Source organism: Pristiophorus japonicus, chromosome 15, assembly GCF_044704955.1.
Source record: "Pristiophorus japonicus isolate sPriJap1 chromosome 15, sPriJap1.hap1, whole genome shotgun sequence".
In the NCBI taxonomy this organism is placed as follows: Eukaryota; Metazoa; Chordata; class Chondrichthyes; family Pristiophoridae; genus Pristiophorus; species Pristiophorus japonicus.
In genome coordinates this window covers 34,941,299-35,085,477 of record NC_091991.1, presented here as the reverse complement: position 1 = coordinate 35,085,477, position 144,179 = coordinate 34,941,299, and the positions used below count along the sequence as shown (strand labels likewise).

The window sequence follows — 144,179 nt, the reverse complement described above, 5'->3', positions numbered from 1 at the left end:
TAATTAAATGTTTTGGGGAATTTTTTTTAACGTGATTTAATAGGGTTTAAAGTAAACTTACCTTAATGGGACAGGGTTTTTACTATAAAAATGTGTATTTAATTTTGATTTATATTAAAACTCTTATGCTTGTAAAAGTAGGCTATGCGCCTGCTTTTACCAGGCATAAGAGTTTGAAGGACAGTCGCTGGGCATGAGTTGTGGAAATATCCCAATCTTACCCAATTTTGCGAGGCCTCGCCGGGTCTGTGTGCACTTTGTACGGACACAGTGAGGCTGGAATTTTAACCCCAAAACCTAAATATATACACACAACATCTGGCTGTACTTCCGATCTAATGGCTGTTTTAAATGAATAGTTTCGATATGACTTTGTCTCACAGGCAATTGATAGATTACACATTTCATTTCTAAATTATAGTTTAACTTTCCGTTGCACTGTATGAAGTGGTTGAGCCAGTTATACTGAACTGAATGGGGAGAGAGCATCAGATTTAAATAATATTTATTACTGACATCTTTGAAGACAAATATAGCCCAATAAACGTTTATGTTCCTTTCCTAAATTGAGATCAAGATTATGAATGGATCAGGATCAGGATGTTTTTGCACCAGATTAAAATGGAAATTGGCATTTTAAAAACAAATTCATCCGAGCACGATTTGTAACTTGGCTTAGTGGTAGCACTGTAGATGCTTGAGTCAGAAGTTGTGGGTTCAAACCTCACTCCAGGACTTGAACACATAGAGCTGGAAATTCAGCATTTACCACCACCGCCCATATCTTGGCGGTATTGAGGCGGTAAACCATGCTTGCGTTTTTAGTACCGCTGGAATACCGCTAAGAACCAAAGCCACTAGTTTCGATAAAATTTGGCCAGCGGTAGCGGTAAGTATCGTTTTTTTTTTGGTCGTGTAAGGCTGGCGTCCGTGAAAACGGGCCTTCTGCGCACGTGTGATTTTTTTTTTCTCTGACATTAGTTTTTCCTGCGATTTTGGGTCAGGGGTTGCCTGCACATGCGCGGAAGAGAGAGAGAGAGAGAGAAGTGCTCTTACAGGAAGCCGAGTGCCAATGGGTATAGGGATAAGCAGACTAGAAAGTTAAATCGTGGCTCATAAAGTGGTGTGGGAGGCAGACGTTTTGCTTCATGGGGCTCTGGCAACAGTACTGGGGAAAGAGGGAGCTGTTTCATTGGGATGGGCTCCACGTGAACCAGGCGGAAAGGAGTGCCCTTGTGAATTGAATAATTAGGGTAGTAGATAGGGCTTTAAACGATTGAAGACGGAGTGGGATTCAGGAAAGAGTAAATTTAAAAGCAGCAAAAGAAATGTCGAGGCTATAGAGCAGAGCGGAGTTTTGGGTAAACATAAGCAGAGTAGGTCAGGAAGGGACAAAGAGAGAATAACAAAGGTAATAGGGCATTACTGACTAAGGTGACATCAGGGAAAAATAGAAAAAAGTCAAAGCTAAAGGCACTATAACTGAATGTTCAAAGCATTCGCAACAAAATAGATGAATTAATTTCTATCTCCGCTATTAATAGGTTTGATCTAATAGCCATTAGGAAAACGTGATTGCAAAGTGACCAAGGTTGGGAACTAAATATTCCAGAATACTTAACTTTTAGAAGAGATAGACAAAATGGAAAAGGAGGAGGCGTAGCCCTGATATTAAAGAATGGGATAAAGACAGTAGAGAAAAAGGATCTTGGCTCGGAAAATCAAGAAGTAGAAACCGCAAGGGGCAGAAAACATTGGTGGGAGTTGTTTATAGGCCCCCAAGCAGTAGTGGTAATGAAGGGCACAGTATAAATCAGGAAATTAGAGGTGCATGTAACAGGCAATACAATAATCATGGGGGACTTTAATCTACATATAGACTGGGCAAACCAAATTTGCAGTAATAGTGTGGAAGATGAATTCATGGAATGTATACAAGATGGTTTTCTAGATCAGTATGTTGAAGAACCAACTAGACAACAGGCTATTTTAGATCTAGTATTGTGCAATGAGAAAGGATTAATTAATAACCTTGTAGTAAAGGGGTCTTTAGGGAAGAGTGACCATAATATGATAGAATTTTACAATGGCCCTGAAAACCGTACAGAACCGTAAGGCATAGAAACCTCAAGAAAAGTGATTCAACCATGGCTAATGAGAATTTAAAGATGGTATTAGATCAATCCAGACGGTCTGCACCTGGGCAGGACAGGAACCAATGTCCTATGGGGAGTGTTTGCTAGTGCTGTTGGGGAGGAGTTAAACTAATATGGCAGGGGGATGGGAACCAATTTAGGGAGACAGAGGGAAACAAAAAGGAGATAAAAGCAAAAAACAGAAAGGAGATGAGAAAAAGTGGAGGGCAGAGAAACGCAAGACAAAGAACAAAAAGTGCCACTGAACAACAAAATTCTAAAAGGACAAAGGGTGTTAAAAAAAACAAGCCTGAATGCTTTGTGTCTTAATGCAAGGAGTATCCGTAATAAGGTGGATGAATTAACTGTGCAAATAGATGTTAACAAATATGATGTGATTGGGATTACGGAGACGTGGCTCCAGGATGATCAGGGCTGGGAACTCAACATCCAGGGGTATTCAACATTCAGGAAGGATAGAATAAAAGGAAAAGGAGGTAGGGTAGCATTGCTGGTTAAAGAGGAGATTAATGCAATAGTTAGAATGGACATTAGCTTGGATGATGTGGAATCTATATGGGTAGAGCTGCAGAACACCAAAGGGCAAAAAACGTTATTGGGAGTTGTGTAGACCTCCAAACAGTAGTCGTGATGTTGGGGAGGGCATCAAACAAGAAATTAGGGGTGCATGCAATAAGGGTGCAGCAGTTATAATGGGTGACTTTAATATGCACATAGATTGGGCTAACCAAACTGGAAGAAATACAGTGGAGGAGAATTTCCTGGAGTGCATAAGGGATGGTTTTCTAGACCAATATGTCGAGGAACCAACTAGGGGGGAGGCCATCTTAGACTGGGTGTTGTGTAATGAGAGAGGATTAATTAGCAATCTCGTTGTGCGAGGCCCCTTGGGGAAGAGTGACCATAATATGGTGGAATTCTGCATTAGGATGGAGAATGAAACAGTTAATTCAGAGACCATGGTCCAGAACTTAAAGAAGGGTAACTTTGAAGGTATGAGGCGTGAATTGGCTAGGATTGATTGGCGAATGATACTTGAGGGGTTGACTGTGGATGAGCAATGGCAGACATTTAGAGACCACATGAATGAACTACAACAATTGTGCATTCCTGTCTGGCATAAAAAATAAAAAAGCGAAGGTGGCTCAACCGTGGCTATCAAGGGAAATCAGGGATAGTATTAAAGCCAAGGAAGTGGCATACAAATTGGCCAGAAATAGCAGCGAACCCGGAGACTGGGAGAAATTTATAACTCAGCAGAGGAGGACAAAGGGTTTGATTAGGGCAGGGAAAATGGAGTACGAGAAGAAGCTTGCAGGGAACATTAAGACGGATTGCAAAAGTTTCTATAGATATGTAAAGAGAAAAAGATTAGTAAAGACAAATGTAGGTCCCCTGCAGTCAGAATCAGGGGAAGTCATAACGGGGAACAAAGAAATGGCGGACCAATTGAACAAGTACTTTGGTTCGGTATTCACTAAGGAGGACACTAACAACATTCCAGATATAAGAAGGGTCAGAGGGTCTAGTAAGGAGGAGGAACTGAGGGAAATCCTTATTAGTCGGGAAATTGTGTTGGGGAAATTGATGGGATTGAAGGCCGATAAATCTCCAGGGCCTGATGGACTGCATCCCAGAGTACTTAAGGAGGTGGCCTTGAAAATAGCGGATGCATTGACAGTCATTTTCCAACATTCCATTGACTCTGGATCAGTTCCTATCGAGTGGAGGGTAGCCAATGTAACCCCACTTTTTAAAAAAGGAGGGAAAGAGAAAACAGGGAATTATAGACCGGTCAGCCTGACATCGGTAGTGGGTAAGATGATGGAATCAATTATTAAGGATGTCATAGCAGCGCATTTGGAAAGAGGTAACATGATGGGTCCAAGTCAGCATAGATTTGTGAAAGGGAAATCATGCTTGACAAATCTTCTGGAATTTTTTGAGGATGTTTCCAGTAGAGTGGACAAGGGAGAACCATTTGATGTGGTATATTTGGACTTTCAGAAGGCTTTCGACAGGGTTGCACACAAGAGATTAATGTGCAAAGTTAAAGCACATGGGATTGGGGGTAGTGTGCTGACATGAATTGAGAAATGCTTGTCAGACAGGAAGCAAAGAGTAGGAGTAAATGGGTACTTTTCAGAATGGCAGGCGGTAACTAGTGGGGTACCGCAAGGTTCTGTGCTGGGGCTCCAGCTGTTTACACTGTATATTAATGATTTAGACGAGGGGATTAAATGTAGTATCTCCAAATTTGCGGATGACACTAAGTTAGGTGGCAGTGTGAGCTGGGAAGAGGATGCTATGAGGCTGCAGAGCGACTTGGATAGGTTAGGTGAGTGGGCAAATGCATGGCAGATGAAGTATAATGTGGATAAATATGAGGTTGTCCACTTTGGTGGTAAAAACAGAGAGACGGACTATTATCTGAATGGTGACAGATTAGGAAAAGGGGAGGTGCAACGAGACCTGGGTGTCATGGTACATCAGTCATTGAAGGTTGGCATGCAGGTACAGCAGGCGGTTAAGAAAGCAAATGGCATGTTGGCCTTCATAGCGAGGGGATATGAGTACAGGGGCAGGGAGGTGTTGCTACAGTTGTACAGGGCCTTGGTGAGGCCACACCTTATTGTGTACAGTTTTGGTCTCCTAACCTGAGGAAGGACATTCTTGTTATTGAGGGAGTGCAGCGAAGGTTCACCAGACTGATTCCCGGGATGGCGGGACTGACATATGAAGAAAGACAATCAACTGGGCTTGTATTCACTGGAGTTCAAAAGAATGAGAGGGGACCTTATAGAAACTTAAAATTCTGATGGGTTTAGACAGGTTAGATGCAGGAAGAATGTTCCCAATGTTGGGGAAGTCCAGAACCAGGGGTCACAGTCTAAGGATAAGGGGTAAGCCATTTAGGACCGAGATGAGGAGAAACTTCTTCACCCAGAGAGTGGTGAACCTGTGGAATTCTCTACCACAGGAAGTTGTTGAGGCCAATTCACTAAATATATTCAAAAAGGAGTTAGATGTAGTCCTTACTACTAAGGGGATCAAGAGGTATGGCAAGAAAGCAGGAATGGGGTACTGAAGTTCCATGTTCAGCCATGAACTCATTGAATGGCGGTGCAGGCTAGAAGGGCCGAATGGCCTACTCCTGCACCTATTTTCTATGTTTCTTATAATGTTGCCAAAAAGGCCAGTAAACCCGAGGATTTTAGAATTCAGCAAAGGAGGACCAAGAAATTGCTAAGAAACAGAAAATAGAATATGAGGGTAAACTAGCGAGAGAAAGGGAAATCATGTTTGACAAATCTGTTTGTTTTTTGAGGTTATAACTAGTAGAATAGATAAGGGGGGAACCATTGGATGTGGTGTATTTGGATTTTCAAAAGGCATTCGATAAAGTGCCACACAAAGTTATTGAACAAAATTAGGGCTCAAGGGATTGGGGGTAATATACTAGCATGGATTGAGGATTGGTTAGCAGACAGAAAATAGAGTAGGAATAAACTGGTCATTTTCAGGTTGGCAGGCTGTAACTACTGGGGTGCCACAAGGATTGTGGTTGGGTGTCAGCTAGTCACAATCTATATCAATGATTTGGATGAAGGGACTAAATGTAATGTAGCCAAGTTTGTTGATGATACAAAGCTAGGTGGGAATGTAAGTTGTGAGGAGGATGCAAAGGGACTTCAAGGGGATATAGACAGGCTAAGTGAGCGGGCAAGAAAATGGTAAATTGAATATCGGATGTAATGTACTTTGGTAAGAAAAATAGAAAAGAGTATTTTTTTTAAATGGTGAGAGATTGGGAAATGTTGGTGTTCAGGGGGACCTGGGTGTCCTTGTACACAAATCACTGAAAGTTAACATGCAGGTACAGCAAGCAATTAAGAAAGCAAATGGAATGTTGGACTTTATTTTTATTACAAAGGATTTAAGTATAACAGTAAAGTCGTCTTACTGCAATTATATAGGGCCCTGGTGAGACCGCACCTGGAGTATTGTGTACAGTTTTGGTCTCCTTACTTAAGGAAGGATATACTTGCCATTGAGGGAGTGCAATGAGGATTCACCAGACTGATTTCTGGGATGGGGGATTGTCCTAATGAGGAGAGATTGAGTAGACTAGGCCTATATTCTCCAGAGTTTAGAAGAATGAGAGGTGATCTAATTGAAACACACACAATTCTTACAGGTCTTGATAGGGTAGATGCAGGGAGGATGTTTCCTCTGGCTGAGGAGTCTAGAACCAGGGGTCACAGTCTCAGAATAAGGGGTTGCCCATCTGGAACTAAGGAGAAACAACTTCACTCAGACGGTGGTGGAGGCACAGTCTTTATATTCAAGACAGAGAGCGATAGATTTTTGGATATTGAGGGTATCAAGGGATATAGGGATAGTGCAGGAAAGTTGAGCTGCGGTAGAAGATCAGCACGATATGCTCAAGGGTCCGAATGGCCTACTCCTGCTCATAATTCTTGTGGTCTAAACCAAATCAAATTAATTACTAGAATTTGTTTACAGATTTTAATTTAAAATCAAATTGAGCACTTTAGAATAAACACACAAGCCTGTATCTTGAAGTCTTGATGGCTTGTCTGTTACTCTTCAGAAAAAACACCCATAGCTTATTGACAATCTCAAATACTTATTACAGAAGTAACCATAGCACAGCCTTACTACCAATTCTGTTGTATAAAAATAAGAGTACATCAGAAAGTGGGGTCAAAGCAGGGAAAAATGGTAAGAAGAAGAAAAAATTGAAAGCTCTTTATCTGAATGTATGCAGCATTCGTAACAAGTTAGATGAGTTGATGCTATAAATGGGTATGACCTGATAGCCATAACAGAGACGTGGTTGCAAGGTGACCAAGACTGGAAATTGAATATTCAGGGGTATTTGACAATTCAGAGGGTTGGACAAAGGAAAAGGAGGTGGGTAGCCTTGTTAATAAAGAATGAGATCAGTGCAGTAGTGAGAAATTATATTGGCTCAGAAGATCAAGATGTAGAATCAGTTTAGGTGAAGATAAGAAATAATGGGAAGAAATCACTGGTGAGCGTAGTCTGTAGGCCCTCTAACAGTAGCTACACTGTTGGACGAAGTATACATAGAAATAATGGAGGCTTGTAAGAAAGGTACAGCAATAATCATGTGCAATTTTATTCTTTTTGATTGAACACATCAAATTGGCCAAGGTAGCCTTGATGAAGAGTTCATAGAGTGCATCCGAGATGGTTTCCTTGAACAGTATGTTGCGGAACCAACCAGGGAGCAGGCTATCTTGGATCTGGTACTGTGTAATGAGACAGGATTAATACATTATCTCATAGTAAAGGATCCGCTAGGAAAGAGTAACTACAGCATGTTTGAATATCAAATTCAATTGGAGGGTGAGAAAGTTGGATCTCAAACCAGTGTCCTGATCTTAAAACAATGGCAATTACAAAAGGTATGAAGGCAGAGTTGGTTAAAGTGAACTGGGAAAATAGTGTAAGACGGTTGATAAACTGGCAGACATTTAAGGAGATATTTCATAACTCTCAACAAAAATATATTCCAGTGAGAAGGAAAGACTTTTAAGAGAAGGGAGAACCATCCATGGTTAACTAAGGATGTAAAGGATGGTATTAAATTGAAAAAAAGTGGCATACATTGTGCCAAGATTAGTGGGAGGCCAGAGGATTGGGAATTTTTAAAAAATCAGTGAAGGATGACTAAAAATATTATAAAGAGAGGGAAGATAGAGTATGAGAGTAAGCTAGCAAAAAATTTAAAAATGGATAGTAAGGGCTTCCACAGGTATATAAAAAGGAAGAGAGTAGTTAAAGTAAACATTGCTCCCTTAGAAGATGAGACTGGGGAATTAATAATGGGGAATAGGGAAATGGCAGAGACTTTGAACAAATAATTTGTATCGGTCTTCACGGTAGAAGACACTAAAAACATCCCAATAATAGATAATCAAGGAGCTATAAGGAACGAGGAACTTAAAACAATCACTATCACTAAAGAAAAAGTACTCCGGTAAAATAATGGGGCTAAAGGTGGACAAGTCCCCAGGCCCTGATGGCCTGCATCCTAGGGTCTTAAAAGAAGTGGCTGCAGTATCTCTGCAGTGAATGCATTGGTTGTAATCTACCAAAATTCCCTGGAATCTGGAACGGTCCCAGAGGATTGGAAAACCGCAAATGTAACGCCCCTTTTATAAAAAAAGGAGGCAGACAGAAAGCAGGAAACTATAGACCAGTTAATCTATCTGTCATTGGTAAAATGCTAGAATCCATTATTAAGGAAGCAGTAGCAGGACATTTGGAAAAGTATAATACAGTCAAGCAGAATCATCATGGTTTTATGAAAGGGAAATCATGTTTGACAAATTTGCTGGAGTTCTTTGAGGATGTAATGAGCAGGGTGGATAAGGGGGAACCAGTGGATGTGATGTATTTGGATTTCCAGAAGGCATTCAATAAGGTGCCACATAAAAGATTACTGCACAAGATAAGAGTTCACGGGGTTTGGGGTAATATATTAGCATGGATAGCGGATTAGCTAACTAACAGAAAACAGAGAGGGGATAAATAAGTCATTTTCTGCTTGGCAAATGGTAACTAGTGAGCTGTCACAGGGAGTCCATTTAATTCAACCTTCAGCATTATCGGGGGACACTTTGTGGTAAATGTGTGCACCCCATATACCTCTGGCTCCTCGGTCTGAGGCTCTGGTTCATCATGATCCACCGTGGATCTGTCCTCCTCTGCAACATGGTGGTTTGCAGGATTAGCAGGGTTTGCAGCTCGCCTGCACTTGCGTTGGAGGTGTCCCATTGTTCCACAGCGCTTGCAAACGTATCCTTTGAAGCGGCATGAATGGAAACGATGATCACCCCCGCAGCGCCAACAAGGTGTTAATAGCCTTTTATTCACCACCCTTGATGGCGGACTCTGAGTCATCTGTGGACGTGCAGCTGCAGGCGTATAAGTTCTGCCCTGTACATTTCGATTTGAAAATAACGTTACTTTGTTCACAGTACTTGCAGCAGCACTAGTGTGCTGAGAAATTTGTTTGCTATTGTCACTGGTGGCGATAAACGCCTGGGCTATCGCTATGGCTTTACTCAAGGTTGGGGTCTCTACAGTCAAAAGTTTACAAAGTATTACTTCATGGCCAATGCCAAATCCAAAGAAGTCCCTGAGCAAGTGCTCCAAGTGTCCTTCAAATTCGCAATGTCCTGCAAGGTGCCTTTGCTTGGTGATGTAGCTCACCACTTCCTGGCCTTCAGACCTCTTGTACGTGTAGAACTGATACCTCGCCATCAGAACGGTTTCCTTCGGGTTTAGATGCTCCTGGCCCAGTGTGCACAACTCATCGTACGACTTTTCTGTGGGTTTTGCTGGTGCGAGCAGGTTTTTCCTGAGGCCATACGTTGGTGTCCCACAAACGGTGAGGAGGATCGCCATTCGTTTGGCAGCGTTCGCTGCTTCTTCCAGCTCGTTGGCCACGAAGTATTGGTCGAGTCGCTCCACGAAGATTTCCCAATCATCTCCCTCCGAAAATTTCTCCAGGATGCCCACAGTTCTCTGCATTGCTGCGGTGGGATTCGTCATCTGTATCTCGTCGCCAGTTGTTATGTCTTGAATAAAGAGTCAGACTCGATACTGTAAGCTCAAAGTATGGTGTGACCGTAGTCCTTTATTACAGATCTGAGTGTCTCTCCAGCCTGTGAAGCTTCCTTATGTACAGGTGCTCCCAAAGGATTGTGGGATCCCTTGGGACTCCAGGGGATAAGCCCTCTGGTGGTTGGACATGGTATTTACAGGTTTACATACATAACAGAAACCAAGAGCAATCAAGACATTTAAGGATCTGTACTGATGAAAAGAAATGAGGAGGTTCTTCCAGAATGTTTTCCTAATGAATATACTTTTATTATTTTAGTTTCAATTGTTCAAATTACATTAAGGGCATGTTAATACTATGATTTCAGTAAGTTCATTCAAAATTAAAACACACATCAATCATTTACTAATCTAAAGCTTATTGCAATAAACATTTATTAGCCCTGAATTTTCTGGCTGGATTTACCCAGAAATTATGCTTAAATTAGCGCTGGTTTCTGTGCTGATCTTGCTAATATAAATTTACATTCAAATTTCCTGTGAAGTTCACTTGCCTACCGGAAGGCAAAACCCAGTTTTTAAAAAAGTGCAAATGCAACCCCAACAATTCCCAATTCTGATGAAAAGGTCATCGACCTGAAACGTTAACTCTGTTTCTTTCTCCACAGATGCTGCCTGACCTAAATATTTCCAGTATATTCTGTTTTTATTTCAGCCCCAACAATTGTTGCCTATTTGTTTTACAACTGTAGATATAAAGGGGGAGATATTCAGAGCATTTATGCCTCCCATTAGCGCTAATGGGGTGCAAATGACTTTTTGCCCGGGTGCGGCACCATTAATGACTCCCACAAAATTCTGCGGGAGTTTAGTGGTGGCGATAACCGGTAGCACTCCGCTGCGAAAGCGATGACGACGTTATCACCGTGTACAGCGATCCATTTTCGCTCTAGAGCGCCATCTGTGGCTGGGCCGCACGATGCCAGCGACAGCTTCAGAGGGATGTACCGGGCTGTAGGCCACTCGCAGGGCGAAATTTAATGGGGAGGTGGGGAATTGAAACAAAAATGACCGACTTACCAGTCGCAGCGTTCTGTAAATTTGATCGCGGGGTCCGTGCCGCGATCCTGCAGCCCAACATTCCCCTTTTGTGCCAGGCTGATGCCACGGCACCCTGCTCCATGGTAATCCAGACAGGAACCCGTTTTTCGCACGCAGAGTCGGCAGCTTGGCCCTTCCCTTTAATGAAATTGAGGGCCTTGCTGTGCCCCTCACTGACCTCTTCCGCCCCGCTTGCACCCCACAGAGCAAGTGGAGCGCGATATTTCGCACGCCGCCTGCTCTCGGGGGCAATAACCCAAATATAGGTCACGGGACGCGCCTTCCATGCCTGGTGCTGGAACTCCCGCCTCGCGGCTGTTACTGCCCCCAAATGGGGTGCTACGTTATTTCGTCCCCAAAGAATCTTACGTTATTTTTTAAATGATGTACTTCCCTCTTTTACTGTAAAATCAGGAACTTGCTTGTGTGGAGTGTGAGACAAAGGATTCTAAAGTTTCACAACAGCAGTGCTGCATCATTCAGTGGTCTGGCAGGAATCACCAAAATTTGCATAATGAGTAAATAAGTGTGAATCTCAGTTAAATCTAGGTTTGAACACTCAGTTGTCCAGTTGAGATCCTGACATTTTTCCCACCAGACAAACTGGAGAGGGACTTATTTCTGGTTTAGCCTTTTATTTCTACATGCAGCTGAAAACGCAGCAGCTCCATTGCTATGTCCAATTTGTACACTTGCGCCATGGTGTCAATAAGGCAGCACTGAACACTAGTCTCAAAAAGCCATTATTAACATTAAGTTTGAATTATCTCAAGTTTAACATCCCTATCAAATGATGTTTTACTTTTGAGTGATAATGGCCATGAACTAGAGTACATAACATCTATTTTTTTCTGTTTAACTGATGAAGGAATAATTGGTAATTTTCACATAGGCAACATGGAAAGTTTACACCCAGTTAAGTGTATATTTTTGGTCTACACATTCCAACAGCCTGCAGTGTTTTGAGACTGAGTATTTAGCAGGTCTATAAACAAATTAAATAACTTTAATAAAATGCAGAAACCCATTCAACAAAAATGCACCTAGCAGAATTGATTTTAGGGGTGTATATTCGAATTGTAAAATGTTTTAATGTATAAATCGGGCGACATGCTCGAAAGTTGCGCCTGGGGCACTAACGCAGTGATGCAAGACGATGTACGTCATAAAAACAGTCAAAACAGCGGGGAAGAGATTCCCTGTGAATTGCCCTCAACCACCCTTGAGTTTCAGGAAATTTCCACATTTGCACATTATTTGCTAATTAAAGTCGTCACAGAAAGTTATGGCTGGATCTTAACAGCATAGGTACCTTTTTGATGACAAGATTTATATTCCTGAAATGCCACTCAATCTCTCCAGCCCAGAAAGGAAACAATTTAAACTGGAGTCTCATTCCAACAGGTAGTAAATTGTTGTTGGAGATATGTAAAATTAAAATTTTTAACTTGTATCTTTTCCTTTCTGTCTCTTTGTTCTCTCTCTCAATCCAATCTTTATTTACCTCTCTACTTCTCTTTATGTACATGATTTGACTCTAAATCACGTTATTTTCTTCTTGGTTGTTCCTGTTTCTTAATCCTTAAATCTCATTGGTTAAGGAGATGGACTGCTGGTCCCATGATTCACCAAGGTCCCAGATGTGCTCTTACCCACAGCATGCTGATATCAGCTCACACTTCTGGTAGCTTGCAGGGCAAAAGATTTTCGAGCTGAAGGGTGAGTTTAAAAAGTCTGTCGAATGGAGCACGCTGCGAGATGTCCCACTCCAGCGAAATGTAGGCCCTTATGTCTTGAATAGGATTTATCCTTTTCATTTGAAATACTTAGCCATCACTGAAAGTTAATGCTATCTATTTCTTGCGGCCTAGATCGAGAATCCTGAAAGGTGTGTTGCCTACCCGGTGCCAGGGTAAGGGATAGCTCATGGCAGCTGGAGAGGAACTTGGAAAGGGAGGGGGTAAATCCAGTTGTCATGGTCCACGTTGGAACAAACATCATAGGTAGGAACAGGGAGGAGGTCCTGCTGAAAAGAGTATCAGAAGTTAGACTCTAAATTAAAAAGCAGGACCTTGAGGATAATAATCTCAGAATTATTGCCCGAGCTAGGCGCAAATTTTCGAAGAAGCAGACAGATGAGGAGAATTTACAAGTGGCTAAAGGGCTGGTGTGGAAAAGAGGACTTCCTTTTCATGGGATACTGGCACCAGTTCTGGGACAGGAAGGAGCTGTACGGATGGTACTGGCTCCACCTGATGGGACCCGTGTCCTAGCGGAAAGGGTAAATAGGGAGGGGGCAAATGCTTTAAAGTAGCAAGATGGGGGGAGGGAGCTACAAGAAATGTAACCAGCCTAAATATAAACAAAACATGAACAGAGAGCATAGGGACGAATAAAGTAAGGGAGGACATTTGATGCCAAGGGAATAAATGGAATTATAAAACAGGAGTCTAAAAAGATGGTTAAATATAAAGTGAGAGGAATTCCTATTAAAATGAGTTTAACTGTCTCTACAGCAATGCACACAGTGTCTGTAATAAAACATGGGAGCTGGAGACAATCATGCGTTGCGAGGAACCAGACATAGAGATTACTGAAACATGCCTACAGAAAAATAAGGACTGGGAATTATGCATTGCGGGTGATAACATATTTAGAAAAGATAGAGAGGGAAAAAAAGTGGAGTAGCTGTACTTATTGGAGATAACGTAATGGCAGTAGAAAAAGTGACGCAGCTATCAGCAAGACAAAAATAGAATCCATATGGATAGAGATAAAAGATAATAAACGATCAATCACACTAATAGGTGTAGTCTACAGACAAATAGTGGAAGTGAGATGGAGGAAGAACTATGCAGACAAATTAGGGAAATGAGTAAAAAAACATAGAATAATAATTATGTTGGTTTTCAGCTACTCCGATATTAATTGGACAAAAGAGGAAGGTAAAGGGGATAAGGGAATGGAGTTCCTACAATGTGTACAGGACTTCTTTCTAACCCAATATATAAAAAGCCCAACAAGGGAGAATTTGCTATTGGATCTAGTAATGGGGAATGAACCAGAGCAGATTGGAGAACTGCAAAAGTAACGCCCCTATTCAAAAAAGGAGGCAGACAAAAAGCAGGAAACTATAGACCAGTTTAGCCTAACGTCTGTGGTTGGGAAAATGTTGGAGTCCATTATTAAAGAAGTAGTAACAGGATATTTGGAAAAACAAAATTTGGTCAGGCAAAGTCAGCATGGATTTATAAAGGGGAAGTCATGTTTGACAAATTTGCTGGAATTCTTTGAGGATGTAACGAACAGGGTGGATAAAGGAGAACCCCCCAGTGAATGTTGGGTATTTGGACTGCCAGAAGGCAATTGACAGGTGCCACACAAAAGGTTACTGCACAAGAAAAGGTTCACGGGGTTGGGGTAATATATTGGTATGGATAGAAGATTGGCTGACAAACAGAAAACAGAGAGTTGGGATAAAAGGTTCATTCTCTGGTTGGCAATCAGTAACGAGTGGGGTGCCGCAGGGATCAGCGCTGGGACCCCAACTATTTACAATCTATATTAACGACTTGGACGAGCGGACTGAGTGTAACGTAGCCAAGTTTGCTGATGATACAAAGATGGGAGGAAGGGCAATGTGTGAGGAGGACATAGACAGGCTAAGTGAGTGGGAAAGAATGTGGCAGATGGAGTATAATGTTGGAAAGTGTGAAGTGATGCACTTTGGCAGAAAAAAAATCAAAGAGCAAGTTATTATTTAAATGGAGAAAGATTGCAAAGTGCTACAGTACAGCGGGACCTGGGGGTGCTTGTGCATGAAACACAAAAGGATAGTATGCAGGTACAGCAAGCGGATGGAGTATAAAAGCAGGGAAGTCTTGTTATAGCTTTACAGGGTATTGGTGAGGCCACACCTGGAATACTGCGTGCAGTTTTGGTTTCTATATTTGTGAAAGGATATACGTGCTGTGGAGGCAGTTCAGAGAAGGCTCACTAGGTTGATCCCGGGGATGAGTGGGTTGACTTATGAGGAAAAGTTGAGTAGGTTGGGCCTTTACTCATTGGAATTCAGAAGAATGAGGGGTGATCTTATTGAAACGTATAAGATTATGAGGGGGTTTGACAGGGTGGACGCAAAGAGGATGTTTCCACTGGTGGGGGAGACTAGAACTAGAGGGCAGGATCTTAGAATAAGGGGCCGCCCATTTGGATCTGAGATGAGGAGAAATTTCTTCTGAGGGTTGTGAATCCATGGAATTCGCTGCCTCAGAGTGCTGTGGAAGCTGGGACATTAAATAAATGTAAGACAGAAATAGACAGTTTCTTAAACGATAAGGGAATAAGCGTTATGGAGAGTGGGCAGGGAAGTGGACCTGAGTCCATGATCAAATCAGCCATGATCTTATTGAATGGCGGAGTGGCTCAAGGGGCCTTATGGCCTACTCCTGCTCCTATTTGTTATGTTTTTTTTTAAGAGAAGTAAAACAGGGGAACATCGAGGCAATAGTGACTATTGTATAATACACTTTAATATGATAATTGAGAAGGACATAAGTATGATGAAAACCAGGGCAATAGATTGGAGAAAAGCAGATTTTGAAGGGCTGAGAATAGAACTTGGGAAAATAAAATGGGCCAAAATTTAGGCAAACAATGATGTAGAACAGCAATGGAAACATTTAAAACGGTGTTCAACAGAGTGCAGGAACAATATCTTCTGCTAAAATGAAAGAACAAATGAAACACTAATAAGATTCCATGGATGAATAAAGCCAAAAGGGAACAATTGAGGTTTAAGAAAAGAGGCATATATTAAGTACATAGAAAACAGGGGAGTGGATGATAAGGAAGAATATGAAGACATTAGGAGTGACGTCAAAAAAACAATTAGGAAGGCAAAAAGGAACTATGAAATTAAATTATCAAAGATCATAAAGCAAAATAGTTAAATATTTTACAGGCACATTATAAAGGAAGGTTGGGATGGGAATAGGACCATTAAGGGGTAGACAGGATAGCAATAGAGAGATGGCATAAATATTAAATAATTTTGCTTCAGTAATACCAATAATTAAGAAGGGGAATAGAACATGTGCAGGGAATTATAGACCAGTCAGCTTAACATCGGTGGTAGGAAAAATAATGGAATCCCTACTAAAGGAGAAAATAGTGGAACATCTAGAAACCCAAAATATAATAATGAATAGTCAGCATTGATTTCAAAAGGGAAAGTCTTGACCAACCTCATTGAATTTTTTGAAGAGGTAACCGAGAGAGTAGACAATGGTAATGCAGTAGATGTAATTTATCTAGATTTTCAAAAGTCCTTCAATAAGGTAGCCCATAATAGGCTGATGGTCAGAGAATGCGGGGTCAGGGGACAAATAGCAGAATGAATAGCTAGCTGGCTTCAAGACGGAAAGCAGAGAGTAGGGGTAAAAGCTATTCACAGTGGCATAAGAAAATAAGAAATAGGAACAGGAGTAGGCTATACGGCCCCTCGAGCCTGCTCCACCTTTCAATAAGATCATGACTGATCTGATCATGGACTCAGCTCCACTTCCCCACCCGCTCCCCATGACCCCTTATTCCCTTATCGTTTAAGAAACTGTCTATTTCTGTCTTAAATTTATTCAATGTCCCAAATTCCACAGCTCTCTGAGGCAGCGAATTCCACAGATTTACAACTCTGAGAGAAGAAATTTCCCCTTATCTCTGTTTTAAATGGGTGGCCCCTTATTCTAAGATTATGCCCTTTTGCTCTAGTCTCCCTCATCAGTGGAAAAATCCTCTCTGCAAACACCTTGTCAAGACCCCTCATAATCTTGTACGTTTCGATAATATCACCTCTCATTCTTCTGAATTCAAATGAGTAGAGGCCCAACCTACTCAACCTTTCCTCATGTCAACCCACTCATCCCTGGAATCAACCTAGTGAACCTTCTCTGAACTACCTCCAAAGCAAGTATATCCTTTCGTAAATATTGAAAACAAAACTGCACGCAGTATTCCAGGTGTGGCCTCACCAATACCTTGTATAGCTGTAGCAAGACTTCTCTGCTTTTATACTCCACCCCCTTTGTAATAAAGGCCAATATACCATTGGCCGTCCTGATCACTTGCTTTACCTGCATACTATCTGTTACGCTCATAATAAAGGATGAAACTGAGTACTGTAAGCAATGAGTAAGTGTGACCTTAGCTCCTTTAATTCGACTCCAGAGTGCAGGTACCGTGTGGATGGCCTGTTTGTATGCAGTGCTCCCAAGGGATACCAGGATCCCTTGGGACTCCAAAAGGTAGGCCCTCTGGTGGTGATGTCAAGGATTAAATACATAACATCACTACCTTGTAAAGTCAATAGTAGACTTATTTACAGGGTGAGACGATCTGGGGCTTTTTGCTCCCTTGTCGATCATCTCGGTACAAATGCAGGTGTGGGTGGATTGGTTGGTTGGTTCTTTGCTGGGCAGCCGGCCTTGCCAGGCTGCTGGGGATGGTGAGTTCGGCTTCGTGGTTAACCATGATGTCGGTTGCCACTTGTGTGTGTGTGTGTTGGAGGGTCGATGTTGGTGGTGTCCTCTTCAGGTTGCGCGTAGTTGTTGGTGAACCGCAATTTGATTTGGTCCAAATGCTTAATGCACGTTAGTCCATTGGCCAATTTGACCTAACACACTCTACTCTCTTCTTTGGCTAGGACCGTGCCAGCGAGCCATTTGGGGCCATGTCCATAATTGAGTACAAACACAGGATCATTGACCTCAATATCGCGTGACAAATTTGCGCGATCATGTTATATGCTTTGTTGATGCCGCCTGCCCTCGACGTGATCATGGAGATCAAGGTGGACAAGAGAGAGCCTTGCTTTGAGCGCCCTTTTCATGAGCAGCTCAGGTGGGGGAACCCAGGTGAGTGAGTGGGGTCTGGTATGGTAGCTGAGCAGAACTCTGGTCTGCAGGGAGCCTTCCGATACGCGTTTCAAGCTTTGCTTGATGGTCTGAACTGCCCGTTCTGCCTGGCCGTTGGATGCAGGCTTGAACGGCGCAGATGTGACTTGTTTGATCCCATTGCGGGTCATGAATTCCTTGAATTCAGCACTGGTGAAACATGGCCCATTGTCGCTGACTAGGACATCAGGCAGGCCGTGTGTGGCAAACATGGCTCGTAGGCTTTCGATGGTGGCGGTGGACGTACTTACAGACATTATTACACATTCAATCTATTTTGAATAAGCATCCACAACAACCAAGAACATTTTTCCTAGAAATGGGCCCGCATAGTCAACGTGGATCCTAGACCATGGTTTGGAGGGCCATGACTACAAGCTTAGCGGTGCCTCTCTGGGTGCATTGCTCAGTTGAGAGCAACTGTTGCACTGGCGCACGCATGACTCTAAATCGGAATTGATGCCAGGCCACCACATATGGGATCTGGCTATGGCTTTTATCATTACAATGCCTGGGTGGGTGCGGTGGAGGTCACGTATGAACATTTGCCTTTCTTGGGCAAGACCACGCAATTACCCCACAAAAGACAGTCCGCCTGCATGGACATTTAGTCTTTGCGCTTGTGGAACGGCTTAATCTCTTCCTGCATCTCCGCTGGTATGCTGGACCAGCTCCCATGGAGGACACAGTTTTTTTTACAAGGGACAGCAAAGGATCCTGGCTGGTCCAGGTTCTGATCTAGCGGGCCGTAACGGGTGACACTTTGTTTTGGAATGCATCCATCACCATGAGCAAGTCTGCAGGCTGTGCCATTTCCACCCCGGTGGTGGGCAATGAGAGCATCAGCGCAGTTCTCTGTACTCGGTCTGTGGTGGATTACATAGTTGTATGCCGACAGCGTGAGTGCCCATCTTTGGATGCGGGCAGAGGCATTGGTGTTAATCCCTTTACTCTCTGAGAATAGCGATATGAGCGGCTTATGGTCAGTTTCAAGCTCAAACTTGAGACCAAACAAATACTGGTGCATTTTTTTCACCCCGTAAACACGCGCCAGAACTTCTTTTTCAATCATGCTGTAGGCCCTTTCACCCTTGGACAGACTCCTGGACGCATAAGCGACCGGTTGCAAAATCCCCTATTCGTTAGCCTGTTGTAACACACACCCGACCCCGTATGACAACGCATTGCAAGCCAGCACTAATCGTTTACATGGGTTATACAGAACAAGCAGTTTGTTTGAACATAACACATTTCTGGCTTTCTCAAAGGCAGCCTCTTGTGAATTCCCCCATACCCAGTTGTCTCTCTTGTGCAGTAGCACATGTAGGGGTTCTAGCAAGGTGCTTAACCCGGGTTGGAAATTACCGAAATAGTTGAGGAGTCCCAGGAACAACCGCAGCTCCGTCACGTTCTGTGGTCCCGGCGCGTTCTTGGTTGCCTTCGTCTTGGCGTAGGTGGGTCTGATGCCGTCTGCTGCGATTCTTCTTCCCAAGAACTCTACTTCTAGCGCCAGGAAAACATACTTCGAGCATTTCAACCTTAGTCCCGTGTGATCAAGCCGACTTAGAACCTCTTCCAGATTCTTCAAGTGTTCGATGATGTCCCGACCTGTGATCAGTATGTTGTCCTGGAAAACCACGGTGCGTGGAACCGACTTTAGCAGGCTCTCCATGTTCCATTGGAAAATTGCCGTAGCCAACTGAATCCCGAACGGGCATCTGTTATAGATGAACAGACCTTTGTGCGTGTTGATGCAGGTGAGGCCTTTCGAAGATTCATCCAGCTCCTGTGTCATGTAGGCCGAGGTCAGGTCAAACTTGGTGAACGTCTTTCCTCCAGCCAGGATTGCAAATAGGTCGTCTGCCTTGGGTAGCGGGTACTGGTCCTGTAGCGAAAAACGATTAATCGTTACTTTATAGTCCCCACAAATTCGGACTGTGCTGTCACCTTTGAGTACCGGGGCAATCGGACTGGCCCACTCATTGAATTCCACCGGCGCGATGATGCCTTCTCGCTGCAGCCTGTCCAGCTCAATTTCCACTTTCTCTCGCATAATATACGGTACCGCCCGTGCCTTTGGTGGATGGGCCGTTAACCGGAACCAAATGGATCTGTACTTTCGCCCCCAAGAAACTTCCAATGCCTGGCTCGAACAACGATGGAAATCTGCTCAGAACCTGGGCACAAAGGGGTTGTCGACGGACTCTGATGTCGTCCCAGTTCCAGCGGATTTTTCCCAACCACCCTCTGTCGAATAGTGTGGGACCATCCCCTGGCATGATCCATAGTGGGAGTTCGTGCACTGTTCCAGCATAGGAGACTTTGACTTCTGCGCTGCCAATTACAGGGATCAGTTCTTTAGTGTAAGTTCTCAGCTTGGTATGAATGTGGCTGAGCTTGGGCCTGTGTGCCTTGTTGCACCACAGCCTGTCGAAGGCCTTTTTTCTCATTATGGACTGACTCGCACCCATGTCCAGTTCCATGGATACTGGAATTCCATTCAGTTCAACTTTTAACATTATTGGTTGACATTTCGTGGTGAAGGTGTGTACCCCGTACACTTCTGCCTCCTCGGTTTGAGTCTCCAATTCAACCTGATCCACCGTGGATTGATCTTCCTCTGCAAAGTCATGGTTTGCAGCTCGCCTGCAAATTCACTGGAGGTGTCCCATTGTTCTGCAGCTGTTCCACACATAGTGCTTGAAGCAGAATTGATGGGCCCGATGATCACCGCCACAATGCCAACATGGTGTTAACTGCCTCGCATTAACGATTGATGGCGGACTCTGGGTCATCTGAGGTCGTGCAGCAGCCGGCGTGTACATTCTGCCATGTATATTCCTGCTCGAAAACGACATTACTTTGTGCATAGTACTGGCCGAAACCTCTTTATGCTGCAAAATTTGTTTGGTGTTATCGCTGGTGGACATAAATGCCTGGGCTATCGTTATGGCTTTGCTCAGATTTGGTGTTTCAACAGTCAATAGTTTGCAAAGGATTACCTCATGACCAATGCCATGCACAAAAAAGTTTCTCAGCATTTGTTCAAGGAATCCATCAAATTCGCAATGTCCTGCAAGGTGCCTTAGTTCAGCGACGTAGCTCGCCACTTTCTGGCCCTTCGATCATTGACATGTATAGAACTGATACCTTGCCATCAAAACGCTTTCCTTAGGATTTAGGTGCTCCCGGACTAGTGAACACAATTCTTCATGGGATTTGGTTGTTGGTTTTACCGGAGCTAGAAGATTATTCATGAAGCCATAGGTTGTTGCCCCACAGACGGTAAGGAGAATCGCCCTTTGTTTGGCTCCTTTCAGCTTGTTGGTCACGAAGTATTGGTTGAGTCTCTCCACGAAGGCTTCCCAATCGTTCCCTTCTGAGAACTTTTTCAGGATACCAACTGTTCTTTGCATTTTCGTGTGGTTGTTTGTTACCTCGTCGCTAATTGTTATGCTCATAATAAAGGATGAAACTGAGTACTGTAAGCAATGAGTAAGTGTGACCTTAGTTCCTTTTAATTTGAGTCCAGAGTGCAGGTACCCTGTGGGTGGCCTGCTTATATACAGTGCTCCCTAGGGATGCCGGGATCCCTTGGAACTCCAACAGGTAGGCCCTCTGGTAGTGGTGTGATACAGGTTGCCAAGGGTTAAATATACTATTCTTTTGTGTTTCATGCACAAGTACCCGCAGGGTCCCGCTGTACTGCAGCACTTTGCAATCTTTCTCCATTTAAATAATAACTTGCTCTTTGATTTTTTTTTGCCAAAGCGCATGACCTCACACTTTCCGACATTTTACTCCATCTGCCAAATTTTTGCCCACTCACTTAGCCGATGTCCTTTTGCAGATTTTTTGTGTCCTCCTCACACATTGCTTTTCTTCCCATCTTTGTATCATCAGCAAATTTGGCTACGTTACACTCAGTCTCTTCTTCCAAGTTGTTAATATAGATTGTAAATAGTTGGGGTCCCAGCACTGATCCCTGCGGCACCCCACTAGTTACTGGTTGCCAACCAGAGAATGAACCATTTATCCCGACTCTCTGTTCTCTGTTAGTTAGCCAATCCTCTATCCATGCTAATATATTGCCCCTAACCCCATGAACGTTTATCTTGTGCAGTAACATTTTATGTGCCACTTTGTCAAATGCCTTCTAGAAGTCCAAATACACCACATCCACTGGTTCCCCTTTATCCACCCTGTTCGTTACACCCTCAAAGAATTCCAGCAAATTTGTCAAACATGACTTCCCCTTCATAAATCTATGCTGACGCTGCCTGACCGAATTTTGCTTTTCCAAATATCCTGCTACTGCTTCTTTAATAATGGACTCTACCATTTTCCCAACCACAAATGTTAGGCGAACTGGTCTATAGTTTCCTGTTTTTTGTCTGCCTCCTTTTTTAAATAGGGGCGTTGCATTTGCAGGTTTCCAATCTGCTGGGACCTCCCCAGAATCCAGGGAATTTTGGTAAATTACAACCAATGCATCCACAATCCCTGTCACGTGGGTAGTGGTTTTCCACAAGGATCAGTACTGGGACTACTGTTGTTCACAATTTATGTTAATGATTTAGACTTTGGAATCAAAAACACAATTTCTAAATTTGCGGATAACACCAAATTGGGGTAGATAATCAATACTGAGGAGGACTGCAACAAATTAAAGGAGGACATTAGTAAACTTGCAGAATAGGAATATAATTGGCAAATTATGTTCAACACACATAAATGTGAGGTATTATATTTTGGTAGGAAGAATAAGGTCACTTATTACTTGGAAGGTGCGAGTCTAGATGGGGTAGTAGAGGAACAATGGGATCTTGGAGTACAAATACACAGATCACTAAAAGTTGCGAGGCAGGTTAGCAAGGCCATAAAAATGCAAAATCAAGCACTAGGGTTTATTTCTAGAGGCATAGAATTGAAAGTTATGCTAAACTTGTATCGAACCTTGGTTAGACCACATTTAGAATACTGTGTACAGTTCTGGTCACCATATTATAAAAAGGATATAGAGGCACTGGAGGGTGCAGAGAAGATTTATAAGGATGATACCAGAAATGCGAGGGTATACATATCAGGAAAGGATGAACACGCTGTGTTGCTTTTCTCTTGAAAAAAGAGGGCTGAGGGGTGACCTAATAAAGGTCTTTAAAATTATGAAAGATTTTGATAGAGTGGATACAGAGAGAATGTTTCCATTTGTGGGGAAGAGCATCAATATAAGATAGTCACCAAGAAATCCACTAGGGATTCAGAAGAAACTTCTTTACCCAAAGAGCGGTGAGCATGTGGAACTTGCTACCACACAGAGTGTTTGAAGTAAATAGTATAGATGCATTTAAGGGAAGGCTAGACAGTCGTTACTTCCTACTCTTTATTATGCATTCTGTATATGATCTGACAAACTGACACTTTCTGGTTCATTAATAATTCTTCAATCTGATTGGTTAAGAGATACACAATTGCTTGCCCTATTCACACAGGTCACCAATCCCCTGTACCTTTTTGGCTCCCTAATTTACAGCAAGTTAAAGAAAGAAAGTCTTGCATTTATATAGCACTTTTCACAACCACTGGACATCTCAAAGTGCTTTACAGCCAATGAAGTACTTTTGGAGTGTAGTCCCTATTGTAATGTAGGAGTCCCAGGTTCTACCAGTACTGAACGCTGCTGCTGGTCCTGTTGGTCCGCCACCGGATTATCCCGGGCCAAAATGACACCGCACTGGCCCGCTTCTTTCTCGGGCCGAAAGGACCCTGCACCAGCCCGCTTCTTTCTCAGGCTGAAAGGACCCTGCACCAGCCTACTTCTTTCTCAGGCCGAAAGGACCCTGCACCGGCCCGCTTCTATCGAGGAGGATAGACCCTACCCGGGAGCGGGCAGACCCAGCCCAAGAGTGGACAGACCCAGCCCGGGAGCAAGGGAGAGAGCGGGTGTGGTGGTGATTCCAGCCCTTGTGTCCTGCAGTCTCGCATCTTGGGCCTCCCGGCTGGACCTCCTGCGGCGACTATGAAACATTCTGCCCGGGGTCGGCATCGAACCAGTTGAAGGGACTCCGAGGTCGGCATTCAATCGGTCGAAGGGACTCCGGGGCCAGCGCTGAACCGGCCGAAGGGACTCCGGGGCCGGCGCTGAACCGGCCGAAGGGACCCTAGGGCCGACGCTGAACCGGCCGAAGGGACTCCGGGGCCAACGCTGAACTGGCCGAAGGGACTCCGGGGCCTGCGCTGAACCGACCGAAGGGATTCCGGGGCCGACGCTGAACCGGCCGAAGGGACTCCGGGGCCTGCGCTGAACCGGCCGAAGGGACCCCGGGGCCGGCGCTGAACCTGCCGAAGGGACTCCGGGGCCGACGCTGAACCGGCCGAAGTTTTTCCGGGGCCGGCGCTGAAACGGCCGAAGGGACTCCGGGGCCGACGCTGAACCGGCCGAAGGGATTCCGGGGCCGGCGCTGAACTGGCCGAAGGGACTCCGGGGCCGACGCTGAACCGGCCGAAGGGACTCCGGGGCCGACGCTGAACCGGCCGAAGGGACCCTAGGGCCGACGCTGAACCGGCCGAAGGGACTCCGGGGCCAACGCTGAACTGGCCGAAGGGACTCCGGGGCCGACGCTGAACCGGCCGAAGGGACTCCGGGGCCGACGCTGAACCGGCCGAAGGGACTCCGGGGCCGACGCTGAACCGGCCGAAGGGACTCCGGGGCCGGCACTGAACCGGCCGAAGGGACTCCGGGGCCGACGCTGAACCGGCCGAAGTTTTTCCGGGGCCGGCGCTGAACCGGCCGAAGGGACTCCGGGGCCGGCGCTGAACCGGCCGAAGGGACTCACTTTTAAAAAAAAAACTTTTAATCAACTTTTAAACTTTTTAAACAATTCGGGAAAACTTTTACATTTTTAATCAACTTGGAGAACTTTTTCTTTTTTTCTAACTTTTTAAACAACTTGATTTACATTTTAGACTTTTTAAATCAATTTTATCTATTTATTAAACCTTCAATCAAAAATAAATAATTCCAAAAAAACTTTTAAACTCTTAAACTTTTAAAACAACTTGGAAGCCTTTGGGGAAATTCTTAACCTTGGAAGAAACTTTCCAAAACATCCCTCGGAACCCCACTGGACAACTGACCCTCCTAATGCCTGCCCCCCAACAAGCCTCGGGCCACCTACCATCAGTGGCGCTACTCGGCGCCGAGCTTGCGGCCAACACCTCGCTGTAGGCAATTAGGCTTATACAGCAGTGCCGATCTCCAGTCGTCTTGGACCCCCTTGCCACTGGACCAAGACCGTGCTCAGCTAAGCCCGTGTGGTTGCCGGTGTGCAGCAGCTGCCCCACGGTAAAAGAACTCGCGCACAGGCACCTTTCACTTCGCTAATATGAAGTTCGGGACCTGGAATGTCGGGACCCTCATGGACAATTCCAATAGCAACAGGCCGAACGCCGCACCGCCATAGTTGCCCGGGAACTTAGGCATTTTGACATTGACATCGCCGCCCTAAGCGAGACCCAGCGGGCAGGGGAAGGCCAGCTCAAGGAACATGGTGGAGGTTACACCTTTTTCTGGAAAGGAAAACCAGAGGAAAAGTGCCACCTTCATGGACTCGGCTTCGCCATCAAAAATGAACTCTTCACCTCACCCTATCCCGGAATCAATGCTCCACAGTCATCAGTGCATACAACCCATCACTCAATGCAACGGATGAGGCTAAAGAAGGTTTTTATTCCAACCTTGAGACATCCCTGTCCCGCGTCCCCACAGGCGACAAATTGATCCTCATAGGTGACTTTAATGTGAGGGTCGGCAATGACACAGCCCTCTGCGGAGACGTGATTGGCAGAGAGGGGTAGGCAAAACTAACTCCAGCGGTAGCCTACTCCTGACAAAATGTCTAGAACACGAACTCCTCATCACCAACACCCTGTTCCCCAAAGGGACAAATACAAGGCATTGTGGTAACACCCTCGCTCCAAACACTGGCATCTGCTCGACTATGTCATCGTCCGAGCCAGGGATCGCAAGGATGTGCGCATCACCTGCGCCATGACAGGAGCTGATGACTGCTGGACAGGCCATCGCCTAATCCGATCCATCATCGATATAAACATAGCCCCAAAGCAGAGGGGACAGCAGAAGCAGTGCCGTAAAAAAGTTAATGCCGGGGCACTTAAAGACCCAGCTAAGAGAGCCCTATGCAGCCAGCGTCTCACAACTAATCTGGCGTGCCTTGATGACCATGAGATGCTGAATGCCCACAGCGCTTGGTCTGCCCTCCAGGTCTCCATAACCAGTGCCTATGAAGAGACACTTGGATACTCAACCAGAAAACACCAGGATTGGTTTGATGAAAATGATCAGGAGATTCAAGAACTAATGGATCGTAAGCGCAGAGCATTTCAGAGCCTCAAGCAACAACCCAACTCGGGAGCTGCAAGCAACGTTACAGACGGCTCAAGGCTGAGATCCAACAAAAAACCCGGGACCTAAAGAACAGGTGGTGGATGGAGAAAGCATAGGAGATGCAACAACTGGCCGACAGTCATGATATGCGAGGATTCTTCATTGCAGTCAAGGCCATCTATGATCCAAACTCCCAAGGCCCCACCCCACTCCTGGCCAAGAATAGGGAAACACTCATCAAGGACACCGAGGCTGTCGGGGCCCGCTCGAAGGAGCACCTTGAAGATCTCCTCAATTGAGACTGACCTTTGACTCGAATGTTCTCTGCTCCATCCTGCAGCATGCGACCCGCCACCACCTCAGTAAAACCCCAACGCTGCACGAGGTAGGCAAAGCCATAAAACAGCTCAAGAATAACAAGGCTACAGGTGCTGATGGAATTCCTGCTGAGGCGCTAAAGTATGGTGGAGAGGCGCTGTTGGCGCAGATACATGACCTCATCTCTCTCATTTAGAGGGAGGAGAGCATGCCGAAAGATCTCAGAGATGCAGTGAGCGTGACCATCTTTAAAAAGGGGACAAGTCCGACTGGCTACTACAGGGAAATCTCCCTGCTGTCAGCCACTGGGAAGGTTGTCGCTAGAGTTCTCAACCGTCTTCTACCTTTGGCCGAGGAGCTCCTCCCGGAAGCACAGTGCGGATTTTGTCCCCTATGAGGCACAACGGACATGATCTTTGCAGCGCGACAGCTGCAGGAAAATGGAGGGAGCAGCGCCAGCCCTTATACATGGCCTTTTTCGATCTTACAAAGACCTTTGACACTGTCAACCATGAGGGCTTATGGAGCATCTCCTTCGTTCTTGATGCCCCCAGAAGTTTGTCAACATCCTTCGCCTGCTCCACAACGACATGCAGGCTGTGATCCTAACCAGCGGTTCCATTACAGACCCAATCCACGTCCAGACCGGGATCAAACAGGGCTGCGTCATCGCTGCAACTCTCTTCTCAATCTTCCTCGCTGCCATGCTCCACCTCACAATCAACAAGCTCCCCGCTGGAGTGGAACTAAACTACAGAACCAGTGGGAAGCTGTTTAATCTATGACGCCTCCAGGCGAGGTCCAAGATCACCCCAACCTCTGTCGTTGAGCTGCAGTACGTGGACGATGCCTGCGTCTGCGCATATTCTGAGGCTGAACTCCAGGATATAGTCGATGTGTTTACCGAGGCATATGAAAGCATGGGCCTTGCCCTTAACGTCCATAAGACAAAGGTCCTCCACCAGCCTGTCCTCGCTGCACAGCACTGCTCCCCCCCCCCAGTCATCAAGATTCACGGCACGGCCCTCGATAACGTGGACCACTTCCCACACCTCGGGAGCCTCTTATCAACAAAGGCAGACATTGATGCGGAGATTCAACATCACCTTTGGCCGCCTAAGGAAAAGAATGTTCAAAGACCAGGCCCTTAAATCTACCACCAAGCTCATGGTCTACAGGGCTGTTGTAATACCCGCCCTCCTGTATGGCTCAGAGGCATGGATGTTGTACAGAAGACACCTCAAGTCGCTGGAGATATATCACCAATGATGCCTCCGCAAGATCCTGCAAATTTCCTGGGAGGACAAGCGCACCAACATCAGTGTCCTCACCCAGGCTAACATCCCCAGCATTGAAGCATTGACTACACTTGATCAACATCACTGGGCAGGCCACATAGTTTGCATGCCAGACACAAGACTCCCTAAGCAATTGCTCTATGCGGAGCTCCTTCATGGCAAACGAGCTAAAGGTGAGCAGTGGAAATGTTACAAGGACACCCTCAAAGCCTCCCTGGTAAAGTGCGACATCACCACTGACACCTGGGAGTCCCTGGCCGAAGACCGCCCGAGGTGGAGAAAGTGCATCCGGGAGCCCGTTGAGCTCTTTGAATCTCAATGCCGCGAGCGTGAAGAGGTCAGGCGCAGGCAGCGGAAGGAGTGTGCGACAAATCAGTCCCACCCCCCCCCCTTCCCCCGACGAATGTCTGCCCCACCTGTGACAGAGTTTGTGACTCTCGTATTGGACTGTTCAGCCACCAAAAGACTTACTTTAGGAGTGGAAGCGATGCCTATGATGATGATGATGATGTATGAATCCCAGTGCAAACCCTCCCCTCCCCGAGAAAGTCTGTGGGCAAGCGCAAGTGTAACATTCGCTGCTGAGAGCAAAATTCGGCCAGTTTAATGAGTCTTGTGGTGGCGGCGGCAGCGGTCCCTTTAAAAGCCAGGCTCTTGGACAGCCGGTCGTTGATTGGTTGAAAGTGGGGCCCGCTCTCAGTGCGCCTGCGCGTGTCGAAGGACCCTGCTCATTCCCCAAGGAAACGGCGAGAGAAGCAAACACAGAAAGTAGTGAGATCGGTGGGACAGAGCCATCAAAGCACAGACACATCCCGGGCAGCGGCAGCAGGCAAAATGCCCGTGCTCCTCAAGGTGAGATCTCTGCTCTTTGATTTTAAACAACCAGGTTTTAATAAGGCGCCCAGACAATCTGGCGGGGGGTGGTCCCGCGGCCGTGCCAGCCTCCAGGCCCGACGCTGGCTTTTCATTGACAGGTGATTTATTGCAGGTACAAGGAATAATCCCGACGGAGCGCAGCTTCCAAATCCTCTTGTATTTCATTATTGTGTTACTGCACTGCCGCAGTGTTTATTCGTCTACCAACACACGTTGTTGTTTTGCAAAAATGCCTGAAACGAGCAACACAACTTGGTTGTTATTGAGCATTAACGCAGCAACTCTGCCAAAGGTTTGCAGACCCAATTCCAATTGTTTAAACAGGTGGTAGAAACCCCCAGATATTTTGGAAGGGATTTCAGACATCAGACAGTAACTGTGGGGGAAAAAAAAGGAAAATCCAGTTTTCAGTCCCTTGTTCTAAAGAAAAACACACCCTATAATCCTGCAGAAACCATGCCTCTGTAGATCAGTATGATTATAGCTTTCCAGGATTATGTAAGGAGCCCCAGCAGGGAGTCAACGCTAAGTACGTTACTGTCGCAAATAATGGGCCTAAAATTCCGGTGGGAGGCTTCCTTCGGGCGAACGCCTCCAACCTGAAATTTTTTAACGAAAATACGTGGTGGTCCCGGAGACGCCTTCGATCCCGGTCGGAGGTCTTAATTCCATGCGCACTTTACATGGAGATGGGTTCGCTGTACGTAGGAAAATGATTCACGTGGGGCTGGACCACCAATCACTACAGTATTCTCATTGATAATACTGCAAACTCCGTTTTTACAAGTTCCCATTACTATCAATGAAAATAACCCCCTAAAACAAGAAACACAACATAAGAAATTAAAAAAAAAAACACCTCACATATTTAATATTAATTGAAATTTAAGTTAATTAAATGTTTTAGAAAAAAAAATATTTGAGGGAATTTTTTTTAATGAGTTTTAACATGGTTTTAAATAAACTTACCTTAATGGACAGGGATTTTACTATAAAATTATATATTTAAATTTAATTTTTATATTTTAAAACTCTTGCGCTTGTAAAAGTAGGCTATGTGCCTGCTTTTACCAGGCGTAAGAGTTTGAAGGACATTCGCTGGGCATGAGTTGGGGAAGTAGCCCAATCTCACCCGCGCGACTGACCTTCTCCTGGGTATATGGAGGATCTGTCAAGAGAAATCTTGACAGATCGGAAAAGCTGGTTTTCGGCACATGCACATCGCACCCTGGAAACCGGCTTTTATGAGGCCTTGCCGGGTCCGTGCGCACTTCGTACGGACACAGTGAGGCTGGAATTTTAACCCCAATACCTAAATATACACACACACACCATCTGGCTGTACTTCTGGTCGAATGGCTATTTTAAATGACTAGTTTGAATTTGACAATGTCTCAAAGGTGATTGATAACACAGATTACACAATTCACATCTAAATTATAGTTTAACTTGCCATTGCACCGTATACAGTGGATGAGCCAGTTATACTGGGCTGAATGTGGAGAGAGCATCAGATTTAAATAATATTTATTACTGACGTCTTTAAAGACAAATATAGCCCCATAAATGTTATGTTCCTATCCTAAACTTGAGATCAAGATTATGAATGGATCAGGATGTTTTTGCACTACAGATTAAAATGGCAATTGGCATTTTAAAAACAAATTCATCAGAGCACGATTTACAACTTGGCTTAGTGGTAGCACTGTAGACACTTGAATCAAAAAGCTGTAGGTTCAAACCCCACTCCAGGACTTGGAACACATAGGCCCTGAATTTGCCTTTGAAATTGACTGCAAGTTCGGGATTCATTATAGGCAGTCCCTCGAAATCGAGGAAGACTTGCTTCCACTCTGAAGTGAGTTCTTAGGTGACTGAAAGTCCAAACGGGAATTACAGTCTCTGTTATAGGTGGAACAGACAGTCATTGAAGGAAAGGATGGATGGGGAGTCTGGTTTGCCGCACGCTACTTCAGTTGCTTGCGCTTGCTTTCTGCATGCTCTCGGCATCGAGACTTGAGGTGCTCAGCGCTCTCACGGATGATCTTCCTTCACTTAGGGTGGCCTTTGGCCAAGGACTCCCAGGTGTCAGTGGGGGTGTTGCATTTTATCAAGGAGGCTTTGAGGGTGTTCTTGAAAAGTTTCCTCTGCCCATTTGGGGCTCGCTTGCCGTGTAGAAGTTCCGAGTAGAGCGGTTGCTTTGGGAGTCTTGTGTCAGGCATGTGAATAATGTGGCCCGCCCAATGGAGCTGGTCGAGTGTGGTCAGTGCTTCGATGCTGGGGATGTTGGCCTGATCGAGGACACCAACGTTGGCGCGTCTGACCTTGCATGGGTTTTGCAGGATCTTGCAGAGACATCGTTGGTGGTATTTCTCCAGCAATTCGAGGTGTCTACTGTATATGGTCCACGTCTCTGAGCCACGCAGGAGGGCGGGTATCACTACAGTCCTGTAGACCATAAGCTTGGTGCCAGATTTGAGGGCCTGATCTTCAAACACTCTCTTCCTCAGGCGGCCGAAGGCTGCACTGGAGGCGGTGTTGAACCTCGTCGTCGATGTCTGTCCTTGCTGATACTAGGCTCCCGAGGTATGGAAAGTGGTCCTCCTTGTCCAGGATTACGCACGCACTGAATCACAAATTTGCAATCTGTCAAGTTTTGACTGCTCATAGGCATGGTGCACATTTCACCTCCTCATTCAAATCAATGAGCTGGCGAAAAGTTGGGGTAATTGCCCACCTACTGCGTATTGATCACCCTGAAAATGTTTGTCTGGTGCAAACAGATGCAGGAGGACCATCTTGTAACCATTCCCATTTTCATCTTTGCAGGCCAAGAAGTCACGTAATCGCCGTGAGCAGGTGCGGACAGGCCGTGGTCCGCCTCAGGCACTGCCACTCACTGATATTGAAGAACGAGTGGCAGGCCTCATCGGCGTCACTGGTCGGGCAACTGTCACTGGTCGGGCAACTACCACTGGGGCCGCTGAGCCCAGTTTGGAAACTGAGGGTAAGTCCCTGGGCTGGGTTGGGGCAATGTCATACAGTGTCTCTGGACTAGATGTAATAGCGCATGCGGCGGTCCTTCAAATAAGCCTGTGCTGTGCGAACTTCCTCATGTCACCCTGTCCCTTTCCCTGCTGCTAACCACTTGTCTTATGCATTCTACTTCCAGATGACCAGCCACAGGTACAGCATCCCTCAAGGCAACACTCCATGTCAGGCCATTGTATGGAGGAGGAGGAGGAAGAGGAGGAAGAAGAAGAGGAGGAGGATACCGATCAGTCGTCTCCGGCGCAGCTGCAATCCACCCCTGTTTTACCACCGACACTCACCTCGTTTGAGGACGACGACGTGATTTTCTCGGGTTTTGACAACTCCGAGCTGCCTGGGACTGATGGCGTGCAGCAACGCAGTTCTATTGTCGAATCCCAAATGCCATCTGTCCGGAGGGCGAGTCGGCAAAGTCGGTCTGCTGACAGACAGGCAGACGTGGAACTGGACATGGTGGGAATGTCCAGGGAGAGCATCCAGGTCAGTCGTCAGCTTCTTGATGTCTTGGGTACGATTCGCACGAGCATCGAGAGTCTCACAGCAACCATTACGGAGATAGGGTCGCAGATTGTTGGTGCAAGCCGTGAAAACTGCGAGGCCATCAAAGCCCACACGAGGCTCATGGAGTCCATAAACCCTCCCGCTATACTCTCTGCGTTGCCCACTGTCACACCCAAACCAAAACTACCTGTGACTGGTGACGCTGATGAAGAGGCTCGTCAGTCAGAAGCCGGGCCTTCCACGACACAAGCTGGTCCAGTGTGTCCACAGGCGGTGTCTCCATTGTCTCTCCCCCCGACACAGCAGCACTCTGACAATGTTGCTGCACGCCATCTTGGTACCACTTGGGTTAGGAGCTGCAGGCAAGTGAGGGTGGCAAGGGGTAGGGGGTCAAAAGCCGGTGGTAAAAAATAGTGGGGCAGAGGTTGCTGCATTATGTTGTTGATGCTGGATGCATCCTATGTTTTATGTTGGATTATTATTTTCTGGATTATGTTGTTAATGTTGTTGAATGATCACACTGCTTGATGCAGCTAAGTTACGTTATTTTATTAAAGTTTCACAATTAAGTTGAAAAAGTTTACAATGTTTAATTTTTCATTAAACTTTCACAAATAAGTTGATAAAAGTTTACAATATTTAATAAATTTGTTCACCTTAACCATTCCTGTGTATTGTCTCATTTGCAGAATAAGAGGGGGAATAGTCAACATGGTGGGATAGAGTGACCAGGCAACGGTCAAACATGCCATTCATCTTCAAGCAAAGCATTCAGTCATGAGCTGCTGACGTGAGGCTTTTGCAGCGGCGAAAGCTCCAGAAGCCGTTCCCTGTGGTGGTGCTGTTGGTGGTGGCATGGGTTCCTCGCCAGGATCCTCTTCCATGTCTTCCTCCTCCTCCCCGCCCCCCACCCCCCCTCTCCTGAGGTGGTTCTGCAATCCCCATTGGCAATTCCTAGCCCCTCATGATGGCTAAGTTGTGTAGCATGCAGCACACCACAATGAACTCAACGACCTGCTGAGGGGGGTATTGTAGGCAGCCTCCAGAGTGGTCCAGGCATCAGAAGCGATGCTTGAGCACTCCAATTGCCTGTTTGACGATGTTACATGTGGCTGCATGGCTCTCATTATAGCGATGCTTGGCTTCTGTTCCGGAGGGGGGTAATGAGCCAGGTGGCGAAGCCATAACCTTTGTCCCTGAGCATCCACCTCGGGCCTTGTGGTTGACGCTGGAACATGTGTGAGATACTGCTCTCACGCAAGATGAAAGCATTATGGATGCTCCCTGGATATTGGACATTGACTGCCATGATGCGCTGAGTATGATCGCAGATGATCTGTACGTTCATGGAATGGATTCCTTTTCAGTTTCGGTAAACCTCTGGATTCGCCAAAGGTGCTCGCAGGGCGATGTGCGTACAGTCCAGGGCACCCTGAACCTTGCAAAACCAGCAAATTGTTCCAAACCTACAGCCCTCCCATTTTGGATCTCCCTGGCCAGTGGGAAGTTTATGAAGTCCATCCTGCGTGCATATAGTGCAGTAGTCACCTGGCAAATGCAGCAATGTTTAGCATGATGCGAGATGGAGCATATGTCCCCCACTGATGCTTGAAAGGAGCTGAAGGCATAGAAGGCAAGTGCCACAGTCACCTTCACCTCGACTGGCTGTGCAGTCCTGTTGGCACTGGTAGGCTGTAGGTGTGCCTGTATGAGCTGGCATATCTCTGTGACCAGTATTTTCGGAAGCGCAGCCTTCTAATGCACTGTGCCTCAGAGAGCTGCAGGTATGTGCAATGTTCCCTGTAAACTTGTGGAGGGGGTAAGGCCTCCCCATTCATCTGGGACCTCTGATTACATTGAAAATGATCATCAAAAAGCCTTCAAGCTTGATGCCGTATGAATGTAGCTCCCAGGATTACTGGCTCCCGAAAGAGCATGGCCCCCATATCTCTTTAAATGTCCTTTAAAACAAACTAGAAACTCACATAAAACTTCACAATCAAAAGTAAGCAGTTATGCAGCCTTCTTCTCCCAATCCTTTTAAGCACTCAAGTCCGACTTTCTCCTCCGTTTTCAAGATGACGCCGTTAGCGCCGGGTGCGTCCTGGATCCGACTTTTTTCTTGGCAGGTTCTCAGGCAGACTCTAAATCAGGCAACATGCTCGAAAGTTCCGCCCGGGGCGCTAACACAGTGATGCATGGCGATTTATGTCATAAAAATGGTGGAGGGCGCGAAGTTATAGCACGCCGCAAACCCATTGGTTTTATGCCCGGGCGTAAATCATGTGCGTCTCACTTTGCGCACCCCAAAAAAATCATTTTTGCACATCGCCATGGCGAAAATGAGCCAAAGATCCAAACTGTAGTGTTCAAATTTGCCATGTGACCAGTGTTGAGACTTTATTGCTGTGTAGTTTTTGTTTTTGGTTCTTTCAGGAACTTTATTTGTTGAGACTTGCCGAATATAAGGACACCACACCTTTTCAGGAATAAAAGGCCTAAAATATAGGCCCCCAAACAGGAGTTGGGGTCCAAATTAAAAAGCAGAACCTCAAAGGTAATAATATCTGGATTGTTACCTGAGCCGTGCGCCAATGGGTATAGGGATAAGCAGATTAGAAAGTTAAATTGTGGCTCAAAGAGTGGTGTGGGAGGTGATAGGGGTTTTGCTTCATGGGGCTCTGGCACCAGTACTGGGGAAAGAGGGAGCTGTTCCGTTGGGATGGGCTCCACGTGAACCAGGTGAGAAGGAGTGTCCTGGTGAATTGAATAATTAGGGCAATAGATAGGGCTTTAAAGGAATGAAGATGGAGTGGGATTCAGGAAAGAGTAAATTTTAAAAGCAACGAGAGAAATGTTGAGGCTATCGAGCAGAGCAGAGTTTTGGATAAACATAAGCAAAGCGGGTCAGGAAGGGACAGAGAGAATAACAAAGGCAATAGGGCATTACTGACTAAGGTGACATCATGGAAAAATGGCAAAAAGCTAAAGGCACTATAACTGCGTGAAGCATTCACAACAAAATAGATGAATTAATAGCGGAGATAGAAATTAATAGGTTTGATCTAATAGCTATTAGGGAGACTTGGTTACAAAATGACCAAGGTTAGGAACTAAATATTCCAGGATACATAACTTTTAGAAGACGAAATGGAAAAGGAGGAGGGGTAGCTCTGCTAATAAAGGATGGGATAAAGACAGTAGAGAGAAAAGATCTTAGCTTAGAAAATCAAGAAGTAGATTCAGTTTGGGTGTAGCTAAGAAACAGCAAGGGGCAGAAAACATTGGTGGGAGTTGTTTATAGGCCACCAAACAGTAGTGGTAATGAAGGGCACAGTATAAATCAGGAAATTAGAGGTGCATGTAACAGGTAATACAATAATCATGGGGGACTTTAATCTACACATAGAAGCGGCAAACCAAATTTGCAGTAATAAAATATGAAACAAATTCATGGAATGTATACAAGATGGTTTTCTAGATCAATATGTTGAGGAACCAACTAGAGAACAGGCTATTTTAGATCTAGTATTGTGCAATGAGAAAGGGTTAATTAATAACCTTGTAGTAAAGGGGCCTTTAGGGAAGAGTGACCATAATATGATAGAATTTTACAATGGCCCTGAAAACCGTACGGAATACGTACGGACCCGGCGAGGCCTTGCGCGCAATGTGCATGTGCCAAAGAACAGCTGTTCCGTCTGTCATATCTCTTGACAGATCTACCGCATCCCCGGGAGAAGGACATCCGCGCGGGTGAGATTGGGCTATTTGCCCATTTCTTGTCCAGCGGGTAATTATAGACCGGTTAGCCTGACATCAGTAGTAGGGAAAATGTTGGAATCAATCATTAAGCATGAAATAGCAGCCCATTTGGAAAGCAGTGACAGGATCGGACCGAGTCAGCATGGATTTATGAAAGGGAAATCATGCTTGACGAATCTTCTGGAATTTTTTGAGGATGTAACTAGTACAGTGGACAAGGGAGAACCAGTGAATGTGGTGTATTTGGACTTTCAAAAGGCTTTTGACAAGGTCCCGCACAAGAGATTGGTGAACAAAATCAAAGTGCATGGTATTGGGGGTAATGTACTGACGTGGATAGAGAACTGGTTGCAGAGAGTCGGGATAAACGGGTCCTTTTCAGAATGGCAGGCAGTTACTAGTGGGGTGCCTCAGGGCTCAGTGCTGGGACCCCAGCTATTTACCATATACATTAATGATTTGGATGAAGGAATAGAGTGTAATATCTCCAAGTTTGCGGATGACACTAAACTGGGTGGCGGTGTGAGCTGTGAGGAGGACGCTAAGAGGCTGCAGGGTGACTTGGACAGATTAGGTGAGTGGGCAAATACATGGCAGATGCAGTATAATGTGGATAAATGTGAGGTTATCCACTTTGGGGGCAAAAACACGAAGACAGAATATTATCTGAATGGCGGCAGACTCGAAAAAGGGGAGGTGCAACGAGACCTGGGTGTCATGGTTCATCAGTCACTGAAAGTGGGCACGCAGGTACAGCAGGCAGTGAAGAAGGCAAATGGTATGTTGGCCTTCATAGCTAGGGGATTTGAATATAGGAGCATGGAAGGCTTACTGCAGTTGTACAGGGCCTTAGTGAGGCCTCACCTGGAATATTGTGCTCAGTTTTGGTCTCCTAATCTGAGGAAGGACATTCTTGCTATTGAGGGAGTGCAGCGAAGGTTCACCAGACTGATTCCAGGGATGGCTGGGCTGCCATATGAGGAGAGACTGGATCAACTCGGCCTTTATTCACTGGCGTTTAGAAGGATGAGAGGGGATCTCATAGAAACATATAAGATTCTGATGGGACTGGACAGGTTAGATGCGGGAAAAATGTTCTCGATGTTGGGGAAGTCCAGAACCAGGGGATATAGTCTTAGGATAAGGGGTAGGCCATTTAGGACTGAGGTGAGAAACATCTTCACTCAGAGAGTTGTTGACATGTGGAATTCCCTGCCGCAGAGAGTTGTTGATGCCAGTTCATTGGATATATTCAAGAGAGAGTTAGATATGGCCCTTACGGTCAAGGGGATCAAGGGGTATGGAGAGAAAGCAGGAAAGGGGTACTGAATGAATGATCAGCCATGATCTTATTGAATGGTGGTGAGGAGCTGAATGGCCTACTCCTGCACCTATTTTCTATGTTTCTATGTTTTCGGGATTCGCTCAGCTGCAGCCATTTTCCAGAGAAACATGGAGAGTTTGCTGAAATCTGTTCCGCGCACCGTTTTGTTTCAAGACGACATCCTGATAACTGGTCGTGCCACCATCGAACATCTACACAACCTGGAAGAGGTTCTAAGTCGCTTAGACAGAGTGGGACTCAGGCTGAAATGCTCCTAGTGTGTTTTCCTGGCGCCAGAAGTCGAATTTTTGGGGAGAAAGTTTGCAGCAGATGGCATTAGGCCCACGGACTCAAAGACAGATGCCATCAAGAATGTACCCAGACCACAGAATGTAGCGGAGCTGCCTTTGTTCCTGGGACTCCTCAACTATTTCGGTAACTTTCTACCTGGGTTGAGCACATTGTTAGATCCTTTGCACATGTTGCTACGTAAGGGTGACCACTGGGTTTGGGGCAAATCTCCAGACACAGCAGGTTCCTGGCCTTCTCAAAGGCTATATTCAAATAAGTTACTTGTACACTATGACCCATGTAAATGTTTAATGCTAGCCTGTGACGCCTCATCATATGGGGTTGGCTGTGTGTTACAGCAAGCCAATGTATCGGGCAACCTCCAACCAGTTGCATACACGTGTAGACGTCTGTCTAAGGCTGAGAAAGCCTATAGTATGGTCGAGAAAGAGGCGTTAGGTTGTGTATATGGGGTTAAGAAAATACACCAATATCTATTTGGACTTCGGTTTGAAACTGACCACAAGCTGCTCATTTCGCTGTTTTCAGAGAGCAAAAATAAATACCAATGTTTCGTTCCTCATCCAAAGATGGGCACTAACATTATCCGCTTATGACTATGTTATCCGCCACAGACCAGGCACTAAAAACTGCTGATGCTCTCAGCCGGCTACCATTACCCACCACTGGGGTTGAAATGGTACAGGCCGCAGACTTGCTACTGGTCATGAATGCTTTTGAGAGCGAGGGGTCACCTGTCACAGCTCGCCAGATCAGGACCTGGACCAGCCAGGATTCTGTGCTATAATTAGTAAAGAGTTGTGTCCTAAATGGGAACTGATCGGCCGTTCCCGGGGAAATGCAAGATGAAATTAAGTCGTTTCACTGACGCAAAGATGAAATGTCCATCCAGTCAGATTGTCTCTTATGGGATAAGCACATGATTTTGCCAAAAAAAGGCAGGGAAACATTTATATGTGACTGACACAGTACCCACCCAGGCATTGTCATCATGAAAGCAATTGCCAGGTCGCATGTTTGGTGGCCCGGCATTGACTCGGCCTTGGAGTCATGCATGCATCAGTGCAACACTTGCTTGCAACTGAGCAATGCACCAAGGGAGATTTCACTGAGTCTGTAGTCATGGCCCTCCAAACCGTGGTCCAGGATCCACGTAGATTTTGCCCGCTCCTTTCTAGGAAAGATGTTTTGGTAGTTGTGGACGTTTATTCCAAATGGATTGAATGCGTAATCATGTCATCCAGCACGTCCACAGCCACCATTAAAAGCCTCCGGGCCATGTTCGCCACCCATGACTTGCCCGACGTCCTTGTCAGCGACAATGGACCATGTTTCACCAGCTCGGAATTCAACGAGTTTATGACCCGCAATGGCATCAAGCATGTCAGGTCTGCTCTGTTTAAGCCCGCGTCTAATGGTCAAGTTGAGCGGGCAGTCCAAACCATCAAGCAGGGCATGAAACAAATGACGGACGGCTCCCTGCAGACCCGCTTGTCTCGCATTCTGCTCAGTTACTGGACGTGACCCCACTTTGTCACCGGGGTTTCCCTGGCAGAATTGTTAATGAAGAGAGCCCTCAAAAGGAGGCTCTCCCTAGTCCACCCGGATCTTAATGATCACTTGGAAACCCGGAAACACCGGCAGAACATGTACCACGATCGCGTGGCTGTTTCACGCGACATTGATAACGACCCTGAATTACCGTCATGGTCCCAAGTGAGATGCTGGCACTGTTTTGGCCAAGAAAGGTGTCATGTATGTAACCAACAATGTAACACCACTGTATTATTGTATACTCTCAACCTAAATGCACACCTTAACCACAAGGGGTGAACTTGTGGGAGACACTCCTTACCTGATCACACAGGTATAAAAAGGGAGGTCATGATCTTTGGAGTCCTGTGAATAAAGAGTTACGGTCACAGAGTGACGTCCCCAGAATGTGCCTCGTGTGGTTTCATGCTGTAGAGTAAGGACTTTACATTGGTGACGAGAAACGGGAATTCACGGCCCACGAGAATGGCCACCGGTAGTACAGAAGAACGGTACTGTGTTGGGGAAGACTGGGACGATTTTGTTGAGAGGCTTCAGCAAAGCTTCGTTATGAAAGAATGGCTGGGGGATGCAGTGGCCGACAAGCGAAGGGCTCATCTTTTGACCAGCTGCGGATCAAAGACTTATGCGCTCATGAAGGACTTACTAGCACCCGAAAAGCCGGTGGACAAAACCTTTGAAGGACTTAGCAAATTGATTGGGGAGCATCTCAAACCGGCGAGTAGCATACAAATGGCCCGACACAGATTCTACACCCACCAACGTCGTGAAGGACAGAGCATACCGGACTTCGTAGCGGACCTCTGGCGTTTGGCCAGCCTCTATGTTCACAGACGCCTGCAGGGGGGAGATGCTAAGGGACTTCTTTATCGAGGGTGTTGGTCATGCGGGAATTTTCCGCAAATTAATTGAGATCAAGGATTTGACCTTGGAAGCAGCGGCGTTGATGGGTCAAACTTTCATGGCGGGGGAGAAAGAGACGAAAATAATATACGCGCGCAATTCTGCCTCTAACGCGGCGATGGATCAGGGAGTCAACATCATCAATGTGACTCAGAGCCCCGCAGGCAGGCAGGGGCAGTCCGAGACGCCCCAGGCAGCAATAGACCCCAGAGTAGGACTTCAACAGAGGCAATGGCAGGCGGAACGGACATTCACGCCATCACAGTGGACAATGCGGCCCGGGGTGGGGCCATTGACACCCACTAATAGGGTACTTAAGAACAGTCAAAGGGACAGTCAGCGTGGAATGCCTGGCCATAGTCCCTTTGTTCCCAACAATGGAAACTTTAACTCATGCTGGAGGTGTGGTGGAAAACACTCAGCTAGATCTTGCAGGTTTCAACAGTTTGTCTGCAGGAACTGCAATCGCAGTGGGCACTTAGCTCGAATGTGCAGGAAGTCTGCTACCAGACTAATATGAGGCGGATGGACCAGAAGAGGGTCCTCTGAGGCAGGATGACGTTTGGGGCAAATCGATGGACGGCGAGGTTCAGCGGGTCCATGTGATGACTATTCACAGTTCATACACCAGAACGCCACCAATGATGATGAGGGTTTTATTAAACGGTATCCCTGTACACATGGAGCTGGACACTGGGCCAGCCAGTCACTCATGGGTGTTCAGCAATTTGAGAAGCTATGGCCACTTAAAGCCAGTAGACTCAAATTAGCAGGTATTGAGACACAATTACGGACTTACACTAAAGAAATCATTCCGGTACCGGCTAGGCAGTGCAACGTTGTCTGTCACACACAATGGATTAGTGAATCGGCTGCCGCTCTGGATTGTCCCGAGCGATGGTCCCGTACTGTTGGGGAGGAGCTGGTTAGCCGAGATGAACTGGAAATGGGGGGATGTTCACGCAATGTCATCTGTGGAGCGAAGTTCGTGCTCACAAGTCCTACAACAATTCAATTCACTATTCCAACCTGGCGTCGGGACTTTCAAAGGCACTAAAGTAGTAATACACATCACCCCGGGTGCCAGGCCAGTGCACCACAAAGCCAGAGAGGTGCCGTATGTGATGCGGGAAAAGATCTAGAGTGAATTGGACCAGCTGTTGAGAGAGGGCATCATCTCGCCTGTTGAATTCAGCAACTGGGCGAGCCCCATTGTTGCCGTCCTAAAAACAGATGGCTCTGTCAGGATCTGTGGCGAATACAAGGCCACCATCAATCGGGTCTCCCTACAAGATCAATACCCGCTCCAGAGAGCGGAGGACCTCTTTGGCAGGCAGCAAGCTGTTCACCAAGTTGGATCTCACTTCAGCCTATATGACCCAGGAACTGGCCAATGAATCTAAACTACTGACCACCATCACCACACACAAGGGACTGTTCATTTATAACAGGTGCCCGTTTGGCATTCGATCAATGGCTGCGATTTTGCAATGAAACATGGAAAGCCTGCTTAAAACCATTTCTGGAATGAACGTATTCCAGGACGACATCCTCATCACGGGTTGAGACACCGAGGAACACCTCCACAACCTGGAGGAGGTGCTACGCTGACTGGAACGGGTAGGCCTGCGACTCAAGAAGTCTAAATGTGTGTTCTTAGCTCCTGAGGTTGAGTTTCTGGGCAGGAGGGTTGCTGCAGATGGAACTTGGCCCACCGAATCCAAAACAGAGGCGATTCGACGAGCACCCAGGCCCTGCAACACATCGGAGTTGCGTTCATTCCTGGGACTGTTGAACTATTTCGGGAACTTTCTGCCGAACTTGAGCACATTGTTGGAGCCGCTACACGTGCTCCTGCATAAGGGTTGCGATTGGTTTTGGGGGGACTGTCAGGAACGGGCTTTTGATCGGGCGTGAAACCTACTTTGTTCAAACAAGTTGTTGACCCTGTATGACCCCTGTAAAAAATTGGTTTTGACATGTGATGCATCGTCCTATGGGGTTGGGTGCGTGTTGCAGCAGGGCAATGCTGAGGGTCAACTACAACCTGTGGCTTATGCCTCCAGGTTGCTCTCTCAAGCAGAACGGGGATATGGGATGGTCGAGAAGGAAGCGCTTGCATGTGTCTATGGTGTAAAAAAAAAATACATCAGTACCTCTTTGGTAGGAAGTTTGAATTAGAGGCGGACCACAAGCCATTAACATCCCTGTTGTTCGACAGCAAGGCTATCAATGCCAACGCATCAGCTCGCATACAGCAATGGGCTGTCACTCTGGCTGCTTATGACTACTCCATCCGGCACCGGCCCAGCACTGATAATTGCGCTGATGCGCTCAGCAGGCTTTCACTGGCCACCACTGAGGGGGCAGCGGAGCAAAGTGCCAAGATGATCATGGCTGTCAATGCCTTTGACAGCGCAGGCTCCCCCATCACAGCCCGCCAGATCAAAATCTGGACAAACAGGGATCCCCTCCTATCCCTGATTGAGAAATATGTCCTGACTGGGGATTGGGCGCCCGCACACGGAGGTCAGACCGTTCCACAGACGGATGTATGAGCTCTCCATCCAAGCCGACTGCCTACTATGGGGCAGCCGGATAGTTAAGCCCCAGAAGGGCAGGGAGGCATTCATCAGGGAACTCTACAGCGAGCACCCAGGCATTGTGCTGATGAAGGCCATTGCCCGGTCACACGTTTGGTGGCCTGGAATTGATTCAGACCTGGAACACTGTGTTCGCAGGTGCACGATGTGTGCCCAGCTGGGTAATGCCCCCAGGGAGGCCCCGCTCAGCCCGTGGCCCTGGCCCACCAGGCCATGGTCACGCATTCATGTTGACTACGCGGGCCCGATCATGGGTAAGCTGTTCCTTATTGTGGTAGATGCGTACTTGAAATAGATAGTTGTTTTTTTATTTCAAAATATACTTTATTCATATAAAAATTTGTATAGTACATTCAAAAGCAGTTCAGTACATTTAGCTGCGGTCACACTACATTTGGGTGCTGACGGCAGTTCCGTTCGATACATTTCCTTGCTTTTCAGTTCAAGTACAATTCAGTACAATACGGGATACATTGTAGTACATTCAACAAATTACATTACATGTGTCACTATACAGTACACGGAATGGGTGACGCTACATTTACACTTCCTTTCCAACGTGCATCACGAAACAGACCTTGCATTGTACATGGCACTACATAGGTGTTTACAGATCATGGTGCTCCATGTACACAAATAGATCGAGTGCATCATTCTGAATTCGTGTACGTCATCCACCACCGTGGAAAGCCTACGTGCGATCTTTGCAACCCATGGCTTGCCGGACATCCTGGTTAGTGATAATGGCCCATGTTTCACAAGCTACGAATTCCGAGAGTTTATGTCGGGCAATGGCATAAATCACGTCAGGACTGCGCTGTTCAAGCCGGCCTCCAATGGTGAGGCGGAACGTGCGGTCCAAATCATTAAGCAAGGTATGCTCAGGATTCAAGGACCCTCCCTACAATGCCGCCTATTGCATCTCCTGCTGGCCTATAGGTCCCGCTCGCAGAGCTACTAATGAAACGGACACTCAAAACTCGGTTGTCCCTCATTCACCCAGTCCTGACCAACATAGTTGAGGGCAAGCGCAAGTCACAAAATGAGTACCATGACCGTAATTCGAGGGGGAGATGTATAGAAATAAATGATCCTGTATTCGTCCTCAATCACGCCATGGGGCCCAAATGGCTTGAGGGCACTGTAATTGACAAAGAGGGGAATAGGGTCATCGTGGTAAAACTCAACAATGCTCAATTATGCCGTAAGCATCTGGACCAAGTAAAAAAAAAAGGTTCAGCATCGACACGGAGGAACCTGAAGAAGACAATGAGATGGAGCTCACAACACCGCCAGTGAACGAGCAACAAGAGCAATCAGAAGAATGAACAGTCCCTGTGGTCAGCCCGGACAGGCCAGAATCACCACAGGTGACAGACACTCACGTCAATGTCCAACAACCAGAGCCCCAACTGCGGCGCTCCATGAGGGAGGGTAGACCGCCTGAAAGACTAAACCTATGATCCCAAAAAGACTTTGGGGGGGGGGGGGAGTTGCTGTCATGTATGTAACCACAATGTAATATCACTGTATTACTCTATACCATCAACCTAGATGCACACCTTGACCACAAGGGGTGAACTTGGAGACACTCCTTACCTGATCACACAGGTATAAAAAGGGAGGTCCCACGCAGGGTCATTGTCTTTGGAGTCCTGTGAATAAAGAGTTAAGGTCACACAGTGACCTTGTCCCCAGAATGTGCCTCGTGTGGTTTCATGCTGTAGAGTAAGGACTTTACAGAAGGGAATAGGGTGTTTATAATCAAACTGTTAGATGGCCAAACATGCAGAAAGCATTTAGATCAGACCAAATTGCGATTTACCAGGAACGACTTGAAGAGATCATCACCATCGACGATCCACCAACACACACCCAACCAGCAATCGACCTCACTGTCAATCACGAGGATGAACCCACCTTTCCTGACAGTCCGGTCAGACCAGCCGCGGTGCAGTGCAGCAATGGTCCGACCAACTCACACACGCCAATGTTTGAACTTAGACGATCAACCAGGGAGCAAAGGGCTCCGGATCGCCTTAACTTGTAAATAACTTGTACCAAAGAATTTGGGGGGGGGAGTGATGTTATGTATATAACTATGTAATACTTGCCACCAGAGGGCACGACTGTTGGGATTCCTAATGGTCACCTGCACACACGTGCAGGGCGAGTATAAAAGGTTGGCTGCCATGTTGTTTAGGCTGTCTGGAGTTGTAATAAAGAAGACTAAGGTCACATTAAGTTTAGCTCACAGTACTCAGTCTCGTGGAGCTCTATACACAACAGAAACAAGCAGGAAAAAAGGGTAAAAAAAACAAACTGAAAGGCTCTTTGTCTAAATGCACGTAGCATTCGTAACAAAATAGATGAGTTGACAACACAAATAGATACAAATGGGTATGATCAGATAGCCATTGCAGAGACATGGTTGCAGGGTGACCAGGACTGGTAACTAAATGTGAGGTACTTGAAAATCTTGAAGGACAGACCGAAAGGAAAAGGAGGTGGGGTAGGTCTGTTGATAAAGGATGGAATCACTGCAAGTTCGAAACAATATTGGCTCAAATGATCAGGATGTTGAAACAGTTTGGGTGGAGATAAGGAATAATAAGGGGAAAAAGTCATTGGTGGCCGTAGTCTATAGGACCCCTAATAGTAGCAACTCTGTTGGTCGGCGTATAAACCAGGAAATAGTGGGGGCTTGTAAAAAGGGAACAGCAATAATCATGGGTGATTTTAACTTCCATATTGATTGGCAAATCACATTGGTTTGGATAGCCTTGAGGAAGAGTTCATAGAGTACATAAGGGACGGGTTCCTTGAGCAGTATGTAACGGAACCAACCAGGGGACAGGCTATCTTGGATCTGGTCTTATGTAATGTGACAGGACTAATAAACAATCTCCTAGTAAAGAATCCCCTTGGAATGAGTGATCATAGGATGGTTGAGTTTCAAATTCAGATGGAGGGTGAGAAAGTTGGATCTCAAACCAGCGCACTAAGCTTAAATAAAGGAGGCTACAATGGTATGAGGGCAGAGTTGGCTAACGTGGACTGGGAAAATAGAGTAAAGTTTAATACGGTTGATGAACAGTGGTGTACTTTTAAGGAGATATTTCACAACTCAAGAAAAATATATTCCAGTGAGGAGAAAAGGGTGTAAAAGAAAAGATAGCCATCCATGGCTAACTAAAGAAATAAAGGACAGTATCGAATTTTAAATCAAGGGCATACAAAGTGGCCAAAACTAGTGCAGGGACAGAAGATTGGGAAGCTTTTAAAAGCCAGCAAAGAATGACTAAAAAAAATGATTAAGGAAGGGAAGATAGACTATGAAAGTAAACTAGCACGAAATATAAAAACAGTTAGCAAGAGTTTCTACAGGTATATAAAAAGGAAAAGAATGGCTAAAGTAAATGTTGGTCCCGTAGAGGATGAGACCGGGGAATTAGTAATGGGGAACATGGAGATGGCAGAAACTCTGAACAAATAATTTGTATCAGGCTTTACGGTAGAGGACACTAAAAATATCCCAATAGTGGATAGTCAAGGGGCTATAGCGGGGAGGAACTTAACACAATCACAATCACTAAGGAGGTGCTACTCAGTCAGACAATGGGACTAAAGGTGGATAAATCCCCTGGACCTGATGGCTTGCATCCTAGGGTCTTAAGAGTAGCAGCGGGGATAGTGGATGCAGTGGTTGTAATTTACCAAAATTCCCTGGATTCTGAGGAGGTCCCAGCAGATTGGAAAACTGCAAATGTAATGCCCCTATTTAAAAAAGGAGGCAGACAAAAAGCAGGAAACTATAAACCAGTTAGCCTAACATCTGTGGTTGGGAAAATGTTGGAATCCATTATTAAAGAAGCAGTAGCAGGACATTTGGAAAAGCATAATTCAGTCAGGCAGAGTCAGCATGGATTTATGAAAGGGAATTCAAATTTGACAAATTTGCTGGAATTCTTTGAGGATGTAACGAACAGGGTGGATAAAGGGGAACCAGTGGATGTGGCGTATTTGGACTTCCAGAAGGCATTTGACAAGGTACCATATAAAAGGTTACTGCACAAGATAAAAGTTTATGGGGTTGGATGTAATATATTAGCATGGATAGAGAATTGGCTAACTAAGCTGCGTGGCAGTGTGAGCTGTGAGGAGGATGCTAAGAGGCTACAGGGTAACTTGGACAGGTAAGGTGAGTGGGCAAATACATGGCAGATGCGGTATAATGTAGATAAATGTGAAGTTATCCACTTTGGTGGTAAAAACAGGAGGGCTGATTATCATCTGAATGGTGACAGATTGGTAAAGTGGCATACAGGTGCAGCAGGCGGTGAAGAAGGCAAATGGCATGTCGGCCTTCATAGCGAGAGGATTCGAGTATAGGAGCAGGGAGGTCTTACTACAGTTGTATAGGGCCTTGGTAAAGCCACACCTTGAATATTGTGTACAGTTTTGGTCTCCTAATCTGAGGAAGGACTTTCTTGCTATTGAGAAAATGCGGCGAAGGTTCACCAGACTGATTCCAGGATGACAGGACTGACATATGAAGAAAGACTGGATCGACTAGGCTTGTATGCAATGGAATTTAGAAGAATGAGAGGGGATCTCATAGAAACATAAAATTCTGACGGGATTGGCAGGAAGAATGTTCCCGATGTTGGGGAAGTCCAGAACCAGGGGTCACAGTCTAAGGATAAGGGGTAAGCCATTTAGGACCGAGACGAGGAGAAACTTCTTCACTCAGAGAGTTGTGGGCATGTGGAATTTTCTATCACAGAAAGTTGTTGGGGCCAGTTCATTAGATATATTCAAAAGGGAGTTAGATGTGGCCCTCACGGCTAAAGGGATCAAGGGGTATGGAGAGAAAGCAGGAATGGAGTACTGAAACGCATGATCAGCCATGATCATATTGAATGGTGGTGCAGGCTCAAAGGGCCGAATGGCCTACTCCTGCACCTATTTTCTATGTTTCTATGTAACAGAAAACAGAAAGTCAGGGTAAATGGTTCATTCTCGGTTTGGCAATCAGTAACTCGTGGGGTGCCGCAGGGATTAGTGCTGGGATCCCAACTATTTACAATCTATATTAATGACTTGGAAGAAGGGACTGAGTGTAACATAGCCAGGTTTGCTGTCAAATACAAAGATGGGGGAAAAGCAATGTGTGAGGAGGACACACAAAATCTGCAAAAGGGCATAGACAGGCTAAGCGAGTGGGCAAAAATTTGGCAGGTGGAGTATAATGTTCGAAAGTGTGAGGTTATGCACTTTGGCAGGAAAAAAATCAAAGAGCAAGTTATTATTTAAACGGAGAAAAATTGCAAAGTGCTGCAGTACTGCAGGACCTGGGGGTCCTGGTGCATGAAGCACAAAAGGATAGTATGCAGGTACAACAAGTGATCAGGAAGGCCAATGGTAATTGGCCTTTATCGCAAAGGGGATGGAATATAAAAGCAGGGAAGTCTTGCTACAGTTATACAGAGTATTTGAATAAATGGATTCTGACTGAATACATATAAATTTTATAATTTAGTGTCCCTGGTTTAGAGCTTTGTGTGACGAGAGCAAAGATCGAGAGAGTGAGAGAGAGTGACGGGTATCTTTGATGAAAACCCTGTTTTCAGATTAAATCAATGGTCTGTGATCAATTGCAGTTTACATAAATCAAGAACATACTTTTCACATTGTAAATAGACCTTGATCAATAAATAATTAGTAACAGGTTCATAGCCAAATCATGTAATTTTGGAAAAGAGTTTAATTCAGTTAATTTGTTAGTACACTGAGCAGCTTTTACTTTAGTTTCCAAGTGTTGGCAATGGTGAACAGAAAATGTAATTCTGCTATGTACATAGTCTTATCACCGTAACCACAGGCAACACAAAATGGATAATCTTTTCCCAGCAGGTAAGTCCTTGTGCATGAAACACAAAAAGTTAGCATGCAACTAAAGGTACAGCAACTAATCAGTAAGGCAAATGGAATGTTGGCCTTTATTGCAAGGGGGATAGAGTATAAAAGCAGAGAAGTCCTGCTACAACTATACACGGTATTGATGAGGCCACACCTAGAGTACTGTGTACAGTTTTGGTCTCCGTATTTAAGGAAGGATATACTTGCATTGGAGGCTGTTCAGAGAAGGTTTACTAGGTTGATTCCGGAGATGAGAGAGATTGACTTATGGAGATAGGTTGACTACTTTCCAGGGAGCATCCATGATGCGCATATCTTGCGTGAGAGCACTGTGTCTGACCTATTGAAGTCTGAGCCACAAGGTAAATGCTGGATGCTGGGGCACTAGGGGTATGGCCTCGTCACCTGGCCCTGCGGAACCCTCAGACAGAAGCCGAGCATCGATATAATAAGAGCCATATAGCCACACGTAATATTATCTAAAAGACAATTGGAGTCCTGAAGCAGAGCTTGCGATGCTTGGACCACTCGCGAGGCAGGCTGCAATACCACTCTGAGTAGGTCACTCAGTTCACAATGGTGTGCTGCATTTAGCAATCATGCGGGGACAAAAATTGCCACAAGGGACTACGGGACCACCTGAGGAGAGAGTGCAGGAGACGGAGGAGGAGGAAGAGGAAAATGGGGGGGGAGGAGGAGCTTCCAGATGAACCCATGTCACAACCACCTGCCCCCTCCCCCCCCGCCCCCCAACACCACAGGGAAGGCACGCGGAGCCTATGCCACTGCAAAATTGTTACGGCAACAGCTCATAAAGAACACTTTGCTTGAATGTGGAGAGCTGCATTTTGGGACCCCAAAAGTTTGACACTGTACAGGAGTGCTTAAATTCAATTGAAACGTTTATGTAAAAATGTAAAAAATATACAAAATTGTAAAACTTGGTAAAACTTATAACTATAACTTTGAACAAGTGTAACAACTGTAACAACTTAAATAAAATTTAAAAAAAATCAAACTTCAACTATTTTAAATGAACAATGAACACTTGACTACAACAAAGCACCCTTACTGTCCTCGACCTCGACTGCATCCTCCACTACCCTTTGGACTCACGCCCCCACCCCTTTCTTATTCCTGCCCTTCCCTTTCCCAGTGCCGCTGAGCCCAGATCTCCCCGTGGTGGTACCAAGCCGGTGTGCAGCAGTGCACCCCGAGTGCTGTTGCTGTCATTTGGGGTCAGGCATTGCAGGCGCAATGAATGGGGCCTCAGGAGAAGCTTGTGATCAGGAAGGCACGGCTTCAGGGCTGGAAGCTGCTGACAGCTCCCCACCCTCAGATGCTGTCGACCCGACTACTATGGCACGGGATGATTCCATGCCACATCCCGATCCCGTTGATTGCCGCATGGCGTCAGCAGTTTGCTCCATCGCAGTGATCAGACGCAACATATCCTTTGACTGTCATTCTGATAGCGCTGCGGTGTTTCCTGCTATCGTAGCCATGGTCTTGAGCAGCTTTTGACCTATGTCGACATTGGCCTGTGACAGATGCACCATTTCTTGATATGCGCCTATCTGTCTTGCAGCAATGGACCTTTTCTGCACCAACCTCCGTCGGTGCGGCAAAGGTGTTGCAACGCTGGAGGTACATTGTTGAGCACCGCTGGGTCCTGCAGAAGCAGGAGGTGGCATGGGGGAATCCCATGAATATAGAGTCAGTGGTGGAGGATGTTCCAGCTGGCCCACATGGAACTGATGTATCCTCCTCCATCTCCACCCCTACCTCCACTGGCTCCAGGATCAGCTGCTCTTCCTCTTCATCATCTCTGGCAGGGGTGAAGTCAGGAGAGGGCTGGATGATGCCAGAGGTGGAGGCAGTGGGTCTGTCGTCTGGTCTCTCTGCGGAGGTCTGGTCTGAATCCTCAGAGTCTTGAAGTACAAAACAACATTTAAAAATGCTTGGCACCAGGGGAGGGGTCAGGGTTACATGAGTACATGAGTACAATGACGTAGCACAGTCTTACTTAAATGTCCACCACTGCTTCATTACTGCATTACATATCGCAGACAAACAATACATATATACATATGCATTGCGTTACATGCCACCAACATTGCAGTATATCACATGAGCCCAATATTACAGTGCAATAAACTTACATAACACAAGGCCAAGATTACAGTTACATTACATGACAGCAACACAGACCAGGGATTATATTGAACTGACCATCCTGTGTGGGTGGGACAGCTCCAACACCAGTGGTGGCACAGTTGCTATCCCTGACCAGCGTCAGGGCACGGATCTCAATCTCCGTCAATGGTTCTTACGTTGGGGGTCCTCCCCCTGTATGCTGCTGATCCACTGCTATTGCAGATGTCTTCTTCTGCATAAAGTAAAGTAAATGAAAGTAAAAATCTTCAATCCATTTAACATCGCAGACACACAGACTTACACACATCAAAACACTGCGCTGATCCTCTTGTCATTGCCTGAAAGCACAAATACATCACCGTAACCTTGGGATAAATAACATCCGTGTGACACAGAATCTACATTTACATGGTACATGGCACATGGGGGGTGCATAAATAAAATCACTCTTGCTACCCTCACCAGGTCGTTCCACCTCGTAAGACACTTTTCCCGGTACCTACCATTGTACTTGTGGAGGACACAGCCTCCCCGATCTCGTCCCATATTCTCTTGTACTCCTTTGGGGGGGCTTTCCACGACCACCCTTCGTTAAGTAGGAGTAACTCTCCATAATATTCTCCAGCAGGGCAGGTAGCTCCGTCGTGTCGAAGGCGAGCACCTTCAACCTCCCATCTTTCTTGATGTACCTGTGCTTCAACTTCTTTTACAGCATTTCCATTATATTTATTATATGATTTTTGATTTTTAAGATATGTATTATTATTGTTGATATTGTATAATTATTATTTGTTAATTTTTTTGATTCTGGAATCTCTGATTAAACCAACTGACCCGCGAAAAACTTGCTGCTCATCTCATTCTCTCTCCCTCGACTTCAACCCCTGACCTCAAAATCGTGGGGAAAAGCATTTGTGGAGAAAAATGCAAAAAAAAAAATCACGTAGGCGCAGTGCATCTTGATCGACTATAATACTGTATACCACCCGCTGCATACTGCTCACATACTGCCATAAAAAATTCCACCAAATTTGCGCTCTTCGGTCTGGGTGGTATTCCGGCAGTTTTAAATACCACCGAGAAATGGGCGGACCTTGCGTCCTTATGAATTTCGGGCCCTTAGACACTAAATACCATTCCTTAACCGTTGATTTCATAACTATTACTTAATTTAGCATGTGACATATCAACACATTGACCTATTAATTACATAGTGGGTATAGCTTTACCAAGCCTTTAGGTTCATAGAAATCCATAACTATAAACGTTAGTGATGATTGGATATGACGGGGATCATTATTCATCTCTTTTCCATGAAAAAAGGCTGAGAATAATCTTGATCCTGCTTTGTCCAGGAGTGAACAGGAATAGAATACATTTTTATTTTTGGGGTAAGCAGCAGAAGGACTCCCCATTCTCCAGTGGCTTCGTGGAACATGAAACCAACAACAATCAAGACACTTAAGGATCTGTACTGATGAAAAGAAATGAGGAGGTTCTTCCAGAATGTTTTTAATTAATATATATTTATTATTTTAGTTTCAATTGTTCAAATTGCATTAAGGGCATGTTAATACTATAGTTTCAGTAAGTACATTCGAAATTAAAACACACATCAATCATTTACTAATCTAAAACTTATTGCAATAAACATTTATTGGCCCTGAATTTTCTGGCTGGATTTACCCAAAAATTACACTGAAATTAGCGCTGGTTTCTGCACTGATCTTGCTAATATAAACTTACACTAAATTTTCCTGTGAAGTTCACTTGCTTACTGGAAGGCCAAACCCAGTAAAAAAAAGTGCAAATGCAACCCCAATAATTCCCAATTCTGACGAAAGCTAATCGACCTGAAACGTTAACTCAGTTTCTTTTTGCACAGATAGTGCCTGACCTGCTGAATATTTCCAGTATATTCTGTTTTTATTTCAGCACCAACAATTGTTGCCTACTTGTGTTACAACTGTAGATATAAAGGGGGAGATATTCAGGGCATTTGCGCCTCCAGTTAGCGCTAATGGGGCGCAAATTACTTTTTGCCTGGGTGCGGTACCATTAGTGACTCCCACAAAATTCTGCGGGAGTTTAGTGGCGATGATAACAGGTAGCACTCCCTGCGCCAGCGATGATGACATTATCACCGTGTGCAGCGATCCGTTTTCGCTCCGGAGCGCCCCCCTGTGGCTGGGCCGCACGATGCTGGCGACAGCTTCAGCAGGCATGTACTGGGCTGCAGGCCGCACACAGGGCGAAATTTAATGGGGAGGTGGGGAATTGAAACAAAAATGACCGACTTACCGGTCGCAGCGATCTGTATGTTTAATTGTTGCAGCCTAACACTCCCCTTGTGTGTCAGGCTGATGCCACGGCTCCCTGCTCCATGGTGGTCCAGGTAGGGACCTGTTTCTCCCACGCAGAGCCAGCAGCTTGGCCCTCCCCTTTAATGAAATTGAGGGCCCTGCTGTGCCGCTCACTGACCTCTTCCGTCCCGCTTGCACCCCACAGGGCAAGTGGAGTGTTATATTTTGCGCACCGCCTGCTCTCGAGGGCAGTAACCCAAATATAGGTCACGGGGCGAGACTTCCATGCCTGGCGCAGGAACTCACGCCTTGTGGCTGTTACTGCCCCCAAACGGGGTGCTGCATAATTTCGTCCCCAAAGAATTTTGTACGCTATTTTTTCTAAATTCCCTCATAAAATAGTACGCTAAATTCCCTCATAAAATACTGCATGTGTCTGTATTGCTGTTTACTGGACTTTTATTGTAAAATCAGGAAACTTGCTTGTGTGGAGTGTGAGACAGAGGATTCTAAAGTTTCACAACAACAGTGCTGCATCATTCAGTGGTCTGGCAGGAAGCACCAAAATTTGCATAATGAGGGTAAAGTTATCTCAGTTAAATCTGGGTTTGAACTCCCAGTTGTCCAGTTGATAACCTGACATTTTTCCCACCAGACAAATTGTAGAGGGACTTATTTCTGGTTTAGCCTTTTATTTCTACAGGCAACTGAAAACACAGCAGCGCCATTGCTATGTCCAATTTGCAAACTTTCGCCATGGTATCAATAGGGCAGCACCGAACACTAGTCTCAAAAAGCCATTGTTAACATTGTTAAGGTTTGAATTATTCAGAATTACCTCCTGAGCTCAACATCCCTACCAATTGATGTTTTACTTTTGAGTGATAATGGCCGTGAACTAGAGTACATAACATCTATTTTTTTCTGTTTAATTGATGGAGGATAAATTGGTAATTTTCACATAGGCAACATAGACAGTTTTCATCCAATTAAGTGTATATTTTTGGTCTAAACATCGCAATAGGAATATACACCCTGCAGTGTTTTGAGTTTGATTATTTAGCAGGTCTATAAATAAATTAAATAACTATTAAAGTGCAGAAATCCATTCAACAAAAATGCACCCAGCAGAATTGATTTTAGCGGTATAGAAAGGAATGGAACATTAGAATTGCAATATATTTTAATGTATTCAATTTCATTCCTCATAGTCATAGGCAGTTGGGTTAATTTAATTGTGATTTATTTTATTAAATTATTCGCCCAGATTCTGCTCTCAAAATAATGAGTTTAATGTGCACGTTGTTATTAATGTGTAAATTATCCAGCAACTTGTGGCGAGGAAGAGATACCCTGTGAATTGCTCTCAACCACTCTTAAGTTTCAGGCAATTTTTATATTTGCACATTATTTGCCAATTAAACTCACTATAGAAATTTAGGGCTGGAACTTAACAGCGTGAGCACCTATTTAATGACAAGATGTATATTCCTGAAATGCCACTCAATCTCTCTGGCCCAGAAAGGGAACACTTTAAACTGTGGAGTCTCATGCAGACAGGTAATAAATTGTTATTAGAGGTATTTAAAATTTACCTTTTAAAAATGTGTTTTTTTACTTTTCCTTTGTCTCTTTGTTTTCTCTCTTAATCCAATCTTTCTTGCCCTTCCTACTTCTCTTTCTGTACATGAATTGATTCTAATTCACCTTATTTCCTTCTCGGTTGTTCCTATTTCTTTCGTAATCCTTAAATCTCAATGGTTAAGGAGATAGTCTGTTGGCCCCATCATTCACCAAGGTCCCAGATGTGCTGTTGCCCACACTACTGATATCAGCTCACTCTGGCAGCTTGCAGGGCAAAAAGATTTTCAAGCTGTAGGGTGAGTTTAGAAAGTCTAACTGGCATTGTTGCCAAATTAAGTAATTTAAGGGTTAAGTCATGGCAGGAGAACCCAGACCCGTGTCATGCTCCTCCTATGCTATGTGGGAACTCAGGGACGCTTCCAGTGTCCCTGACGACTACATGTGCAGGAAGTGTATCCAGCTACAGCTCCTGACAGACTGCATTGCGGCACTGGAGCTGCACATGGATTCACTCTGGAGCATCCACGATGCTGAGGATGTCGTGAATAGCACGTTTAATGAGTTGGTCACACAGGCAGATAGGGAATGGGTGACCATCAGGAAGAGCAGTGGATGGAAGGTAGTGCAGGGGTCCCCTGCGGTCACCTCCCTCCAAAACAGATACACCGTTCTGGGTACTGTTGGGGGAGATGACTCATCAGGGGAAGGCAGCAGCAGCCAAGTTCATGGTGCCATGGGTGGCTCTGCGACATAGGAGGGCAGGAAAAAGAGTGGGAGAGCTATAGTCATAGAGGATTCTACTGTAAGGGGAATAGATAGGCTTTTCTGCAGCCGCAATCGAGACTTAAGGATGGTATGTTGCCTCCCTGCTGCAAGGGTCAAGGATGTCTCTGAGCGGCTGCAGCACATTCTGGAGAGGGAGGGTGAACAGCCAGCTGTCGTGGTACATATAGGTACCAATGATATAAGTAAAAAATGGGATGAGGTCCTACAAGCTGAGTTTAGGAAGCTAGAAGTTACATTAAAGAGTAGGACCTCAAAAGGTAGTAATCTCAGGATTGCTACCAGTGCCACATGCTAGTCAGAGTAGGAATGGCAGGATAGCTAAGATGAATACGTGGCTTGAGGAGTGGTGCAGGAGGGAGGGATTCACATTCCTAGGACATTGGAACCGTTTCTGGGGGATGTGGGACAAGTACAAACTGGACGGTCTGCACCTGGGCAGGACCGGAACCAATGTCCTAGGGGGAGTGCTTGCTAGTGTTGTTGGGGAGGAGTTAAACTAATATGGCAGGGGGTTGGGAACCTATGCAGGGAGACAGAGGGAAGTAAAATGGGGGCAGAAGCAAGAGATAGAAAGAAGAAAAGTAAAAGTGGAGGGCAGAGAAACCCAAGGCAAAAATCAAAAAGGGCCACATTACAGCAACATTCTAAAGGGACAAAGTGTGATAAAAAGACAAGCCTCAAGGCTCTGTGCCTCAATGTGAGGAGTACTCATAATAAGGTGGATGAATTAACTGCAGAGGCAGCGATCAATGAATATGATATAATTGGGATTATAGAGACATGGCTCCAGGGTGACCAAGGTTGGGAAATCAACATCCAGGGGTATTCAACATTCAGGAAGGATAGACAGAAAGGAAAAGGAGGTGGGGTAGAGTTGCTGGTTAAAGGGAAAATTAACGCAATAGTAAGGAAGGACATTAGCTTGGATGATGTGGAATCTGTATGGGTAGAGCTGTGGAATACCAAAAGGCAGAAAATGCTAGTGGGAGTTGTGTGCAGACCACCAAATAGTAGTAGTGAGGTTGGGGACAGCATCAGACAAGAAATTAGGGATGCATACAATAAAGGTACAGCAGTTATCATAGGCGACTTTAATCTACATATAGATTGGGCTAACCAAACTGGTAGCAATATGGTGGGGGAGGAGTTCCTGGAGTGTATTAGGGATGCTTTTCTAGACCAATATGTCGAGGACTGGCCATCCTAGACTGGGTGATGTGTAATGAGAAGGGACTAATTAGCAATCTTATTGTGCGAGACCCCTTGGGGAGGAGTGACCATAATATGGTAGAATTCTTTATTAAGATGGAGAGTGACACAATTAATTCAGAGACTCGGGTCCTGAACTTAAGGAAAGGTAACTTCGATGATTTGAGACGTGAATTGGCTAGAATAGACTGGCGAATGATACTTGAAGGGTTGACAGTGGATAGGCAATGACAAACATTTAAAGATCACATGGATGAATTTCAACAATTGTACATCCCTGTCTTGAATAAAAATAAAATGGGGAAGGTGGCTCAACCTTGGCTAACAAGGGAAATTAAGGATAGTGTTAAATCCAAGGAAGAGGCATATAAATTGGCCAGAAAAAGTAGCAGACCTGAGGACTGGAAGAAATTTAGAATTCAGCAGAGGAGGACAAAAGGTTTAATTAGGAGGACGAAAATAGAGTATGAGAGGAAGTTTGCTGGGAACATAAAAACTGACTGCAAAAGCTTCTATAGATATGTGAAGAGAAAAAGATTAGTGAAGACAAACGTAGGTCCCTTGCAGTCAGAATCAGGTGAATTTATAATGGGGAATAAAGATATGGCAGACCAATTGAACAAATACTTTGGTTCTGTCTTCACAAAGGAAGACCCATATAACCTTCCGGAAATACTAAGGGACCGAGGGTCTAGCGAGAAGGAGGAACTGAAGGAAATCCTTATTAGTCAGGAAATTGTGTTAGGGAAATTGATGGGATTGAAGGCCGATAAATCCCCAGGGCCTGATAGTCTGCATCCCAGAATACATAAGGAAGTGGCCCTAGAAATAGTGGATGCATTGGTGATCATTTTCCAACAGTCTATCGACTCTGGATCAGTTCCTATGGACTAGAGGGTAACTAATGTAACACCACTTTTTTAAAAAAAGGAGGGAGAGAGAAAATGGGGAATTATAGACGGTTAGCCTGACATTAGTGGGGAAAATGTTGAAATCAATTATTAAAGATGAAATAGCAGCGCATTTGGAAAGCAGGATCGGTCCAAGTCAGCAAGGGTTTATGAAAGGGAAATCATGCTTGACAAATAATCTAGAATTTTTTGAGGATGTAATTGGTAGAGTGGACAAGGGAGAACCTGTGGATGTGGTGTATTTGGACTTTCAAAAGGCTTTTGACAAGGTCCCACACAAGAGATTGGTGTGCAAAATTAAAGCACATGGTATTGAGTGTAATGTATTGACATGGATAGAGAACTAGTTGGCAGACAGGAAGCAGAGAGTAGGGATAAACGGGTCCTTCTCAGAATGGCAGGCAATAACTAGTGGGATGCCGCAGGGCTCAGTGCTGGGACTATTTACAATATACATTAATGATTTAGACGAAGGAATTGCGTGTAATATCTCCAAGTTTGCAGATGACACTAAGCTGGGTGGCGGTGTGAACTGTGAGGAGGATGCTAAGAGGCTGCAGGGTCACTTGGACAGGTTAGGTGAGTGGACAAATGCATGGCAGATGCAGCATAATGTTGATAAATGTGAGATTATCCACTTTGGTGGCAAACACATGAAGGCAGAATATTATCTGAATGGCGGCAGATCAGGAAAAGGGGAGATGCAACGAGACCTGGGTGTCATGGTACATCAGTCATTGAAAGTTGGCATGCAGGTACAGCAGGTGGTGAAAAAGGAAAATGGTATGTTGGCCTTCATAGCTAGGGGATTTGAGTATAGGCTTAGGGAGGTGTTAATGCAGTTGTACAGGGCTTTAGTGAGGCCTCACCTGGAATAGTGTGTTCAGTTTTGGTCTCCTAATCTGAGGAAGGACATTCTTGCTATTGAGGGAGCGCAGCAAAGGTTCACCAGACTGATTCCCGGGATGGCAGGACTGACTCCCGGGATGGCAGGACTGACATATGAGGAGAGACTGGATCAACTGGGCCTGTATTCACTGGAGTTTAGAAGAAGGAGAGGGGATCTTATAGAAACACATAAAATTCTGACGGGACTCGACAGGTTAGATGGAGGAAGAATATTCCCGATGTTGGGGAAGTCCAGAACCAGGGGTCACAGTCTAAGGATAAGGGATAAGCCACTTAGGACCGAGATGAGGAGAAACTTCTTCACTCAGAGAGTTGTTAACTTGTGGAATTCTCTACCACAGAGAGTTGTTGATGCCAGTTCATTAGATATATTCAAGAGGGAGTTAGATATGGCCCTGACGGCTAAAGGGATCAAGGGGTATCGAGAGAAAGCAGGAAAGAAGTACTGAGGTGAATGATCAGCCATGATCTTATTGAATGATGGTGCAGGTTCGAAGGGCCGAATGGCCTACTCCTGCAGCTATGTTTCTATGTTTCTATGTAACTGAGCACGCTGCGAGATGCTCACTCCAGCAAATTGTAGGCCATGTCCTGAAAAGGACTTATCCTTTTCACTTGAAATAATTAACCATCACTGAACGTTCATGTATAATAAATTATATTATTTAATATGCATCTGAAATAAGCAAACTGGACAAGCTAGTCAGGAATGAGTTCTGCAGCAGGTTTCCTCTTGATAATTTTGTCTCAAAATCACAAAGTTTAAATTGCTAGTCTTTCTTACTTAAAAAGATCAAGGAGCTTGTTTGATTCAATTAGCAGCAGCATTCATTTTGTTTTGAAAGATGTATTTTGCGCTAGTGGATAGAATTTGCCCGAGTCACCATTATATATGCTCAGACCTTTGAATTATTTGACATTGTATTCAATGCATCTGATTTTCCATTGTCAAAGGATGGTTTGTTTTTCCATTAGAGGTTCTCTACATCAAAGTAACTTATGCAAAATGATGGTAGCTGTTTCATCCTTGTAAACGGTGTCCCTTGTAAACTCATACCTCATCTTGGATGACCGAGACCCAACTGACTGAGGTTTTCTTGAGTCTTGAACATTATGTAACTGGCTCAGCTGTTCACAATGCAACAAGCTCTACCAACCTATGAGCATTCTCACAGGTGCATACTTTATAGTTGTTCTGCCTGCTACAGTTGAATAGCCCCATGACCAGACTGTCAAGCCACGTGAAGAATGGTTACTTGGATGTACGATGTACATCATCATCATCATAGGCAGTCCCTCGAACCGAGGATGACTTGCTTCCACGTTAAAAAGTTCACAGGTGTTCCAATGATGGACCTAAAATTCCAGGTTTGAACAAATCTTGAAGGGTGGAAGATGCCTGGGCGTGGATTTTTTTTAATGTGTGGTGACCATTGCACACCAGCCGCCACACAGGCTTGACAGAGCTAGGTCTTGGTCCAGTGGCAAGGATTAACCAAGAAGACTGGAAACCTGCTGTGCTGCACGGACCTAGTGCAGTAAATCAGCCAAGGTTCTGACTCCTGACTTTGTTGAGCAACGATAGGATCAAGCATTGCCAAGATGTCACTCCAATTGAAAAGCCTGCTTATATTAACTGGACTCGCATAGTGAAGTTCTGGCCCTAATTTATCGGCATCCGAGCACTCAAAGAGAAGGTTTGCTGGAAAACCTAAAAACTTTTTTACAAATTGCAATGTGACTAATTTGCACATCAGGGACAACAAATAAAAATAACCATTGGGTTGATGTACCAGTGGGCATTTGGTGCCTGTTATACTATACCCCAACAAAGGTTTTCTTCATTAACATCGATCTTTTGGCCCACTGTAAAGATAAAAAAAGAAACTGGAGGGAGGCATACATAACACTGGGCCCAAGTCAGGTAAGTACTTCAGAAATGGGTGGTTCTGATTGCAGCGATAACAGGCCTTAAAAAAAACTTTTTAGTTGAAATTAGAACTGGCAGGGAATTTTCTGCGATTTCTGGGAGTCCAAAGTGAGCGGGCGCTTTGCAGCAACGCCGGCAGTAATGGTCGGCCGAAATTACCACGAGCGATAATCGCGAGGTCAAACGGGCGTACAGGGCGCTATTTCACGAAACGGGTGATAACTGGACATTACATCGGCGATCGGAGGGGAAATTCTAGCCCTGAATCACAGTTCAAAGTCACTTTTGAGGTACATTATTCCAGAGAGTGTTGACATTGATACACTCAAATATTGCTGGATAAATAACAATGGGGCGGATTTTTGCAGCAGAGTAACGGTGAGGCTAATGGTGCTCACCGCCATTTACGTGGAAATCGGACAGTTAAAGGCAGAAACCAGGAAGTTGCTGATAAAAAAAAGGTACTCTGCTCCAAAAGCTGCTTGTTTTTTACTCATAACATTTTTTTAAATAATTTTAATTACTGTATTTACAAAATTAGCAAAACATCAATACTACAAATATAGCTTAAAAAAAATTAACATTTTTACCGCACTGTTGATTTCTGGCTCTACTTCTACAATATCCCTGAACTGACACATCCCATTGACTGACGGGGAATGTCTCGGGATAGCTGACAATAGCTGAATCTGTGCCAACAAGATCACGCATGAAGTCGATGAATTGATGCAAATCATAGCAGATGTGGCACAGGACCAGAAACCGCCGAGAACAGAGGACCATCCCTTCCCAAAGTGCGGACACAAGGAAGCTGTGTTTTTCCAATCGCACAGCTGAGGACGCAATGAGACTGTGCACAGCGCCACACTGTGGCCATCGCTGGACTGAGTAAGGATGCACGCTGTTATTCCCGGGTGGATTTGCTGTGCCGTGGTCTGACTTTGCCACCCAGAGACATTTCCCGTCAGTCAGTGGGATGTGTCAGTTCAGGGATATTGTAGAAGTAGAGCCAGAAACCAAAAGCTGCTTGATAATGGTATCTCGCCGAGAGACTCACCATTCAAATACATTGAACCCGCCTTGAAGTTGCTGTACTTAATTCCTAGATGCATACTAAACTCGCCAGAAAAAGTTAGGGCTTGTCCATTCCAGTCTAAGTACCCTTTTAATGATGTAATAAGTCTTAATTATTGCCAAACAACCTCTATGGCACTGAAAATTAACTTTTACAAGTATGGAGACCCATTCCTTCAGATTTTAAAACATTTTTACTTTTTCTTTGTCTTTCTTCTCTCACTTAATTCAGTTGTTATTTCCCACTCTTTTTTATGCGTTCTGTACATAATTTGACAAACTGACACTTTCCGATTCAAACTCTGTGTTGCTTGTTAACAATTCTTCAATCTGATTGGTTAAGGAGATACACCGATCCCCTGTAGAGGGCACTGCATGTTATTGGCTCCATAATTTACAGCAAGTTAAAAAAAAGTATTGCATTACCCCAGCCCTGCACGAGGTAGAAAAGGACATCCGTCAGCTCAAGAACAACAAGGCATCGGGAGCGGAAGGAATCCCTGTTGAGGCACTAAAGTATGGCGGAGAGGCATGCCAGGAGATCTCAAAGATGCAGTAATCATGACCAGCTTTAAAAAAGGGGACAAGTCTGACTGGCAACTACAGAGGAATCTCCCTGTTGTCAGCCACTGAGAAAGTCATTGCTAGAATTCTTCTCAACCATCTTCTCCCTGTGGCTGAGGAGCTCCTCCCGGAGTCACATAGAAACATAGAAAATAGGTGCAGGAGCAGGCCATTCAGCCCTTCTAGCCTGCACCGCCATTCAATGAGTTCATGGCTGAACATGAAACTTCAGTACCCCCTTCCTGCTTTCTCGCCATAACCCTTGATCCCCCGAGTAGTAAGGACTTCATCTAACTCCCTTTTGAATATATTTAGTGAATTGGCCTCAACTACTTTCTGTGGTAGAGAATTCCACAGGTTCACCACTCTCTGGGTGAAGAGGTTTCTCCTCATCTCGGTCCTAAATGGCTTACCCCTTATCATCAGACTGTGACCCCTGGTTCTGGACTTCCCCAACATTGGGAACATTCTTCCTGCATCTAACCTGTCTAAACCCGTCAGAATTTTAAACGTTTCTATGAGGTCCCCTCTCATTCTTCTGAACTCCAGTGAATACAAGCCCAGTTGATCCAGTCTTTCTTGATAGGTCAGTCCCGCCATCCCGGGAATCAGTCTGGTGAATCTTCGCTGCACTCCCTCAATAGCAAGAATGTCCTTCCTCAAGTTAGGAGACCAAAACTGTACACAATACTCCAGGTGTGGCCTCACCAAGGCCCTGTACAACTGTAGCAACACCTCCCTGCCCCTGTATTCAAATCCCCTCGCTGCAGATTCCATCCAGTGCAGGGTACAACGGACATGATCTTTACGGCGCGACAACTGCAAGAGAAATGCAGGGAACAGCACCAACCCTTGTACATGGCCTTCTTTGATCTTACAAAGGCACTAATATATCATTATAGGCAGTCACTCGAACTTGCTTCCAGTCGAAAAGTGAGTTCTTGGGTGACTGACAGTCCAATATGGGAATTACAGTCTCTTGTCACAGACAGTTATTGAAGGAAAGGGTGGGTGGGGAGAGTGGCTTGCTGCAAGCTCCTTCTGCTGCCTGCGCTTGTTTTCTGCATGCTCTCGGCAATGAAACTCGTAGTGCACAGTGCCCTCCCGGATCCTGTTCCTCCATTTAGGGTGGTCTTTGGCCAGGGACTCCCAGGTGTCGGTGGGGATGTTGTATTTTATCAAGGAGGCTTTGGGAGTGTCCTTGAAACGTTTCCTCTGCTCACCTGGGGCTCACTTGCCGTGTAGGAGTTCCGAGTAGAGTGCTTGCTTTGGAAGTCTTGTGTCAGGCATGCAAACAATGTGGCCAGCCCAATGGAGCTGGTCAGTGCTTTGATGCTGGGGATGTTGGCCTGATCGAGAATACCAATGTTAGTGCGTCTGTCCTCTCAGGGGATTTGCAGGATCTTGTGGTGACATCGTTGGGTGGTATTTCTCCAGTGATTTGAGGTGTCTACTGTATATGGTCCACATCTCTGAGCCATACAGGAGGGCGGGTATCACTACCATAAGTTTGGTGCCAGATTTGAGGGCCTGATTTTCGAACACTCTTCCTTAGGCGGCCGAAGGCTGCGTTGGTGAACTGGAGGCGATGTTGAGCCTCGTCATCGATGTCTGCCCTTGCTGATAATAGGCTGCGCCGTGGATCTTGATGACTTGGGGAGGGGGGGCAATGCTGTGTGGTGGGGTCTGGTTGGTGGTGGACCTTTGTCTTACGGATGTTTAGTGTAAGGCCTATGCTTTAGTACGCCTCGGTGAAGATGTTGACGATGACTTGGAGTTCAGCCTCTGAATGTGCGCAGATGCAGGCGTCGTCCGCATATCGTAGCTCGACGACAGAGGGTAGGACAATCTTGGATCTGGCCTGGAGGCAACGAAGGTTGAACAGGTTCCCACTGGTACTATAGTTTAGTTCCACTCCAGCGGGGAGCTTGTTGAGTGTGAGTTGGAGCATTACAGCGAGGAAGATCGAGAAGAGGGTTGGTGCGATGACGCAGCCCTGCGTGACCCTGGTCTGGATATGGATTGGCTCTGTGGGGATCCGTTGGTCGGGATCACGACTTGCATGTCGTCGTGGAGCAGACGGAGGATGGCGACAAACTTTTGGGGGCATTCGAAACGGAGGAGGACGCTCCATAGTTCCTCGTGGTTAACAATGTCAAAGGCATTTGTAAGGTCAAAGAAGGCCATGTGCAAGGGTTGGTGCTGTTCCCTGCATTTCTCTTGCAGTTGTCACGCCGTAAAGATCATGCCCGTTGTACTCCGTGGTGGATGGAATCTGCAGTGTGTCTCCGGGAGGAGCTCTTTTCACCTTTCATGACCACTGGACGTTTCAAAGCATTTCACAGGCAATGATGTACTTTTAGAGTGTCGTCCCTGTTGTAGGAGTCCCAGTGTAAACCCTCTCCTCCCCGAGAAAGTCTGCGGTCCCTTTAAGAGCCAGGCTCTTGGACAGCTGGTGGTTGATTGGTTGAAAGTGAGCCCCGCTCTCATTGCGCCTGCGCGTGTCGAAGGACGCTGCATTTGCCAAGGAAACGGTGAGAGAAGCAAACACAGAAAGTAGTGAGATCGGTGGGTCAGAGCCATCAAACCACAGACACATCCCGGGCAGCGGCAGCAGGTAAAATGCCCGTGCAATTCAAGGTGAGATCTCTGCTCTTTGATTTTAAACAGTCGGGTTTTAATAAGACGCCCAGACAATCTGGCGGAGGGTGGTCCCGCGGCCGTGCCAGCCTCCAGGCCCGGCGCTGGCTGGCTTTTCATTGACAGGTGATTTATTGCAGGTACAAGGAATAATCCCGACGGAGCGCAGCTTCCAAATCCTCTTGTATTTCATTATTGTGTTACTGCACTGCCGCAGTGTTTATTCGTGTACCAACACACGTTGTTGTTTTGCAAAAATGCATGAAACGAGCAACACAACTTGGTTCTTTTTGAGCATTAACGCAGCAACTCTGCCAGAGGTTTGCAGACCCAATTCCGATTGTTTAAACAGGCGGTAGAAACCCCCAGATATTTTGGAAGGGATTTCAGACATCAGACAGTGACTGTGGGGAAAAAAAAGGAAAATCCAGTTTTCAGTCCCTTGTTCTAAAGAAAAACACATCCTATAATCCTGCAGAAACCATGCCTCTGCAGATCAGTATGATTATAGCTTTCCAGGATTATGTAAGGAGCCCCAGCAGGGAGTCACGTTACTGTTGCAACACAGTACCTAAATATACACACACCATCTGGCTGTACTTCCGGTCTAATTACCGTTTTAAATGAATAGTTTGGATTTGACTTTGTCTCAAAGGCGATTGTTAAAACAGATTACACATTTCACTTCTAAATTATAGCTTAACTTTCCATTGCACCGTATGAAGTGGTTGATCCAGTTCTACTGGACTGAATGTGGAGAGAGCACCAGATTTAAATAATATTTATTACTGACGACTTTGAAGACAAATATAGCCCAATAAACGTTATATTCCTATCCTAAACTGAGATCAAGATTATGAATGGATCAGGATGTTTTGCACTGCAGATTAAAATGGAAATTGGCATTTTAAAAACAAATTCATCAGAGCGCGATTTACAACTTGGCTTAGTGGTAGCAATGTCGACGCTCGAGTCAGAAGGCTGTGGGTTCGAACCCCACTCCAGGATTTGAACACACAGACTCTGAATTCACCTTTGAAATTGACTGCAAGTTCGGGATTGCGCACGCACTGAATCGCGAATTTACGATCTGTCCAGTTCTGACTAAAAAAAATGATCAAGAAAGGGAAGATAGACTATGAAAGTAAACTAGCACGAACTATAAAAACAAATAGCAGGACTTTCTACAGGTATATAAAAAGGAAAAAAGTGGCTAAAGTAAATATTGGTCCCTCAGAGGACGAGACTGGGGAATTAGTAATGGGGAACATGGAGATGGCAGAAACAACAAATATTTTCTATCAGTCTTTACGGTAGAGGACAGATAAAATATCCCAACAGTGGATGGTCAAGGGACTATAGTGGGGGAGGAAAACACAATCACAATCACTAAGGAGGTGGTACTCAGTAAGATAATGGGACTAAAGGCAGATAAATCCCCTGGACCCGATGGTTTGCATCCTAGGGTCTTAAGAGAAGTAGCGGCAAAAATAGTGGATGCATTGGTTGTAATTTATCAAAATTCCCTGGATTCTGGGGAGGTCCCAGCAGATTGGAAAACTGCAAATGTAACGCCCCTATTTAAAAAAGGAGGCAGACAAAAAGCAGGAAACTATAGACCAGTTAATCTAACATCTGTGTTTGGGAAAATGTTGGAATCCATTATTAAAGAAGCAGTGGCAGGATATTTGGAAAAGCATAATTCAGTCAGGCAGAGTCAGCATGGATTTATGAAGGGGAAGTCATGTTTGACAAATTTGCTGGAATTCTTTGAGGATGTAACAAACAGGCTGGATAAAGAGGAACCAGTGGATGTGGTGTATTTGGACTCCCAGAAGGCATTTGACAAGGTGCCACATAAAAGGTAACTGCACAAGATAAACGTTCACAGGGTTGGGGGTAATATATTAGCATGGATACAGGATTGGCTAACTAACAGAAAACAGAGAGTTGGGATAAATGGTTCATTCTCGGGTTGGCGTAGTGGGATGCCGTAAGGATCAGTGCTGGGTCCCCAACTATTTACAATCTATATTAACGACTTGGATGAAGGGACCGAGTGTAATGTAGCCAAGTTTGCTGATGATACAAAGATAGGAGGAAAAGCAATGTGTGAGGAGGACACAAAAAACCTGCAGAAGGACATAGACAGGCTAAGTGAGTGGGCAAAAATTTGGCCGATGGAATATAATGTTGGAAAGTGTGAGGTCATGCACTTTGGCAGAAAAAAAATCGAAGACCAAGTTATTATTTTAATGGAGAAAAATTGCAAAGTGCTGCAGTACAGTGGGACCTGGGGGTCCTGGTGCATGAAACACAAAAGGTTAGTATGCAGGTACAGCACGTGATCAGGAAGGCCAATGGAATCTTGGCCTTTATTGAAAAAGGGATGGAGTATAAAAGCAGAGAAGTCTTGCTACAATTATACAGGGTATTGGTGAGGCCACACCTGGAGTACTGTGTACAGTTTTGGTTTCCATATTTAAGAAAGGATATACTTGCTTTGGAAGCAATTTAGAGGTTAACTAGGTTGATTCTGGAGATGAGGGGGTTGACTTAATGAGGAAAGGTTGAGTAGGTTGGAATTCAGAAGAATGAGAGGTGATCTTATCCAAACGTATAAGATTATGAAGGGGCTTGACAAGGTGGATGCAGGGAGGATGTTTCCATTGATAGGGGAGACTGGAACTAGGGGGCGTAATCTTAGAATAAGGGGCCACCCATTTAAAACTGAGATGAGGAGGAATTTCTTCTCTCAGAGGGTTGTAAATCTGTAGAATTCACTGCCTCAGATAGCTGTGGAAGCTGGGACATTGAATAAATTTAAGACAGAAATAGACAGTTTCTTAAACGATAAGGGAATAAGGGGTTATGGGGAGCGGGCAGGGAACTGGACCCGAGTCCATGATCGGATCAGCCATGATCGTATTAAATGGCGGAGCAAGCTCGAGGGGCTGGATGGCCTACTTCTGCTCCTATTTCTTATGTTCTTATGTTCTGACTACTCATAGGCATGCTGCACATTTCACCTCCTCATTCAAATCAATGAGCTAGCAAAAGTTGGGGTAATTTCCCATCTACTGCGCATTAATGACCCTGAAAATGTTTGTCTGGTGCAAACAGGCACAGGAGCCTGTTGTGCAGCGTGAGGGGTGGGGGAAATGAGAAAATTGTATTAATGTTGAGCTAGGTTTATGCTACAGCCCATAACAATAAGCACTGTTTAGTGTCTGAGTGGAGACAAACTTAGAAAGAAACTTTCATTTGTTTGAGTTTGAAAACGGGGCTTTTTGTGTCACCATCTTTGCCCAAAATAATTCTGTAGTTTTGGTTTAATTATTTTCCAACTTCTATTTAGATAGGATTTAATTCACTTTCATGATTTCCTCATGTTATCAGACATTTAAACCCTCGATTTTAGAATATTTAAATTAATCAAAAGTTAGTGAGTTCAGCAGAGAAAATATGAATTCGATAGGACTGTAAGACTGTAATTATAGGTTTATGTTAATTCAGCTGCATGCTTTGTATAAAAAACATCCTGATCGAGTTTTATGGTTTGAAGGATACCTTCAGGTGAAAAGTACCTCAAGACTTTTCAGTGTTTGATCGAATTCTATTAATGCTGAAATTTTGGTTTGTGTATTAAATACTATTGGAATGATTATCATTTATTAATAAAATAGCATTTTTGGCTGCTAAATTATTTAAAATGAGTTGTGGGCAAATCGTCAGTCTCCTGTTTCCTGATTGGTTAATAGTCAGGAAGTGAAAGGATCAGCGCCTCACTTGATGCCAGGCTTGCATACACACAACGGTGCGACCCTGGGCTCCGTGAGGCACTACGCTGCACATAACTCTGCAGCGTTTGAAAGCAACTTCTCGAAGGGGGTTCGCAAACGGCGTACTCCTTAGCTACACCGCCAGCCGCAAATTCAGAGTTATAATCTAGTACTCCCGTGCAGTACTGAGGGAGTGCTGCATTGTCGGTGATGCTGTCTTTTGGAAGAGATGTTAAACTGATTCATCAGAATAGACAGACAATGTAAGATTTCCCACAGCACAATTCAAAGAGCAGGGGAGTTCAGGGTTTCCAACCATTCCAGATTATCCACGAGTCTCCCAGAATTGAGGATTGATCTCCTGGGCACTGCTGCGAACAACCCGGGAGAAAATAGGGAAAATAGAGTTGATGCACAGCATTAGTGTACCAATGAGAGATGACAAAACTTTGATGGACAGACGTAGAGGACAACCCTTGACAACGCTGATTTAGTACGCATGAGTGGGCCAGTGAGCTGCATCAACATGGCAGTTATCAAGCAAAATTGGAATTTAAACATAACCAAGCAGCCCATCATTCATCGGCTGGGATCAGTGATAGCAACACTCGAGGACAGTGGGGCGTCAGAGTGTATCTATTGTGGTGGGGTATTGGAGAGAGACTCGCCCGTGGGTGGTGGGGCATCAGAAAGAGCATCGCTCGAGGGCGGGGGGGAGGGGAGAGACGGGGATGGAGAGAGCATCGCTCAGGACAGTGGGGAGATCAGAGAGAGTATCACTCGGAGCGGTTGGGCATCAGAGGGGTGGTAGGGAACTAATTATGGTCACTTGGAAAATTTTCCAATTTTCCCTAATCCCAGTACACTCCCATCAGTGAGTAAAAACAATCTTTATAGACTAACCGGGAGCAAAGGTACTCTACTGCAGGGTACCCAACTTTTATAAAGTAAATGCAATAATGTTTGAAAACTGTGTCAAGTGTCAAGTGATCAACCCTTCAGGAATATCTCCAACCAGAGTTGGCAACCATCGTTCTTCCGTGTCCTGATCAACAAATATCTCTTAATCAATACCACCAAAAAGAGACAAACTGATCCTTCATCTTACTGCTATTTGTGGGACAGTGCTGTGTGCAAATTGGCCATCACGTTTGCCTACATAACAATAGTGACTACACACTTCAAAAGTAATTCTTTCGATGTGGTGCTTTGGGACACCCTGAGGAGGTTTTGGGACACCCTGAGGAGATGCTAGGTGCTAATTCATTAGGCTAGAATTTCAAAAAAATCCGCCACTGCCGGATTGCCGCCCAAAATACCGCTAAGATTTTAAAATTACCAGCGGTGAAAAATTCCACAAAAAAAGAAAAAATTCCGCCCGGCGAAAAAAAATGCACCTTACACCCGATCCTCAGCGGAAAATGGAATCTTGGGCCAATTGGACGGTTCTTAAACAAAATGGGCAGTAATTATTAAAATTTAGACAGAGGCTGCAAGTTGGGCCTAGGAGGGGGAAAACACAAAAAATATTTTTTCCAAAAAACATTTAACCTTAATCACTGTAAAAGAATGTTAAAATAATAATTAAAAACCTACTTACCTACCGTTCAGCTCCCGCTGCTTCTTGTGCGCATTTTCTTTCTACTTACCTACGGGTCACCGCTGAGTCAAAAATCGGGCGATAGCGGTCTATTGACGGTGCACGCCGGCGGTCTGCTCCCCAGCGGTATTTGGAAACCGCCGGCGGAAATCTTTATGGAAATTTTCGCCAACCCGGTTTTCGCCCAAAACGACCGAGAAACCGGACGGAAATGCAGTGCAAATTCTAGCCCATTCTCTCTCACATCTTGTACAAATATTTGGTAGTCATTGTTCAAGAAGACTTAACACTTATCACATTCTAAAAACAGATTTTAAAGTGGTAAGTAGTTTTCGTTATTATGTAAGCAACTTCACTTGAGAAAAAGATTTCGGTTTTCACGTAATTGAAACAGAATTCCAACTTTAGCTGAATTTTGAAGTTTGTTAAATTATATTTTGTCTACTTACTTCGTAGGGTTTAAGTGAATACAAAAGAAATTTCAAATGGAACGACTCCAAGAGATCCCGCTCTTGCAGTCCCTTTTCTAAGCAGCAAGTACCATGGGCAGGTCTACCTTCAGAGCAGCTGGGTAAGCCTTTAATATCCAAGAGATGTTTTCCAATAACTATTTTAACCCATAGCTGCTTTTGTAGTAGTAACCTAAATATGTTCAAAATTGTCCATCCAATGTATAAGTTAATAAAAATAGTAATATAGTAAAAACAGAAAATGCTGGAAATACTCAGCAGATCAGGCACAATCTGTGGAGAGAGAAACAGAGTTAATGTTTCGCCAGAAAGATGTAATATAGTAATTCAGTCTGATTTCTTCTCCCTCTTTACCCCTCCCTCCCTATTTTCAAAATTTATATCAATAAATTAGACATTGGCATAAAGAGAATTATATTGAAGTTTGCGGATGCCAAATTATGGGGCATGGCAAACTATGAGGAAGAATGCAGGAGAACACAGACAGGTTGTCAGAGTGGACAGATATACGACAGATGTAGATCATTGCAGAGAAATGTGAATGCATACATTTTGGGGGGAAAGATCAGTGAAAGAAAGTTTACTCTAAACTGTAAGATTCTTAAGCGATTGGATGAAGAGAGAGAGCAAGGGATGTGTAATGTATGCACTTGTGAGTATGCTCACAGCTTTGTAGAGCTGTTGCAAACTGCCCCCCATCCGGACGGAATTCCTCATCGGCGCCAAGCCCCAAAACCTCCCTTGGGAGCCGGCACCTCACAACGTGAGTCGTCTGCGGGAAATCCCGACCGTGCCTCTCAGTTCTGCATGAAGGGGTTTCCTGTACGGGCTGCTTTTGCACACCTTCCATTTTGTCATCTTGTCTGTTTTCCGAACACGCCATGGCGCACCATCTTACCGTCTGGAGGAGATGGGAGTCCCAATGGAGAGCTCTCTATGTGGGAGTCCTCCCTTTGTCTATTGGGGACTTGGCCTGGAGGATGTTTCATGGAGCAATCCCGTGCAATAAGTTTTTAAGTCGGTTCACGGAATTCCGGACCGCCTGCATTTTCTGCGGTCTGGAGGAGTCAGTGTTCCATGTTTATGTACAATGTGTCTGGTTGCAGCCCCCTTTCCATTATTTGAAGGGGCTGCTCAATGATTTCTGGCTGCACTTCAGTCCCATGTTCCTGATCTTTGGGCACCCAGTGTGGAGGGGAGCGGGCAGGTTGGAGGGCCTCCTCATGGGAATGCTCCTGGGCTTGGCCAAGGTGATCATTAACAGGTCCAAGCAGTGGGCAGTCGAGGAGGTCATTCAGCCCGACTACCTGCCTCTCTTCCGCGGCTACGTTCGCACCAGGGTGTCCCTGGAGATGGAGCAGCAGTGTCTACTGGTACGCTCGCAGCCTTCTGCGAGAGGTGGGCACCGGAAGGACTGGAGTGCATCATCATCCCAGCAACCAAATTTTTAATTTGATCTATTAAAAGTCCCTTTAATGTTTAGTTGGTGATTTGTGGTTCTACTGTCCCTTTTATAAGGGGGCACTCATGTTGTGAGCTGAGTGAATGAACTGGTAATGTGTAGTTTGATTGTTAAACCTTTGTTAATAAACCAACTAGTTCTTAATAGCAATGTGTTGCTATGAATTCTTAAGCAAGAACCCATGAAGCAAATACATTACAGGGTGCAGGTGCATTGATCTTTAAAAAGGCGGGAATACAGAAAGACCAAATAAAAGGGCAAATGGGATTTCTGGTTTATAGATAGGAGTATTCAATACAAAGTAAGAGACATTGGTTAGTCAAAATTGGAATATTGCATACAATTATAGGCATCCTACTATAGGAAGGATATTAAGCTATGGAAAGGGTACATTGAAGAATTAGAAGAGGATAGTTATGAAGAAAGGCTTGAAACATTGTTTCCTCCCCACTGGAACAGAGAAGGTTACAAGGGATCGATTAAAAGTTTTTAATATTATGAAAGGTTTTGAAAAGGTAAAAAAAGGAAACAACAACTTCTTGTAATCATATCTTTAATATAGATAAATATCCCAAGGAGCTTCACAGACCAGTAATCAAAAATAAATGGGGGCAGAGCCAAAGGAGGACACATTAGCAAGGGTGACCAAAAGCTTGGTGAGAGATGGGTTTTAAGAAGGGTCTTCGAGAAGATGCAAAGGGGTTGAGGGAGGGAATTCCAGAGCTTGGGGCCTAATCAGCCTAAGACACATCAGTGTAGGGTGAAGGAATGGGAGGATGTATGGGCCTCCAGAGCCAAATGAACAGAGGGGGTGGAGAGAAACAGTGCTGGAGAAGGTTACAGAGATAGAGAGAGGATGAAGCTGTAAAGTAATTTGAAATATTGAGGGACCAGAAGCAAATGTAGGTTAGAGAGGACATGGGTGATGGGAAATCAGAATTTGGTGTGGGAGAGGATTCATGCAGCAGAGTTTTGGGAGTAGCTGAAGTTTTTGAAGGGCGGAGGATGGGTGACTGGTCAGGAGAGCATTGGCATAGTTGAGTCAGGTTGTGATAAAGGCACAAATGAGGGTTTCAGTGGCAGATGTGCTGAAATAAGCAATGTTCAAGAAGTGGAAGTAAGTAGTCTTTGTGGTGAGAGGATATGAGATCAGATGCTCAGCTTAGGATCAGTCTGGTTCAGCCTGGAGAGTGGGATGGATTTACAGGAAGGACATAAGACTTATGACTTTGGTCTTCCGATGTTTAGCTGGAGAAAATTACGGTTCATCCAAGTCTGGATATTAGGATGGAGATTGAAATCATTAAAGACAAGGAGTAACTCAGTGCAGAGGCTGATAGATGATATTTTGGGGAGAAACTCTGGGTGTAAAGATTGTTCCAGAGGTTAATAAATCAGCAACAAAAGTACATAAACTCAGAATTATCCCTGGAAGAAAATGTATGGGGGAGGGGGAAGTGTTAAAAGCAGTTTTTTGTCACAAATGGCTCTTGGAACTTGCTATGTTTTAACACCAAGAACTATTGAGGCAGAATCTATAACATGATTTAAAATGGAATTGGTTACTATAAAAAGGATTTTAAATATATTTTGTATTTCAGGGAATACAAGGGAACCAAATTTCATCTCAAAGAAACGAGTGGCATACTACATACCTCAAGTTTCACAATCTTTTCACTGGGACTGGAGCAGTGATTCCGAAAGCAAATTTCATGAACCGATACCCAAAGTACCTGAACTAGTGAAATCACAGACTTGTGTTTTCAATACAAGAGTGACTGAGAAGGCTCAAGAGACCCAGAAAGACTGCAAAACTCCTAATGCTCCTCGAAAAGCTAAAGTTGCCAGATCACGGTCTGCGGATTGCCGTTTACACTCAGCATTAGAACCATCAGTGACCAAAGACAAGCAGTTGGCTACAGATGCTCAGAAAGAAAAGGAAGGCAACATGTCTTCAAGAAAAGAAGGTGCAGATAAGGCAGTTGATAATGGCGTAAGTAGGAACAATGATTAAATACTACTGGTTTTTGGTCCTCGTGTAGACTATATATAATAATTGCCAAAATGAAATTTCTACACTTGCAATCATATTCTGGTCTTTCTGAAAATTTCAAGAGCAATGTTCAAATATTTTGAATTGATTTGTACAATTAAAAAAAAATCAGAATTTATATTATAATACGTTGATGGAACTTGGTTTAATTTACCAGCTTAATAAAAAGTTATTCTTTTAAAGCAACTGTACTCTTTATTAAAAGGTGGTTAGTCATAGATTTGCTAAAATTATGATTCTTCCATCAGTTAGATGATCAGGGCAGCCATTTTGCATGTAGCCAGGTTTAGCAACCTGGCTTTATATTCCTGCCCACCATTAACCTGACCCTATTTCTCTGGCAGACATCTACTTTTGGGGTTCCAAAATGTGCTTGTCCAGAGGGAGGCAGGATGACTAGATCATGCTGTATGATTCTAAGTAACGGATAGCTGTAGAAGACTATAGTTGCTGAGGTACCTGAAGACAATGATTGATGGGAACTGACCAAAAAGAATTAGCCTTACCCACAGTGGATTGTGACTGGTTGCTACCCATGAGCTGTGAGTTATATTTTAAAAAAGGTACACAGCTTCAATAAAGAATATTTGTTAAACTTTTTGTAAATTGTTTAGAAATGCATCATCAGACCGCTAGCAAGTGATACCAAAGCAATAGAAGTGCAAACTTCTTTTCTAGCGCCCTCCCCCCTCCAAAATGGATGGGAGGAAAAGTTTGCAAAGCACTTTTTATAGTTGCAGAACAATGGAACTGTTGTTAATTAGAAAATATATATGGCACAGTTGGCACTTGGTATAGTTACAAGTGTCTCATGACTTGATCCTGACAGTCATATTAATTGTTGGTAAGTATATGGGACTAATAATTTAATGAGTTTTTAGGAACCCGTAGACCTACTTATATACATTTTAATGTAAAAATAAAATAATACCCTTTATTTTATCTCTGTTCTGATAGCAGTAAGTGATAAATGGACTTGGAAATTAGGAAATTAATGCTGTACCTCAGACAGCGACTACTCATTTTGTAACTTTTTGTTTGTCTTTCTATCTCTTTACCATTTCTCTGCCCTTCTCTGGTCCTTTCCCTTCCCATTCTGTCCATTTCCCCCTCTTTAGCATTTTGGTATTCTTTTGCGGTATTCTTTGCTTTTTCTCATCTCTTTCTCTCTCTTTACATTTCCCACTGCCAACTAGCTCCCACATTGGGTGCATGTTATAACTGTCCTCATTTAATTTGGCCGTTGTGGCTCTTTATCCCAATCATTGCAGGACATTTCACAGGGTGGGGGGGGGGGGGGTTTCCTCAGCATTGCTTGGTGGCTCACTGCTGGCATCCTACCTCATGTGCCAGACAACTTTCATTTGCCAAATCTGCTACTTTCGTTTGTGTTCTATTCAGCTCCAAATCATGGCTCATTCATTTCTTGGTGACTACTGCTGTCATCAGCAGTGTCATTTTTAGCTTGCAGTTAAGAGTCGACAAATGTAGGAACTCCTTTTAGTTGTGGCTACACGAGGAGAACTCCCAGGTCTTGCTGCTCTTTTCACCAATAGCAGCTTCTGATTAAAGAAACACTTTCCAACTCTAGGGAAGGGAATTCCTCACCCAGGCCATACATTATGGCAAGTCATCTGATTCCTCTGGCATGATAGTTTGGACAGAGGAGATAGGGGCCAATACTAGTTTAAAGTCAATATAATAAAGTTATATAGAAATATATTTAAGTAATGGTGAAGTCATTTTAAATTCAATTTTAATTTAAAGTTATGGAAAAGGAGCACTTATGTTTATGTTTTGGATAAGAAATACAAGAGGAAAATTTTAATTCCATCATAGCACAACTTGAGGAAACAACTTTAAATTTACCGTCTATAGTTCTCTCTGTGCAGTGACTTGGATTTCCCATTTTTATAAGTAAAGTTTCCTATGGATGTTTTAAACTGAAAGAAATATGCCACCAACATTAAAGATGGTCTGCTTGTAATTGATAGGTTAGCTATGCACTTCAGAAAAAAGCAGGGTTGAAGACTGTACCACGGAAGAGTTTAGGGAGAAGCTCAGAGTACCAGAGACAATTTGCTTGGAAACGTCAGGTGGACAATTCCCCATTACTGGCTGCAGAACAGGTATTGTTCAAGTTGATTTCTGTTTCATAGAACAGTTTCGTTAGTAAATGCCCAAGTAAGGTAGCAATAACTTCATTCAATTAAGGTACAGAGACCACCAAAAGAAAATCTAAACTGTCCTCATAATATAACCTGGTCTAAGAAATATGGCATTCAACCATCGCACCACTTCAAAACAAATGTATGTTTTATCAATTTTTATGTACCCTAATTCTTTGAGGTTAATTTTACTTTACACTATTTTTAAAGAAATAAATAATGGATTCCTCAATCCAGCTGGCCCTGTAATTAGGTCAGCTGGAGCGACAGCTGCGATGATGAGCTTCTATCTAAAAATGTACAAAATACAATCTGGGAAGTGAGCCAGTTGAAGATGAGTGGAAATGTGCTGCTTTAGTTTAATCATCCCTGTAACATACGTTATATTTGTCATATTTTTGTGCGAAAGAAATACAGTTCCTTGAGTTGCAACAACAACTTGCATTTATATAGCACCTTTAACATAGTAAAATATCCCACAGTGCTTCATAGGTGTGTAATTAGACAAAAGTGACACTGAGCCAAAGAAGGAGTTTTAGGAGGGGTGACAAACGCTTGCTCAAAGAGTTAGGTTTCAAGGAGGGTTTTAATGGAGGAGACAAAGGGGGAGAGGTGGAGATGTTTAGGGAATAAATTTCAGAGCTAAATGTCTAGACAACTGAAGCCATGGCCATCAATGGGTGGGGCAAAGGGAGTGGAGGATACCCAAGAGGCCAGAGTTGGAGGAACAAAGCATTCTTGAAGGGTTGTAGGGCTGGAGGAGGTCATAAAGGTAGAACGGGTTGAGACCATGGAGGGAATTGAACATGACGATAAGAGCGGGAGCACAGGGCTGATCGAAGATCGGGTCTTGGTGCGTAATAGGAGCCTGGCAGCATAGGTTTGGATGAGCTGAAGTTTCTGGAGGGTGGAAGATGGGAGGCCGGCTATGAGAGAATTGGAATAGTTGAGTTGGGAGGTAACGAAAGCATGAATGAGGGTTTCAGCAGCAGATGGGCTGAGGCAGGGGTGGAGATGGGCTATTACAGAGGTGGAAGTATGCGGTCTTTGTGATGGAGAGGGAGATGGAAGCTCAGTTCAGGGTCAAATGGGATGCTGAGGTTTCGAATAATCTGGTTCAGCCTGCGACAGTGGCCAGGGAGGAGGATTGAATTGGTGGCGAGGATATGGCGGGGCCTGAAGACAATGGCTTTGGTCTTCCCAATATTTTATTGGAGGAAATTGCGATAGTCCCACTTAGCTCAACAATGGAGATGGGTTGTTGAAGGAGGATGGTGTTGTTAACCATGTCAAAGGCTGCAGAGCGGTTGAGAAGAATGAGGAGGGATAGTGTACTATGGTCACAGTCATAGAGGATGTCATTTGTAACTTTGATTAAGGCTATTTCAGTGCTATGGCAGGTGTGGAAACCAGATAGGAGGGTTCAAACATGGAGTTGCAGGAAAGATAGGCATGGATTTAGTAGGTGCAACACATTTAACAACTTTGGAGAGGAAAGGAAGGTTAGAGAAAGGAGTGGTAGTTTGCAAGGACAGAGGGGTCAAGGGTGGATTTTTGAGGAGGGGGATGAAAATGGCAGATTTGAAAGGGAAGGGGTCAGTACCTGAGGAGAGGGAATCGTTTACAATGTCAGCTAGCATGCGGGTCAGAAAGGGAAGTTGAGTGATCAGCAGTTTAGTAGGAATCGGGTTGAGAGAGCAGGAACTGGGTCTTATGGACAAGATAAGCTCAGAGCGGACACGAGAAGAGAATCTAGAGAAAATACAGGTTCACCGCTAGCTTAGGGTGAAACTTTGGGGGAAGCTAGGTTTGGTGGACAAGGGGAAGGGAGGGATGCCGCAGAGGCAGTTGAATGGGTGGTCCCAATTTTAGTGACAAAGGAGCTGTTTGCACTTGTTGGAGGTGAGGGTGGAGGGTAGCAGGGGTTGTGGGATTAAGGAGATGGTTGCCGGTGGAGGAAAGATCTTTGCATTCCAGGTTGATTATGGAGAAGTGAGCAGTTTTGGCAGAGGAGAGCAGGGCTTGATAGTGCTTGTGTCAGATCTAGCGATGAATAGCTAAGCCAGTTGTGTGCTATATATATCAAGTCTGTGCCCCTTGGATTTGCGGGGTGTCACCAGAGAGAATGACCAGGGTGGGAGAGAGCAAGGGTTTTACTGGGGACAAGGTCATCAAAGGGGGAGGTGAGGGAGTGATTGAGCAGATCTAAAGCCGTAGAAGTATCATTGTGAATTGAGGGCCAAAGGCGGGAGTTCGGAGCAGCGCGGGTCCGGGCAGTCGAGGAGGCCTATAAAAGGCCCAATGTCATCGGAAGGCGGGAGTTCGGAGCAGCATGAGTTCAGGGAGTCGAGGAGGCCTATAAAAGGCCCAACGTCATCGGGAGGCGTGAGTTCGGAGCAGCGCGAGTCTGGGGATCAGTCGAGGAGACCTATAAAAGGTCCAACGTCGTCGGGAGGCGGGAGTTCGGAGCAGCGCGAGTCCGGGGAGTCGAGGAAGCCTGCTGGTGCAGGGGCAAAAGGTAAACAAAGAAGTAGAAAGAAATCGAAAGGTGACGTCACAGCCAAGGGGGTAAGTGATTGGTGAGTATTTTTTCTTTTTCTTTTCCTTTATCAATCGGTAACCTTTATCATTGTTGTTGCTAAATTACGTTTATCTAGGGGTTAAGTCATGGCAGGAGAGCTCGGATACGTGTCATGCTCCTCCTGTGCTATGTGGGAACTCAGGGACGCTTACAGTGTCCCTGACGACTACATGTGCGGGAAGTGTGTCCTGCTGCAGCTTCTAACAGACCGCATTGCGGCACTGGAGCTGCGGGTGGATTCACTCTGGAGCATCTGCGTTGCTGAGGATGCTGTGAATAGCACGTTTAGTGAGTTGGTCTTACCGCAAGTAACGGTTACACAGACAGGTAGGGAATGGGAGACCAACAGGAAGAGCAGTAGAAGGAAGGTAGTGCAGGAGTCCCCTGCAGTCATCCCCCTCCAAAACAGATACACCATTTTGGGTACTGCTGGGGGGAATGACTCATCAGGGGAGGGCAGCAGCAGCCAAGTACACGGCACCGTGGGTGGCTCTGCTGCACAGGAGGATAGGAAAAAGAGTGGGAGAGCTATAGTGGTAGGGGATTCTATTGTAAGGGGAATAGATAAGACGTTTCTGCGGCCACAATCGAGACTCCAGGATGGTATGTTGCCTCCCTGGTGCAAGGGTCAAGGATCTCTCGGAGCGATTGCAGGACATTTTGGAGGGGGACGGTGAACAGCCAATTGTCATAGTGCATATAGGTACCAACGATATAGGTAAAAAGCAGGATGAGGTCCTACAAGGTGAATTTAGGGAGCTAGGAGTTAAATTAAAAAGTAGTACCTCAAAGGTAGTAATCTCAGGATTGCTACCAGTGTCACGTACTAGTCAGAGTAGGAATCGCAGGATAGCTCAGATGAATACGTGGCTTGAGGAGTGGTGCAGAAGGGAGGGATTCAAATTCCTGGGACATTGGAACCGGTGCTGGGGGAGGTGGGACCAGTACAAACCGGATGGTCTGCACCTGGGCAGGACCGGAACCAATGTCCTAGGGGGAGTGTTTGCTAGTGCTGTTGGAGAGGGGTTAAACTAATATGGCAAGGGGATGGGAACCTATGAAGGGAGACAGAGGGAAGTAGAATGGGGGCAGAAGCAAAAGATAGAAAGAAGAAAAGTAAAAGTGGAGGGCAGAGAAACCCAAGGCAAAAATCAAAAAGGGCCACATTACAGCAAAATTCTAAAGGGGCAAAGTGTGTTAAAAAGACAAGCCTGAAGGCTTTGTGCCTCAATGCGAGGAGTATTCGTAATAAGGTGGATGAATTAATTGCACAGGCAGCAGTTAATGACTATGATATAATTGGCATTACGGAGACATGGCTACAGGGTGACCAAGGCTGGGAACTCAACATCTAGGGGTATTCAACAGTCAGGAAGGATAGACAGAAAGGAAAAGGAGGTGGGGTAGCATTGCTGGTTAAAGAGGAAATTAATGCAATAGTAAGGAAGGAGATTAGCATGGATGATGTGGAATCTGTATGGGTGGAGCTGCGGAATACCAAAGGGCAGAAAACGCTACTGGGAGTTGTGTACAGACCATCAAACAGTAGTAGTGAGGTTGGGGACAGCATCAAACAAGAAATTAGGGATGCATGCAATAAAGATACAGCAGTTATCATGGGTGACTTTAAACTACATATAGATTGGGTGTATTAGGGATAGTTTTCTCGACCAATATGTCGAGGAACCAACTAGAGAGCTGGCCATCCTAGACTGGGTGATGTGTAATGAGAAAGGGCTAATTAGCAATCTTGTTGTGCGAGGCCCCTTGGGGAAGAGTGACCATAATATGGTAGAATTCTTTATTAAGATGGAGAGTGACACAGTTAATTCAGAGACTAGGGTCCTGAACTTAAGGAAAGGTAACTTCGATGGTATGAGACGTGAATTGGTTAGTATAGACTGCCGAATGATACTTAAAGGGTTGATGGTGGATAGGCAATGGCAAACATTTAAAGATCACATGGATGAACTTCAACAATTGTACATCCCTGTCTGGAGTAAAAATAAAAATGGGCAAGGTGACTCAACCGTGGCTAACAAGGGAAATTAAGGATAGTAAATCCAAGTAATAGGCATATAAATTGGCCAGAAAAAGCAGCAAACCTGAGGACTGGGAGAAATTTAGAATTCAGCAAAGGAGGACAAAGGGTTTAATTAGGAGGGGGAAAAGAGAGTATGAGAGGAAACTTGCTGGGAACATAAAAACTGACTGCAAAAGCTTCTATAGATATGTGAAGAGAAAAAGATTAGTGAAGACAAACGTAGGTCCCTTGCAGTTAGATTCAGGTGAATTTATAATGGGGTACAAAGAAATGGCAGACCAGTTGAACAAATACTTTGGTTCTGTCTTCACGAAGGAAGACACAAATAACCTTAGGAAATACTAGGGGACTGAGGGTCTAGTGAGAAGGAGAAACTGAAGGAAATCCTTATTAGGCGGGAAATTGTGTTAGGGAAATTGATGGGATTGAAGGCCGATAAATCCCCTGGGCCTGATAGTCTGCATCCTAGAGTACTTAAGGAAGTGGCCCTAGAAATAGTGGATGCATTGGTGATCATTTTCCAACAGTCTATCGCGTCTGTATCAGTTGCTATGGACTGGAGGGTAGTTAATGTAACACCATTTGTTAAAAAAATGAGGGAGAGGAAACGGGTAATTATAGACCGGTTAGCCTGACATTAGTAGTAGGGAAAATGTTGGAATCAGTTATTAAAGATGAAATTGCAGCGCTTTTGGAATGCAGTGACAGGATCGGTCCAAGTCAGCATGGATTTATAAAAGGAAAATCATGCTTGACAAATCTTCTGGAATTTTTTGAGGATGTTACTAATAGAGTGGACAAGAGAGAACCAGTGGATGTGGTGTATTTGGACTTTCAAAAGGCTTTTGACAAGGTCCCACACAAGAGATTGGTGTGCAAAATTAAAGCACATGGTATTGGGGGTAATGTACTGACGTGGATAGAGAACTGGTTGGCAGACAGGAAGCAGAGAGTCGGGATAAACGGGTCCTTTTCAGAATGGCAGGCAGTGACTATTGGAGTGCCGCAGGGCGCAGTGCTGGGACCCCAGCTATTTACAATATACATTAATGATTTAGACAAAGGAATTGAGTGTAATATCTCCAAGTTTGCAGATGACACTAAGCTGGGTGGCAGTGTGAGCTGTGAGGAGGACGCTAAGAGGCTGCAGGGTGACTTGGACAGGTTAGGTGAATGGGCAAATGCATGGCAGATGCAGTATAATGTGGATAAATGTGAGATTATCCACTTTGGGGGCAAAAACACGAAGGCAGATTATTATTTGAATGGCGGCAGATTAGGAAAAGGGGAGGTGCAATGAGACCTGGGTGTCATGGTACATCAGTCATTGAAAGTTGGCATACAGGTACAGCAGGTGGTGAAGGCAGCAAATGGTATGTTGGCCTTCATAGCTAGGGGATTTGAGTATAAGAGCAGGGAGGTCTTACTACAGTCGTACAGGGCCTTAGTGAGGCCTCACCTGGAATATTGTGTTCTGTTTTAGTCTCCTAATCTGAGGAAGGACGTTCTTGCTATTGAGGAAGTGCAGCGAAGGTTCACCAGACTGATTCCCGGGATGGCAGGACTGACATGTGAGGAGAGACTGGATCGACTGGGCCTGTATTCACTGGAGTTTAGAAGGATGAGAGGGGATCTCATAGAAACACACAAAATTCTGGACAGGTTAGATGCAGGAAGAATGTTCCCAATATTGGGGAAGTCCAGAACCAGAGGACATAGTCTAAGGATAAGGGGTAGGCCATTTAGGACTGAGATGAGGAGAAACTTCTTCGCTCAGAGAGTTGTTAACCTGTGGAATTCCCTACCGCAGAGAGTTGTTGATGCCAGTTCATTGGATATATTCAAGAGGGAGTTAGATATGGCCCTTACGGCTAAAGGAATCAATGGGTATGGCAAGAAAGCAGGAAAGGGGTACTGAGGGAATGATCAGCCATGATCTTATTGAATGTTGGTGCAGGCTCGAAGGGTCAAATGGCGTACCACTGCACCTATTTTCTATCTTTCTATGTTTATTCATTTAAGGGTTTGAAAGTGCCGCTGTGAGTGACTTGGGTGGTGGGGTGGGGGGGGGCGGGGGGTGCGTTGGGTGGGGGTGGGGTGGGGAGAAAGAGTTTCTTTCTGGGCCCGATGCAGAAGGAAGTGTTATTGCAAGGGGGAAGGGGGATGGAGTGGTGAGGGATACAAGGAAGTGATCAGAGATGGCTTAGTCTGTAATTGAGACGAGACTAGAGAGGTCATTTGCGAGGGCAAGGTCGAGGAGTTGGCCGTGAATGTGGGTAGCAGAATTTATATGGCAGGAGAAGTTAATGGAGGACAGTGATATCAGAGGAAAGTGGGAACGGTGAGTCAAGATGGAGGTTGAAATCACCGAGGATGAGGAGTCACTCAGTGCAGAGACTGAGGAGTGGACTGAGGATATTTTGGTGAGAAGCTTGGGTGGGCGGTCGAGAACAAGGATTTTATAGCAGCTTTGTGCCCTTGATGTTTCAGTTACATACGAGTATTTTTCCTTTAACTTAAAAGCAATTATACAAATCTTAGTACACAGAAGACTGACCACACAGAATACATTAATGATTGTGGGGGAAAAGTTTTGAAAGCATCGTGGATCAAAGTCTATGTATATTTAAATCCTAATTCAGGGAAGTATTACCTGAATGAACATTGTGATGACATTGAATACACTAACAGCTGTGCATCAGCTGTTCTAGTTAGCCCCCAAAAAAACAATACTTTTGATAATATTTCTGTCTCAACAGTGCTTAAGTTAGCTAAATCTAGGTCATATCCTGAAAGCTTTAATTTATACTTTAGCAAGTGAGGGTTGCATTTTGTATTAGAAAATTTCTTAACATGCAGTGGTATTCCAACTTTATTATTCATACATTAAGAAATATTGTCCCTATCTCCAGATTGTTTACACCAGAAATAAGGATCTTCCTCCATTTAAATCGGGTAAGGCGATCAGTGAAACAGAATATTCAAGTCAGTTTAAAGGTATGCAACCACCTAAAGGACCACGCTTGCGTAAAGACTTTGAAGGAAAAGAAGCTTTCGCATTTGAACGGGAAAGTCTTTCCCCGCTAAAGGTAATTGGATATTGCCTGCTCAGTTTGTCTATTTATGGTCAAGAAAAAAAAAGGTAATTTATTTGTGAACCTGCTGAACATGTCTCAGAATGTCTCTTCCTCTTCGTTCTTTTGTCACCCTTCCCCAGCTGGAAAGGTTGATTAGGGAATTAACTCTCCGGTAATTGGATTTTAGGCGATTCCTTCCTTGCAATTTTATGTCTTTATAGGGAAACAATTTTTCTTGACAACATGATAGATCAGGAATTCACACTGTCACAAGAGATTGCACTCCCTGGTACAGCATATTGTTCACCAGTGCACTGTGCTGCCTAGACAAAATGTCTTACCAGTATGATCTAATTCTTTTGTATCTATTCTTAAAAAGACACTCACAAATATATCAAACATATTTGAAATCTCTTAAATATTCTTTCTTTCCATGGTTATTCTTTAAACCTGCCCCCAAAATCTTGTTTTCAGCAGTTTCTCCTTTTTATGCTCAAAAATGAATATTTTGTATGATAATGAAAGACAGTCTTATTAAAAAGGAACATAACTTTTTTTCAGAAGTTGTGAAAAATCAGCTGTGAATCCTTTGTTGCCTGCCTCTGACTTTGAGTTTTCATTTATTCAGAGTAATAATTTGAAGCCTGACCATCCTAAATCAACAGGGTTAAGCTCCAAAGGCCAGCAACAGGAGACAGAGGTACAAATATTTCAAGACAAACAGCTTCTAAACCAACAGAATCCACCAAAACCTATTTTCTCACACAAAAGAATTAAGTATGCACCTTTACATTTAAAATACACTGTATAACTATAAAGTATGATTTATCACATTCATTTGTATAAATTATAATTCATATTATTGTGTCTTTTTTCAAGAAACATTAAGTCTGAATACAAGACTAACTTTCGGTCTCCTGCTCAGTATGAGTACAGAGGAGGAGCATACCAACCTGAAGGGGTAGGTAAATAATGGTTTGCAGCATTATTGTCAGTGCTTGTTTCCAACACCAGTGTGTTAATTCATTGGAATCTTTAATAAAGTCAATTAATTTGCAAATAGCCTAACCTCTGAATCAGAAGCTTGAGAGTTCAAGTCCCACTTCGGGGACTTAAGTACAAAAATCTAGGCTGACACTCCAGTGCAGTACTCCGCTGCACTGTCAGAGATGCTGTCTTTTGGATGACACGTTAAACCGAGGCCCCGTCTGCTCTCTCAGGTGGACGCAATAGATCCTATGGCTCTATATTAAAGAAGAGCATGGGAGTTATCCCTGGTGTCCTGGCCCATATTTATCCCTGAATAAACAATAATATAATTAATTATCTGGTCATTATTATATTGCTGTTTGTGGGAACTTGCTGTGCGCAAGCTGGCTGTCATGTTTCCTACCATACACGACTTTAAAAGTACTTCATTGGTTGTAACGTGCTTTGGTACGTCCTGAGGTCGTGAAAGATGCTATATAAGTATAAGTCTTTCTTTTAAATGAATTTGTACTTTTGAAGATTTGAATTCATTGCAATGTATTTTTAAAACTGGTCTTCAGAGGGCGCTATTGCACTATAGTACAATTCCTCAGTCAATGCATACTGTGAATTCTTATTGCTTTGGTATTTTCCATTTTGAACACATATTATTCTATTGGATTTTCAAAAGCAAACCATTTTAAACTTATCTCTACCATCTTTTTTGTAGGGTACTGAAAGCAACCCAAATTCCCTTTGGTATGCTGAGGTTAGTTGTATGATTGCATTTTTTTTTAAATGCATATTTTTGTTTTTATTAATACATATTTAGCAAGAAAACTTTTTTTAAAAACAAAGTTATAATTAGCAGCTACCTTAATATGCTAGTGTTGCACATTAGTAGCGTCTGCAATTTCTATGGATAAAAGGGCAGCAACTGTTTCCTGTACTTAGCGAAAACAACTTGCTCCTATAGATTTTAAAACAACACCATATTGAACATAACAGGAGCAGAACAATTTTAAAGTTAGAAAAAAAGTAATGAAAGCTACGTAAGTTTTTCTTCTGCTCTGATGTCACAGGTGAAAGAACTTCGAGAGAAAGCTGAAGCATATAAGAGGAGAGCACGGGGCACTCACTTCTCCCGGGATCACCTCACCCAAATTCTGTCTGAACAAAATAGGTTCTGGGAGGTGTCCTCGACATCTGATATTGAAGATTCAGTCAGTGATAGTGTCAAAGCTCTGGACCTTGCAAGGTATAGACTAATGACCAATGATCCTGGACAAGTTCATTCAAAGTAATATTATGTACATGCCAATCAATAGATTAGCATATTTTTCAGAATTTGTTTTTAATGTATGCTATCAAAGCAGAAAATAGTATAAACCTTTTTGGTAGCAGTAGATTTTTCTTTTGCCAGCATCAAACGTGGATTAACTTTCAAATGTTAAATGCTCTTACTATAAATACGCAAAGAATTTGTGGATTTGTTGAATCAAACACATGTCTTGAATGGCATGTAAATGTTGCTACAAATCATCTCATAATATTGCTGTAGAGAATATTTCCTGGGCAGTGAAATAGCTGTTTTATATTTTTAGAACAAGAGAAACACAGAATATTTCTAGCATAGAGAAACGAGAGATGCAATCTGACTCTGTAGCAGAAAGTACTACATCACCACCAAAGGCCACATCAAAATACAATGATACAGGAGAGAATGGTCCGTCAGATGTTCCTGCCTTTCCAGTCAGTAGGAAATTGGCGTGGAATGATGAGGAAGAGCAGGCATGTGGAGCAGAACTACCAGAAGGTGAACAAGACCAAAATAATGAAAGTGAGAAGGAGGTGGGAGTCAAGGGAAATGCAGAAGTGGAAGCAGTTATTGAAAGGTAACCACTGGTTGATGAAAATGTATTGGGAGGGGGTGTTGGAAAAAAATCTCTTTTAAAATGAGACCTAAACTTTGGAATGAATTTGGCTAAAATATCATCCCTTTATATAGTCAAACTCACTTTGACTTCTTTCAAATGCATGCAAAACATGGTCCTTAAACTTTCATGCAAATGATCTTTGACTTTATTTCCCCACTTTAGACTTATTTATATTAATTATATAATTACTGTGTTACAATTGTACTGCTAGTCAAGGAATTGCAGGTTCAGATCTTTTCTGCATGTACTTGGTTGAGGAGCTAATGCAAAGCTATCTGTGGGACTGTGAAAATCTCAAAGTGAGAATGATCCTCATTAAAGTATTTTAGCTTTAGAGAAATTAAACATAGCTGGTACATGTGTACTAATGCGGTTTTTAATTCATTGTGTGCTCATTATAAATTTAGCATTCTGTATGTAAAAATTAAGATTTTTTATTCCTCCCTTATCTGCTAACTGCACCATTGGGGAAGCTCATCTTTGCAAATTTTTATTTTATTTACTTCTTGCACAAGTTCCTTTCTTGACAATCAGAAGGACCTATTGTTTAAAGAACTATAAAGTACAATGTGAACTTCATTACATTTCTAGAGAACCAGCCCCTGTAAACAGACAAGATGTGCCAACAGTAAAGTCAGACTCAAGTGAACAATCCGAGTTTGGTTCTGATGCAGGTGGGCGACAGCCTACTCCAAAGCTGAAGACAACTGGTGGAGCCCAACGAACTCATCATGATCTGACCACACCAGCTGTTGGTATGACCATTTCTTAATTTAGTACAAATAATACTTGTTTTGTTTATAATAACTAACTATTCAATTTTCTGTTACACATTTATGCATTTAGATGCAATTTCAAAAGTTGTGGGAATCTATATATCTAATAAAAACTTTGACAAACACTCTTTTTACTAAATTGAAAGGTAGTTTTTATGCTATTTCGGAGCATCTCATTCTAAACTTTGCTTTAACTTGCTCTGCTACCTATCGTGTTTTGTTCCTGCTTGTACCCAGCTTGTTCGTCTCTTCTTGCTTGCTCTGGCTGCTTCCTGCATCACATTTCAACTTCTTGCTTTCTAGGCCAGAGTGGTGCTATGAGAAGTAAGCATATCCATACTGACGAGCATTGGTTTACCACTGCTCAGTAGCATGAATACATTTCATTTTTATTAGTGGAACTCTGAATCCCCATCACTTAGAGAATCAGCAGAAATGAAAACCGAATGCGAGAAGTAGTCAGAATAAGCAGAAATGTGGGCAAGAGGGAGAGAAGTGAAGAAAGTTTGGAGAACTTTAGAAATCAGCAAGATTGCATTGGGACAGGAAATTCTAATGAAAGGCAAGGTCTTCTGAAAGATAGATGTTCACTGGAATTCTGAGTGGGTATAAAATGTGTGTGTATTGCCATTTCTGAAATTGTAGGTATTTTATGTAAGTGGGGGAGGGGGGTTTGCAGGGGTGGTTATATAAAGAACCTAAATCTCACCTACAAGCCCCATCAGACAGCATCTGCTAATTATTAAGTCTTAATTTTAATAATTTTTCTCCACCAGGGGGCGCTGTCTTAGTTTCTCCTTGTAAAGTCAGATCGCCATCACCCCATCGTAGAAGGACCCAGCCTCCATTGGGAAAACAATATTCGCCCTATAAATATTTATCAGAATCACCAAGCAAAATACTAAAAAAGGTACAGAACTTTTATCTGAGGACTATCTTGGCTCCCATTAGATTAAAAAGATCATCCTTACCAGCTCCCTTGACAGCTCAGCTGGTTAAGACAGTGAATAGCTGAATTATAGAGTTTAGAGGTCCAAGATTCAGTCCTATCTGTGACCAGTCAGCCAGCTGATCTCCGATTGTGTACCAGTAGTTGAGCTTAAAATAAATTCATCACTCCTGGATTAGGGAAGAACAAGTTGCTAATTACTGGAAGTTTACACATGTGAACAGTGGGGAGGACAGATTTTGGAGACTGTGATTCTCCTATGCTCAAATAGTCTGCTGGAACTCTGGGTCTAACCTCGTGCATGAATGACCCTTTGGCCAAGGTATTTGAGGACACCTGGTGCCCAAGGGACTGTTTCAAAAAGTAGTGCTTCTCATTTTATTTCCCCTTTGGGGAATTTTCTTTGTACAAAAACCCTGCTCCAAGAACTTAGCTTCAGACCTGCATTTTATATTTACTGTAGTGGGAACTATTTAGATGTGATTTCCACATGCCTGTTTCAATTTTTAAGCAAAACTTTTTGTAAACTTGCATTGTGATGCCATTTCAAGCTCCTAATTTGAAACCTGGTAAAACATGAAGTTAGGTTAATAGTAGTGTGGGGTCCCTTTGTAATATTGCTTAAAATTATAAATAGTTTTAATTAAAAAGTGACACAGGAGATTCCCATCAGTAAGTAAATATGGTTTAAGAAATAAACTAAAATACACAGTTAATATCCATTGCATCCAAAGATGCTTGTACTCTGCTGGTATCTAGCCCAAGTGACGATTTTTCTAATGCAAGCTGAGATCACGAGTGCCTGCAAGCTGATGATCTGTGGACTGCACCTTTACACCCATGCGCTTTCCAGCAAGAGTTATTGGATTACAATCAGAAGTGGGAACCGCAGATGATTTCCACCCCATCCTGCTTCGCCACTAAGCCATTGTCGTGCTCCAACTGCTGCTCAGGCTGAAGTCAGATAATTTTGCGCAAACCTTCTAGCCTATGTAGCTCAGCATGACACCATTTACCCACAAAGTCACCGAGGGAAACTAGTATATTAGATAATTCTGTGATCTTTATTGTTGCAGCAAAATCTTTATACAACATATGATTTATTAGTACATAACAAAAAAAATGGTCTTTCTGTACTACTTAGACTGAATCACTACAACAATCCCCAGCAGCTGGTGTTAAGACTTGTGATCCTATTCCTTTGAGGGAAGAATGCGGGCCTGCAAATTTCAGTAGCCCAGCTCATGTAAAGACCGTATCTTCTATTCTAGCAGCATTGAAGTCTCATCCTGCTTTTGATCAGAAATCTGCTTCAGTCACTGTTTCACCATCTAGGAGCTACCCGCATCGGATACAAGGAACACTTAGACATCCAGAGTTCCAGCACAATGGTAACACGTTAAACAATTAATATTCAGGAGGACATAGACAGACTGGTGAAATGGGCAGACAGATGGCAGATTAAATTTACCGCAGAATGAGGAGAATCAATATAAAACAAAATGGTACAATTTTAAAGGGCATGCAAGAACAGTGAGTCCTGGGGAATACGTACAGAAATCTTTAAAGGTGTCAGGACAAGTTGATAAGGCTGTTTAAAAAGGGATATGGAATCAGTGGTTTTATAATTAGAGGCATAGTATACAAAAGCAAGGAAGTTACTCTAAATCTTTATAAATCACTGGTTAGGCCTCAGCTGAAATATTGTATCCAATTCTGGGCACCACACTTTAGGAAGGATGTCGAGGCTTTGAAGAGGGTCCAGAGGAGCTTTACTAGAATGGCACCAGGGGTGCAGGACTTCAGTTGCATAGAAAAAGTAGATAAGCTGGGGTTGTTCTGCTTAGAGAAGAGAAAGTTAAGGGGAGATTTAATAGAGTTGTTCAAAATTAGGCTTTTGATAGTGTCAATAAGGAGAAAGTGTTACCACTGGCAGAAGGGTTGGTAACCAGCGGACACAGATTTGAGGTAACTGGCAAAAAAGCCAGAGGTGAGATTGGGCAGGGATTGTAGATGCATTGGTTGTAATTTACCAAAATTCCCTGGATTCTGGAGAGGTCCCAGCAGATTGGGAAACTGCAAATGTAACGCACCTATTTAAGAAAGGAGGCAGACAAAAAGCAGGAAACTATAGACCAGTTAGCCTAACATCTGTGGTTGGTAAAATGTTGGAGTCCATTATTAAAGAAGCAGCAGCAGGACATTTGGAAAAGCAAAATTCGGTCAGGCAGAGTCAGCATGGATAAATGAAGGGGAAGTCACGTTTGACAAATTTGCAGGAATTCTTTGAGGATGTAACGAGCAGGGTGGATAAAGGAGAACCAGTGGATGCAGTGCATTTGGACTTCCAGAAGGCATTTGACAAGGTGCCACATAAAAGGTTACTGCACAAGATAAAAGTTCACGGGGTTGGGGGTAATATATTAGCATGGATACAGGATTAGCTAACGAACAAAGAACAGAGAGTCGGGATAAATGGTTCATTCTCTGGTTGACAACCAGTATCTAGTGGGGTGCCGCAGGGATCAGTGCTGGGACCCGAACTATTTATAATCGATATTAACGACTTGGAAGAAGGGACTGAGTGTAACATAGCCAAGTTTGCTGACGATACAAAGATGGGAGGAAAAGCAATGTGTGAGGAGGACACAAAAAATCTGCAAAAGGACATGGACAGGCTAGGTGAGTGGGCAAAAATTTGGCAGATGGAGTAGGAATCGCAGGATAGCTCAGATGAATACGTGGCTTGAGCAGTGGTGCAGCAGGGAGGGATTCAAATTCCTGGGGCATTGGAACCGGTTCTGGGGGAGATGGGACCAGTACAAACCGGAAGGTCTGCACCTGGGCAGGACCGGAACCAATGTCCTTGGGGGAGTGTTTGCTAGTGCTGTTGGGGAGAAGTTAAACTAATATGGCAGGGGGATGGGAACCAATGCAGGGAGACAGAGGGAAACAAAATGGAGACAAAAGCAAAAGACAGAAAGGAGATGAGTAAAAGTGGAGGGCAGAGAAACCCAAGGCAAAAAATAAAACAGGCCACTGTACAGCAAAATTCTAAAGGGTCAAAGTGTAATAAAAAGGCAAGCATGAAAGCTCTGTGCCTCAATGCAAGGAGTATTCGGAACCCAGGAGAGGGCTCTGAGCTAGTTAGAGTGGGTGAGAGCTCAGATGAACAGGACCCCAAGAAAGAATGCAAAAGGCAGGAGGCAACAGAGCAGAGTAACACTGGGGTAAGTGTTAGGAAGGGACAATATGTATGAATATAAAGGAGCTGCACGAGGGGTCAAAACTAAAAATCATGGTTTAAAAACTAGTATTAAAACACTCTACCTAAACGCACGCAGCATTCGAAATAAAGTAAATGAGTTGACGGCACAAATCATTACAAATGGGTATGATTTGGTGGCCATTACAGAAACGTGGTTGCAGGGTGGCCAAGACTGGGAATTAAACATACAGGGGTATCTGACAATTCGGAAAGATAGACAAGAAGGGAAAGGAGGTGGGGTAGCTCTGTTAATAAAGGATGATATCAGGGCAGTTGTGAGAGACGATATTGGCTCTAATGAACAAAATGTTGAATCATTGTGGGTGGAGATTAGAGATAATAAGGGGAAAAAGTCACTGGTGGGCGTAGTTTATAGGCCCCCAAATAATAACTTCACGGTGGGGCGGGCAATAATCAAGGGAATAATGGAGGCATGTGAAAAAAGAACGGCAGTAATCATGGGGGATTTTAACCTACATATCGATTGGTCAAACCAAATCGCACAGGGTAGCCTTGAGGAGGAATTCATAGAATGCATACGGAATTGTTTCTTAGAACAGTATGTTAAATAACCTACAAGGGAGCAAGTTATCTTAGATCTGGTCCTGTGTAATGAGACAGGAATAATAAACGATCTCTGAGTAAAAGATCCTCGAGGAATGAGTGATCACAGTATGGTTGAATTTGTAATACAGATTGAGGGTGAGGAAGTAGTGTCTCAAACGAGCGTACTATGCTTAAACAAAGGAGACTACAGTGGGATGAGAGCAGAGTTGGCTAAAGTAGACTGGAAACACAGACTAAACGGTGGCACAATTGAGGAAAAGTGGAGGACCTTTAAGGAGCTTTTTCATAGTGCTCAACAAAAATATATTCCAGTGAAAAAGAAGGGCGGTAAGAGAAGGGATAACCAGCCGTGGATAACCAAGGAAATAAAGGAGAGTATCAAATTCAAAACCAATGCGTATAAGGTGGCCAAGGTTAGTGGGAAACTAGCAGATTGGGAACATTTTAAACGACAGCAAAGAATGACTAAGAAAGCAATAAAGAAAGGAAAGAGAGATTACGAAAGTAAACGTGCGCAAAACATAAAAACAGATAGTAAAAGCTTTTACCGATTTATAAAACGGAAAAGAGTGACTAAAGTAAATATTGGTCCCTTAGAAGATGAGAAGGGGGATTTAATAATGGAAAATATGGAAATGGCTGAGACCTTAAACAATTATTTTGCTTCGGTCTTCATAGTGGAAGACACAAAAACCATGCCAAAAATTGCTGGTCACGGGAATGTGGGAAGGGAGGACCTTGAGATAATCACTATCACTAGGGGGGTAGTGCTGGACAGGCGAATGGGACTCAAGGTAGGCAAGTCCCCTGGTCCTGATGAAATGCATCCCAGGGTATTAAAAGAGATGGCGGAAGTTATAGCAGATGCATTCGTTATAATCTACCAAAATTTTCTGGACTCTGGGGAGGTACCAGCGGATTGGAAAGCAGCTAATGTAACGCCTCTGTTTAAAAAAGGGGGCAGACAAAAGGCAGGTAACTATAGGCCGGTTAGTTTAACATCTGTAGTGGGTAAAATGCTTGAAACTATCATTAAGAAATAGTGGGACATCTAGATAGGAATAGTGCAATCAAGCAGACGCAGCATGGATTCATGAAGGGGAAATCATGTTTATAACTAATTTACTGGAATTCTTTGAGGATATAACGAGCATGGTGGATAGAGGTGTACCGATGGATGTGGTGTATTTAGATTTCCAAAAGGCATTCGATAAGGTGCCACACAAAAGGTTACTGCAGAAGATAAAGGTACGCGGAGTCAGAGGAAATGTATTAGCATGGATAGAGAATTGGCTGGCGAACAGAAAGCAGAGAGTCGGGATAAATGGGTCCTTTTTGGGTTGGAAATCGGTGGTTAGTGGTGTGCCACAGGGATCGGTGCTGGGACCACAACTGTTTACAATATACATAGATGACCTGGAAGAGGGGACAGAGTATAGTGTAACAAAATTTGCAGATGACACAAAGATTAGTGGGAAAGCGGGTTGTGTAGAGGACACAGAGAGGCTGCAAAGAGATTTAGATAGGTTAAGCGAATGGGCTAAGGTTTGGCAGATGGAATACGATGTCGGAAAGTGTGAGGTCATCCACCTTGGGGAAAAAAAAAAACAGTAAAAGGGAATATTATTTGAATGGGGAGAAATTACAACATGCTGAGGTGCAGAGGGACCTGGGGGTCCTTGTGCATGAATCCCAAAAAGTTAGTTTGCAGGTGCAGCAGGTAATCAGGAAGGCGAATGGAATGTTGGCCTTCATTGCGAGAGGGATGAAGTACAAAAGCAGGGAGGTCCTGCTGCAACTGTATAGGGTATTGGTAAGGCCGCACCTGGAGTACTGCGTGCAGTTTTGGTCTGCCAAACCTTAGCCCATTACTTAAGAAAGGATATACTGGCTTTGGAGGGGGTACAGAGACGATTCACTAGGCTGATTCCAGAGATGAGGGGGTTACCTTATGATGATAGAGTAGACTAGGTCTTTACTCGTTGGAGTTCAGAAGGATGAGGGGTGATCTTATAGAAACATTTAAAATCATGAAAGGGATAGTCAATGTAGAGGCAGAGAGGTTGTTTCCACTGGTAGGGGAGACTAGAACTAGGGGGCACAGCCTCAAAATATGGGGGAGCCAATTTAAAACCGAGTTGAGAAGGAATTTCTTCTCCCAGAGGGTTGTGAATCTGTGGAATTCTCTGCCCAAGGATGCAGTTGAGGCTAGCTCATTGAATGTATTCAAGTTACAGATAGATAGATTTTTAACCAATAAGAGAATTAAGGGTTACGGGGAGAGGGCAAGTAAGTGGAGCTGAGTTCACGGCCAGATCAGCCACGATCTTATTGAATGGCGGAGCAGGCTCGAGGGGCTAGATGGCCTACTCCTGTTCCTAGTTCTTATGTTCTTATGTTCTTATGTTTCTTAAACGATAAGGGGATAAGGAGCTATGGAGAGTGGGCGGGGAAGTGGAGCTGTATCCATGATCAGATCAACCATGATCTTATTGAATGGCGGAGTAGGCTCGAGGGGCTGTATGGCCTCCTCCTGTTCCTATTTCTTATGAGGAGAATTTTTTTTCTGCAGCGAGTTAATATGATCTGGAATGCACAGCCTGAATGGGTAGTAGAAGCAGATTCAATAGTAAGTATCAAAATGGGATTGGATAAACACTTGAATGGGAGAAAATTGCAGGGTTATGGAAAAAGAGGTGATTGGAACTAATTGGATAGCTCTTTCAAAGAGCTGGCACAGGCACGATGGGTCAAATGGCCTCCTTCTGTGCTGTAGGAATCTATGATTCTCAGCAGGCGGGACCTCCTGCGCCGGGCGCCGAAGACCCACCCCGGCAGCTAAATTGGGGTTACCGCCTCAGAGAGGAAATGGAGAGCAATGTTGCACGCTCCACTTCCTCTCGGGGTGGGACATGGGCGCTAACCGCGCTATGCGTAGAACGCATGGCCCTCTCCTTCCGTTAAAGAGGAGGGCACGCTGACGACTTTGCATCGGTGAGAAGGGGCCACCACTTCACCACTGGGGAACGGGGTGCTATGGCAGCAGTCCAGCACAGAAGCCGAGTGACGGGTTGCAATATCGCGTCATAGACCCCGCGATTTCAGGAGGGAAAGGCCACGACCGGTAAGTCAGCTGTCTTCAAAAATGTCGGCGCCGTACCTCCCGTTTAATTTTTGTCCCATGAGTGGACCTCTAGCCGCGACCTGCGAGGCTAGAGCGAGCATCGACAGCCTCACGGGGAGCTCCCAAATTTTCACTGCGGTGGGGGGGGGTGAAAACATGACACTGCGCATGGTGATGACGTTGACATCGCCAGCGCAGTGGCCCGGGGTGCTACCGGCATAGGCTTGGCACTACCGGTTAGCGCCTCCACTAATTCCCGCGGAATTTTGGGGACATTGGTAGCGGCCCCGGACGAGAAGTCATTTGTGCCCGTTGTTAATGCCCCCCGGGGGGGGGGGGGGGTGGTGCAAACGGCACGAATGCTGGAGATGTGAAGATAACTAAGTTGATTGAAAGATTCTACATGTGTGCCTGTGGTCTTGTCCTACAGTCAGGCTGGAGTTTCCAGTTCCGTATTATAGCACAATATAGGTAACTGTTCAATCAGTCTTGCCTCTTAATGTGAAATTGTTGATACAATGCCTGGCTCGTTCTTTTGTGACACAAGCTCGGTTCTTTTGTGAACTTTGGTAGTGAATGCGATGTATTGGTTGCTCCTGTTGGGTATGGTAGTGTCCACACTATGAATTGAGTAAAGTTTCTCTGTATGTTCTTCTCTATTCATATATTTATTAGGAGTTGTAATGTTTCTAGCATTAAGAGCACTGTACTTGAAAAAGTTGCAAGAAAGTGTAGATATTTACTCCAAAAGTATGCAGTATTGCTGGAGGGTTATGGAGGTTTAACAATCTGGGGAGAAGTGTATTTATTATTTTTAAAGCCTAGCTGTGTACTGGGAATCAATATTAACTTCTTTTTTAACTCCACTTGAAGGCAATACTGGAGGACTAAGAACTAGTCTGCTGAGGATACAATCAACAGACCCAACTGCTGCTGATAATGGTATTTGTATGGTTTTCAACTTAAAACAAAAATATTGCTTGCTCTAAACTAATGCCATGTCAGAACCATCTCATTGAATTCAAGTTCATTTTGACCCAAAAAGCACAGCTGTAATATCATTTCAGCTATGATTCTGATAGAAGTCATGCTAGCCTGGGGAGGAAAGGGAGGGAACGATTAATTACAGAAGTCAAGCTGCTGGAAAGGGAACATTAAAGATAAGCTTAGTCAATAAAGAGCAGCTTGGAAAACAAATAAAATTACAAATTTTAAAAAAAACTGGAGTAAGCTTGCATGTTGGTGGATGATGTTTGAGTGATGTAGCATTTTTGTTAATTTATCAAGATATTGGTTTCTTTCGTTCTATTACATTACACCAAGGGGTTTAAAAACCTCACAGAAAAGATAAAACTTATTTTGATGCATCACCAAACATGATTGTCTCGGCCTGGTGTCTGAGGAGAGCCAAGCCATTCAATTCAAATACAAGCATCTTGCGGGTTTTATTTGCACATAGTTGATTGGCAGCTGTTTTAGAATTTAACATTGACATATTTAAATTGTTTCAATCATTATTGATGAGTATTTCTCAACATGTCTTTGAAAATTGAGTGGTATGTCTGAAGCCATCAGAAAAGAATAGGCCAGAGAGAGATTCCATGGACTGTCAGCAACAAACCCCCATATGCAAAGGTTAATATTGAAGAACTGGTTAGTTTAAAATTACAGTTTAGTGTAGCCAACACAACTTTTTTTTGTCTTAAAAGTATGTATCAATTGTATATCTACAGTGTGCCATTTCATCTGTTCACTTAGCCATTTATTATTTAACAAATCTGTTTGGCAGTTTTTAACCCGTCACAATCCAGTGAAGTGTTTACTCTGCTGCCTTCCGAAGTTAAGGAAGATCCCATGATATGACCAGTAATCCGAAATACAGTCAAGAGGTTCTCTGTTTGACCACTGAGCTTTCTACAGACTATTTAGGGCAAAAATCGTTAGTGGGAGTTGTGTACAGACCTCCAAACAGTAGTAGTGATGTTGGGGAGGGCATCAAACAGGAAATTAGGAGTGCATGCAATAAAGGTGCAGCAGTTATAATGGGTGACTTTAATATGCACATAGATTGGGCCAGCCAAACTGAAAGCAATACGGTGGAGGAGGATTTCCTGGAGTGCATAAGGGATGGTTTTCTAGACCAATATGTCGAGGAACCAACTAGGGGGGAGGCCATCTTAGACTGGGTGTTGTGTAATGAGAGAGGATTAATTAGCAATCTCATTGTGCGAGGCCCCTTGGGGAAGAGTGACCATAATATGGTGGAATTCTGCATTAGGATGGAGAATGAAACAGTTAATTCAGAGACCATGGTCCAGAACTTAAAGAAGGGTAACTTTGAAGGTATGAGGCATGAATTGGCTAAAATAGATTGGCTAATGATACTTAAGGGGTTGACTGTGGATGGGCAATGGCAGACATTTAGAGACCGCATGGATGAATTACAACAATTGTACATTCCTGTCTGGCGTAAAAATAAAAAAGGGAAGGTGGCTCAACCGTGGCTATCTAGGGAAATCAGGGATAGTATTAAAGCCAAGGAAATGGCATACAAATTGGCCAGAAATAGCAGCGAACCTGGGGACTGGGAGAAATTTAGAACTCAGCAGAGGAGGACAAAGGGTTTGATTAGGGCAGGGAAAATGGAGTACGAGAAGAAGCTTGCAGGGAACATTAAGGCGGATTGCAAAAGTTTCTATAGGTATGTAAAGAGAAAAAGGTTAGTAAAGACAAACGTAGGTCCCCTGCAGTCAGAATCAGGGGAAGTCATAACGGGCAGACCAATTGAACAAGTACTTTGGTTCAGTATTCACTAAGGAGGACACAAACAACCTTCCGGATATAAAAGTGGTCAGAGGGTCTAGTAAGGAGGAGGAACTGAGGGAAATCTTTATTAGTCGGGAAATTGTGTTGGGGAAATTGATGGGATTGAAGGCCGATAAATCCCCAGGGCCTGATGGACTGCATCCCAGAGTACTTAAGGAGGTGGCCTTGGAAATAGCGGATGCATTGACAGTCATTTTCCAACATTCCATAGACTCTGGATCAGTTCCTATCGAGTGGAGGGTAGCCAATGTAACCCCACTTTTTAAAAAAGGAGAGAGAAAGCAGGGAATTATAGACCGGTCAGCCTGACCTCAGTAGTGGGTAAAATGATGGAATCAATTATTAAGGATGTCATAGCAGCGCATTTGGAAAATGGTGACATGATGGGTCCAAGTCAGCATGGATTTGTGAAAGGGAGATCATGCTTGACAAATCTTCTGGAATTTTTTGAGGATGTTTCCAATAAAGTGGACAAAGGAGTACCAGTTGATGTGGTATATTTGGACTTTCAGAAGGCTTTCGACAAGGTCCCACACAGGAGATTAATGTGCAAAGTTAAAGCACATGGGATTGGGGGTAGTGTGCTGACGTGGATTGAGAACTGGTTGTCAGACAGGAAGCAAAGAGTAGGAGTAAATGGGTACTTTTCGGAATGGCAGGCAGTGACTAGTGGGGTACCGCAGGGTTCTGTGCTGGGGCCCCAGTTGTTTACATTGTACATTAATGATTTAGACGAGGGGATTAATTGTAGTATCTCCAAATTTGCGGATGACACTAAGTTGGGTGGCAGTGTGAGCTGCGAGGAGGATGCTATGAGGCTGCAGAGTGACTTGGATAGGTTAGGTGAGTGGGCAAATGCGTGGCAGATGAAGTATAATGTGGATAAATGTGAGGTTATCCACTTTGGTGGTAAAAACAGAGAGACAGACTATTATCTGAATGGTGACAGATTAGGAAAAGGGAAGGTGCAACGAGACCTGGGTGTCATGGTACATCAGTCATTGAAGGTTGGCATGCAGGTACAGCAGGCGGTTAAGAAAGCAAATGGCATGTTGGCCTTCATAGCGAGGGGATTTGAGTACAGGGGCAGGGAGGTGTTGCTACAGTTGTACAGGGCCTTGGTGAGGCCACACCTGGAGTATTGTGTACAGTTTTGGTCTCCTAACTTGAGGAAGGACATTCTTGCTATTGAGGGAGTGCAGCGAAGATTCACCAGACTGATTCCCGGGATGGTGGGACTGACCTATCAAGAAAGACTGGATCAACTGGGCTTGTATTCACTGGAGTTCAGAAGAGTGAGAGGGGACCTCATAGAAACGTTTAAAATTCTGATGGGTTTGGACAGGTTGGATGCAGGAAGAATGTTCCCAATGTTGGGGAAGTCCAGAACCAGGGGTCACAGTCTAAGGATAAGGGGTAAGCCATTTAGGACCGAGATAAGGAGAAACTTCTTCACCCAGAGAGTGGTGAACCTGTGGAATTCTCTACCACAGAAAGTAGTTGAGGCCAATTCACTAAATATATTCAAAAGGGAGTTAGATGAAGTCCTTACTACTCGGGGGATCAAGGGGTATGGCGTGAAAGCAGGAAGGGGGTACTGAAGTTTCATGTTCAGCCATGAACTCATTGAATGGCGGTGCAAGCTAGAAGGGCTGAATGGCCTGCTCTTGCACCTATTTTCTATGTTTCTATGTTTCTATGTTAGAAAGGTAGAGGTACATTCCGAGTCATAGAGAGTGAGAGCTGTCCTATGAGAGCAATCTAGATATTTTTCTCAGCTTCGGCATCTCAGAATAAAATCCCCAAAACGTACAAGTTTGATCAGTCACATTTTAGCTTCACTTTTTTTCCCCCCACATCTGTGCATTTTTGGTATTGTCTTTTATTAGGACTATTTTGAATTAGACCAGCAGCGTGGCAGTGGGATAACCTCAATATCACCAGGGCAAAACCTTCACTACAAGTGCTCGCCTCATGAGCAGGGCACCATTAATACATCACAAATATAAATGACCTACCCAAAATAAAAGTATACAAAATAAAAGTAAATCTAAAACATTATCCGATTTATTTAATTGATGTTACAGTTAACGTCCTGCAGTGCCCATAGGTCCCGGCAGGCCTCAATTAGAACCAAAATATTCACCCATTTCGAGTCATTTCTCCTGGGGGTGGTAAATACAAGGGGGCCGAAATTGTGCGCCCCCACCCCCCGATTTAAAAAGTGGCGCACCTACCGTTTCTTTTCTTCTCCACCCCAATCCATGAGGTGGAGAGTTGCCGATGTTCAGGTCTTTAACTTTTTTTCCCAGTCGGTGTGGTGTTCGTGGCGGTTGAGGAATGGAAGTGCCCTTGGAGCATCCTTTCTATTACATTACTTCTCACATCAAATTAAGATGTGTGATGATTAATAGTGCATGATGCTAAAGTATTCACTATTCCCTTGGCACATTTGGCTTCCAGTTGAATGCGTTCTACTGAAAGGCTGCAATAATATATTCCAACTATGATTTTTTTTTCAGTAAACTATTACTTTCATGATAAAGTAATACAAAATGAATAAATAATTATGTTAATAAGGTTTTGTCCAATGAACAATGCAACAAAAGTGAATATTCATTTTTCCAATCAAATACAAGGAACCGCTCAGCCATTTGAAGTCAGTAATAGTAATGTCCATGGTACAATGATTAGGAAAATGTACAAGTGCAGTAGGAATGGAATTACCATATTTTAATGTCTATGGAAATGGAACAAGTTTTAAAGATATTAGATTCCTTATAGACTAATTGTTTCATAGTTTCCAATGCATGGTGATAAGGAGCAGTAGGATGCAGTATAGGTTACATAGAAATCTACAGCACAAAAACAAGCCATTCGGCCCAACTGGTCTGTGCCAACGTTTATGCTCCACACAAGCCTCCTCCCCTCCCTTTTCATCTAACCCTATCAGCATACCCTTTCTGGATGATTCTGAACTATGTTCAGATAACTTAAATTGGTGTAACCTAGTAACACCGAGATATATCACTTTAAGGCAGCAGATTACTGATTAGAATCAGGACTCTGCCATTTTGTCCAAAGATATGTCACACATGAATTTGTAGTAATAAAGGTGTTTTAAAACTATACTTAAAAAAAAAGCAGCAAAATGTGATTCAACTCTGACCTTTTTCTCTTTCAGAGGATGATCGAATGTCGCAGATATCTGCACGGTCAGCAGCATCCAGCTCACTTGCCTCTCAAGTTCTTGAGCGTGCTCAGAAAAGGAGATATAATTTCTGGGGCAAGTATCCATAACGAAACTTTCAGTTACCTAAAAGGATGTGTAGGTTTCGTTAAGGATGTGACTTTTTTTTAAACTTGAAAATTGTATCCACTTCAACTTTGAATATGAATGTTTGTTTGTGTGATAAATTTTATATTTGTTCCCTTCTATTTGTTATTTAAAAAAATGTTTAATTTATGTTGATCCATGTGTGTTCATGCTGAGAGCTAAAATTCAATTTTGATGTTTGCTAATATTTTACTGTAAAATACATTGATGCATAAAATACAAGCCAATTTCTACTACACAGAATATGGAGAAAACATTAAGTATTATTGTCTGTAAAAATGGAATGTGTATACAGTCATTTTAATAAAGTATTTTTAAAAATCATGTTAACATATGAAAGATGTTTGAAAATATATCAGTAATCTTGTATTAATGGCCATCTTTATAATGTGGGAATTGGTCTTTGATGCAACTGTTTTTGCAGTCATCATCGACAGTCCCTCAAAATCGAGGAAGACTTGCTTCCACTCTAAAAGTGAGTTCTCAGGTGACTGTACAGTCCAATGTGGGAATTACAGTCTCTGTCACAGGTGGAACAGACAGTGGTTGAAGGAAAGGGTGGTTGGGGAGTCTAGTTTGCCGCAGGCTCCTTCTGCTGTCTGCGCTTGATTACTGCATGCTCTCGACGACAAGACTCGAGGTGCTCAGTGCTCTCCCGGATGCTCTTCCTCCACTTTAGGCAGTCTTGGGCCAGGGATTGGCTGACTAACAGAAAACAGAGAGTCGGGATAAATGGTTCATTCTCTGTTTGGCAATCATTAACTAAAGGGGTGCTGGGACCCCAACTACTTACAATCTAAATTAAACAACTTGGAAGAAGGGATTGAGTGTAACATAGCCAAGTTTGCTGATGATACAAAGAAGGGAGGAAAAGCAATGTGTGAGGACACAAAACATCTGCAAAGGGGCATAGACAGGCTAAGTGAGTGGGCAAAAATTTTGGCAGATGGAGTATAATGTTGGAAAGTGTGAGGTCATGCACTTTGGCAGAAAAAAAATCAAAGAGCAAGTTATTATTTAAATGGAGAAAGATTGCAAAGTGCTGCAGTACAGCGGGACCTGGAGGTATTTGTGCATGAAACACAAAAGGATATTATGCAGGTACAGCAAGTGATCAGGAAGGCCAATAGAATCTTGGCCTTTATTGCAAAGGGGATGGAGTATAAAAGCAGGGAAGTCTTGCTACAGTTATACAGGGTATTGGTGAGGCCACACCTGAATACTGCGTGCAGTTTTGGTTTCCATATTTACGAAAGGATATACTTGCTTTGGAGGCAGTTCAGAGAAGGTTCACTAGGTTGATTCCAGAGATGAGTGGGTTGACTTATGAGAAAAGGTTGAGTAGGTTGGGCCTCTACTAATTGGAATTCAGAAGAATGAGAGGTGATCTTATCGAAACGTATAAGATTAAGGGCCCAAGTTTCCACACGTGCCTAAAACGGCGCAGTCCCGACCTGGACGCCGGTTTTTCGCGCCACAAAGTGCGCCTAAAAAAATCCTCGGTATTCTCCACCTCCCTGCAGGTCCTCTGGCCCTCGGCGCAGCGCAGCACGAGCTGTGGGGGGGCGGAGCCAGGTCCCTGCGCTGAAAACAGTGCCGGGACCTCTGCACATGCGCGCTACAGTGGGCACGCAAGTGCAGTAGCTCCAGGCGCTGAACTGCGTGGGAGGGGCCCGAAGCACGCAGCCCCTAGCCCTGGCTGAATGGCCTCACTGGGGCTCCGTGAATAAGGTTCCTCCCACGGCCAGCTCCTGCTCCCCCCCCCCCCCCTCCGACCAGACCCGACACCCGCTCCCCGCCCCCGGACCAGACCCGACACCCGCTCCCCCCCACCCCCGCCTGCCTCCGGACCAGACCTGACACCCGCCCCCCCCCGCCTCTGGACAAGACCTGACACCCGCTCCCCCCCCCCTGACTGGACCCGACCCGACCCGCGCTCCTGTTCCCGCTCCCCACCTCCCCGACTGGACCCGACCCGACCAGCGCTCCTGTTCCCGCTCTCCGCCTCCCCGACTGGACCCGACCCGACCCGCGCTCCTGTTCCCGCTACCTGCCCCCCCCGACTGGACCCAACCCGACCCGACCCGACCCGCACTCCTGTTCCCGCTCCCCGCCTTCCCGACTGGACCCGACCCGACCCGCGCTCCTGTTCCCGCTCCCCGCACCCCCGACTGGACCCGACCCGACCCGCGCTCCTGTTCCCGCTCCCCGCCCCCCCGACTGGACCCGACCCGCACTCCTGATCCCGCTCCCCGCCCCCCCAACTGGACCCGACCCGACCCGCGCTCCCGCCCCCCGACCCGATCCGACCCCCGCCCCGACCCGACCCGACTCCCGCTCCGGATCCTACCTGACCTCCCTCCTCTCTCTCCCCTTCTCTCTCTCTCCCCCCCCTCTCCCTCCCTCTCTCTCCCCCCCTCCCTCTCTCTCCCTCCCTCCCCCCCTCCCTCTCTCCCCCCCCCTCTCTCTCTCTCTCTCCCTCCCCCCCTCTCTCTCTCTCTCTCTCCCCCCGACCCGAACCGAACCTCCCCGACCCGACCCAACGCCACCTACCTGTAAATCTGGTGCTGGGGACGGGCCCTGCCCGAAGTCTCGGGCCGGCCCGTTCAGCCTTCGGTCCCGAAAGGCCTGCCTGAAGCACTTTCACACAGGTAGGAAGATGGTTTATTTAATCTTTTCTTTGCTTATAAATGTTTATTCAGGTTGGATTTATTTATATAATATTTGTATAAGTATAAATAAGGATTTATTATAGAATTTAATGACTTCCCTCCCCCCCCACCTTGTTCTGGACGCCTAATTTGTAACCTGCGCTTGATTTTTTAATGTGTAGAACAGGTTTTTTCAGTTCTACAAAAATCTTCACTTGCTCCATTCTACTTTAGTTTGGAGTACGTTTTCACTGTGGAAACTTTCAAATTAGGCGTCAGCGGCCGGACACGCCCCCTTTTGAAGAAAAAATTCTGTTCCAAAGTAGAACTGTTCTACCTGACTAGAACTGCAGAAAAAAAAATGTGGAGAATTGCGATTTCTAAGATAGTCCGTTCTCCACCAGTTGCTCCTAAAAATCAGGCGCAAATCATGTGGAAACTTGGGCCCTATGAGGGGGTTTGACAAGGTGGATGCAGAGAGCATGTTTCCGCTGATGGGGGAAACTAGAACTAGAGGGCACGATCTTAGAATAAGGGGCCACCCATTTAAAACGGAGATGAGAAGAAATTTCTTCTCTCAGAGGGTTGTAAAGCTGTGGAATTCACTGCCTCAGAGAGCTGTGGAAGCTGGGACATTGAATAAATTTAAGACAGAAATAGAGAGTTTCTTAAACGATAAGGGGTTATGGGGAGCGGGCAGGGAAGTGGACCTGAGTCCATGATCGGATCAGCCATGATCTTATTGAATGGCGGAGCAGGCTCGAGGATCTGTATGGCCCACTCCTGCTCCTATTTCTTATGTTCTTATTCCCAGGTGCCAGTGGGGATGTTGCACTTTATCAAGGAGGCTTTGAGGCTGTCCTTGAAACGTTTCCTCTGCCCACCTGGGGCTCGCTTGCTGTGTAGGAGTTCCGAGTAGAGAGCTTGCTTAGGGAGTCTAGTGTCGGGCATGCGGACGATGTGGCCCGCCCAACGGAGCTGGTTGAGTGTGGTCAGTGCTTCGATGCTGGGGATGTTGGCCTGAGCGAGAACATGGACGTTGGTGCATATATCCTTCTAGTGTATTTACAGAATCTTGCGGAGGCAGCGCTGGTGGTACTTCTCCAGCGCTTTGAGGTGTCTACTGTATATGGTCCACGTCTCTGAGCCATAGCTTGGTGCCAGATTTGAGGTCCTGGTCTTCAAACACTCTCTTCCTCAGGCGACCGAAGGCTGCACTGACGCACTGGAGGCAATGTTGGACCTAGTCATCGATGTCTGCCCTTGCTGATCGTAGGATCCCAAGATATGGAAAAAGCATGGGCCTTACACTAAACATCCATAAGACAAAGGCCCTCCACCAACCTGACCCCACAACACAGCACTACCCCCCCAGTCATCAAGATTCACGGCGCGGTCCTGGACAAGGTGGACCATTTTCCATATTTGTTTTTACAGTACCACATTCTCTTTGACACGGATTTAATTCTAAAAGTAAGTATAAAACAGACTTGTGTATTGAACCTGAACACTGCACCTGCAATGAGAAGAATGGAATTGAGCCTCTTGCACCAATAATCAGCTGCAGTGTTAAGGCAGCTCGTACCAGAACCATTAAAAAAACACCAGACTGCTGAGTCGCCATTTACACTTTGACAAGAGTGAATCAAGCTTTTTCAAGAATTAACATCTCGGGAGCAGTTGGAAACCAATGAACAGAACTCTTATTCACGTGCAGAGTTTTGCCTTTCCTAACTTCATTGTTGTTGATAATGGAATTGCTACTGTACTCCCAAGTGCAGTCGATAAGGTACAAAACTGCTCCAATCCTATCAACAGTACTAACGGAATCCAATGCAGAATGTGGCTGTTATACATAGTTTATATTGTAGAACCACTAGATGAAGCTGCTGCTTACTATAGAAATTGCCCTGTTGAAAGTGTTGCGCAACAGGATCTATTTCCACTTTTAAATAACCACATCACACTTGTTTAAAAGTTGCCAATAGCAACTACTTATCCAGGGGCAGGGACCTTTCCTAATGTTACCACTGGACATATATTGTGTATTCGTATCAATGTAGTATAGCAGGAGCGACCAAGCTTTCTATTTTTGCTAGGCACTTGGGTGCATACTATGGAGCCTCGGGGGAGCCATATTTAAAATATTAATCGACATTTCCATTAATTTGCTTAGTATCAGCAATTTGCAATATCAGATCTTGGATAAATCCTGACTCAGAACACCACCAATGGGGCAAGAACGCTAAGAACTGCCCTTTTCCGGTCTAGGAAATTCAAACAAGAAAAAATAGTAAATATCATAAGCACAAATAGAACAGAATTGCATAGGCTTTGAGGCTGCACTTTAAACTCCCTTGCACAATAGCAAAGGTGACAGTTGTGCCCATACACTTTAATATAGTACATTACAAATATGTGATACTCTTGTAGTGCATTAATACTGCAACTAGAGCCTTGAAGGTTTGCAGCAATACTGTTAATAAGAGACAGTATGAAATGTGTCAGGTTGGGGACCTGACTTTGGAAGGAAGTGATGGAGACCTCTGGGAGGAACTTCTGCTTGTGGTTCACACCACATGGAAATCGCCAGATTCAACACTGCTGTGGGTTTCTTGGAGCCTAGACACTTTTAAAACTTGCTCAGAGCTTGTATAAATGCAAAGAGCATAGGTGCTGCCAACTACATTCTTAAATTGTAAACAGCCAGGAATGGCACTGTGTATATGGAAATTTCAATTGGAGCCAGGCAGAATAAATATGGACACAAAAGCAAAATACTACGGATGCTGCAATCTGAATTCAGAAAAGAAAATGCTGGCAATCTCAGCAGATCAGGCAGTATCTATGGAGAAAAACAGAGTTAACGTTTCAGGTCGATGACCCTTCGTCAGAACTGGTGAATGTTCAAAAGAACAGATTCTTAAGGAGTACTGAAAGGGGGAGGGGAGGGAAGAACAAAAGGGAAGGTGTGTGATAGGGTGGAAGATGAGAGATTTGAAAGGGATGATGGGCCGATTCGAGATGGTAATGGCAGAAGTTAGAAAAAGATTAGTTTAGATAGGGTGTGAATGGCAGGATAATTACCAGCTGCCATGGGAAACACAGAAAAAATACATGAGCAAAATATGGGCAGAGGTTAAGGTCCGAAATTGTTTAACTATGTTGAGTCCAGAAGGCTGTAAAGTGCTTAAACAAAAGATGAGGTGCTGTTCCTCGAGCTTGCGTTGAGCTTCATTGGAACAGTGTAGGAGACGAGGACAGAGAGGTCAGAGTGGGACTGGAGCGGAGAATTAAAGTGACGGGCGACCAGAAGCTCGGGGTCATGCTTACAGACTGGGTGGAGGTGTTCCACAAAGTGATCACCTAATCTGCGTTTGGTCTCCCCAATGTAGAGGAAACCGCATTGTGAGCAGCGAATACAGTATACTAAATTGAAAGAAGTACAAGTAAATCACTGTTTCACCTCGAAGGGGTATTTGGGGCCTTGGACAGTGGGAAGGGAAGAGGTAAAAGGGCAGGTGTTGCATGGGAAGGTGCAAGCGCAGGAGATGCAACACCTGGTCGCCTGTCACTTTAATTCTCCGCTCCACTCCCACTCTGACCTCTCCATCCTCGGACTCCTGCACTGTTCCAATGAAGCTCAATGCAAGCTCGAGGAACAGCACTTCATCTTTTGTTTAGACACTTTACAGCCTTCTCGACTCAACACAGAGTTCAACAATTTCCGATCTTAACCTCTGCTCATATTTTGCTTGTGTATTTTTTTCTCTCTGTCTCCAATGGCAACTGATAATTATTCTGCCATTCACACCCTACCTAAACTAATCTTTTTCTAACTTCTGCCATTACCATCTCGCGTCGGCTCATCATCCCTTTTGTCTCTCAAATCTCTCCTGTCTTCCACCCTATCACAAACCTTCCCTTTTGTTCTTCCTTCCCCCTTTCAGTGCTCCTTAAGAATCTGTTCTTTCAAACATTCACCAGTTTTGATGAAAGGTTCATCTGTTTCTCTCCGCAGATGCTGCCTGACCCGCTAAGATTTCCAGAATAAACATGGTGTTGGCTGAGTGCCCACATGCGAGAATGAATTTTTAAAAACCCTCAAAATGCTCTCAATGGACAACTCAGGCTTTGAAAGGCAAACTATAACGGTACTGCTGGGTGTTTTTACACAGAAGTAGACAAATATAAATATATATTTTTTAAGTCATTAAAACAAAATTTCACTAAGGGAAGCCTATGTAAAGAGCAACAATAGCGAAAGCATTTTGCTGCCTTTAAAGGGCATGAGTGAGCAAGCAGTAGATAAATATGTACAGCAACTTTCTCTACATTTTTTCAATTGTTGAAAGCATAACATGAAAGCACTTCTAATAGTGTATACTAACTGCGAGCACTAGCACCACCAGTTGAGACATTACTACATGGCCAGTCTTCCTACTTCTCTGGAGCTACAGTTGGCTTGAGTGACAATATAAATGAGCCACAGTACAACAGTACAGCTTACACTGTTGGAAGTAGTTTGCCTTTCAACAGCTATAAAAACCAGTCCTTTTATTTTAAAAAAGTCAACAGATCAAAATTAAATACCAGTATACAATAGAAAATTAACAGTTGTAAACTCAAGGGGGGGGGGGGGGGATTAAGATTTAAAACAAAATAATTTATGATGTCTACAGTTCCAGTCACAGATTAATTAGTACAGTCTTTTATTAGTTATTGCATCTTTCCCTAAAGTATCAGTTGTGGCTCAGTGGGTAGCACCCTCTCCTCTGAGTCAGAAGGTTGTGGGTTCAAGTTCCACTCCAGAGACTTGAGCACAAAAATCTAGGCTGACACTCCAATACAGTGCTGAGGGAGTGTTGCACTGTTGGACATGCCGTCTTTTGGATGAGAGTTAAACCGAGACCCCATGTGCTCGCTCAGGTGGAGGCAAAAGATCTCATGGCACTGTTTCGAAGAAGAGCAGGGGGCATTATTCCGCGGTGTCTTGGCCAATATCCATCCCTCAATCAACATCACTAAAACAGATTATCTGGTCATTATCATAATTACTGTTTGTGGGAGCTTGCTGTCCGCGCGTTTCCTTCATTACAACAGTGACAACGGTGATTGAAAGGCTGCATTAGAGGGAGCAGCATGCGGCAGTGCAGTCCCGGTCTGCAAGACCATCAGCAGGCCGGGACCATCAGAGGGAGCAACGTGCGGCAGCATACCACTGCAGGAGGGTGACAGCTGCGAAGTCAGGTCGCTGATTGCTGTGTGGGCAGGCACAGCAGGAGGGGCGAAGGAGCGGCAAGAGTTTGTAGAGGGAAGTGACCGGGACCCAGGAGAGGCATGAGTCTGGGGCCCAGGAGAGGCAAGGGCCCAGGGACAGCATGGACCAGCCCACACTGCTATATGTGTGCACGCTCGGTCAGTGCAGCAGAGCTGGTCTCCAGTCATCTTGGTTAATCCTTGCCACTGGACCAAGACCTGGCTCTGTCAAACCTGTGTGGTGGCTGGTGTGCAACTGCCACCACACGTTAAAAAACTCCACGCACAGGCATCTTCCATCCTTCAATATGCAGTTCGGGACCTGGAATATTAGGTCCTTCATTGAAACACCTGTGAACTCATCCCTTTTTGGCGTGGAAGCAAGCCATCCTCGCTTCGAGGGACCGCCTATGATGACATTTCCAAAAAGTTGGCTATAAAGCGCTTTGGGTCTGGTGCTCGTGAAAAGCGCTATATCAACACTAATCTTTCTTTTTTTGAAGTTCAAACGAAGCCAAAACTGAAAAATAGACTTAGGGCAACATTTAAAAAAATGCTTATTTGCAAATTCCTGTGCACGTGCACCCTATACGATCGGGAAGTGACGGTTAATTATATAATTCGCAAATATAAAACATAAAGGTGTTTTTTTTGTCATGCATGTAACAATGGAGATTTGCATACTTGAAGAGCTTTCCAGGAAAGCACAGCGTCTCCCCCGACGTTTCCTCTATCAGCTGCGAGCAGTGATCGAAAACTGTGTGCTTGGGTCTCGGAGAGATTGCCCTGCGGTACACATGCTGCTCCGCTTCCAGAGGAGACTGGGGAACTCCGCTGCGGGGCTGGGCTCGAACGGCCAGCGGTTTCCGGCCGGTATAACTGGGAAGGTTTCAGAGCAGCGCCGAATGGACAATTGACATAAGCTGTGGACACGGCGGGGGTTTTCAGCGTCGGTTTCAAGCACGTGCGCGTGCAGAGACTGAAATAGTTAATCCAACCGTGCATGTGTCTGCTCGCCTACAAGATCAAATGTCAGCGCCCCTTAAAGGGCAATATTCAAAAATGATCTATGTCAGACATTGTCCACAAATTGCTAATGCTGAAAGTGTTGGGAGTGACATGTAGGTGTAGAGGGTACAAATTTGTTGGAAGTAGAGTTGTTTGTATATATAATTGTATCTAATGTCTAACACATCGCCCAGAATTTGCATCTGGCAGCATGCCCTCTTATATATTTTTCCTCACCCTTCAAAAAAAGAAAGATTTGCATTTATATAATGCCTTTCACCGAAAGTCCAAAAGCGCTTTACAACCACTGAAGTGTAGTCACTGTTGTAATGTAGGAAACGCCAATTTTCACACAGCAAGTTCCCACAAACAGCAATGTGATAATAATCAGATAATCTGTTTTTGTTATGTTGAGTGAGGGATAAATATTTGGCAGGACACCAGAGATTACTCCTCTGCTCTTCTTTGAAATAGTGCCATAGGATCTTTTACGTCCACTTAAAAGAACAGACGGGACATCGTTTCAATGTCTCATCTGAAAGACAGTACATCTGACAGTGCAGCACCCCCTCAGTACTGCACTAGAGTGTCAGCCTAGATTTTTACCGTCAAGCCTCTGGCGTGGAATTTGAACCCATAACCTTCTGACTCAGCTCAAAAAATGTTTGCGCCGCAAATTGTTGATAACAGTGCCACAGTTTAGATGGTTCCCTTTCTGGCCGGGAGATGTTGAATGGCATTACAGGATCTTAAATGTCATTAAAAGATTCCATACGTCCTTAAGTACCAGCCCCAAATTTCTGCGGCGAGTTTAATTCATTTCAACAGCGTAAATGAAGCAATTTCTTGAAAATCATGGAGAGGTTGATGGCGAGCTCTGTATTCACGAGGCTAATGGCCGAGGCCAGTGATTCATTCAGCAATTTATGGTGTTTTGCAACTCACGATGTCTCTTTTCCTTGCCACAAATTGCTGGGTTATTTACACACCAATAATGGTGATGCGTTAAACTCACCGTTATTTTCCCAGCAAATTCTGGGTCAGTATCTGCTTTTAGAATGGTGCAAATGATGCCCAGTAATACTCCCTTGTTTGCACTGTTCTGCAGTCAGGAATACCAAAGAAGGAAATTGCTTTTATATTGCACCTTTCACAACCTCAGAATGTCACAAAGCACTTTACAGTCAATGAAATATTTTTGAAATATAGTCACAGTTGTAACGTAGGGAAAGGTGACAGCCAATTTGTGTACAGCAAGATCCCACATATAGCAATGAGATAAATGACCAGATAATCTGTTTTAGTGATATCGTTTGAGGGATATATACTGGCCAGGAGAACTTCCCTGCTGTTCTTCAAATAGTGCCCTGGGGGTCTTAAATAAGGACATAAGGAATAGGAGTAGAAGTAGGCCATTTGGCCCCTCAAGCCTGCTCCACCATTCAATAAGATCATGGCTGATCTGATCATGGACTCAGGTCCACTTCCCTGCCCGCTCCCCATAACCCTTTACTTCCTTATTACTCAAAAATCTGTCTACCTGTGCTTTAAATATATTCAATGATCCAGCCTCTACAGCTCTCTGGGGCAGAGAATTCCATAGATTTAAAACCCTCTGAGAGAAGAAATTTCTCCTCATCTCAGTTTTAAATGGGCAGCCCCTTATTTTGAGACTATGTCCCCTAGTTTTAGTCTCTCCTATGAGTGGAAATATCCTCCCTGCATCCACCTTTTCGAGCCCCCTCATTGTCTTATAAGTTTCAATAAGAATACCTCTCATTCTTCTGAACTCCAATGTGTATAGGCCCAACCTACTCAACCTATCCTCATAAATCAACCCACTCATCTCTGGAATCAACCTAGTGAACCTTCTCTGAACAGCCTCCAATGCAAGTATATCCTTCCTTAAATACGAAGACCAAAACTGTATGCAGTACTCTAGATGTGGCCTTACTAATACTCTGTACATTTGTAGCAGGACTTCTCTGCTTTTATACTCTATCCCCCTTGCAATAAAGGCCAACATTCCATTTACCTTCCTGATTACTTGCTATACCTGCATACTAACTTTTTGTATTTAATGCGCAAGGACACCCAGGTCCCTCTGTACTGCAGCACTTTGCAATTTTTCTCCATTTAAATTATAATTTGCTCTTCTATTATTTCTGCCAAAGTGGATAACCTCACATTTACCCACATTATACTCCATCTGCCAAATCGTTGCCCACTCACTTAGTCTGTCTATAGCCCTTTGCAGATATTTTGTGTCCTCCTCACAATTTGATTTCCCACCCATCTTTGTATCATTAGCAAACTTGGCTACATTACACTCGGTCCCTTCATCCAAGTCATTAATATAGATTGTAAATAGATGAGGACCCAACACCGATCCCTGTGGCACTCCACTAGTTACTCTTTGCCAACCGGAAAATTACTCATTTATCCTGACTCTCTGTTTTCTGTTAGATAGCCAATTCTCTATCCATGTTAATATATTACCCCCAACCCTGTGAGCTTTTATGTTGTGCAGTAACCTCTTATGTGGCACCTTGTCAAATGCCTTTTGGAAATTCAAATACACCACATCCACTGGTTCCCCCTTATCCACCCTGCTTGTTACATCCTCAAAGAACTCCAGAAAATTTGTTAAAAATGATTTCCCTTTCATCAAACCATGCTGACTCTGCTTGATTGAATCATGCTTTTCCAAATGTCCCACTACTGCTTCCTTAATAATGGACTACAGCATTTTCCCAATGACAGATGTTAGGCTAACTGGTCTATAGTTTCCTGCTTTTTGTCTGCCTCCTTTTTTAAATAGGGGTGTTACATTTGCTATTTTTCAATCCGCTGGGACCACCCCGGAATCCAGGGAATTTTGGTAGATTACAACCAATGCATCCACTATCTCTGCAGTTACTTCTTTTAAGACCCTAGGATGTAAGCCATCAGGTCCAGGGGACTTGTCCACCTTTAATCCCATTATTTTACTGAGTACTACGTCATTAGTGATCGTGATTGTATTAAGTTCCTCCCTCTCTATAGCCCCTTGATTATCCACTATTGGGATGTTTTTAGTGTCTTCTACTGTGAAGACCGATACAAAATATTTGTTCAACATCTCTACCATTTCCCTGTTCTCCATTATTAATTCCCCAGTCTCATCCCCTATGAGACCAACATTTACTTTAGCTACTCTTTTCCTTTTTATGTACCTGTAGAAACTCTTACTATCTGTTTTTATATTTCGTGCTAGTTTACTTTCATAATCTATCTTCCCTCTCTTTATCATTTTTTTAGTTGTTCTTTGCTGGCTTTTAAAACTTTCCCAATCCTCTGGCCTCCCACTAGTCTTGGCCACATTGTATGCCATTGTTTTCAATTTGATACCATCCCTTATTTCCTTAGTTAGCCATGGATGGTTATCTCTTCTCTTACAGTCTTTCCTTCTCATTGGGATATATTTTTGTTGCGAGTTATGAAATATCTCCTTAAATGTCTGCCACTGCTCATCAACCGTCCCCTCTTTAGTCTATTTTCCCAGTCCACATTAGCCAACTCTGCTCTTATACCTTGTAGTCTCCTTTATTTAAGCTTAGGACCCTGGTTTGAGAACCAACTTTCTCACCCTCCAACTGAATTTTCAATTCAATCATATTATGGTCACTCATTCCCAGAAAATCTTTTACTATGAGATCATTTATTACTCCTGTCTAATTACACAGTACTAGATCTAAGATAGCCTGCTCCGTGGTTGGTTCCGCAACGTACTGTTCAAGGAAACTATCCCGGATACACTCTATGAAACTCTTCCTCAAGGCTACCCTGGCCAATTTGCTTTGTCCAATCCATATGAAGGTTAAAATTGCCCATGATTATTGCCGTTCCTTTATTACAAGCCTCCATTATTTCTTGATTTATACTCCGTCCAACAGTATAGCTACTGTTAGGGGACCTATATACTTTTTTCCTTTATTATTCCTCCTATTATATGTCCTCCTAAACAGGCAGACCGGACCTTAGTTTAATGTCACATTCCTGGAGTGCGGTTGTACCTATAATCTCCTTAACCGGAGACAAGAATGCCATAATTGAGTCAAGGCTGGCACTGTACCAGCCTGAAAGATTTATCAGTTCTTGCAATGTAAGAGCAGATTAATCCTCTCCCATTCCAACCGTCAACACTGTTCACATACCAGCTGATTCTTAGTTAAGTCAACCGGTTAAAGATGTTTTTAAAATAGTAAAGGGTAGTTGTCATTTTAAAAGACAATGTAAATACCATATTTGAACAAGCTTAAAGGAAAACATACAGCAAGGTTTAACTTATGGGCCTCAGACAGCTGCTGAAATGTCTGATGTCATAAAAGAGTCAATTGAATAATCTATTCTTTTCTAATATAATTGTTGCTTAAAAGTTGTTCAGCAGATGGCCTAAGCTCTTATAAACTTTATTAATTAAATATTGTTTCATATTGGTTGTAGTTACTGCAACTGGTGAGACCAAAGTAGCAAGAGACTTCATTCTCCAAATGGAGTCACACACAATATGTATATTTTTTATTCATTCTTGGGATATGGCAAAAGGCTGGCATTTATTGCTCATCCCTAGTTGCCCTGAAAGGTTGGTGGGCTGCCTTCTTGAACTGTTGCAGTCTGTGTGGTGAAATGCTCTCATGATGCTGTTTGGTAAGGAGTTCCAGGATTTTGACCCAGCAACAATAAAGGAATGGTGATTAATGTCCAATTCAGAATGGTGTGTGACTTGAACTGCAGCTTGGAGGTGATGGTGTTCCCATGCACCTGCATCCCTTGTCCTTTTAGGTGGTGGAAGTTGCGGGTTTGAAAGGTGCTGCTGAGAAACCCTGGTAAATTGCTGCAGTGCATTCTGTAGATAGAACACACTGCAGCCACAGTATACCTATGGTGGAGGGGTGGACATTTAGACTAGTGGATGTGGTGTCGATCAAGCTGACTGCTTTGTCCTGGATGATGTAGGGCTTCTTGAATTATGTTGCAGCCACACCCATCCAAGCAACTGGAGAGTATTCCATTGCACTCCTGACTTGTGTGTTGCAGATGGTGGAAAGGGTTTGGGAAGTCAATACGTGAGCCACTCACCACAGAATACCCAGCCTCTGACCTGCTCTAGTAGCCATGCTATTTATGTGACTGGTCCAGTTGAGTTTCTGGTCAATGGTGGCCCCAGAATGTTGATGGTGAAGGACTTGTTGATGATAATGTCTAAATTCAGGGGAGATGGTGAGGTTCTCTCTTGTTGGAGATGGTCATTGCCTGGCACGTGTGTGGCACAAATGTTACTTGCCACTTATAACCAAGCCAAGTTGTATGTGGACATTGACTGCTTCATTATTTGAGGTATTATGAATGGAGCTGAACACTTGCAATTGGCGACCAGACCACTTTTTGACCTTATGATGGAGGAGAGGTCATCAATGAAGCAGATGAAGATAGTTGGGCATAGGACACTGCTCTGAGAAACTCTGCAACGATGTCCCAGGGTTAAGATGATTGACTTCCAACACCCACAACCACCTTCCTTTGTGCCTAATACGACTCCAGTCACTGGAGCATTTTCCTCCTGCTATCCATTGAATTTAATCTTATCAGGGCTCCTTGGTGCCACACTCAGTTGAATGCTTCCTTGTTGTTAAGAGCAGTCATTCACATCACAACTCTGGAATCCAGCTCTTGAGTCCATGTTTGGACTAAAGCTGTAATGAGGTCTGAAGCTGAATGTTCTGGTAGAACACAAATTGAGCATCAGTATGCACATTATTGGCAAGTAAGTAATGCTTGATAGGACTTTTGATGGTTCATTCCATTACTTTGCTGATGATTGGGTGGTAGGCTGATTGATCATTAATTGTGGACAGAATATTCCTGGGCAATTTTCAACATTGTTGGGTAGATGCTAGGATGTAGTTGTAGTTCTTGTTTTTTCGTATGGTAATAGCAAAGCAAATCAAACATCAATATCAAAGTAGGATTAACAGGCCAAAGTTTCTGGTGTAACAGTGTGGGTATCTTGTAGGCCTGAAAATTTCCTCTGAGGGCAGTGCTCAATCATGTGCTCCAGGGTCTGATTAGGAGCTCCATAGTTGCATGGTATATAACACGTCAGTACATGTAGTTGTACTGGAAGAGCTTGTTTTGGAGCATGGCTATACTTCTGGAGCACAGGTCTTCAGCACTACAGCCAGGATGTTATCGGGGCACAAATCCTTTGCTGTGTCCAGTGCACTCTGCCATTTCTTGATGTAATGTGGTGTGAATCGAATTGGCTGTGATGGTGGGGACTTCAGGAGAAGGACAAGAATGATCTCCACTCAGAACTTTTAGCTGAAGCTGATTGCAAACACTTCAGCCTTGTCATTTGCATTCCCCTGCTGGGCTCCACCAATATTGAGAATGGGAATGCTCATGAAGCCTCCTCCTCCCATTAGTTGCTTAATTGTCCATCACTATTCATGCCTGTATGGGGTAGGACCTCAGACGTTTGACATATTCTGTGCCTGTGGGATTGCTTAGCTCTGCCTATAGCATGCTGCTTTTGTTGTTTAGCATGCATGTATCCCTGCGTTGTAGCTTCACCAGTTTGGAGAATGAACCTTTGACTTTGTGGTAGCATTGCCGTCTCTGAGTCAGAAAGTGCAGTGTTCCAACCCTGGTCCAGATAGGCCCAGCTCTGAATTCTGGGCAATTTTATACATTGTTGGGTAGATACCAGGATGTAGTACTGGAAGAGCTTGGCTAGAGGCACGGCTACTTCTGGAGCACAGGTCATTAGCACTACAGCTGGGATGTTGTCAGGGCACATATCCTTTGCTGTGTTCAGTGCAACCAGCCATTCTTGATGTCATGTGGTGTGAATCAAATTGGCTGAAGCCTAGCACCTGTAATGGTTAGGACTTCAGAAGGAGGCCAGCAAGATATTCATGTATGGTGAGTGTGGGTGCCCCCCAGCCTCATCATCTAGGTTCTGGGAGCCCCTCCCGCCATATAGGATTAATCATCCTATTTTCTTGTATAAAATGGCTACATGCCGGATTGAATCAAGGTTGATTACCTGGCTTGCTGATAATGGATGATTGATGGATATTCTGGGCTATGAGGTTATAGATTGTAGTAGTGTACAGTTCTGCTGCTGCTGGTGGACCAAAGCATCCCATGGATGCCCAGGTTTGAGCTGCTAAATTAGTTCTTAATCTATCCCACTTAGCATGGTAGTGTCACATGATATGAGGGAGGGTGTCCTCAGTGTGAAGATGAGACCGGGTCTCCACAAGTACAGTGCAGTGGTCACTGCCATGGACAGCTGCATCTGTGATGGTGGATTGGTGAGGACAAGGTCAAATAGGTTATTCCCTTATGTTGGTTCTCTTCACACTGCTGCCTGATTGGACAGATGTTATACTTGATCTCGTGTCACTCTGACATGGAAACTCTTTTGCAGTACTACAAGATGTGCAGTAAAAAGTGCCATAATAAATAACTGATTGTTATTCATAGTATTACTATGTAAGTTTGTAATGAATATGGAAAATGCTGGAAATATATAGCACATCAGTCATCATCTGTAAAAAGAAAAGACAAGTTATGAAATTTCGGTTGTGTGCCCATCATCAGAACTATTGAAAGCTGCACATCCAAAATATCATAAACTCTTGTTTCTCTTTACAGATGCTGACTGGCCTGTGAATTTCCAACATTTTCTTATTTTATTTCATATTTCCAGCATTTGCAGTATTTATTTTATTTTACTAGGTAGTTCTGTGTTCATTCTCTGCTACAATTTCTAACAAATCCCAATTGTTGTTCTAAATTGAAAGAATGTTATACTGTATTGTATCCTTTGTTGAACAGAACTATTTAAATATGTTTCCTTTAAGAAACAATACTATTAACAACAACTTGCAATTATATAACACCTTTGGTGTAGGTAAACTGTGAGTCTTGGGAGAACTGAGTGCACCGCCGAGAGGTGATGATATGCTTGTCTGATTTCAAGAGGGAAGGGAGGTTTGAGATGGGGCAGCAAACGGAGAGGATGGTTCAAATGTGTGTGTTTATTAGGAGAGAAGTGATGACAGTGACTTTAAAAGGAAAAAGTACAATGGCTGAAAGAAGGATGTTTTAACAATGTTGGCAAACACAGAGGCCAGAAGTGGTAAATGAGCGGTTAAGAGTTCCAATAGGGGGACATTGAGGGAGCAGGAGCTGGGCGTCATGGAAGAGTTTGAAGAAGGTGGGGGAAAGAGAAACTGCAGAATGACGGAGGATTGGATGGAGGGTGGATAAGGGAAAAGGTCAGAAAAAGGGAAGAAAAGGGTTGATGCACAGATGGTCTCAGAGATGAAGCAATTCATGAGATCCTCACATTTGGTATTGGATATGAGCGTGGAAGGAACACCGAAACAAGATGCTTTGTTGGCATTGGTCCTTAACTAAGCCAGATAATGTCACAGTATGTCTCCATTTGACACTGCTGTGACTGTTGCACCACATAATCTCGTGGTGGACCTTCTAATGCAAAACGTGTTGGGTTTAAAAGTGCTTTGCAATTCAATATATCGTAGAAAATTCCTAACTTTTGTTGAGAGGACGCAGATGAAACGAGAACTTTCACTGTCTTATGCTTTTATGAATCAAAACCCGACAGTGGGATTTAACATTGGTCACAATTAACAGTTAGGATGGCGACACCTTTTGAAAACGTATCAAATTGTTAACTATCACGTTTAGCCCTTCGTTTCAACCGCTTGTCATGAATGCAAATCGACCATCTGGGAAGGAATCGACGCTAATATCTGGAAAGTGGAAACCCTCTGATGCTTTGGTAGAGATTCCGGTGAGAAACATCGAATGTGGCAGAATTCAGAGCCTGTTACCAGGGGAAACATTAGATGGATACATTCTCTTGGAAAGTTAAATGGCAAAGGATAAAGGACAATTTGTTTTCTTGAGTCCGCCTGGGGGCCCTCTAGACTTACTACAATCGGTAGGTCGGACCATGTGATGAGCTTTAAAATAATAAATGTTCGCGCTTTTCGTTTGGGTAAAGGCAAACCAGAGTATGATCTATATATTGTAAGAGACTAGTTAGGCAATCTCCGATATAGGACAATAATAATTAAATACAATATCTGAATAGTTTTTTTTCAATTTAAAAAGCTGACGTAATGACCTTCCTAGAATGCTCTGAATCTGCACAATCATCAACAAATTCGGCAGATTACCTGAAAAAAGCGGAAACTTGCTGAGTAAATGATATACGTCATTAGCTCATTCAGGGAAATTTTTGTACCTATGAAAGATATATAAACAATGCAAGTCGGAGATAATATTCAGAAAAGTAAGTGACGAGGATAACTTGGTAGCTTCACGAGATCTCTTCACTTTGGCTGCCAGTCTTATCTCGATCTTGATTAACGTGCAGAGGAGTAAAACTGTTTTGATTTGCAAGTGGGTCAGATCTGTCTGATAGATTACTTTCACAATGTATTCCGTCAAGAGTATAGCGGTGTTGGTACTTTGTTATTTTGCAATCATGGCCAATTGTGCCCCATGGCTAAAGTCAAAGAGATCTAACAAGGTTTGCCATGTGGAAGAACAGTTACTACGACATATGAGGCACAAAGTCCACGCCCTGTCTAAAGAGGTAAGTAAAGGTTCTTATCTTTCAACATATGCCATGTAAATCACTGTTTTGGGCGTTTCCAGTGACATTAATTCAAATGAATCATTTTCACAGGCTCATATGTTCGACTGGGATACAGACACGAGACTGATAGGAAAGGATCTATTTCAAGGACTCGAGGTAAAACATTGCATTGGTGCTATGTTCTTTAAACTGATTGAACGCAAGTTAGTAATTGGTAGTATCGAGTTCTGTTTTGGAGAGTAAATGGAAGATTCATGGTTTATTTTGCAGGGACCTGGTAGGTGCTACGTACTCAAAGAGGTGATTGACTTCTACCTTGGAAACGTTCTGGCATCCAAAGAGTTGCATGACAAATATTCACATCTGAAGGAAGTCAAGGAGTTTCTTACCATTCTGTTGAAACGGCACATGACTGATTGCGTAAGTGTTTCCTGTTCTGAGTGAACTAATTTTGTAGAACATGTACTAGATGTATCAGCTTCTTCAAAAGAAAAGCAAAAATATGTAGCGTTATGACATTCCATTTGGAGGAGGAAAAGCTCAGGTCATGACACCACGGTAAAAAGTTCAGAGGAGCTGTTTAGAAGATAAACTATAGCACACGTTGGGCTGGGAACGTGTGTACTGAGTGCTTGTAATTGAATTGATTGTGTTCTCCTTTGCAGGATGTAGAAGATAAAACGCAAGCACACGTGAACATTAAACTATTGAAGCAGAAACTGAACAAGGTAAGGCTTGAAACAAATGTATGCACATTTTGCATATTCAGATTAATGGCATCTTGCAATCATGTAGATATTTTTAATACTCATCACAATAACCACTTCTATATATCTGATTAGGATGCCCTTTAGGCCCATTACTTTTAAGGTTAATACTGATATAAGACCAGGAGTCAAAATAGATTTGATCTCACTAGAGTTCGGCTGTATGACATTCAGTTACCTCCGTTCTGGCGCGATGCTCCATGTGGAACTGCTGCTAAGTTTTGCCAGTGAATTGCACTGATTGATATTTCCGCTCACTTATTCCAGCTCGGCGAGACGATGGAGGACAAGGTTGTTGGAGAGCTTTTCATGCTGCTTCAGGAGATAGGAGGCCACTGTTCAGCTCCAAGCACCAAGAAACCCGACCACCAGAGAAAAGCAGGAGCTGATGAATGATGGAAGTAACACAAGGAGCCCTATAAACACCATTAAGAACCAGTAATAGTTTGCTAAGAGCAAATTTTCTTAACTTAACAACGAAGAATATTTATTTCTGATATTTATTGTGTATAATTTTATACACATCATTGTATTTACTTACAGTAAGTTATGTGTAGCAATCAGCATTGCTAATGGACACTTGTAATATTACATTGTTATACGTGTTTGGCAGAAAGTCGAAGATTGTGTCTTTAAAAACTTGAAATAAATATTTGCAATAAAACAGGCTGCATAATGAATTCATTCGTTGTCAGTTATGTAATAGAACTGTTTCCCGCAGAAAATGCTTTGTGTGCGGCAAAATATGGCCTATGAAGAGTTCTGGTTTTTGTTGCAAGTTCAAAACTCGTTCCTATGGAGAATAGTTCATTGTAACAATTTACAAATAATAATACATTATCACTGCAACAAATAAACTGGAATACAACTTCTCTCTTAAAATTGGAAGGCACTATGATACTGAAATCCGGTTGAATTTAAAAACGATCCCATTTCTTGTATTTGATAAGTTTAGTGGCAAATATCCGCTAAAACACCTAGATTGTGTCAAACACAGGTTAATAAGTTGAGAAAAGTGCTCGTCTTCTCCGTTAAACCTAGCTGATAAAGATATGTATAAAGCGAATGATTTAAACTATTTTGAGCTGGCACTTCACTTTTCTTAACAAGTTCCTTTCTTTCGATCTAAACAGTGTGACATGAGTCTTTAAAGAATGATTCCTCCCTGTGTACATCATTTGCAATCATTTAAAACAACAACCCAAAAGAACCAGTTGATCCGAAACTGTAATAGTGCCAGGCATGTTTTTATTGTAGTTTGATTATATTAAAACATATCTTTTTTTCTGCCATCCACAGCACAAATAACGAGAATCAGATTTTATCAAACGCTTGTCTCAGATTGGATTTCCGAAACGGATTCAGTGGTGGTGTCACCATAAGCACGCGTGCAAACGCACACACAATGCGTAGGAAACACTCTTGAAACGATGACACAGATAAAGCTCGGTTGGGTCAGAGAGTTACTCTTAAAGTCCCAGACCGGAGAAACAGTCCAACAATGATGACGTACAATAAATAATGGCAACACAATTGGACTTCGCGTTTTCAGGTCACAGAACACACAGAAACCACATAGACCCCAACAGGATGAACGTGTGCTCATTCATGTGTGCAGAAGGAAGACAGGACACTGAAAGTAGATGGAAAGGTTAATTGTGATTATGCAATAGAGTGCATTTTAAAGGCATCTTCATTATGAAGTGTTGGGCAAATCTTTTTTTATTTAGTAAGACAAAAGTCTAAATCGTGCAGGTACACAATCCTTCCATTACTTGTGTAATGTCAACGCAACCAAGATGATACACAACTCTTCTGGCTGTTCTCCTAAGGAAAAATGTTTGTCACTTTTTCATTAAGATGGCGTTCCTTTAAGACTACTTCTCCGTTTTGTCTTACAATTTTTGAGTGGGTCAATGACTACAATAAAAAAAAGTACTTAATTATTTTTGAGCTATCTTGGTGTGGGAGTTTAGAAAAAATAAATCCATGTTTTTCCATTAGGAAATGTTACCAGCATACTCATCTAGATCAGGGCATCATGATCAAACTGGGAGCTGTTAGATTCATTTGGCCACTTTGCACATTGGTTATTGATGGTGGATGGGAAAATTCAGTGCTTGTGACTTGCAGAAAGCCTTTGACAAAGTACCACACAGGAAACTATTGGGGAAGATTAATGGGTGTGGAATTAGGGTTGGGGTAGGAAATTGGATTGAAAACTAGTTAGAAGGAAGGAAACAGAGAGTAGGAGCTAAGGGCAATTTCTCAGAGTGGTTGGAAGGAAGTAGTGGGATCCCACAGGGTTTTGTTTTGGGACTGCTCCTGTTCACTATGTACATCAATGATTTGGATATAGGGATAGAGGGAGTGATGTCCAAATTTACAGACACTACGGAAATAGGAAGCATAGTAAATAATGCAGATGACCAAAGGAAGCTGCAAGGAGATCAACCTCAGTTTAATATCTCATTTGAATGACAGGAGCTCTAAAAAGTGACTGCCCTTGACATCAAGACAGCATTTGACCAAGTGTGGCATCAAGGAGCCCTCGTAAAATTGAAGTCAATGGAAATCAGGGAAAAAACTCTCCACTGGCTGGAGTCATACCTAGTACAAAGGAACATGGTTGTGGTGGTTGGAGGTCAATCATCCCAGCCCCAGGACATTGCTGCAGGAGATCCTCAGGGCAGTGTCCTAGGCCCAACAATCTTCAGCTGCTTCATCAATAACCTTCCCTCCATCATAAGATCAGAAGTGGAGATGTTCGCTGATGATTGCACAATGCTCAGTTCCATTCACAACTCCTCAGAAAATGTAGCAGTCTGTGCCTGCATGCAGCAAGTCCTGGATAACATTCAGGCTTAGGCTGATAAGTGGCAAGTTACGAACTGGGTCAGCCACATAAATATTGCGGCAACAAGAGTGGATCAGAGGCTGGGTATTCTGCTATGACTGTCTCACCTCCTGACTCCCCAAAGCCTTTCCACCATCTACAAGGCACATGTCGGGAGTGTGATGGAATATTCTCCACTTGCCTGGATGAGTGAAGCTCCAACAACACTCAAGAAGCGTGATAACATCCAGGACAAAGCAACCTGCTTGATTAGGACCCCATCCACCACCTTCAACATTAATTCCCTACACCACCAGCCCACCATGGCTGCAGTGTGTACCATGTATAAGATGCACTGCAGCAACTCGCCAAGGCTTCTTCAGCAGCACCTCCCAAAGCCAGAACCTCTACCACCTAGAAGGACAAGGACAGGTGGCGCATCGGAGCACCATCACCTGCAAGTTCCCCTCCAAGTTATATCGTAGTTCCTTCATTGTCGCTGGATCAAAATCCTGGAATTCCCTCTGTAACAGCACTGTGAGAATACCTTCACCACAAGGACTGCAGCAGTTCAAGAAGGCGCTCACCACCACCTTCTCAAGGGCAATTAGGGATGGGCAATAAATGTTGGCTTTGCCAGTGATGCCCACATCCTGGAACGAACAAAAGAAAAAATTCACTCAGTACTGCACTAAAGTGTCATCCTAGATTATTAGTTCGGCTCACTGCTGATATACGTTGTGTGTTTGTGAGTGAGTGAGTGTATTTATACAATATTCTTCGCAATTTCTAAGATATATTTCTCTTAATGTTAATTGTCCTAGCTCCTAAGTCCTCTATATAAGTTCATTATAGCTTTCTCATTGAGCTTTTGATTTCACTCCTTCGCATTTTCTCCAGCACTTCCATTTTCTGTGTCGTCTTGAATCAATCAATCTCTGATTCATGGATGAAACTATTGGTTATGATATAACATAACAAAGTTATGCACAATGTGAACTAATAGCCATTACAGTTTTATGCACTGAATGCTATACCCTTTGTGAAAGAAATTATAATTTTTTTATCTGACATTCAGTAAAAAGACTGGATCAGAATGCTTAGGGAGAACAGAAAGGTTTGGGTAAACTGAAGTCCTGATTCAAATTTACATCCAGCAACTGTGTCACTTCATCTTTTATGCTGCTGCACCAGTTTTACTATGCACAAACTGCTTATGCTAATAGCTTGAAAGAAGATGCACCCACTAATGGAAGCTTAGTGTTAATTTGAATAAGACAGCTCATAAGGCAACTTGCTTAGTAATATTAGTAGTGGGGAAACAGATCATGTCCATATTAAAATCATTTTGTAAAAAATTGTTACTCAGTGTAAAACCATAGTGGACTCAGTATCTGTTCACTCCTGTTGCAATACTTTTATTGAGCAGACTGCTCTATTAACAATCAGGCCTTACAATCAGAATTCTGTCAACAGATATTCTTGATAGCACTGGGGCGACTCAACAAACGGCAAGGCTTCACCAAGCAGCGATGAAAGATCCTGCCCATCTCTATAAAGTAGTTGTCCACTGCTTTCACGTAAGTGAAAGTATTTACTTTGAAATTACCTTACTCTCAGTATAACAATGAGAATGAATTAGTGCCATGAACCAGATGATTGGAGGCAGCTCTATGTATTAAAGACATTAAATACAAGATTTTTTTGAAGTTGAGGTTATTCTATATATGATCCAATATCAAACATTTGAATGTACTGAATGAAACATGCTTTGTAGAGGCTGATCACTCTTTGAAGATTTATAGAAAAGATATATGAAAAATAATGAACTTTGTATATCAGTGGCCCATAGCATACAGAAAACATAAGAATGAGCAAAATCTTGTAATTTAATGGCCCATAGAAATAATCATGCCATTTAATTTAATATATGGGACAATTTCCCACGAATGGAACTAATATATCCTATGTTGTCAACAATAATCCATTACTTAAGAAGGCAGAAACCAGGAAACTACAGACCTGTCAGTTTAACATCATTGTGGGGAAGTTATTGGAATCTTATCATCAGAGACTAAGCATTTAGACAAGTATGAGCTGATCAAAATGAGTTAGTATCATTTGTGAAGGGAAAGTCCTGCCTTACTAATCTAGTTGAACATTTTGAGGAGGTCACTAGCATGGTGTGTAGGAGAATGTCTATGGATATTGTCTATATGAACTTCCATAGGCATTTGAGAAAGTTCCACACAAGAGATCATTAGCAAAAATGAAAGCGCATGGAATTAGAGGTAATCTTTTGACATAGATGTAATTGGTTGGAAGGTAGGAGACAGAGAGTAGGCATAAAGTGAACATTCTCTGATTGGCATGGTGTGATAAGTGATGGTCCCAAGGATTTGTACTGGGGCCTCAGCTTTTCACCATATGTACAAATCACTTGAATGAATAGAGAGTTGTATATCTAAGTCTGAAGATTACACTAAGTTAGGAGGCACAGTAAGTTGTACAGATGGGAGCAGGTGGTTACAAAAGGATGTAGACAATCTAAGAGAATGGGCAAAACTATGGCATATGGAGATCAATGTTGGGAATTTTAAGATAATCCACTTTGGATCCAAGAAAAATTAACCTGAATATTTTCTTATTGGTGAGAAATTCAGAACTGTGGAGGAGGAATGGAATTTAGGTGTCCAAAAGGTACAAAAAATATATTAGCCTTTATCTCGGGGTGGGGGTGGGGGGAGGGTTGGAATACAAAACTGAGGAAGTGATACTTCAGTTGTACAGAGTCTTGGTCACACCCCATCTGGAATATTATGTTCAGTTTTGGGCACGTAGCCTCTGGAGCAATATATTGGGCTTGGAGGGCGTATAGTGCAGATTCATCAGAATTATACCAGGGCTTAAAGGGTTAAATTATGAAGACAGGTTGCATAAATGTGACTTGTATTCCCTTGAGTTTAGCAGGAGGAGGGTTGATATATCTAAGTGTTTAAAATGATAAAGGGATTCAAGAGAGTAGATATAGAAACATTATTTCCTTTTGTGGAGAATCCAGAACAAGGAGACCCAATTTTAAAATTACAGCTAGGCCATTTAACAATAGGAGTGAAGTCAGGAAGCATTTCTTCACAGAAAGGGAAGTTTTCAAAACTGAGATTGATAGATTTTTGTTGGGTAAGGGTATCAAGGGATAAGGAGCAAAGGCAAATAAGTGGAGTTGAGGTACAGATCATCCATGATCTAACAGAATGACAAAACAAATTTGGCTTATTCCTGTTCCTATTTTTATGTTTCTTATGTTCCTTAAAAAACACTGGTCTGTAATTATTCCCTGGGAGTTCCCAAATAAGCAATCATGTACAGTCACATATCCATGAACCTCTTTGCTCAGTACACAATTTCACATTTCACATCTTCAGCTCAACAGTTTGACATTGTCATTGTCTTTGTCAGATTTCTTCACAAAGGCATAGACTTAACAGAGGCAAAGCCGTTGTGTGCAAATTGGAAGTGGAAAGAAAGTTAGTCATCCTCATCTGTTCTCATGCAACCCCAAATAGCTGGTTCAAGAGTAGTGTTATCAGTAGAGGCCTGGAAACATGTAAGTTGAGCACCATCTTGATCAAGATTGGTGTGTGATGAAGCCAAGCACGATTTAACAAATGGAGAGGTTATATTTGGTTCAGTCATTAGAATTTATCATAATTATTAATATAGGTCACCATTTATTGCACAAGCATTATGACCAGTATTTATTCAATAGTTACTGTTACAGTATTTGTGTTTTATAAGAGCTATTTTCGAGAACAACTTGCAGCTTTAAATACAGTGCACTAGTTTATGTCAAATGCACCAAACACTGCTAAGCATGGACCTCATCATCATCATAGGCAGTCCCTCGAAACGAGGAAGACTTGCTTCCACGCCAAAAATGGATGAGTTCAAAGGTGTTTCAATCATATTCTGGATCCCGAACTACATCTTGAAGTGTGGAAGATGCCTGTGTGTGGATTTTTTTTTAACATGTGGTAGCCTTTGCACCCCAGCCACCACACGGGCTTGACAGAGTTAGGTTTTGGTTAATCCTTGCCACTGGACCAAGACCTACTGCGCACACATATTGCAGTGTGGGCTGGCCCGTGCTGCCCCTGTGCCCTCGCGTTTGCTGGGCCCCGAACCTTTGCCTCTCCTGGGCCCCAATTACATCCCTCTACGAACTCTTGCCACTCCTTCGTCCTGACCTCGCCGCTCCTGCTGCACCTGCCCACACTGTAATCAGCCATCGCCCTCCTGCAGCAGCACGCGCTGCTCCCTGCAGTGGCATGCCGCCGCACGCAGCTCCCTCTAATGGCCCCGGCCTGCTGATGGTCTTGCAAGCTGGGACCGCGCCAATTTCCGGGCTGGGCCGCTGCACGTTGCTCTCTCTAATGGCCTCGGCCTGCTGATTGTCTTGCAAGCCGGGACCGTGCCGATTTCAGGGCCGGGACGCTACACGCTGCTCCCTGGTACAGGTTACAGTTCTGGATTTATTACATGCTATGCAGTTGCGAGATGGTAAATAGATGAACTGACTACATAATAACGCCAAGAATCGGTACAGGATAAACGCAGTCTGGGTGGCTGCAAGGCACAACGACTCTCCACTGAGGGCATCAAGCTCATTTGCTTGTGAATTCACATGCATTCAAAGAAATAGAAAAAAATGTTTCTCTCCCAAATTATTTGCTACGCAATAGGTAGTTTAATTGGCAAAAGAAAATATTGATGTTATTGAGGTTACATCAGGAGAGGAAGTCAATGATGTATCAAACAGATTGGAATATTTTGGAACTGACACGTTCCTGTCTGTGAAATTTGAGAATTCAAATATTCTGAAGGACACAGACAGATGTAAACAGAATTTCTAAGTTTGGTAGCATCATCGGGGCGTAGTTATATTGCCAGTTCTGCGTGGCTGTGAAAGTTTTGGGAAAGTTGCAGCATAACTTAAGTGACTGATCTGCTGCATGGGTGCACTAAAACCAAAAAGCTGACATTCCGAAGGCTGATAATCTTTTACATTTTTCATCACATCTTATATAAGTTATGAGAAAACCAATATTCTCACTGCTCTTTCCTAATATTAAAAATAACTGCACCGAAATCCAAAGATAGGGCCCAACCTGACACTGGAAGAAAGGAGAGTGAGAATCCGGTTGGAGATAGGCATTACACTCCACTTCCCAATGAAGCCAAGCCGTTAGATTTACACAATGCTAAATGCAATCTCAAAGTTAAATAGAATTTAGCAATTGGGCTGGGAAATGACATAAATGCTGCAGTTATACTATGAGTAATGGTTTTACACTGCCTCTTCCCTCAACAGGACAGAAGTGTATGCTTTCTCCAAACTTTAACAGCATCCCAAAATAGCTTTATACCTGGATGATGGACCGCCTGGGTACTTTAGGCTACCTACTAAAGATTAGACTGACACTATTACTTTGATGTGCACTTAAAGCCATTTCATATTATCAACAATAACAACTTGTATTTATATAGCGCCTTAAACTGAGAAAAATATTCTGCAGCATAAGGAAAAAGGTGAACACTGAGAGAAACAATGAAATATTAAGAGCGGTGAACAAAAGCTTAGTTAAAGAGGGTCTTAGAGGAAAGGGAAATGAAGAGATGCCACAGAGCACTATGAGAGCTGAAAACTGACATTAAAAAATTGTTTGCAGTGTTTTTAATGGAAAAATGGAAATATCTCATGTGAAAGATTCACTGGCCGGGATATTGGTTCGGGCCTGGTTTTGAGCCCAAAATGCTGCAAGAGTGCTGGTGGCCTGAGGCTCGGCCTATATTGGACCTCAGGCCTCATCAGCATATTTCCAGCAAGCTGTGGGGGCCTTACGTGCCGCAGAGGCGGTTTGCTGGTGTGTTCCCCTCCAATTTCGGACAGCTGTCTCATCGACATCAGCCCTCAGGAGCACTCGTGCTGGCTCCATATGAAGGTAAAGTAAATTTCAAAAACGTACGCTTTGTAGGTAGCTGCTGGTTAGACTATAGCAAGCACTTGAAAACCTTCCAGGAGTAGGCCCAGATGGGAGAAAAAGCAATGTGTGAGGAGGACACAAAAAATCTGCAAAAGGACATAGACAGGTTAAGTGAGTGGGCAAAAATTTGGCAGATGGAGTATAATGTTGGAAAGTGTGAGGTCATGCACTTTGCCAGAAAAAATCAAAGAGCAAATTATTATTTAAATGGAGAAAGATTGCAAAGTGATGCAGTACAGCGGGACCCGGGGGTACTTGTGCATGAAGCACAAAAGGATAGTATGCAGGTACAGCAAGTGATCAGGAAGGCCAATAGAATCTTGGCCTTTATTGCGAAGGGGATGGAGTATAAAAGCAGGGAAGTCTTACTACAGCTATATAAAGGTATTGGTGAGGCCACACCTGGAATACTGTGTGCAGTTTTGGTTTCCATATTTACAAAAGGATATACTTGCTTTGGAGGCAGTTCAGAGAAGGTTCACGAGGTTGATTCCGGAGATGAGGGGGTTGACTTATGAGGAAATGTTGAGTAGGTTGGGCCTCTAACTCATTGGAATTCAGAAGAATGACAGGTGATCTTATCGAAATGTATAAGATTATGAGGGGGCTTGAGAAGGTGGATGCAGAGAGGATGTTTCCACTGATGGGAGAGACTAGAAACAGTGGGCATGATCTTAGAATAAGGGGCCGCCCATTTAAAACTGAGATGAGGAGAAATTTCTTCTCTCAGAGGGTTGTAAATCTGTGGAATTCGCTGCCTCAGAGAGCTGTGGAAGCTGGGACACTGAATAAATTTAAAACAGAAATAGACAGTTTCGAAAACGATAAAGGGATAAGGAGTAATGGGGAGCAGGCAGGGAAGTCAAGCTGAGTCCATGATCAGATCAGCCATGATCTTATTGAATGGCGGAGCAGGCTCGAGGGGCCATATGGCCTATTCCTGTTCCTATTTCTTATGTTCTTATGTTCTTATACTCCACTCAGCGCTGACACATTTTGCTGATGGGTCCATAAACAGGCATCAGGCCCCTCAATAACACTTATAGAATCATGGAACTGTACAGCACAGAAGAAGGCCATTTGGCCCACCGAGTCTGCGCTGATTCTTTTGAAGAGCAATGCAGTTAATACCACTCAACCGCTTTTCCCCCATATCACTGCAATTTTTTCTCCTTCAAATATTTATCCAATTTCCTTTTAAAAGCTACCATTGAATTTGTTTCCACCACCTTGTAAAGAGCCTATCGGCTGTTTCAAGCTTCAATCTGGAATGCCACCTTTCCCAATACAACAGAGAAACATAGAAACATAGAAAATAGGTGCAGGAGTAGGCCATTCGGCCCTTCGAGCCTGCACCACCATTCAATATGATTATGGTTGATCATTCCCTCAGTACCCCTTTCCTGCTTTCTCTCCATACCCCTTGATCCCTATAGCCGAAAGGGCCATATCTAACTGCCTCTTGAATATATCCAATGAACTGGCATCAACAACTCTCTGCGGAAGGGAATTCCATAGGTTAACAACTCTCTGAGTGAATAAGTTTCTCCTCATCTCAGTCCTAAATGACCTACCCCTTATCCTAAGATTGTATCCCCTGGTTCTGGACTTCCTCATCATCGGAAACATTCTTCTCGCATCTAACCTGTCCAGACCCGTCAGAATCTTATAAGTTTCTATGGGATCCCCTCTCATCCGTCTAAACTCCAGTGTATAAAGGCCCAGTTGATCCAGTCTCTCCTCATATGTCAGTCCCGCCATCCCGGGAATCATTGTGGTGACCCTTCGATGCACTCCCTCAATAGCAAGAACGTCCTTCCTCAGATTAGGAGACCAAAACTGAACATAATATTTCAACTGCAGTAAGACCTCCCTGCTCCTATACTCAAATCCCCTAGCTATGAAGGCCAACATACCATTTGCCTTCTTCACCGCCTGCTGTACCTGCAAGCCAACTTTCAATGACTGATGAACCATGACACCCAGGTCTCGTTGCACCACCCCTTTTCCTAATCTGCCGCCATTCAGATAATATTCTGCCTTCGTGTTTTTGCCCCCAAAGTGGATAACCTCACATTTATCCACATTATACTGCATCTGCCATGCATTTGTCCACTCATCTAACCTGTCCAAGTCACTCTGCAGCCTTTTAGTGTCCTCCTCACAGCTCACACCGCCACCCAGTTTAGTGTCATCTGCAAACTTGGAGATATTACACACAATTCCTTCATCTAAATCATTAATGTATATTGTAAAGAGCTGGGGTCCCAGCACTGAGCCCTGCGGCACTCCACTAGTCACTGTCTGCCATTCTGAAAAGGACCCGATTATCCCGACTCTCTGTTTCCTGTCTGCCAACCAGTTCTCTATCCATGTCAGTACATTACCACCAATACTATGTGCTTTGATTTTGCACACCAATCTCTTGTGTGGGACCTTGTCAAAAGCCTTTTGAAAGTCCAAATATACCACATCCACTGGTTCTCCCTTGTCCACTCTACTAGTTACATCCTCAAAAAATTCCAGAAGATTTGTCAAGCATGATTTCCCTTTCATGAATCCATGCTGACTTGGACCGATCCTGTCACTGCTTTCCAAATGCGCTGTTATTTCATCTTTAATAATTGATTCCAACATTTTCCCCACTACTGATGTCAGGCTAATCGGTCTATAATTACCTGTTTTCTCTCTCCCTCCTTTTTTAAACAGTGGTGTTACATTAGCTACCCTCCAGTCCATAGGAACTAATCTCGAGTTGATAAGACTGTGGAAAATGATCACCAATGCATCCACTATTTCTAGGGCCACTTCCTTAAGTACTCTGGGATGCAGACTATCAGGCCCCAGGGATTTATCGGCCTTCAATCCCATCAATTTCCCTTACACAATTTTCTGCCTAATAAGGATTTCCTTCAGTTACTCCTTCTCACTAGATCCTCCGTCCCCTAGTATTTCCGGAAGGTTACTTGTGTCTTCCTTCGTGAAAACAGAATCAAAGTTTAATTGGCCTGCCATTTCTTTGTTCCCCATTATAAATTCACCAGAATCTGACTGCAAGGGACCTATGTTTGTTTTCAATAATATTTTCCTCTTCACATATCTATAGAAGCTTTTGCAGTCAGTTTTTATGTTCCCAGCAAGCTTCCTCTCATACTCTATTTTCCCCCTCCTAATTAAACCCTTTGTCCTCCTCTGCTGTATTACAAAATTCTCCCAGTCCTCAGGTTTGCTGCTTTTTCTGGCCAATTTATATGCCTCTTCCTTGGATTTAACACTATCCTTAATTTCCCTTGTTAGCCACGGTTGAGCCACCTTCCCCGTTTTATTTTTACTCCAGACAGGGATGTACAATTGTTGAAGTTCATCCATGTGATCTTTAAATGTTTGCCATTGCCTATCCACCATCAACCCTTTAAGTATCACTCGCCAGTCTATTCTAGCCAATTCACGTCTCATACCATTGAAGTTACCTTCCCCCAAGTTCAGGACCCTAGTCTCTGAATTAACTGTGCCACTCTCCATCTTAATAAAGAATTCTACCATATCATGATCACTCTTCCCCAAGGGGCCTCGCACAACAAGATTATTAATTAGTCCTTTCTCAATACACATCATGCAGTTTAGGATGGCCAGCCCTCTAGTTGGTTCTTCGACATATTGGTCTCGAAAACCATCCCTAATACACTCCAGGAAATCCTCCTCCACCACATTGCTACCAGTTTGGTTAGCCCAGTCAATATGTAGATTAAAGTCGCCCATGATAACTTTTATTGCACACATCCCTAATTTCTTGTTTGATGCTGTCCCCATCCTCATTACTACTGTTTGGTGGCCTGTAAACAACTCCCACTAGCGTTTTCTGCCCTTTGGTATTCCGTAGCTCCATCCATACAGATTCCACATCATCCAAGCTAATGTCCTTCCTTACTATTGCATTTATTTCCTCTTTAACCAGCAATGACACCTCACCTCCTTTTCCTTTCTATCTATCCTTCCTAAATGTTGAATACCCCTGGATGTTGAGTTCCTAGCCTTGGTCACCCTGGAGCCATGTATCCGTGATGCCAATTACACCTTATCCGTTAACTGCTATCTGCGCAGTTAATTTGGCCACCTTATTCTGAATACTCCTCGCATTGAGGCACAGAGCCTTCAGGCTTGTCTTTTTAACACCCTTTGTCCGCTTAGGATTTTGCTGTAATGTGGCCCTTTTTGCTTTTTGTCTTGGGTTTCTCTGCCCTCCACTTTTACTTTTCTTCTTTCTATCTTTTGCTTCTGCCCCCATTCTACTTCCCTCAGTCTCCCTGCATAGGTTCCCATCCCCCTGCCATATTAGTTTAACCCCTCCCCAAGAACACTATCAAGCACTCCCCCTAGGATATTGGTTCCGGTCCTGCCCAGGTGCAGACCGTCCGGTTTGTACTGGTCCTACCTCCCTCAGAACCAGTTCCAATGTCCCAGGAATTTGAATCCCTCCCTTCTGCATCACTCCTCAAGCCACGTATTCATCTGAGCTATCCTGCGATTCCTACTCTGACTACTACATGGCACTGGTAGCAATCCTGAGATTACTACTTTTGTGGTCCTACTTTTTCATTTAGCTCCTAGCTACCTAAATTCGTCTTGTAGGACCCCATCCCATTTTTTACCTATATCATTGACACCTATATGCACCAGGACAACTGGCTGTTTACTCTCCCCCTTCAAAATGTCCTGCACCCGCTCCGAGACATCCTTGACCCTTGCACCAGGGAGGCAACATACCATCCTGGAGTCTCGGTTGCGGCCGCAGAAACGTCTATCTATTCCCCTTACAATAAAATCCAATATCACTATAGCTTTCCCACTCTTTTTCCTGCCCTCCTGTGCAGCAGAGCCACCCACGCTGCCATTGACTTGGCTGCTGCTGCCCTCCCCTGATGAGTCATCCCCAAAGCGGTAATCTGTTTTGCAGTGGAATGCCCGCAGGGTAGATCGGGCATGGGGTGTTGCAGCACAAAATTGTCCCTTTCTGACTCCATTTTCTGCCAGGAAAATGGGCGCAACTGGGACCATTTTCTCCCCCTCTACCTATGATACAATATAAATAATGCTTATATACCACCCAGTGGGCTTGACAATAATTCTATCTTTTGTTTCCAATGTTAATTATAAATCAGTAAGAGTTGAGATTTCTCAGTATTAGATCATACAAAAACTATCAAGTTACATTAATTTACTAAGCTCTCTATGAACTTTACATTGCAAATATATCAATCATATACTAACATTTTTACAGGAAATACAAATAATTCATATGGAAGACATACATTATTTATGCAGCTGTTGTACCCATCTAATATGTCTGAAAAATAAATCAGCTTCTCTAGTAACAGCATAGTTTACCATGCTTACAAATGATAGTTCCTTTGCTGTGGTAGGGTATAAAACCTGCCTTATTTGCACCATATAGTAGATACTGATAAGTCCAATAACAAATTGAATAAATACACTTTACCACGTGTGAACTATACACATTGCAAATAGAAGAGTAAAAAGTATAATCTGACACTCCTGTGTCCGAATCCTCACATGCTTATCAGATACAAATCTTCAGCAAAACCCACAGCATACACATTACTTCAAGATACTTATCTTGGTTCTTACAGATGTGTCAAGCATACAAATTACTGTGTTAAGTATAGAAAGCTCTGCAATCTTATCAAGTTTACAGTAGATAGAAGTTCAAATAAAAGTATCATTATGATAACTTACAAACCTAAATTGCAGATTGAGAATTTGTTCCTCACACATGATGTTGGAAACATTTTAAATGGCTCTATGACCAGGAATTACAATCCTTGTGCTTACTGTACAACTGTGAAAACTAGCCCAGCTAGTATTAGTATTATTGCTGTTATTATATATTTATGACATGCCATTTCTTATAATACTGAACATTGGATGCTCTTGACAGTGAAATGGATTGTGCTTGAAATTTCACTTCTAGTATTATTAATTCACTGACACATGTACCTATTGTTGAGATCAATCATTAGCATTTTCCCTATAGCTTTAGCACAAATGGTAGTTGTGTTGGTATAAAAGCAATTTGGTATCAAAGCAATTTATGTTTGGCTGTAGTACACAAAAAATTGCCAACCATTCAATCACCCTGCTTTCAGTCCCTGTGTTACACTCTAGCAGCCTATCACTAAATGTCCCCTTTGTGCTTCTACAGATAGTCATGAAGATATATCCTCAATTGTGTGCTTTATGTTCATTTCAAATTGGTTATTGATTCTACTTTCTCCATTCTCCAATTTTCCTTCCAATTTCTTTCCTTTTCTCTCCTGCCATCCAGTAAATTAGGTGCATATAGAAATCCAGGGTCAGTCAGTGCCACAGACCATGCAGAGCACTGGAGGAGATTGAACCTTGAATATAGAATAAGAATGTCGTGTGGTTCAGTTTCTTTCTATAACTGGTTAACTATACAGAGATTAATAATGGGGCTAAAATTCCGGTCGCAGGCTTCCTTTGGACGAATGCCTCCGACCTGAAATTTATTTGCGAAAGTACCTGGTGGTGCCGGAGGCGCCATCAATTCCGGTCGTACGAGGAGATGACTTCTCCATACGCACGAAAAAACTGGAGTCATGTGGGCCTGGACTACCAATCACTCTGCAGTATTCTCATTGATAATAATGGGAACTCCGTTTTTACGAGTTCCTATTATTATCAATGAGAATAAATCCCTAAGACAAGAAACACAACATAATAAATAAATAAAACACCTCACATATTTAAAATAAATTAAAATTAAAGTTAATGAAATGTTTTAATATGGTTTAAAATAAACTTACCTTAATGGACAGGGTTTTTAACATAAAATGTGTTTTTTAACTTAATTTTTATATGTTTTAAAACTCTTAGCTATGCATCTGCTTTCACCAGGCGTAACAGTTTGAAGGACATTCGCTTGGCATGAGTTGGGCAAATAGCCCAATCTCACCCGCGTGGATGTCCTTCTCCCGGGGATGTGGAGGATCTATCAAGACAAATCTTGAGAGATCGGAAAAGCCGGTTTTTGGCGCATGCTGACTCGAAAATCGGCTTTTGCGAGGCCTCGCCGGGTCCATCCGCACTTCGTACGGACCTGGCAAGGCTGGAATTTTAGGCCCAATTATGTTACAATATTTATTGCTCTGCTAGGTTAGCTCAGTTCTGGCATTTTGATTTCATAGAACCTTAAAGAGGAAGTTGCATTTACCCTTTTTAAAATGAATTAGTTAAAAGAATTATGATTAGGGCAGTGTGATAAGTCATAAGGAAATTCTATTGACTACATATCATTCACACTCATTTTAACAAAAATATCTTCAAAACTGATAGAATAGACTCAGAAACAAAGCAAGATTAAAATTATTTATTCTTTTTAAATTTAGGATTTTTCAATAAAATACTGAAGTTCTTCCCTTCTCATTTATTTTTCAATTTTGGTTCAAATCTGTGTTCATCAAGATAGAAGATATCAACACTTCAAAATATTAGAATCATAGAGTAGAATTTTACAGCACAGAAGGTCATCATTGTGCTGGAAGACCTATCCACGTACTTTCATTCCCCTTTCCTTTTCTACTTTAACACTCAGGATCAACGTTGTTCACTCCCAGTCAGGTATAGCACAGAAGTACAATAAAGGTGCATGGGCCCAGCAGAAAAGTCATAATCTAACTGCTGAAGAACTACATCTCACCAGTGCAGCATTTCCACTTCCCCTGCCAGCTATTTTATGACCATCCTGAATGAGATTGAAAAATTAGTGCAAAGTAGGTCTGGTTCAATGCTATGAGAAAAGGTTGAGTAGGTCTCTACTCATTGGAATTCAGAAGAATAAGAGGTGATCTTATCGAAACGTGTAAGATTATGAGGGGGCTTGACAAGGTGGACGCAGAGAGAATGTTTCCACTGATGGGGAAGACTAGAACTAGGGGGCATAATCTTAGAATAAGGAGACCGCCCATTTAAAACTGAGATGAGGAAGAATTTCTTCTCTCAGAGGGTTGTAAATCTGTGGAATTCGCTGCCTCAGAGAGCTGTGGAAGCTGGGTCAGTAAATAAATTTAAGACAGAGATTGACAGTTTCTTAACTGATAAGGGAATAAGGGGTTATGGGGAGCGGGCAGTGAAGTGGACCTGAGTCCATGATCGGATCAGCCATGATTGTATTAAATGGCGGAGCAGGCTCGAGGGGCTGAATGGCCTACTCCTGCTTCTATTTCTTATGTTCATATGTTCTTAATGCTAATAACTTGCTTTCACATTGAACTGAATTGAAGCAACCTAAAATGAATTTAATTTAAGAGTTTTACTCCTTTCAGAGAGAGCTTCCATCATAATCAGTAGAGATTTAGAAACAAATGGATTTGGATAATGATAGGTTAGAAATTAGACAGAAATATATTGCCAGGAAAGATAGAAAACTGACATGCTCTGAAGGATTAGTTGCTGTCGTTTGACTGTCCGTTGCACTTTTACTGATTTAATTAGGGACATAGAAGGATCTATTGTGGAGATCTCTAAATGCTGTTACTTTAAAAATAAATAGCTTAAAAATGAAAGTAACTACCTGGTTTGCATCTAGGGATGGATATTTAGTTTCCTCTTGAGTTACCTGTAATTTGCTGCCTTACAAACTCAACTGTTCGTTGTAATCTAGGTCACAGGCTCTGAAACGGTTGATATGAGAGTACTAGCAAGCCTGGTTCAAATGATATTGATGACTAAGCTAATGAAGCTGGAGTTTGATTTCCTGCTTTCAGGTAAGTAACTTTTCGATTGATGTAAAACATATGCATTTTATCTAGTCAGCATTTTTGAGTTCAAAACCGCACTAGTGAAATATTATTTTTGAATGAAGATTGTTTTCCACTTCCAAACATGACTTCCAGATGCTTCATTAAACATCTAAATTCCATTTGGATATATAATGATATAATTATGTGAACTTGAAGGTAGGCAGTGGTATCTGAGAGTTTCTGGTAGAATGATTTATTTGATATCATACTCGCTTCACCGAGTTTGTTTTTTCTCACTTTTCCCCCTTTAATTTTGAAGGCACTGAGTCATGCTGGGATATGGTTCCACAAGCAATGACAGATCGCCAATACCTGTTCCAAATGATTTTTCATGCACAAACTGGGACCATGTGTCTTGACACCCTTGACCATAAAGGGCATTACAGCCAAGTCCGATTTTGTATTCACTCAATGTTCAATGTGTAATATCCATCATATGTAATTGGATTGCAGTCTGGTGTGGAAACCCTTACTGATTTTTCCACCTTTGTAGCTCAACAGCTATTTGTTGTGCCCCGACCCTCGGTTCTGTTTTTTGAACTGTCATTTTGTGATGTCAAGTAATATAACTGCCTTTAAGAGGAAGAAGCAACCAAACAGGCAAAAATCAACACTGCATGATGTCAGTCCTGAGGGATACAATATGAAAGATAATTTATTGAAATTATTCATTTACAGTTTGGATTTTTTCATTTATTATCTCTAGAGTATTTTTAGATATTAAAATTATTCAACACTAAAGATCAAAATTTTAAAAATCAGCATATTTAACAACTGTTTCCAATCCTATATGCAAGCCTGTGGTAACATCACTCTAAAAGTTCCACTGTGCATATTATAATTGTCCCAATATTGTAACGAAAGAATATTGTAAGTGAAATGAATTAGGAAATGTGTCAGAAATAATTGTCAGATATAATACATCCTATTAATTTTTCCTCAACTATCTCTATATTTGTTTCATTGCTCAGAATGCATTAACCTCCATGTAGTAGCAGTTATCATATTAATTATGTCTGACTAGTGAGAATATTATATAAAAACTTTACATTTCAGTGACCCAAAATTAATTTTAATTAATTCAAAGAACATTTCTATGAAACATAATAAAAAATAATCAGCCTCCAGTTTTGTTAGTTTTTGAAATACAGCAATGTAGAGCTCATTTCATTTGATTGTCTACAGAGCTATCATGTAGGTGTGGCTTAGACTTCAGACAGGTATCAACCAGCACTCTGTCTTGCTCATAACCATAAGATGGAGGGATATATAGGAATAGAGCCAAAACTGTTTGAATAAGGGAATTAAGTCTCACTTTAGAGGTTTGGGCTGGATTTTCGACATGTTTGCCACCAGGTTTTTGCTGCGATTTGACCTTACGCTGCGAAAACCCGGTCACAAAGCCCGGGCGGAATCCTCGGGTACCTGTTTGCTGCAGCGCTTCCAAGTAACGCCGGGGAGAGATGAGCCGACATGCAAAGACGCCGATTGTGTTTGCGATCGACTTTCGGCATTCTCCCGACTCGTACACCACGCCCAGAATAGTGACAGGTCAAACCTGTCGGTGCAGCTCTGCCAGCAGCAGTAAGTATGAAAACCTACAAAAAAGTAAGTTAAAGTTTGTATTTTTTAATTTTTTTGCAGCGATTAGATAGTTAAGGGTCCTGTAAATGTTTTTGGAATGTTTTTTGGAAATTCTTTTCCCCGCTCCCAAGGCAAATGACCCCGGACTAAAGTTGCCGAAACTCACGTTTTTCGCCGTGAATGCTTGTGCAACTCCTCCCTTACTGATGCGCCCAACATAAAGGCCGAAAGTTCGGCCTAAAAACGATAGCGCAGTGAAAACGGTAAGTTTCATGTATCGCTACTGTTTTCACCGAAAAACCGGCCCCTAGTATGTAATTTATATAAAATTATATATAACTGTTCAAGTTAGCGTTAATTTGGAAAGTGTGTTCAAATTAAATAAAAATATACATCCACCTATTACTAGTTATGGTCTATGATTGGATGTGAGTTTTGACTTACTGTTTAATACTGGTAATGTAATACTGGAAGCTTGATGCTTTGGATTAAATTAAAGCGTTTGCCTATTCCTTACTTAAATTGATAAAGCCATTCTGGGCCAGAAATTCAGTTTTTGGCGCTATTGGATTTTTTTCCATTATTTTACAGAAAAAATATCACTAAAAACATCGCCATTTTCTAAGGGGGTAAAATTGGCAAAAAAATGTGCCCGACAGTAAAAATTGGCATTGCTCGAGGATTCGGCAACTTTAGCCCAAGGCCTATCACCGCCAAAAATAGAGGCCCTGGGAGAGGAGAAAACACAAAAAAAAAGAAAATCAACAAACATTCACTATACACTTAACTAATGAATCGCTGAAAAAGAATTTAAAAATAAAAATTTCAACTTACCTTTTTTGTAGGTTTTCATACCTATTGCTGTTTCTGGGGCTTCAATGCAGGCTTTTATCAGGTGTTTTTTTTTCACCCTGAATGTGGGTTCGCCGAATGGGCAATTTTAAGCGCTGCGACTTTTTTTGGTGTTGCACGTCGTTGATCCGCTTTTCAACGATATTTCAAAACCGGCATTCGTTAACTTTGGCCAAGTTAGGCGAGTACCTTTTACCGGCAAAAAAGGCAAAATATCGCCAAAAAAATGTGCACAAGGCTGGCCAATTTCTCCCCCATTATATTTTCATTTTGCATCACTCTACTATTCTTCAGATTTGACTGAAAGATTATGAAGGAAAGACACTATTATACATGAAATTGAAGATTGGAAAGAGGCTGCTGTGTGGGAGTGAGATCTGGTGTTAGAAAGTAGGCATGCCTAAAAATGTATATGGTTATGCAAATAATACTGTATTTAAATGATTGTATAGGAGCGCAAGATAAGTAAGGGGTTACTGTATAGGTTATATTTTACTGGAACTACATAAGTTTTGTTTCCTGGAAGATTAGTATGAGAGACTCGAGTCTTGGGAGGACAGGGCTGGATGATATAAGGGAAGACAGTCCTCAATATCCTGTAAGGCCATGAGTGGTCAAGTAGAGAAAGCATGTGCAATAGCTAAGAGAAGACCCCTGACAGGTGGGAGATAACAGGAGGGTTGACCCTTTTCCCATGATTTAGACAAAGAACTCGACATGCCATTGGACACTTTGTTTTAAGGGGAACCTCTATAGGTTAAATAGTCCCATTCATTATTTTACCCCAGGCCCACCCCTAAACAGAGAATAAAAGCAAGACTCGAAAAGCCCTTAGCGCAGACGGTGACGTAAGGACTCCATGGGTCGAGTTAAAGCTGGCTTCAGTCTAACATTCTTGGGCAGTTGAGGAAGAGAGAGGATCAAGAAGAGATGTTCACGCACTCCAGCCAGCTGTCCGGCTGGGTCCAGTACCAGCTACTTGTCCCGGTCATATATTTTTTGCTATATAACTAATGTGTTATGTTCTGTCCTAAACTCCAATTAAACGCAATATACCCACCATATTGGTTTGCATTCGATCCTGATTGTTTGAAAGACCAGAAATAAGCAAATCTCAAACCTGGAGCAGACCTGTTGCTGTGCTTTGGTGTGCTTTGGATTTTAGAATTATGTCACTGGATTTGTCCGCATTCATATGGAAGGCTTATATTTTCGTTGATTTGGCTTAAGAATTATTTTATTAGTTTATTGCAATATGTTGATTCAGTGCTTAAATAAATTCATTCAGGCATAAGGCATTTTAATTTGAATGGCAATAGGTGTATCAATACCATTAGTCACTGTAGAGCAGGATAAAAGGAGGTTGGACGAGCGGGGCAGGGAGAGGGGTAGAATTGAGGGACTATGCCATAATCTGATCATGCAACATTATGATCACAAGCACCAAATTAGGAAGGATGAAACTAGTCTTCCAATGGTAATTTTGAGGGTGCAATGTACCATTAATCTGAACAAAATTCCAGATCCCGGCCCACTATCTCATGGCTGCTTTACTCTCACTTGTTTATTGGCAGATCATGGATAGGCAGAAGGGGGATCAGGGCTTTGCTACTCTCTTTTTACATTATGATGGGGCACATACATGGACTTAATCTGGAGAGCAGCTGTGATGTTTCCTAGTGTTCCCACTTCATCATCTTTGCACCAGTCAACAGACTTTCAAACCTATAGTGATCTTTAAGTGTTGTCCAATAGAGACCTGGAAAGTGCATTAACTTTCCATTAATTAAGATTAGTTACCAATAGGGGAAACTACCAGGCTGATGGTGGGGTTGAGTCTGAAAGCACGTGGTTGTGTCTCAGGTTTGCTTCCCCAATGTTTCACAAATGTTGATTCCTATTAGGGATATGAAAGACCCATAATAGTCTTCTGATGTGAGGACCCATATATACAACACATGATAATTATATTGTGATTGTCCAAAGTTGTGTATGTGAGTTTCTCACTAGATGGGCTGAGAGGTTTATTCTTCACTAATGTTTGTTTTATACCATTACTAGCTCTGACCCAGCTAATCACCTCGGACCTACACAACTGTACAAAAGCCATACTGCGCATTTTTAATTACAGTGAAATGAAAGTGCAAATTTAAAGTGCCAACTTTTGTGGTTTAAGCCGTTAAAATCTAACCAGAAAGCCCCAATTCTAGGAGAGTGTTAACTGCATGATGACTAATCTTTGGTTGGTATGGCATACATCAGAAAAGTTTCACCACATTTCCAGTCTTATAGATGCATTTTTATCTTTAAAGTTCTTGGTTAAAATATCCTTATTCTAAATGCATTACGGGCTAGATGTGGCTCTTGCCTACTGCCATAGGTGCTTAATCAGTGGATAACAGGGCAAATTGAGTAAGTAGCAGTATATCACAATTCCAATGGAATTTTCAGGTGGCTCCAAAGTGGAGTTAAAGGCCTAGAAGTTTGATTAAGCCTGAAAACGGGAGGTGCCACTGTGGGCCAAGGTTAAGGCGGCCCGCAACAAGAGTGTAGGCCGCACCAGTATTTTAGTGCTGCCTGCTGATTTAAATGAGTGCAGCACAGAAGCTCCTGTGCAACATGCTCTTTCCGGTGTTAACATCAGCAGGAGGCCGAAGGTCGGTTCGAAAGGATTGGTGCGGTGTTCTCGGGCAGTCACCCACTTCCCTCACCCACCTCCTCCCAATTACCCAGTCAATACAAATTGCTATATCCCATCTGTATGAGATATGGGGCTAGTTGAGAAGTTAAGATTTCAATAAGAACAAAAAACCCCTCTATAAGTCTTAATATTTCTTTGTTTAGTGGGTTCATTAGCATTTTCTTGATGTAAACTGGATTTGATGAAAAGATCAAAAACATAAATTATAGTAAGCAACAATGGAATAGAAGC

At 43.6% G+C, this 144,179-nt stretch overlaps 1 protein-coding gene across 4 annotated transcripts; it reads left to right on the top strand.

The window, feature by feature from the left end:
• The first annotated feature begins 28,444 nt into the window (after window positions 1-28,444).
• mdm1 (Mdm1 nuclear protein) lies at window positions 28,445-102,045 on the top strand. 4 transcript variants are annotated; one of them, XM_070900299.1, is made up of 15 exons: window positions 28,445-28,705; window positions 70,570-70,684; window positions 73,647-74,038; window positions 76,093-76,227; window positions 83,804-83,980; window positions 84,597-84,745; window positions 84,848-84,929; window positions 85,668-85,706; window positions 86,020-86,195; window positions 86,542-86,832; window positions 87,466-87,629; window positions 88,427-88,560; window positions 89,744-89,990; window positions 96,432-96,500; window positions 101,569-102,045. In XM_070900299.1, exons 1-15 carry the CDS (start codon window positions 28,688-28,690, stop codon window positions 101,682-101,684), a joined length of 2,304 nt encoding a protein of 767 aa, XP_070756400.1. In that variant the 5' UTR covers window positions 28,445-28,687; the 3' UTR covers window positions 101,685-102,045. The 4 variants fall into 4 exon arrangements, 3 of the variants coding, with proteins under 3 accessions (XP_070756400.1, XP_070756399.1, XP_070756401.1); XM_070900298.1 differs by lacking the exon at window positions 28,445-28,705 and adding an exon at window positions 64,623-64,731; XR_011596743.1 differs by lacking the exons at window positions 28,445-28,705; window positions 89,744-89,990 and adding an exon at window positions 64,623-64,731 and having other exon boundaries at window positions 101,569-101,657.
• Window positions 102,046-144,179: the final 42,134 nt, after the last annotated feature.

Coding starts and splice junctions, on each gene's coding strand:
- mdm1 (XM_070900299.1), top strand. Junction 86,833..87,465: donor GTGGAAGCAGTTATTGAAAG/GTAACCACTGGT, acceptor TTACATTTCTAG/AGAACCAGCCCCTGTAAACA. Junction 88,561..89,743: donor CAAGCAAAATACTAAAAAAG/GTACAGAACTTT, acceptor TGTACTACTTAG/ACTGAATCACTACAACAATC.